Source organism: Canis lupus, chromosome 9 (genome assembly GCF_048164855.1).
Source record: "Canis lupus baileyi chromosome 9, mCanLup2.hap1, whole genome shotgun sequence".
NCBI classification, from domain to species: Eukaryota; Metazoa; Chordata; class Mammalia; order Carnivora; family Canidae; genus Canis; species Canis lupus.
Genome location: NC_132846.1, coordinates 4,060,727 through 4,182,622, shown reverse-complemented (window position 1 = coordinate 4,182,622; position 121,896 = coordinate 4,060,727). Strand labels below are relative to the sequence as shown.

The 121,896-nt window shown below is 39.2% G+C and overlaps 4 long non-coding RNA genes, 1 pseudogene and 1 gene segment (V, D, J or C); 4 read left to right on the top strand and 2 right to left on the bottom strand.

The window, feature by feature from the left end:
- Positions 1-4,404: 4,404 nt before the first annotated feature.
- Positions 4,405-13,763, top strand: LOC140639642 (uncharacterized). Its single transcript, XR_012036291.1, has 4 exons — positions 4,405-4,535; positions 4,724-4,872; positions 6,648-6,708; positions 13,594-13,763. It is a non-coding gene; the product is annotated as an uncharacterized lncRNA (long non-coding RNA).
- A 9,992-nt stretch (positions 13,764-23,755) lies between these two features.
- Positions 23,756-24,393, bottom strand: LOC140640599 (T cell receptor alpha variable 38-1-like). The segment is given in 2 exon segments: positions 23,756-24,060; positions 24,280-24,393. Coding segments are annotated over 2 exon segments (354 nt in total).
- A 3,662-nt stretch (positions 24,394-28,055) lies between these two features.
- Positions 28,056-32,762, top strand: LOC140639643 (uncharacterized). Its single transcript, XR_012036292.1, has 3 exons — positions 28,056-28,184; positions 29,791-29,889; positions 32,723-32,762. It is a non-coding gene; the product is annotated as an uncharacterized lncRNA (long non-coding RNA).
- A 6,531-nt stretch (positions 32,763-39,293) lies between these two features.
- On the top strand, positions 39,294-51,185 carry LOC140639645 (uncharacterized). Its single transcript, XR_012036295.1, has 4 exons — positions 39,294-39,681; positions 41,185-41,356; positions 45,880-45,993; positions 48,838-51,185. It is a non-coding gene; the product is annotated as an uncharacterized lncRNA (long non-coding RNA).
- A 4,855-nt stretch (positions 51,186-56,040) lies between these two features.
- On the top strand, positions 56,041-70,407 carry LOC140639644 (uncharacterized). 2 transcript variants are annotated; one of them, XR_012036293.1, is made up of 3 exons: positions 56,041-57,915; positions 60,232-60,352; positions 68,926-70,407. It is a non-coding gene; the product is annotated as an uncharacterized lncRNA (long non-coding RNA). The 2 variants fall into 2 exon arrangements; XR_012036294.1 differs by lacking the exon at positions 56,041-57,915 and adding an exon at positions 58,395-58,475.
- On the bottom strand, positions 65,969-67,483 carry LOC140639634 (tubulin alpha-1A chain-like; annotated as a pseudogene).
- Positions 70,408-121,896: the final 51,489 nt, after the last annotated feature.

Genomic DNA, 121,896 nt, shown 5'->3' with positions numbered 1-121,896 from the left:
ATCCTTCCTTAAGAGGGTCAGCGCATAACCCTACAGTCAGTCTAGAGAAAATGAGTGTGATCAGACCGATAGGGGCTAAGACATGTAAAACAAAAGGTATTTATCACTTAGCTATGGTTCTGGAAGACGGAAAAGAGGATGTTGTGTAGACCACTATATGAATGCCAGGATTACTCTGAACTCAGCATTCTTTGGTTTTCCAGGGGTTTGGGTGATGGCTATGTGCCTATAGGATGAGTGCAGAGCTCTGGAGCCAAAGCATGAGGCCTCCCTTGGCCAAGCTGACACTGATGGAGTGGGGTTGCCCTTCAAGGGTTGCATCAGCAGAGGTCCAGCATTCCCTGTCAGACTGTGGGGAAACTGGGTGGGTGCAGGGCCACTGCATGGGTGTGGAAGTGGGACTAGACTTTTCTGCACTGCCCAAGTCTGTCCATTTTGACAGATCACAGGTGGGCATGGGGAAAGCCTCAAGGGGAAGATAATGAATGTGCTCCTTATTTGGCAGGTTGTGCCTCTAACGATTAGTTGGAAAAATAAAAGAGACCTGAGAGTATTTGTACCCTGGATATGTAGACTACATATGTGTATAGTATTTTCATTTAATAGCGTGGGGTCCGCTTTTTCCAATTAGCCTTATTTTAAGGTCCTACAATAAGAATTTCTCCACATATTGGGGTAAATAAATATCTGAATCACATGGATATTACCTGACAACTGTAGTCAGTGCTTTGGGAGGAAAAACTAGATAAGGACCTTTTTATAGTCTCTTATAAACATTTATTTATTTTCTCTGTCCATTGGTAAATGCTACATATTACTTGCATATCTAAAACAAATAATGGATCCATATTTCATAGGAATTATATGTGACAGTTGCATAATGTGAAATCATTCTGTCTGGAAGGCTAATGGATTTTGACCATGAGACCATAAAGGATGAGACCTCATGTTCTCAAAAGAGACACATTTAGGGGTTTTTTCCTCCCCGTTTTCTTTTAAAGAAAATTTCCACAGTAAAGAAATTAAAAGTGAAAATTGCCATCTTTTCTCATTCATTCTAGAATTTCCTTTCAGGAAGAGATAGAGTGACTGTAAGTAAGCCTCATAACGTGGTCCTTGCAGCAGAGATTGGCCAGAGCTCAGCTCAGATTTTTTTTTTATAAATTTATTTTTTATTGGTGTTCAATTTACCAACATACAGAATAACACTCAGTGCTCATCCCGTCAAGTGTCCCCCTCGGTGCCCGTCACCCAGTCACCCCCACCCCCCGCCCTCCTCCCCTTCCACCACCCCTAGTTCGTTTCCCAGAGTTAGGAGTCTTTATGTTCTGTCTCCCTTTCTGATATTTCCCACACATTTCTTCTCCCTTCCCTTCTATTCCCTTTCATTATTATTTATATTCCCCAAATGAATGAGAACATACACTGTCCTCCGACTGACTTACTTCACTCAGCATAATACCCTCCAGTTCCATCCACGTTGAAGCAAATGGTGGGTATTTGTCGTTTCTAATGGCTGAGGAATATTCCATTGTATACATAAACCACATCTTCTTTATCCATTCATCTTTCGATGGACACCGAGGCTCCTTCCACAGTTTGGCTATTGTGGACATTGCTGCTAGAAACATCGGGGTGCAGGTGTCCCGGCGTTTCATTGCATCTGTATCTGTGGGGTAAATCCCCAGCAGCGCAATTGCTGGGTCGTAGGGCAGGTTTATTTTTAACTCTTTGAGGAACCTCCACACAGTTTTCCAGAGTGGCTGCACCAGTTCACATTCCCACCAACAGTGTAAGAGGGTTCCCTTTTCTCAGCATCCTCTCCAACATTTGTGGTTTCCTGTCTTGTTAATTTTCCCCATTCTCACTTGTGAGGTGGTATCTCATTGTGGTTTTGATTTGTATTCCCCTGAAGGCCAGTGATGCGGAGCATTTTCTCATGCCATCACAGCCTCTTCAAGTCCTCAAATACCTCTTATACAAGTTGTGGGAAAAAGACAACATATGATAATAATAATAACTAGTATATATTGAGCTGTGCTATATTCCAAACACTGTGCTAAGTGAGTGAACAATCTCATTTACTCCTCAGAACATCTATATTTTACTGAAGAGGAAATCAGGATTTACAGGAGGTAAATGTTAAGCTTAAGATCATGCAGCTGGTGTGGTGATGGAGTGGGATTCCAACCTAATTGTATAGCTACTGAGCTAATGTCTAGTCTTGTGTCTTTCTGTGTTACAGGTTTCTGTTTAGGATTTGAGGGCAGTGATTTTTCACCCAGTACTCTCACGGTAGTCAGTGTGGGACAGCTTCATACATATACTTTCCCTATCTTTAAAAATCTTGAATTCAATCCTCTACTGTCTCAGGCAAGTTCCCACTGAAATTTCCTTTCCTGCATAAACTCTCTATTAACTACTAGAGCCATTCAATACTGATTTTCTTCTTGAGGAGGACACTCGAGGAGGAAATAAAAAACATTAGAAGAAATCAACACATTATAGTCAAAGGTATAGACCAAGCATCGATCAAGTGGGATAATGGGATAAATTATAGGATGAGAGTATTAAGTAATTTCACAAGATCTAGTCTTGGTCTTAATGGAGTTGTAAGTCAGGAAGATTAAAATAACATGCATAGAACAAAAGTTAAAAGTGGAAGGGATGAATCTTTTGCAGGGTTGGGAGGGATATAGGCTCTATATAAATTCAAAAAAGAGGCAGAGATTATAGAAGGCTGCAGGACTTTGGTGCAGCCATTTTGGAGGAGTTGAGACTGGAAGAACACATGTTTGACACAGAGAGACAGGGGCATGGTAGGGAACGTAGGGAGGAAGGAGTGAGAAAGTGACAAGAATGGTCTAACCAGAAAACAGAGGCTGGGAAGTAACCTCTGGAATGTAAGTGGTCTGGTAAAATGAGGAGCGAGTGATGGAGGTCACTGAAAGCCAGTCAAAGGGGCTTATGTTTGTGTACAAAATAGGAACCATTATTAGATTTTGAGTAGTGAAGTGATATAATGAAAATATATCTTTAAAAGAAGGGTGTGGCCATGGTACAGAGGGTGGTTGGGAGTTGGCAGGCTGGGGCAAAGGGCAAGAAAGTCTTCAATAATGGAGAACGTTCCTTTCAACTTGGCCAGAGGAATTCTGTGTGCAGTAATTGTGTGCTGAGAGTGTGGAGAAAATAGAAGAGGTGGAATTCAAGATTTTCCCCTTATGATTCAATGCAATTCTAAACTTTGGAATTAGAAAATAATGTAAATTTTTAGAAAGTTAGAAGGTCAAATGAAAAAGTAGTTATATATTTCTGAAACTTATTCATTTCATCAAGATCAAGATCTATTTACACAAAATACTGATCATTTAAAAAATTCCTTCCTGATATGGTGTTATATCACCTTTCCCATTCTTAATGTGTATTTGTGTTTTCTCTCTTTTTTTTCAGATTTTTCTAGAACTCTTGACTTAATAAATTTTAATTTTTGTTTTTGCTTTTCAGCTAATTCCTACTTTTTTAAAAAAAAATTTATTTATTTTTATTTATGATAGACACAGAGAGAAAGAGAGAGGCAGAGACACAGGAGGAGGGAGAAGCAGGCTCCATGCCAAGAGCCCGACGCAGGACTCGATCCCGGGACTCCAGGATCACGTCCTGGGCCAAAGGCAGGCGCCAAACCGCTGAGCCACCCAGGATCCCACTAATTCCTACTTTTATTATTAGACTTTTTCCTTCTTCATTTTGGCTTATTTTGCTTATTATCTTTTTTAAATTTCCTGAATTGAAAGTTTGGCTCCTTTATTTGACTGATAATTAATAAATGTATTCAAGGCCGCACATTTTCTTATGGGTTTTGCTTTGAATAAATCCACAGATTTTTATATGTAGTGTTATCATTAGTGTTAATTTTTAATGACCTGCAGTTTTAACTTTTAGTTCTTTGAACTGAAAATTATTTAGAATATCATAAGTAGCTAATTCCCTTCCAAATCATTTATTGACTACCTTTTAATTATTAATTTCTGGCTTTATTGCATTGTTTTCAGAGGATGTAGCTTTTATGAATCTTTCTTATTGCTTCTTTGAGTCATAATACATGCTCATGCTTTGGTAAATATTCCATAGCTATGTATATATATAAAACAAAGTTATTTTTCATCTCCCTCTATCTCTTCCTCCTCTGAGAAATAGATATTAAAATATCACATTCTTAGCATCTTGTCGAGTTATTCTCATATTTCCAACAAATTTTGCTTTATAGTTTTCTGATGCAATCTTGTTTTTGAATAAAAGTGGACTCATTCATTAATTCATCCATCCATTATGAATTTAACAAACCACTATTGAGAATCTTCCAGATCCCAAATGGAACTCTTACGCTATGACAATGAACAAGACAGACTCTAAACCTGATTTGTGGAATGTGGAATGGTCTCCTAGAGAAGGTGACATGAACATACTCAGTGACTGCCACCAAGCATAGAGGAAATGTGAAGAGGAAGAAGTACAGGGTGCTGTAGGAAGTTTAGCAGGTGGTTATACCTGAATTAGGGGCTAGGAAAGACCTTCCTGAAGAAGCAACATTTAAGTCAAGATGGGCACATTTTAGGATCTAAAAGCAGACTGCGTCAGTCAGGGTTCTAGCAGTAAACTCATACACACAAACATTGCAAAATTTGAGGAAAGTTTAATGAGGCGCTTGTTGATGCATTATCTACAGGTCAGCCACCTACAGCACAGAGCAGGGTGCAGAAGGATGGAGAGAGGGCCTGGAAGGCGAACAGGAGACATAAACTACACAGTTCAATGTGGGGGAAGCTGAGAGGTGAGAGAAGAGGTCAGAGAAGTAAGCCCAGGACAAGGAAGAAGGTTTGTGAGCTGTGGTGATGATTTTAGAATTTGTCCTGTGCAAAATGGGAAGTCATTGGTTAATTTTTTTAGCATGAGTGAAATGATCACATTTGCGTGTTTATACAATAATTGGCTATAGTGAAGAAAATATCTTGGATCGAATGATGATTTCCTTCACTGTGATGGGGACTCTGGAGGTGGAGGACTTATGGTGGTGAGATGAGCTCAATTTGGAGCCTATTGGAGTTGAAGCATCTAGATGTGTCTGTACTGAGAAGTAAGGGTCTTGGCTACAGACCCCAATTTGTTGGTACAGACCAGTTAATAGGTGTTTAGGATTTAAGAGTTGATGAGATGGTTTAGAATCATGTGTAGTGTAGGGGCAGTACATTTTTCTTTCTAGGTTCTTTGGCTGGCCTAACCATTAAATAGATATAAGACAGATTAACAGGAGAAAGGCAAATTTAATTTAGAGTGAATGAGAGCCTCAAAGATGGGAGACTCAAGGACAAGTCAAGCAGTTGAGGCTTATGTGCCATCTTGAGCTAAGAAAAGGAATAGGGGCTCAGAACTTTAACAAGGAGAAGGGGCATTCGCAGGATGATACGAGGAACAGATGTTTGGAAATTAGATGTTTGCCCTCTCATAAAAATGGGTTTTTCAGATAAAAAGTTGTCTCTGGTAATTCGTCTCCTTTTGTGCCAGACCCCCTATCTAAATTCTTTTAGGTAGTTTAAGGAGAAGGTAAAAGTTTTTCTTAAGTTTGCTGGATCTTAATTGACTTCAGCTCAAAATAATCCATATGCTAAAGCTGCACATTTTGAGGTGACATATTTTGCTCCCTCCCCTTTAGTAATGGGATTAGGAACCCCAGAATTCAAGAAATAGGTAGAGCTTGAAGCTACAGCCTTCAAAGGAAGAAGAAAGTAGGGATGGCTAGAAGGTAGGAGAAAAATCTGGAGAATTTTGAGAAGTCATGCTTTTGAATTATTTCATTACAAGTGTACTCCTCACATGTTTTAGCTGAGTCAGGGTGAGCTTCTGTATTCAGGATATCAGGATAACATTAGTGAGGTCATTTCAAGTAAGAGAGAACTTCACGATGACATTTGATAGACTTTCTTCATCTCCAGGGGTAACTCTGGCCTAGAATTCTGAAACCCTTTAAGGAAGGTATGGATTTGAGTTTTCTTCTTACAAAATCCTCATGTCTGCAGATTCTGCTTTTGTGAAGCTGGTGTTCAAAACCAGAATGTGCCATGTGGTTGTAGAGAAAGGTACAGTCTGTGGGACTTGACTCTCTTACTGTAAATGAATCATTTACTTTCGTTAATCTTCATTGCTAAATTCAGACTATTGAAAAATAATTAGGAATGTTTCAAGACATTTGATCCATTGGATTTCCTCTGACAAAAAAACTTTAAATGTCAGGATATCAAATTAAAATTTTTTTTTTCAAATTAAAATTTTTAAAAAAGACTATCTACCTTCCTGTCCAATCTAGATGTATATGGAATCAAGATTTTATAGTTTAGGTATTAGGAAGTAATTAACTGATTCAGAGCCAGAATGGCCTTAAATGTGCTAAAAAATAATGAGACTGTGTCCAAGTTTTATTGAAGTTCTTGGTGAGAGAACATTAAAAATAAAAATAGCTGATTCCATGAGAACTTACAGGGAAAAAGATATAAATGTAAAGATAGCAAAATAAAGGATTGGTAGAGTTAATACAAGAATTTGAAGTTAATTTTTTTCCAGGCTATGAATTTATAACATCTCTTCTATTTCTGTAGGTTAACATCCAATACACAGGAGTATACACCATATGAGACTTTCTCAGTTATGGATTGCTAGGTAAATATGCTGTGACAACAAAGTTCCATTCCCCAAGAGTGTCGGCTAAGTTCTTACCGGAAAATGCTCTTGCATGATAGAGAAAAAAACATCTAGCAATCATCATTTTTCCCCCAAGATTGGGACAACTTCCTCTTTCACAATGTTATTAATGAATGACCATGGCATTTAAAACCGCCTTTTCTAAGATAAAGATACATCGTGTGTTTTGTTTGGAGGAGGCAAATTATGCTCAGAGACTGATTTATCTTTGCCAGCGATGTATTTAATGCAGATCCGCTGTGGGAATTTCACAAGCCAATAGCATGCAGGAAAATATCTCCTAATAAGCCAATAAAGAAATAATATACTCCAAACCAGTGATCGATCACACTATTGTTCCAGGCAAGGGGAGATGAAAGGAATAAAGTCCCTATTTAGTTGAGTGTACCTTTGTAGGAGTTGGTACTTGAGAGAGATGGCTCAGTCAACCGAGAGCTGATGTCCAGCTGAAAGCCCCAAAGTAGAAGTCCCATGTTGCTGCAGTATGTTGCTAGGGAAGAATGGAGTTGGTGTTGAGAGGCAAGATAATCTTCTTCCTGGGGCCACTGTCTGGCTTTCTCCCCTGCTGGTAAATGAGTGTTTACCTTGGCAGAAGCTAATTGCCCCAAGATTTTCAGAGATCTCTTTAGATCAGCAGAGTCCTCTTGCCCAGACCAAACACTCTGAGACTCCTCACAAACTCTTGTAATTATAGTCTAAATAACTATAATTGACAGTTACTTCTTCATATGTTTTTATTGGTAAGACCTCTGTGGGGTCCCTCAGTAGCCGAGCTACTGAGTTCTTACTGGTGATAACAGATAAAATGACAACATCCTGACACAACTCACTTCATTCTTATATCAAAACAACTTTACTTCTAAAAACAAGTTCATTTTTTGGTCTTTGTCATAAACTAGTGGAGTAAAACCACTTTATTTAAGTCATAAACAAGTGGCTTTGAAATCATATCCAACTAGTATACGACAGTGGGCAAAATATAAGAGCTCAATCTCCACTGTTTTCTGACTCATCAGTAGCTATTCTTCCAGTCCAGAAATGTCAAACAGATTTTAGGAAATTTATCAGGTTTATTGAAACTTAGGAATCTTTCCTTCAAATGATTGCAGATTTTCCCTAAACCTCATTACTGAATGAAGTCTGAGAATGATTCAGTAATGTTTAGAGCAGTCTAATGCAGTGATCTTCATACTACAGCACAGATTTTAAGGGAATCAATTTCTAGATCCTCGACTTCCCTATGTATACTTTCTTAAAAATGATCTTCCTGAGAACTTGACTGTGGCTCTCATTTCACAACTCTGCTTCTCCAACTTGGCACAAGAAGGAATCTTTTGTTGCAGCCTTGTTATGCAGTTTGAAAGCCTCCACAGCATTAAGGAAAGGGGTACTTTTTTCTTGTGTAGGGGAAACCTCCTTCAATCAAATAATTATAGATCCCTATCATTATATTAAGAAATGCATTTCCAAAGAAGTTTTTGTCTTTTATGTTTAAAATCTTTTTAAAATTGTAGTATATTTAAGTGTATCGAATGTGCATTATCAGTCATTGTATTTACAATTCAACCTGGAAAAAAATAATGGAGTATTATAGTCAGAGGAAATTAAAACAAAAATTTCAATCTCATACATGTTTTTGTTGTAGAAATTTTGAGTCAATAAGACTTTTAATGAAAAATAAGTTATATTCAATCTGCAGAAGTTGAATGGAAATAGGATTTTGAGTAAAGAAAGGAGCAACATAAAATCTTCAATTGTTAATGAAGAGTTTGTTCATAAATTTTAATTGGATGTTTATGGGTAGCAAGTCACTTTAGTATTAAGATTTCATCACATATATTTAAAAACTATTATATGATTTTATTTGAAAGTGTCAATATTTATAATACAGTGGAATTTATAACCTCCAGGGCTACTTAAAGATTTAAAATAATGATAAAAAATTTTAGAAGTGATCTTAAAAATGTATGATTGCATAGTTTCCCAAAGTTTAACTCCCATTATCTAATGTGCTGGTTGGCCTACAAACACGAACATGCTTTGATGTTCAATGTATAGAATTACTGTCCATGTATACGTATATGTGTAATCCACTGGTCGGTCGATCCTTAAATTTATATCTTTTACAGACTGGTGGAAAATATCACTGAAATTCATGCAACTTCTTGAATGTTTCACTTTAAATGTGAATCTGAATGAAATAAGACAGAACAACAGACTTTTAGATCTGACAGCACTCACCCTTCTCAATTTGCAGACGTTCTGTGCAATAAATTATCAAGCTGTCATTCTGAGATACTGTCTCCACAGTATCTAAGGTTATCTGCCTTAGCCTCCCCACTTAGCAGAAAGTGTTTCCTCCTGTAGAGAGACTGAAACATCCATTTAAAATTACTGACTCCTGGTGGTGGGAATAAAGTGGCCAAAGAGAATGGTAAACCTAAGAACAACAGCCCAAGTTTAGGGGAGAGTGCATTAAAACTCCATGTTGCCAGTTTTTGCTTACCACCAAAGTAGGCTACATACAAGTGGTAGTGAAGCACATTAGTAAGAAGCAAAATATCCATTGGGATTAACTAATGCAGTCTCCATAACTAAAGATTCTACTCTGACTACGTTCTTAAGCAAAGACTAAGATAATAATAGGCACATATTACATTTGTGATTTATAATAAGAAATATATATTTGGTCTTTATCTCCATTTTTTTTTTTTTGGCACAGAGCACCTAAAACTCTTGGAATTTCATTTGGTGAAAGGGAAAGAGATATCTTTTGTTATATTAATGAGGCAACTTTGGGGAAGCACCTAAGGAAGAGGGGTGGTGGTGGTGGAGCCAACCATAGGATTAGAGAGTTGGACCATTCTTTCTTTCCTTTTTTTTTCTTTTTAAAGGTTTTATTTATTTATTCATGAGAGACAGAGAGAGAGGCAGAGACACAGGCAGAGGGAGAAGCAGGCTCCATGCAGGAAGCCCAATGTGGGACTTGATCCCAGGACTCCAGGATCATGCTCTGGGCTGTTGGGAAGCACTCAACTGCTGAGCCACCCAGGCATCCCAAGGGTTGGACCTTTCAATGCAAAGAGTAAATGCCCAGCATAGTAAGGGGTCCCCACCAGGACTCTGTTCTAACACTATGATGGTCTCCTCCCAACCTATGTCCATTCTGATATTCAGACTAAATCCAAATAGGTTGTTAAATATTAGACTAATAGTTTTTAATATCATCCCCGCCTAGAAGGAAACACTGATGTGGGAAACAAAGTCAGAAGAAAAATTATCAAATTTCCTTACTTCTTACAGCCCATTGACAAGTTCTTGAAACAGGCAGAGAGGGATCCCTGGGTGGCGCAGCGGTTTAGCACCTGCTTTTGGCCCAGGGCGCGATCCTGGAGACCCAGGATCCAGTCCCACGTCGGGCTCCCGGTGCATGGAGCCTGCTTCTCCCTCTGCCTGTGTCTCTGCCTCTCTCTCTCTCTCTCTCTCTGTGACTATTATAAATAAATAAAAATTAAAAAAAGTTTATTAAAAAAAAAAAAGAAAGAAACAGGCAGAGTGACATTCCTCTAGGGACTTAGTTACCTCAACTTTAATACTTTGCTAAGGGCAAAAGGCAATCTTAGCCCAACCTCCAGGATTCTGTAAGTGTATTTTAACATATAAAATTTCCTTTGGAAACTTCCTTTATTTCTACTCCCCAAAATACATGTTGGCAATCATCCCCAAGCATATGACCAACCAATGACCTTTTCTTAACAATAGCTAGCTCCCTCAGGGTCTGGGAAACCTTGCTTCTGAAATACCTGGGAAGCTTATGCTATCCCTAACCCAGCTTGAAAGTATATAATGGGCTACTCCTCATGACCCCAGTGCAGCTCCTTCTGCCCACAGGTCCTGTCCCCGTGCTTTAATAAAACCACCTTTTTGCACCAAAGACATCTCAAGAATTCTTTCTTGGCCATCGGGTTCAAACCCTAACATCCTTCCTACATCAGACACAATATATATGATATCATAGTATAGCAATTCGTCTACTAGGTGAGAAGAACCTGATGCAGGCTAATGAAAAAACATGAAGAAAAGATTTTTAAAGTTTGAATTACGGATATTGAGATAGGGAGACTATCCTGAAACATCTGAGTGAGCCCAATGTAATCACAAGGGTCTTTGTAAAAGGGAAGCAGGAGTGCTGGCTTTGAAGACAGAAGTCAGCCATGAGCCAGGAGTGTGGTAGCCTCTGGAAGTGAGAAAAGGCTCAAGGTTTTACCTCTCTTCCCTCACCTCCCTCTGAGACTCCAGAAGGAATGCAGCCTCACCAACACCTTGATTTTAGGTCGGTGTGACTTCTGACCTACAGAAATAATATAATAAATTTCTATTGGTTAAGCCACTAAATTTGTGGTTATTTGTTTTAGCAGTAGTAGGAAATGAATACAGCAGGTTATAAATCTGAGGCTGCTGTGGCTGTTCCTGCCATCACATGGCCAGAGCCCATTTCAGAACAAAGCCAAAATAAAGAAGAGACCAGTGAGAGACAAGTTATGGGTGATGTAATTTGAGCATTTGGATCCAGACTTCTTGAAGAAGTAAGTAGTCAAAAAAAAAAAAAAAAAAAAAGTAAGTAGTCATCTCAGGTTTTTCAATTTTTTAGCCAACACATTTTTTTTTTTCGTTTCAGTTATTTTTGACCCTGGGCTCTTTCTTACTTATGTACAGATGTATGTACAAATATTTTTCTTTAATACCTAAATATTACTTACAATAGCCCTGGTTTGGTAACAATATACTTATGCTCACCCGCAAAAGTGACTGACTGAGTAAACTAAGGAGTATCCAAAAGATGTAAAATTTTATAGCCACGGGAACTCATGCAATGGAAAAACTGTCTGTTTATGTGCGAAAGTATTTAGAATATATTAATTTTTTACTAGAGGAAAAAATCGAAAAAGAGCGTTCACAGCAACATTCAATCATATGAAAACAGTTTCAAAAGTTACAAAAAAAGGGTTTTCCTGTGATAATTGGGAAAGGTTAAAGAAATTGTATTAGCTGCATTCCTCACTGAATGACACAATATGACACTTGGAACACTTACTAATACCTATGCCGAAAACTGTGTTTTAAATTTAATATGCGGGTGTTATTCTATATGTTGGCAAATTGAACACCAATAAAAAATAAATTTATAAAATAAAAAAATAAAAATAAATAAATTTAATATGCTATTGCAAAATACATTGGAGAGGTTTAAAATATTGAAAATTCCCGAACAAAATAATTATAAAGTAATATTAAAGCACAAATTCTCTATGTAAAAACACAATAATAGTAATATTGTTAATTCTACTTTCAGCTTCACTAGCAAAGGTAAATGAAATTAGATAAAAAAAATGAAATCAGATCATATGCAATTACAACCTAGAAAAAGTGAGAACAGGTTACAAGTGTATGCACATTAAAGCACTATTATGGATCTTTCTTCTTTCTTTCTTTCTTTCTTTCTTTCTTTCTTTCTTTCTTTCTTTCTTTCTTTTTCTTTCTCATAATACATCTATGTATCTATCAAATTAATAAGATTGAGAGGCTATAGCATTTGCCACTCTTGGGAGGCAGAGGGTCCTGTGATTTATGAACCATACACACAAGGTGTTATTCTAGGCAAGTTAGCTTCTTTGAAGTTTAATTTCTTCATACAAAATAGGGTTATCAATAATTACTACAGCATAGATTTATTGAAACTACTAACTGAAATAATCCATATTCTGGTGACACCTGGGTGGCTCAGCGGTTGAGTGTCTGCCTTTGGCTCGACATGATCCCGGAGTTCTGGGATTGAGTCCCGCATCGGGCTCCCTGCATGGAGCCTGACTCTCCCTCTACCTGTGTCTCTCCCTCTTTCTCTGTGTCTCTCATAAATAAATAAATAAAATCTTTTAAAAAATCCATATTCTTCACCTATCAGAATTTGGGGCACTTATATGTATGCAGTAAGTATTAGCTACTACTTTTATTATTAATATAATATTGTCATTACTATTAATTTTCTGTATACTATGTGGTCTATTTCCTTTAGTTAGCTCAGATCAACTTTTGTTTGATCATGTTTAATGAGGAAAATGCCATCAATTAATTAGTTTCACTCAGAATAACTTAAAAATCATATTTATGAATGAAGGAATGTTGTAGGTACTGTTGCCTTTGAAATGAATAAAACTCAGTCTCTGATAGCTAAAGCTTGCACGCTAGTGGGGATACAGTAAGAAATACATGTAAGTCCCATAAAGTTTTAGATTTTCTGCATTAGAAATAGACTTAGGGTAAAAACCCTAAGGTACAAAAGAGAAAATGATCAGTGCTACCTGGGCAAGATGGGGACAAGGGCTTGGAGAAGTTTGGGACACTTGAGAGCATCTTGAAATATAGTGATGTGGCTGAGTGGGGAAGGGCATTCCATATTGAGGGGCCTGTGTCCACAAAAGCACAGAGGCAAGAAGCAATTGCAGGTGCTAAGGGTAGCAACTATCAAGGCTGATGGCTAAACTGGGGATGAATTAACCCCGTTAGTCAGTAATTGTTTTTTTAAGATTTTAATTTTAGATAATCTCTATACCCAATGTGGGGCTTGAACGTATTCAGAGATCAAGGGTCGCGTGCTCTACCGACTGAGCCAGCCAAGCACCCCGGTAGTTCTTGACCCTGTACCCCATAGACATGGTAAGTGCTGGGGATATAGTGGTGGTCTCTGGTGTGATGGCACTTACCTGCTGACTGGTCACAGGCTCCTTCTGTGGGAAATGGGGCTTTATTGAAGGGGCAAGGTACATGATGTGATTCCTGTTGCAGGAAAGTCATCTTGGTGGCTGTGTGAAGCAACGTGTTAAGGGCGGTACATCTGAAGATGGAGACTGGCTAGAAGACATTAATTAATTCATCTGAGAGGAGTTCTGTGACGGCTCTACCAGTAAGGTTGGGAAGAAGAAGCAACCTTTGACAGAAAACGTGACCACTAGCCTGAGTCTGTAAGTAATGATGACTACATGGACCTGAGGACTATGGGAGAGGGTCAAACTTGAAGGGCCCAGAGTTATGTGATTTGTATGAGAAGTGATATGTCCACTGAGTTTCCAGACAGTGGAGACCCCAGTGTGTGAGCCGGGGCTGAGTTGTGGTGTTCTGAGAGATAAGGCCAGAAGAACTGTGATTACTGTGAGTGGTCAGAATGGATGGAATTTGGGGCACATGGGAAGCATGATTTGCCCTCGGGCTCCAGCATGTGAAACTAAAGGGGAGGTGTTCCAGACAACTCCAAGTTGTTCCATAGGACTATGAGTGGGACCCTTTGCTATGGGGCCCTGGCCTAAGGCAGCCAGTAGAGACCTTCTTGAAGAAGACTGTAGAGAGATGAATGGATAAAGAAGATGTGGTTTATATATACACTGGAATATTCCTCAGCCATTAGAAACGACAAATACCCACCATTTGCTTCGACGTGGATGGAACTGGAGGGTATTATGCTGAGTGAAATCAGTCAATCGGAGAAGGACAAACATTATATGGTCTCATTCATTTGGGGAATATAAAAAATAGTGAAAGGGAATAAAGGGGAAAGGGGAAAAAATAAGTGGGAAATATCAGAAAGGGAGACAGAACATGAAAGACTCCTAACTCTGGGAAATGAACTAGGGGTGGTGGAAGGGGAGGTGGGTGGGGGGGTGGGGGTGACTGGGTGGCGGGCACTGAGGTGGGCACTTGATGGGATGAGCACTGGGTGTTATTCTGTATGTTGACAAATGGAACACCAATAAAAATAAATTTATTAAAAAAAAAGAAAAAAAAGACTATAGAGAAGGCACAAGAAATCCCAGAACATATCACCAGCTCTGGCTCCAGTTTCAGTCTGGGTACTGAGTCCCTCATGCAAGGACTGATAACTAAGGGGTGACAAGGTGTTCCTGTGAACGTTTGGTGTTGGTTGTTATTCAACAATCTGATTTTGGCTCCCCTTGGCCTCTCCCAGCTCCAGTAACTTCTGCTACTCCTTCTAAACTAAACGCACCTTTGCCCTTAGCTTCGGAACCCACTTAGTGGACTGAATGATTTCAGCCATGGAGTATCTTATCCAACTCTCTTCCACTCACTTGAGGTGGGCAGATGGAATTAAATACTCTGCAAGGGGTTTTAACAGTAAACATTATATATTGAGTTGGAATCATGGACATAAAAAGAAAAGTTGGCATTACTATTTCCATCACACTGCTTTTTTTTTCTTTAGCATAAGCAAGATGGACTCTTCTCCAGGTCCAGACACCCCCACATCTCAGAGCACATGGATTGGTGACTCTGGTGATTTTAGACTGGGTCTTCTAAATGGTCCACTTCCTCCCATGTTGCCTCATCAGAAGTGGTGATAGCATTACCAAAAGTTAGTCTTTTTTTCTCATTTTCTTAAGCATCTGCTGTTTAGTGTTAGCAGCATGTGAAATTCTATTTGACACATGTTTGTTCTCTTTCCTCATCTTCTTAGGTTGGACCAGTGGTGCATTAAGGACATTTAAGACATACAAGATGAAATTAGGTTCTAGTCAGGGAGAATGGCTGATAGATCAAATGGGAAACAATGCAATAGATGTGATGCAGTTTTTCGCAGTTTTATACTTAGAAAGAAATAAGGTGTTGCACATGCAAAAAGAATCAGATAGCCTAGTCTGGAATGTGGAGGGTAGAGAAACTCTTCAAACTCAGCAGCAGCAGGTTTTTATCGTGTGCCTGAATCTTGAGAGAAGCAAAGGAGGAAAAATAATAATAAAAACCCCAATAAGATTTGTGGGGAAAATAGGAAATTTAATATTGGATATGATGGGATGTGCAGATGGATAGCAATCCGAGTGACATACACTGTGAAAAGGTTAAGGCACAATTCTAGAATGTAGCTTTGGTTCTAACATTGGGAGTTACTGGATAGAATATCTGCCTTGTCCTGTAAACACACGAGACCCTCAAGGTTAAATGGAGCAAATACATGTGAAGATACTCTGAGAGACTGTAACACATTGTGTATGTTCATTATTTCTATTATTATTTTGAGAACTACAGCTTATTGACATCCTTTCTGTGTTTCCTTCAGTCCTATAGAGTAGTATTTTTTTTCTCCAGAGAAGTCAATGGTTTCCTCTCTTTGTTCCTGGTACCCCAACCATACCTCCTTCCCTTGCCTGACACTCCCACCCCCACCCACCACTGACACTGAGGTCTGAGGTTTCTGTAAGTCTCTCCCTGCTGCTCTTGTCATTGTGCTCCTGCAAGAACACAGAAATACATTGCAGCATCCTCCAGCCGAGAGTCTGAGATCTTGAGACTGAAGGATTTATTTCCTTTCTGGAAGTTCACAGAGAAGCGATTATTTGTTGCATTATCTTGTCTATAAACTTCTTGGCGAATAATGAGAATCATCTCCCTGCTGGGAGGCTGTTTGTACCAGAACAAATAATAATCACTGTCGCTAGTGTCATACGTGCAGTGCAGGATCACAGTCTCTGTCTCCTGAACAAACATTTCTGGTTGAGTCTGAGTGACCTTCTGGGCCATACTGGATCCTGTGGGAAAGAGGAGAGGGCATGACACCAGACAGATAAGGCAGGCAGACTCACAAGCTGATCCCATTCCCCAATCATCTTTCTTTTCTTATCAAACTTCAGGCAATATCCATCTGCTTCTTTGGCCCCCATAGCCAGAACCAAAGAGGAGCTAAGATGCCTGAGTTACTAATCTTTCCAATTCCCAGTCCTGTTGGATAGTGGTAAAAGCAAAAATATGTGCCTTCCTTACCAAGATAGGTGGAAACCACAAGTGCCCACAGCAAACCAGGGCAAGCCATGCTGGCAGCTCTCTCCTGCAAGGTGAAACATTCTTTTGTTCTGATTTGAATCTTGGATTTGGTGCTCGGTGACATCACTGCTCCACAACAGGAAATGGTATGTCAGGTGGGCCGTTGCTTGTGTCTCGCTCAAATTTTATCAATGCTTTTTGTCTTTTGCTTCAGAGAATAAAAGTTTGGTTATAGTGCCACCTAAAAAGAGATATCAGAACTATAACTAGTTCTGAGATAAAAATCAAGAAGAGAAGGAGCTGGTAAATTGTTTTTGTGAAGATGTAATCCAGGAGAGAAGAATGGGGTGGATGGGGGAAAAGAAAGGCAAAGCTAATGTAATGACTTTAGCTTTCCCTATCAGCTTTCTTTCTCTCTCTTTTTTCTTTTTTCAAGTCTTGAAGCCATTATCATAATGGTATCTAGGTTGCCATAACTCAGATTTTGGTTATATTATTCTTTGACCAATTCTGTATTTTAATTATTCCTCCAAACTTCCAAGTAGTGATAAAGACAACAGGGGATCCCTGGGTGGCTCAGCGGTTTAGTGCCTGCCTTCGGCCCAGGGCGTGATCCTGGAGTCCTGGGATCGAGTCCCTTGTTGGGCTCCTTACATACAGCCTGCTTCTCCCTCTGCCTATGTCTTTGTCTCTCTCTCTCTGTGTGTGTCTCTCATGAATAAATAAATAAAATCTTTAAAAAAAGACAACAGCAACATTCAGAATGTTTAGAAAAAATTGCAACTAGGATTTTGATACCTAACTGCACTGTTATTTGCTTGAAGAATTTTTTAAAATTTATTTTTTAATTTTTATTTTATTAAGAATACCTGACTTAGGGGGGCCCTGAGTGGTTACTTGGTTGAGTGGCTGACTCTTGGTTTCGGCTCAGGTCATGATCTCAGGGTCCTGGGATTGAGCCCCACATTGGGCTCCATGCTCAGAGGGGAATCTGTTTGGGATTCTCTCTTTCCCTCTCCCTCTGTCCCTTCCTGCCCTCCTCACCCCCCATGCACGTGTGGGCTCTCTCTTTCTCTCTCTGTAAAATAAATAAATAAATCTTAAAAAAAAAAAAGAATACCTGGGCTTAGGTGGTGTTAAGGAGCTGTACAACTCTACAATACCGGTGGCAAATGTTCCCAAAGGATTTTTGTATACATGGCTTGTGTGAATAAAGAATCAGAACAGTTGGTATACAACTTATTTGGGAACACTCTGTGTTACACACTTGACAGTCATGTCATTTTTCCTCATGCATGCATTCTTCTCTGAGGAGGCAACTGACCAAAAATGAAAAGTCATGATGCAAGGAGCCACTCATTAGCATTAGTTTTTACTTCCTTTTGAGTTTTTTTCAACCAATCTTAGAAAAGGCCATCTCCATGGTCCAGCTTTATGTAAACTTTTCCTCTGCATAAAAGGAGAGGAGAAAAATATAAGGTAAAAGCTATCTTGCTGTATAGGGAATGGTGGCCTTAACTCCCTCAATCTATTTATTTTTTCCACCTGGGAAATGTAGTGAACATTAGGCATTTGGCCACAGACACCACTCTTAACTTCAGAAAAACCTCTTTTTTTTTTAAAGATTTTATTTATTTATTTGAGAGGGAGATAAAGTGAGCATGAGCAGGGAGGAGAGGCAGAGGGAGAAAAAAAGGGAGAAGCAGACTCTCTCTGCTGAGCAGAGAGCCTGATGTGGGGGTCAGACTGCAGGCCCCTGGGATCATGACCTAAGTTGAAGGCAGATGCTTAACTGACTGAGCCACCCAAGTGCCCCCAGAAAACTTCTTAAAGTACAGTCTGGTGAATTGCTGTAGATGCCCAGTTCTTCCCCCTGGTGATTAAATTTCTGGCATGGGGCAGCCCGGGTGGCTCAGCGGTTTAGTGCCACATTCGGCCCAGGGTGTGGTCCTGGAGACCCAGGATCGAGTCCCACATCGGGCTCCCTGCATAGAATGGAGCCTGCTTCTCCCTCTGCCTGTGTCTCTGGCTCTCTCTCTCTCTCTGTCTGTCTCTCATGAATAAATAAAATCTGAAAAAAAAATAAATTTCTGGCATGCCCACCATTTTCTAGGATCACACAACATTGGAAAAAATGTGAATATATTACAGTTTCTCCCTTCTTCTCTTCAGTCTTTTTAGAAAAGTCTAGATGGTAGACTGTTTTATCTCTCCATGTCAGTCCCATTGAAGCTATGAATTCACAAATGAGGCTCTCAGGAAGGAATGTTTTCTGCCTCTTGCCTGCATTCACTGTGCACATATGATGTTTGGCGATCCCAAACCAGAGGGCCTATCTTGCTGTGTTTTGATATTTTCCTGCTCCTCTGGTCTTGCCAATCAGAATTTTAGTATCTTCTATCCATCATCTGGTGAGTCCCTAACTGCCACAACTGATCTGGTTGTTGAATTCTGAGGATTCAATAAGATAATGTATAAGCAAGAATTTTCAAGTGGGCAAATATGAGCTTGGGCAGAAAGCCACTTTTCTTTCTTTCTTTCTTTCTTTCTTTCTTTCTTTCTTTCTTTCTTTTCTTTCTTTCTTTCTTCTTTCTTTCTTTCTTTTTTCTTTCTTTCTTTCTTTTCTTTTGATATTATGTTCAGATGATCCTTGTTTTTGTTTTGGGGATTTTTGTTTGTTTTAGGTAAGAACAATTATTTGGCTGGGTCATTTAAGAAACCTAAAGAAGGTGGTGAGCAAAGCCAGATTATAGAATATTAAACAGAAAGGAAGTGTGAAGAGAACAGAAGAAGAGGTTAAAAAATAAGAAGCAGTGCCCCATCCAGGCAGTCTGAGAAGGTCTACTGTGCTTCCTCAGGATACCAACAGTATTTGGCAATTACTGTCATGGATATCTCACAAGAGTCAGCTAATTAGACAATAAAAAGTAAGAACTAGGAGGAAAAACATGTGGACAACACATGCCTACTCCCATGTTGTCATAGGGTAACTTCTGGAGGCAGAAACTAAGGCATATCAACAGTTAATGGCCCAAGTGGGAGAAGCTGCTCCAGACATCAAGACACTCCCTCTTGGTTGGGTGGCTCTTGGCTGAAGAACACTGAGGGTCTCAGCCCCAGTCACCTCCGACATCTCATGTTTAGTGTTCTCATGACCTCTCTTCCTTATTTGAAAATACTGTGAGCAAAAAACTTCTAAAAATTTTTTAAAAAGTTTTTTATCTATTTATTATATTCATTTATAATTTTCTCTTGTCAGAGATGATAATGGGACTATTTACTAGGTCCTGAGTTGTGGTCCCAACGCAAGGATAAGGCCCAGTGCACTTGAGTGCTCTCTGGGGACCGTGGGCTTCCTTTGGTACAGAGGAGGGTGACTGAGCCTCTCGAGTGGACCGTCTGGATATGCAGGGAGCAGTGGAGCTGGGACTAGCATAGGAGGAGGCTGCTACTCATCCTCTGTGCACCCAAGTCCTATTTAACCAGAACAAAAACCAAGGCACCAGATTATTATAGATGCTTTCCATACTTACATCTGTGGTTCTGAGATACTGTGCAAATAATTATGGTAAATATTAAAATTCTTTTCTCCTTTGATGGTCCCTTTTAGGAAGAACTTTTTTCTTTTTTTCATTTGACGGTTAATTTTCTTAAAAGTAAACATTCAAGAGTGGATTTAAACATTCATTTGTTCTTTGAGTCCCTTCTAAAAAGATAGAGACTAGTTCTTGGAAACCTCTGGATCCTTTGGGTTCCTTTTTTTTTTTTTTTTTTTTTAAGTCCTTTGGGTTCCTGATAAATTCTCGCAGCTCAGGTCCCATCTGAAGCCATCAGATCATGACAGTGGCTTCTAGAAGCTTTTTTATGCTTTGGCCTTCATAAAACCATGGAGGACTTGATTGCAGAATGTGGAAATCTGACCTAGACTCTTCAGATAAAAAAAGGTTTGAAAAAAAAAAAAAAGAAAGGTTTGTTCTCAGTTTTGTTTTTGTTTTTCTTTTGTATGCGTGAGGAACTTAGATGCTGGAACATGACACAGGTTTTTGCAAATAACTGCTGTCAACGAATGCAAGTAGTGCCCTCTCCAGGCCAAAGAAATAATAACAGAGGCAATGCCTACGATTTATTCCTCTACACAGAAAGAATTTGGTTTAGTCAAGAAATCTGCTCTGGACCTAATCTGTTTATATAAATTTCAGAATTCTGTTTACACTCAGTGAACGGAACTTTATATTTAGAATGTACTTTATTTTTCCTTTATCACTGCCTTTAAAAATCATACCTTTTATCTTGTCTTGCCTTTTCAAATAAGCCTTCTGTGACTAGGTTAGAACGTACTGGTTTTTCCCTTTAATATTTTGTCATGATTATATGATAATTATGAAATACATTCTAAGAATGATACTTGGCTTTACTTAACTCTTACCATGTGCCTGGCATTGTGCCAAGAGCACCGAGGAATGCTGAAGTATACAGGGCAAAATTCTGTCCTCATAGAGACTATGACATATTTGGGAGAAGAAAGATTGGTACCTTGAAACAATAGCAAACACTTTAAGAAGGTGAGTCACTAAGAGTCAAATTGTTTGCTTCAGATTCAAGGTCGAATTGTATGATATTAGAAGGAATTCGAGGATTCTCTGTTAGAGATGACCCTTGGAGGAGATAGAGTCCTAATGTGTGCTTATATAGGAATACTATGATTTGGCCAGCTTGAGATATACATAAAAGGGAAATTAGGGTGGGTGAAACAAGCAGAAAAGAAATTCAAGAGCTTTTAAGTGTTTATGGTTCAGTAAGGAGGATAGACAGACTGGAATAAAGCTACATTTGGGGAAGTAAGAATGAGGTTTAAATAGTATAGGGTAAGCAGACACAGGGAAGGTGATAATAATATGAGAATTTAGATTCGGTGCATAAAGGTTTTGTGCAACGAAAAGACATGATAACACATCTGCAGTGATTGTAGTTTCATGAATGTGATCTGTTTCACCATTTTTTGAAAAAATAAGGTTGACATCTTCTGTGTTTCCAATTAATCACTCAAGTACCCACCTGCTGTTATTAGCAATCAGCCCAGTAAAATTTGCTTTGAACTCTCTTCTGTTCTTTCTCTATTAAATTTTCAAAGTGTATGTTAATTTTGTCTTTCCCCAAAATAGAGCCTGAAGCAAGGACTTGGGTGAAGGAAGGTAATTTATTTAGAAAGAGATCTGAGGCAGCAGGAGTGAGAAAATTGGTAGCATAAGATTGGGGCTTGATTCTGCCAAGTTCTTCTGGGAAGCATACAGGATGCCTCTTGGGGACCTGGAAAGCAAGAAGCTAGAGCATGCCTAGGGCTTCTCTCCATACTGGTTGGGCCTTGCCAGCAGGGGCGGTAGTTCTCCTATACTTTCAGGCTGTGCTTGTGGATAGCCCAAGTGAGCTCCTGAGGAGTCAGAGAAGGCTCTGGGGTAGGAAGTAAAAAAAGAAATACACAGTGCATGTGTGATGTTGGGTGCTATCAACTTAAGATGAGTCCAAGTGTCCAGAGAATTATCTACATACCTACTGATAAAATCAGAGCTGGGCATTTGAACATGACCACAAAGCACATGAGATCTTTGTTACAATGCTTTCTTTGCACTACTCAGATGGGTGCTTGCCCTGTATTATTTTCACTATGTCACTGAGTCTTCAAGGTTGTGGCTGGCTGAAATCTATATAAAACACTTGCATGACATGACTTTCAGGCCCTACTTCTTTAACTGATACCAAGGCTATAATTGAAAGTCTTCTCCCTTCTCCACTAATTTCTCTAGATTTCCCTGCCATTGGACAGTACTTTAGTGGACTTAGATTTCTGCCTGATAGGGTGACCCAGACCTTCATTGTTGAGGGGTCTCAGTTCTTGATCACTTTGTCCTTTTCAGGCCACAACCACCACCTGCTGTTATTGAATATGAAATACCCCCTGAGAAACCCTGATTCCAGACATATCCCTCCTTGCCCTCATTGGGTAATAACAACCAGATGCTTCATGATAATCAGGGTCAATTGGCCCTCCTTTCTTTGCCTGCTGGCCCATTGACCAAGGAATTAAAAATGGCCTAGCCAGTAGTCACAGCTACAGGTTTAGTGCAACACTTACTGAATCCTCTGGTGGAAGCATTCTTTCCCGGAGTCCTGGGACTTCTAATCCAGCAGGGCCTAGGGCTGTGGGAAAGGGACTCAAAAATTCTGGAAATGAGTTACAGGGAATGATAGCAGAAGAGTCTAGTCTACTTCCATCTCTTCATTTCTAAATTTGTATATTTTAGCTAGGGTGTCACAGCACCATATATCAGCCATTGGTTTAATGAATATTATCACTTCCGGAATATATATTCCAACCATTAAGGGTGATGCCATTGAACTGGCTTCTTAACTGACCCTTTAATAGACGATTCTATCATGGCTCTAAGGTCATCTGATCTAGGTACCATGAGTCTAGGTCATCTTTTTGGTCTGTGGTAAGACCAGTGGATCCCTTTCCTGGTTATGCCTTCAACTGTCACACCCTTTGTGTTCTAAAATGGGTACCTTGCATGCCTAGGTGGCTCAGTCGGTTAAGCATCTGCCTTTGGCTCAGGTCATGATCCCAGGAGTCTGGGACTGAGTCCAAGATTAGGCTCCCTACTCATCGGGGAGTTTGCTTCTCTCTCTATCCGTCTCCTCTTGCTTGCAGTCTCTCTCTCAAATGAATAAATAAAATCTTTAAAAAAATGGATACCTTATTCAGAGAGATTCGGTTTTGGACATGGATGGACAATTAAAAGAACAAGCAACAACCAGAAAAATGGAAAAGGTTAAGAATTTTAGAGGTATGTGCTCCTAGGCAAATTATAAATGTTTACTGGACAAAGAACTTGTCTGATCTGTCATGTATACTATACAAAGTGATGAGGGTTACATGTGACAGAATGCATGAAGATACTTCATAAAACTGGAAAGCACTGTACATATTATTTTTACTCTTATCTTAAGGATTATAGTTTGCAGACATCCATATCTGTGTGTTTCTTTTATTCAGATATAAGGAGGTTTTATTCCAAGAGAAGTAAATGATTTCTATGTTTCTGGTATCCTAGTCGCCCCCCAACCAACCTCTGCATGGACACTGAGGTCTGAGGTTTCTGTAAGTCTCTCCCTGCTGCTCTTGTCATTGTGCCTCCATGAGAGCACAGAAATATGTTGCAGCATCCTCCAGCCGAGAGTCTGAGATCCTGAGACTGAAGGATTTATTTCCTTTTTGGAAGTTCACAGAGAAGCGATTATTTGTTGCATTCTCTTGTCTATAAGCTTCTTGGCGAATAATGAGAATCATCTCCCTGCTGGGAGGCTGTTTGTACCAGAACAAATAATTACTGTCACTAGTGTCATACATGCAGTTCAGGGTCACAGTCTCTGTGTCCCGCACAGATATGTCTGGTTGAGTCTGAGTGACTTTCTGGGCCATGCTGGATCCTGTGGGAAAGAGGAGAGGGCATGACACCCGACAGATAAGACAGGCAGACTCACAAGCTGATCGCATCCCCAACTATCCTTCACCTTATCCAAACCCCAGGCACCACATATCAGCCTCTCCATAGCTGGGGTCTGTGGTGATGCAGTTCCTGCACTACGACTCTCTCCTTCTCAGCCCCGTTAGATAACAATACATGCGAAGACCTATGCCTCCCTTACCATGACAGGTGGACACGACGACTGCCCACAGCAGGCTGACAAGCGGCATGCTGACAGCTCTGCCCTGTAGGGTGAAGAAGAATCTCTTGCTCTGATCTGGGCTCTCTTCTGTGCTCCGCAGACTTCAGAGCAGGAAGTGATATGACAGGTGGGTGGTTGATTTTATCTCACTGCGGAAAGTTTTCCATACTTTTTGGTTTCCTTTTCAGAAAATAGGCCTTTGGTTCTATCGTTCCAAAGGAAAATGTAAAACATTTCCTGAGTTCTTGTATTCTGGGAGAGGGGAGCTGTCAAATTTATTTCTGATATGTTCCAAAATTGGAGAGGAGAGTGGGACCTGGGGTGGTGGGCAGATGTGGCAGGGTTTCCTTTGCAACCATGGCAAACTCTGTAATTTTTCTTTCTTTTCTTAAAAAACAAAAATGGCAGAACAAGTATGATAAATATGAACAATTAGTTATGAGTGATAAGAAGATACCTGTTATAGTAATGTATTCATTACATTCAGAATGTAATATTCAGAAATATTACATATTTCTACAACTTCTTCACCTAAAGAATGAGAAAAAGATTGATGTTTGTAACAGAAAAAAAGCACTGACTAGACGTGGAAGTGGAACATGTTGTGTCTAGCTGTGCTCATATTTTCTATGGATTCTTAAAAAAATAAGCCCTTGTTTGTGGTGCACCAGGAAACTCTACAACAACGACTGTAGGAGTTCTTATGGCACTGAGTTGCCTCACACAACTCATATGAAGAATTGTTCTCCTCACTCTTATTCCATTCTCATTAAAAAGCTATACTGTGATTCCTTAGAATTTTGCTTTTACAGAGGGAGTGACAGAGATTCTCATGTAATGCCAGTGTTGGAGTCCTCAAGGTGGGAATGTGGATGGGATCCTGTCACAGGATCCTGTCACAGAGGAGGCAGTGTCCGAGGAGCACAGGTTCTTTATGACACAGAGGTAGGTGGCTGAGTCTCTTCACTTAAATGTGTAGGGGTTGTGACAATTGGAATCAGCCCTGAATGAGGCTGCGAAAATCTCTTGTGCCCCCAAACCCAGTTTGATAACAGTAGAAGTATTTCTACTATATCATCTCTATCCTTGTACCCTGATTTGAATTCCTGTATTTTGGTTTTTGGATCCCCGAAAGTCAGCTCCAATACAAGGATTTGTGTATAAGCAGATTATTTGCTGGTCATTCCAGGAAATGTTGGTAGGAAGCAAATCAGGGAAGGGAAGGAAGCCAATACAGGATGTTGTCAACAAGCCAATTATTGCTATCGGCAGTTGGAGCTTAATCTAGCTGGAAACTCTGGAAGACGGCATAGCACACCCTTTGGAGTTATTCCAAGTGAGGAATGAAGGAACTGGAGAATTCATCCATAAACTCATTGTCCATCACTGAGTGAGGGATGCTTTGGGGGCATTAACTGTCCAGCACATCTGGCTAGCCCTGCACACTGGCCACATGTATTCCCATGGCCAGAAAATAGCTCCTGAGAGTTGCTGGGTTTTTCAGTGTGTAGAGGTGACAGTCAAGGGGATATGAGTAGAACACCAACAGATCTGTACAGCCCATCCCTTGCACTGTTGAGATCCACTTATGCTCTATGTCAAATCCACTCAGATCACCAGTTCTTTAAAAACAGATTAACAAAAGGATTAGTGAGGCAAATTGTAATTGCAATGGTTGATTTCATGATTGTAATTCATATTTATTATCTATCTGCCTTTTATACCATTCTTGATCCTCCCAACCTTTGGCTAATACATCGATTGGTCTAAGTTTCTATCTCAGATAGATAATCAAGATATTTATCCCCAAGGGGTCCAAGTCCCTTATTATTCTTCCCTTGTCAGATAATAGTTGCTACAATTGCATTTTTATAGTAATCACTGCCACAAAAGCACTAAAAGTCATCCCAGGGAGTCCCCTGAGATTTAGCTATATTTCTCCAGCTCCCACTAGATAGCAACCATCCTATATCTTCGTGATAATCAAAATTGATTACCATTGCCAGTGTAGTAACTCCTTTCTTGTCCTTCTGGTCTTCTGGTGTGAGGACCTCCAAATGATCAAGTGGTATATATAACTTTAGATTAGGTGAAAACTTCTGTATTTCCCTGATAGTAGTATCCTCCTTTCCTTTTCATTCAAAGGGAAACAGGACCTCTCGTCCAGAACAGTGTGAGAACAGGAAGCATCAACATCCAAATGAGTTAATGGGGAGATAGTCCCACTTCTACTTCTTGGCTCCCAGGTCCATGTATGTTTATCTAATAGAAACATAGCATCATAAAGAATAGCTCTCCAAGCTCTCAGAGCACTATCCCTAACTGGGGCTTTACCTGACCTTTAAGTGATCATTCCAATGTGGTTTGTGGATCAGTGGCATCAGTATACCCAATGGTCACATGTCCATTGTCATACCTCTTTGCTATTAAGTAGATTTGTTGATGCAAAGGGATGTGAAATCTGATAATCATCCTGATAATCAATCAACCAGCCACTCTGAGCTCTCAGTTCATGCTGCTGTGCATGGCAGTTTGGAGGGAAGGCAGGTCATGCCCAGAGTATGTATTAACCCAATAAGAAAAGATTTCTGCTACCTCCAGAGTGGAAGTGATCCAGTGCAATCAACATGGCAACCAGTGGCTACTTGGTCTGCTTGAGAGGTGATTGCATATTGCAAGTTCAGTGTTGTGTCTGCTGCTGACAGGTTGGATATTTGGCCGGAAAATAGCTAAATCCAATGTAGTGAGAGAATACCCACGCTTCTGGGTTCATGGAGAACTTCTGTCACCTTTGCTAATTTGTTCACAAGCTTACAGGCTGGTGTGGATGGATCATCTTGCCTATGTGCTCATTGAGCACTTTCTTGTAGTGGATGCTCTGTGGTGGATATTGATGTGAGGCATAATGATGCCAATGCTGCCTACACTCATTGCCCCTCAGTTCGCAGTCATACCAAATGTGACTTACCCTCCTCCCATTCACCTGCTCAGGGTTCTGACCCTAGAGAAGAGCAGATGCTGGACCCTTTTCAAAGACCTCCAGCTTACAACTTCTGGTTATTCCCTCTTTGACTCTTCCCTAGCCAGCCAGTTGAAATTTACCCTCTTTTTGGGAGGAGCCAGATTTTCAGTCATGCTGTATGTTATGTTTACTCTCTGTCCTCTATAAACTTTATACCATTTCCCCTCAGCTTTTGGTACTTGATCTTCTAAGTCAGTCTTTTCAGAGTGTCAAAATATATTTTCTTTTATTACTGGAATTTGATGGTCACGGCTTTTAAGATTTTGTATTTTCATTATATTTGTAAAAGTGTACAAAGGAGCTCAAGGGCAAAAATTTTATTCTGTTCTTTTGTTCTTTAGTGTTTTCTCCTTTCTTACATTGAGCCTCAGGAGTTTGGACTAGTTTTAACAGAGTAAAGGCTTCACATTGAGAAACAAAATACATTAGATGGTATTTGAAAACATTATCCCTCTGCCCATGGTCTTCAAGTGAAATATTTGACATCAGATCATAAAAAGTCCCTCACACCTCCCTTTGCTCAAAGTTAAAGGGCCCTGAGCCCTTGTAGAAAAAGATGCAGGGCTGAGGAGGGTTTGGGTGCTGGGCCTGGGTGCCTGAGCAGCACTGTGCTGTTCGCTGCACACAGGAATGTGGTTGAGTCATGGAGGTGAGAATCTTCCATGTGCAGGGAAAAGTACTGATCCTCCCTGTTAAGACTGGCTGTGAATCTTCCACTGATCTTCTCTTTCTTGTTTGATTGCATTTGTATCAGAACGTGGAGGCTTTCCCCAGGACCCTGCCTAAACCATTGGAAGAAAGCTGAAGTGTTGCCTCTGTAACTGCAGTTCATTGTGAAGCTCTTGCCTTCTTGGACTTTCAGGTAGAGAGGGCTCTATTCCATTAGTGGTTGTCCATTTGACCCTGTTCAGGAGGAATGAGAAGACTTTCATGTATGAGAAAATGTTTATGTTTTCTTTTAATTATTTTCCATTCCTTAGAATAAACCACAGAGGGACCCCTGGGATCCTTGTTGACTTCATTTCCAGAGTTGTACCATATCCTTTGCTTGGCCCTTCCCCTCCCCTTCACTCACAGTTTAGCTCACAGGAGCATCAGTAATGCCCTCTGGAGAATCGCAATTCCTGCTTTTTCCTGGAGGCTCTGAGGATTCAGTTGGAAGCCTGGAACTGACCATGTCCAGTGGGAGTGGTTCACTGTTTTAGATTCTTCCACTTCTTTTGGTTTGCAAGCTTGAGTGATCTTCATTCTGTTTTCACAACTAATCAAAATCTGAATTGTCACGTCAGACTCATCACTGAATATCCTCTTTCCTGCTTCTCCCATCACACAGTTCTAGTTGCCAGCCAATCACTTCTGCCGATGGAAGCACTGCACCAATGTGGTCTGAACTTCCTTATCAAAACAATTTTTTTTTCATTTTTTCCTCAATACAATGTGACTCATTATGGTAGATCAAAGGAAAACAACATACAAAGAGGCAAAAGCAAACAAAAAAGAAAGAAAACAAAACATAGTGTTAAAATATTCTCCAGTGACTGTCTGAATATTCTTAGCACCTGGAACTTTTCCTCCCGCTCCTTATCTTTAACGGAAATCTACAAAATTCTTTGCCTGGATGACTCCTGACAACATTCTGAGGGATTTAAATCAAGGGTGGAGAAAAGGCCTGATCCTTTTCCCTCAGTTGGTTAGGGTCTGCCATGGCTTCATTATATCTTTCAATCTGAACAGGTTTAAATCAGCTGAAACAGTTAGACCTTTTCCAAATTCTTGGAAATATATTCTGAATATATTATGAAAATATAAAGGAGGGAAATATAATATCTTTTCTTTTAATATATTCTCAGATGTGAGAAAGCAACCTGGTATTTGGCTAACACTGAAAATGCTCCTGTGTGTCCCGCTAACCTGTCAGTGAGAGGGAGGGGAAGGGCCAAGGCAGGTATATGTGCAGCTTTGGAAATGAAATCTACAGGGATCCTAGGGGTCCCTCAGGGTTTTATTGCAAGGAATATAAAGTATATACGGAAAATTCTTTTTTTCCCCCAAAGATTTTATGCATTCATTTGAGAGAGAGAAAGAGCATAAGCAGGAGGGAGGGGCAGAGGCAGAGGGAGAAGTAGACTCCTTGCTGAGCAGGAGTCTTGGCTCCTTGGTCTAAGGCTCCCAGAATCATGACCTGAGCCAAAGGCAGACACTTAACCAACTGAACCACCCAAGTGCCCAATAAGGAAATCTTTTAAAAAAAATGTGCTTTTGCAAAAATCTGAGTGTTTCTTATATCTCAATTTGGGCACCCATGCAAATTCCAGTAATTTCTTATATTAGTTTTTGCATATTAGTTATGAAACCCTGTTTTATGGTTTCCCATATTTGAAGAAAGGATTAGGGACTAGAAGAAAAGAGATTAAGGAAGAAAGTTTTCTTCTATTCTTTGCATCCAATCCTCATTCTGGTGATTCTAGGTACCTCCTCAGCTACATTCCCTGGACAAAGCCCTGGCCCTAGTACATCAACCTCCATCCTTCCCAACTTCCTTCTTTCACTTCTTACTCTGGCCTGAGGTAAGTGGCTGGGAGTTGGTAATGAGTACAGAGCTGTGATCTTCTTTGATGTTAATTGTGGATATTAGTTTTCTATTCTTCATATATGAAATTACATACCACTTCTTCCAGTATTTTTCCTGAAATGTAGTGTAATTGTAACTCAGGCTGAAGTTAGCTCCTTCTCAGAGATGCAGTCAGAGCTAAGCTGTGCTCTACCTTCCCCTGTCCTCTGGTTTCTGCTTATGAAACAAAAAACAGACACGTGGGGGTGGTCACTGGATGATCTGGTTATTTGTAAGTTGGTACAACTTCCTGAGTACATGGTGGTTCTTTTTCCCAATCAGAACACTGTCAAATCTCATTCAACCTGGAACCACAGAAATGCTAGCAAAATTTCTAGGTGTCTTCCTTAAGATTTTCTCTCTACTGATAAGGATACTTACCAGGAACATTCTCAAAGGTGGGAATTTAGTCTGGGAAGAATAGAAGGAATCATTTCAGTTGTTTGGAAGAAGTAACAATGATATGAGAGTTTCTCTTGGAATTTTTTTTTCTTTCCTGTCTCAAGTATGATGATTTCAACATTGCAGGTAGGTACTAATGGGAATGTGTCTAGTTAAAGGTGGATTGACAATTTTCCCAAGCAATGATAGGCATAGATTGTAGTAGGTCAACTGTTGAGCGCCTGCTACCAGAAGTTCATTTGACTTAACCTGGTGGGGATGTTTAATAAAATGTTATAAAATAGAATATTTGAATTACACAGTTAAGGAGACTGGAAAAACACATATAAAGTTAACTAACTCTAGAGGGCAGTGTGATATAGGCATCAGCACTTAACACTATAAGCAAAGTACAGGAGCAAAGTATTTGCAGTTACAAATGAGTAGCTTAGTAACTGGCATAAGATCTAGGAAGAAAAATCATATGAATATCTTCATTGATGCAGAAAAGGCATGTGACAAAATACAACACACATTCATGTTAAAAACACTGAAAAAGGAATTACTAACGAGTCTCTTAATATAAAAAAATATATACGTATGCCCAAACCAGCACTTACTTATGGGGAAATGCTAGAAACTTCTTATGAAAGTTAGGAGAAGGACAAAATCTGCTATCTTAACCACTATTTAACATTGTGTTGGAGCTACTAGATAATGTGGCCATCTCAGAGAAAAAGTATTAGAAGCATAAGAATTGGAAAGAAAGAGGTAAAATGTAATCTGAATATCTGCAGATGAAATGAGTGTATGCCAGAACACTTAGAAGAAAAAAACCACTACCAAAAGACAGGTTATAATATAAACAACAACTTAAATACAGCCTTCACACACAAAACTAAAAAAAAAAAACAGTTAAAGGAACATGTGGAAGAAAAAGAGCACGTATTCTATTGCATAAAAGTAAAAAGAAAGAGAAAGGAAGGAAAATTCTTAAGTGCAAACTAAGAGGAAGTAGATGGATCAATTAAATGGAATGGCAGGTAAATAAATAGGCCCATTGTATATGGATACTTAGTGTATGATAGACAGCATCTCAAATCAGTGTGTGTGGTTGTGGGAGGGGGGAAAGACTCCTCCATATGTTGTAATAACTTGTATCTCTTCTAGATACTTCTATTAGATTGTGACAGTGTCCTATTTTAGGCCAGTAGTCTTCAAACTGGGGTTTGTGTACTTTCAGAGTTGTGTGAAGACTTCCCATGGGTTATACAGACATAGATAATTCTAAAGGAATCCAACTGTATATATGACTTTCTTAAAACTGGTCTGCCGTAGAACATGCTTGAGATCCAGATGTCATGCTGTTGTGTGTATTCCCATTTCCCTTTCTACTCTACCCTTCAGTTAAAAAAAAACAAACGTATATATCTCAACCATCCTGAACTTTACTATGGTGTATTATTCCTCTAGAGTGCCAAAATCTCTAAGGTACCACACAAGGAGATAATTCATTGGCTTTTCAGAGAAAGAGTTCTTAACAGCTAAGTAAGAACAATAACAAGACATGGATATATTTCAAATAGGCAGCAACCTCGACAAGATTCCTTGTATCTATCTGTTTATCTGTCTATCTATCTATCTATCATCTATTTATCTATCTATTGTCTCTCAGTCGTCTTAGAATTAGCATTTAGAAATGAAATGGTCATGGCAGGGGAAAGGGAAACCTTTCCTTTCTTCCCTTCTAGGTTTTTTCACTTGTCTAATAATTAAATTGACATAAGACAGATTAACAGAAGAAAAGCATTTATTTGTACACATAGGAGCTCAAAGATATATGGGTTTCAAAGAAGTGAACAAAGTAGGTGGCTTTTCCATCTTTTATCCAAAGAAACAATACATTTGTCAAGAATTGACAAAACAAAGGGGTTTGGGATGGAAGTAGTACATTAATAAAGAAGTAGTAAGTTTTGTTTAGAAAGCCCTCCAGGCCTTAAATTCCCTCTCTCCAGCAGTCAGGATAGTTTTTACTGTCCAGGTGCAGGAAGGATACCCCTTCACATGGAGAGTTTATTTCCTGCTTTCAGGGGGACAGAGAGGGTCAGAGTATCCTCCTTGCCCTGGCTGTCTCTTAAGTCTCTTTAATTCAAAATAATCAATATGCCATGGTGGCATAATTTGGGGTGGCCTGCCCTGAGCCCATTATTGCCACAGGAATGCCAGCATGTTACATCATTATTTGAACTGAAAAATGAAATCGGACTTTTTCTAACAGGAAATAAATCTTGTGTGGCTGGTTTGTGTGATAGTGTGGGGTATGAAGAGAATTATAGAAGACTCCAAGGTATGTATTTGGCTCTAAATAAGTAGGTATATTATACTGCCTTTTTTTTTTTTTTTTTTAGATGGAGAAGAGCAAAGGAAGAGCCCTTGGGAGGGAATGAGGTATTATGTTTCGGATATGTTAAATATTAGATGCCAGTTAGACATTCAGTATAGATGTTATAAATATTACAGTATGTATGAACCTGGCTTTCAATGGAGAGGGCTGGGTTGGACATGTAAATTTGTGAGTCATCAACAGCTAAGTCTGTGGTAATTAAAGCCATATTCCTAAATGAGATGGTAGGGGAGGTAGAGCTCTACTCTTAGGGTCTCCAGCTGGACCTGAAAATTAAGTTGACATAAACAGATTAATAGGGGGAAAAGCAGGTTTAATAATGTGTACGTGTACAGGGAAGCCTTCATGGAAAAATAGGGACTCCACGAAATAGACAGGCCTGAATGCTTATATGCTGAGTTGAACAGAATGGCAACTATGGATGAGGAGCTAGAGCACATGGGTAGAGTAAAGGGGAAGAGAAGAGTGATTTCAACAAGGTCTGCTTGCACAGATTTCCCATCTCTTGTGTTATGAATACTTCTTTTCCGGGATAGGAAGGATGTCTTTCATACAGGAGTTTCACCTCCTGCTATCGGGAAGAAAAAGAGGTGTCATGGGGTTGCCGGAGAGCTCTTCCTGCTCCTGCTGTTTTCCAAGTGCCTTCAGTTCAAAATAACCAATATGTCAAAGTGGCATATTGGAGGGGCATGTCCTGAACCCCTTAAAATTATTTAAAAAGAGGATAAGCGTAGATAGAGAATATGTTTGAGAACTGAACCCTGAGACAATGCAACATGTAGAGGCCAGTCCAAGAGGAGAGGTCTAGAAAAGGAGACTGGGCAGGATTGGTTTGGGAGGTGGAAAATGAACCAGGAGAACATGGAGTCCCAGAATTTGGGCAAGATAGGTTTCGAAGAGAGAAAGAGAGTAGCTGTAATGTCCCATTCTTCTGAGATTCAGTAACATAAGGAATTGTAATGGATCATTGGAGTTATTGATCAGAAACTCATTTGGGACCTTAGCAAGAATAATTTCAGTGGAATGGTAGGAATAAAAATCTGACTGGAAGGGGTTCAAGTATAAAGGGGGTAGGGTGTAGAGATCATAAATTTAGAAAACTTTTTTTTTTTTTTTAATGATAGTCACACAGAGAGAGAGAACGAGGCAGAGACATAGGCAGAGGGAGAAGCAGGCTCCACGCACCGGGAGCCCGATGTGGGATTCGATCCCGGCTCTCCAGGATCACGTCCTGGGCCAAAGGCAGGCGCCAAACCGCTGCGCCACCCAGGGATCCCTAGAAAACTTTTTAAAGTAATTTTGTTATTAAGAAAGACAAGGAACAGGGAATCCCTGGGTGGCTCAGGGGTTTAGCACCTGCCTTTGGCCCAAGGCGCGATCCTGGAGTCCTGGGATCGAGTCCCGGGTCGGGCTCCTGGCATGGAGCCTGCTTCTCCCTCCTCTTGTGTCTCTGCCTCTCTCTCTCTCTATGTCTATCATAAATAATAAATAAATAAATATTTTAAAAAAAGAAAGACAAGGAACAAAAAGGGTGTAAACTATTTTTACCCATGGAGCCACTAATTCCAGTTCTAGGATGCTGTCCTAATGAAATGATGAAAAATGTAAATTAATATTTAGATTTAAGGGGCACCTAGCTGTCTTGGTTGGTGAAGCATGTGACTCTTGATCTCCGGGTTGTGAGTTGATCCCCACATTGAGTGTAGAGATTGCTTAATAAGTAAATGAATGAATGAATAAGTAAATAAGGAAGTAAATAAATAAATAAATAAATAAAATTTAGGTTTAAGATGGTTACCACAATGCTATTTAAAATTATTTAAAATTGGAAATAAAGAATAAAAATATCCTCAAACAGGAAAATTATAAAGTTAAGTGTGGTATACCTATGACGTAGAGTAGGAGATCATCCATCAGCTTCCTCTATGAATGTGAGGTTTTAAATGGCAAAAGTGTGTGACTGTTAATAAAAAATCATGAAATTGTTCCTATAAATATGATGTAATGATGTGCAAAAGAGTGAAAGAGAAACAAGTAAAAATGGGTGCTTATCTGTGTGGCAGAGCTGTGAATGCTTTTAGTATTTTTCCAAATTTTTCCAATCAGAAATTTGTAAACATAGTCAGGATTAACATGACTCATATTTACTATAATGAAGGTAATCTGGTAATTATCTGCCTTTATATAATTCTAATTATTTTGACTAGAAAATGCTTCTAAGCACCATAAGTTCAGTTCATAAAATAGTGCAAAGTTTCTCCCCACCTTTGGCTGTATTAATTATGGATCTTTTGGTTGTAAATGGTAGGCTCTCGACCCTTGCTGGCTTATTCTCCAGAGGCCCATTCTCCCCTAGTAGCTCTAGGCGGAGCTGGATCTATGGGCTCAGATGCTGCTCTCAGAAATCTTTGTCCATATCTCAGCACTGTCATTCTCTGTCTCTTAGACTAAGATGTGAATGATGCTCCCAAATGGACTTTGAATAACTTGTACAACTCACAAAAATATGGAGACTCTACTGGAAAGAAAAAACATGAAAGCCACAGATGTCCACTTCAAGAAATCTGTCTGCAAAGCAGTTATACTAATTTATTTCTTGCATCTTTGTGTTTACTCTCTTTTCCATTCTGGTTTCCAGTTTTGAGATGCTGTAAGCCTATTCTAATAATGAATCTTGAGTGTGCCCTTTTGGACAAATGTCTTTCCATGGCCCATCCTGTTTCTCCTCTCTTTCTTCTGAATTGTTCTTGGTCTTTTCCAGTGTTCAAGATCCTACATGAGTCTATTTTAGCATCGCCTGACAATCTGCACCAAGAAAATCTTCCCTTGACAGGAACAGAGGTTCCCAAGTGAGAGGGATTTTTCTGATACTATTGATTGCTTTCCCAGGATGGATTGTAGATATTTGTTGAAGATAAATGATTTGTGCAAACTTTGACTGAAGTGTATATATAGAAAGCCTTCTATTTGATAACATAGATTTCTCTTTCTCACTGTTGACAGTTTCTAATTTTAAAGAATGCCCTTCTTCTCTGAATGATGTGGAAATAAGATGGAATAACCAAAAGGCAGAACCACCATTTCACTATAGTGTTGATGTCTACTTTTTAAAGTGTTTACTTGTTTCTCAAAATCTGCACAAGTAGTGGAAAAACAGAGCTACAACATCCCTAAAAATGTAGCATATTGCTGCCTGAAGAACCATTATGTTTTATGTACACCAAAACATATTTTTCTAAGAGTAAACCAAATTAGACACCAAACATGTTTGTGATGATAAAAGAAAGACACAGGGGGGTGAAATTAGAGTTTAGCCTTAACGTCTGAGGACTTTCTGCCTGGTTTATCTTTATGGCAATTCAATCCCCTGAACAGCAAGAAAGTAGACAGGAACATTAGCTGAACCACGTCGGCACAGGTAAAATCTCATGTGAATTCAGGAGTTACTTTCAACGAAAATCACACAAGGATTTTTGCAGCCAGACAAGGAAGAAAGCAAAATATAAAGAGAAGCAGAATGTAGCTATGTTTTCTGTGTTTGGTCTGTATTATTTGATTTAAAAGTTTGTTCTTTATGAGGTTAATGATAGAGAGAAGGGTTAATCTCCTCCCTTCCCATAAATAAAACTCAGGTTGGAAAGTGATTATAAAACTCATAAAACTAAAACACATTTGGGAAGCATTTAGGTTTTTCCTTTTCTCCAATATAGGCTATTAGTTGGTGGTTAATTGCCCAGGGAAAAGGAAGTTTATCTGTTCCTTGAATTGATTATTATGGAAGTCTAGTATTTCCACACACTTAGAAATGTGCCAAAAAGATAAATCTTTGATGCTATTTAACAATTTAAATGTAGATGAGCTGCTCATTCTGAAAAACAATTTCAAGTTATTCTTTATTTTGTTTATCATAAAGACAGATAATCTCATGATTTCTCTTTGTCTGAAAGGAACCCCAGTTCTGGGTGGCATGTAGTCTCTTGGATTTACAGCTGCCTCAAGCTAACATTTCATATTATCTCACAGTATTAACCAATAAAAATGATCCCTTTTAGTAATATTAAAACTAAACTCTTCTTGCTTATTATTTCTTGACCTCTGTCCTGAATAAGTTTACCCTACCTAGAATGCCCCTCAGAATTTAAAAATTCCTATAAATTCCTTATAAATTCCTATATATACTTCAAGTACAAATTCCAAATTCGGTTTCCATGAATCTGGAAGTGATTTTTTTTTTTTTTTGGTGGTGAATTTTATAAGCATTTTAGTTGTTCTGTTCTCCTATGGTATTTTCTCCATTCAGAACTTAAAATTCTTAATTTTGCACAAACTCATATCATATTATAGTTCTTTCTGTAACATCACTGGAAAATGAGCATTCCATTTCTCTTTGAATATTTTCAGTAACGAGGAATATTTTGTATATCCAATATTTTTGTTTTGTTTTGAAAAAACGCTGGTTGAAATTTGTCACCATATAAATTCTAACCATGTATAAAGGCTATAAATATGCCTTTACACATGGGTCATTCATTCAATCAACTGTCATCAAGTGAATGCTTATGGGTAAGAAAAAAATTGATGTCTTCACAAAGCTTAAATCTAGTGAGATAGTTTCATGTCTATTAGATGGTAAGCTCTTTGTGTATAGGTATTATGCCTAAAATATTTTATATTGTCTAACAAAGTGTATAGAAAGGAGGAAACAGAAAAGCATTAGATATGAATTATGAGAAACATCATTTTGTGCTGATTAGTAGTGGAAGTCAGTGGCCTTCTTTTTTTTTTTTAAGATTTTATTTATTCATGAGAGACACAGAGAGAGAGGCAGAGACATAGGCAGAGGGAGATGCAGGCTTCCTGCCAGGAGCCTGATGTGGGACTCGATCCCGGGACTCCAGGATCACACCCTGAGCTGAAGGCAGATGCTCAACCACTGAGCCACCCAGGCGTCCCAATCAGTGGCCTTCTTGTGGGGTTGTGTGCACACTGAAGGTGCTGGGCTCCTCATGATCATAGGGCAGAACTACGTGGCTGTGTCTATGACTTGCAGAGAGCCATGTGCTTCTTACTGGTTGGGGCTCTTACCCTTGCTTTCTGCTCGAACTCTTGAAATAATGAAAGCTGTAAGGACAAAGTCTTTCCTAGTATTGTTTCTGGAACATAAAGACCAATAGTCTTGTATAACTGCCATTAAAAACGGGATCCTCTCTCTCCAAGGTACTTGTGGGCTGGACATTCTGCTCTACTTTCTGTTGGCTGTCTGCCCTCCTCAGAGAAAGAAACAGACACAGAAACCTAGACATCAGCTCTCCACTTTTTTAGTGATTTATTTCATTTTCCCAACTTTGCCAGAAACAAACAAGCAGAATTTGTTTGACTTTTAAAGGGAGGGCTAAAATAAGATCTAAATAAATAGGCATATAACATTTCTGTATGGGAAGACGTAATGTCCTAAAATGTCATAGTTTCCAATGAGATTCCAATCAGAATCCCATTGTTAGAACAAACAAAATGAATAGAATAGAACAAATATCCTGGGATTGTGAACTACACTTTGAAAAGGAATATTAAAACTGAATTTTCTTATTTATTACATCAAAACTTACTCTAAACGATATGATATGATATGATATAGCACAGGATTAAGCCAGTAAGCAGAATATGGTAAAATCCAGAAGAGATTCAAATATTGCTGGTTTGATGAGAGCTTTTCAAGTCATGGGATTAAAACAGGAAATGGTTTTAATTTTTCTTGGCATTTGCTAATACTTTGCTTTATCAATCTTTTTTTTTCCACTAGGAAACTGGTTATCCTTCCTTTTCTCTCTCTCTTAGCATGCTAGTTTTACTCCAACTATTCATGTGTTCATTTTGAACCTTAATTACCATTTTAGAGTCAAAACTGTGCCTTCTTCTCCACCCAGGAAGCTCTTCCAGCACCAAATTCTGCTGTGATTCTTAGACTTTTCTGTAATGTTTGGAAGTGAGTAAAGTTTTCAATGAGGACATATACCATTTGGTTACACATGCATATGTATATAGTAAAGTAAGATATGACAAAGACATTGCAATTGTGGAAAATAAGACTGTATAAATAAGGATAACTTCCATATGGCTGAAAGATTTTATTATATAAATCAAAATAAGACTATTGGCTAACAATCTAAGCATATTTGTACATATGGATTATGGGAGGTATTGTAAGTTAGGGTGATGTTGGCTCAAAACCTTGGAGTTTCCCAAGTGAAATCTAAAACTGGCCCTGATACATAGGGGTGAGGAAAGACGGAAGAAAGAGGCAGAACCCTCCAGATTAGTAGGTGGTAGTTTTAATAAGCAAAGGGACTTACATCCAGGGTTTGTCTTGAGTGACCTCAGGGTGAGTAGATCTCTGCCTTGCTCCCCTGAGTCATAAGGTTTTTTTAGTCTTAAGTTTAATAGAGGACTTAGCTGGGTTCAGTCATGTATTCAGTACAGATGGTCTCAACAACACACTGCTATCTTTTTGTTTTTTTTTTGTTTTTTTTTATCTTTTTGTTTTTTAAGATTTTATTTATTTATTCATGACAGACACACACAGAGAGAGAGAGAGAGAGAGAGAGGCAGAGACACAGGCAGAGGGAGAAGCTGGCTCCATGCAGGGAGCCCGATGTGGGACTCGATTCCGGGTCTCCAGGATCATACCCCGGGGCTGAAGGTGGCGCCAACAACACACTGGGGCTGCCCAACAACACACTGCTATCTTACGGCTGCATCCTTGATGTGGCTGCTAGTGTGGGAATGGTGCATAGGATGTACATTCCAAGGATAAGGAGGGGAGTGAAAAGCCTACAATTGGAGTCCAACTTGAAGGTCAACCAGCATTCATATTGCTTGATGACCTCCTCCAACAGCTGGAAATCAGAAGCTATAAAGAAAACAAACATTTCGTGGATGGAACTGGAGGGTATTATGCTGAGTGAAGTAAGTCAATCAGAGAAGGACAAACAGTGTATGTTCTCATTCATTTGGGGAATATAAATAATAGTGAAAGGGAATAGAAGGGAAGGGAGAAGAAATGTGTGGGAAATATCAGAAAGGGAGACAGAACATAAAGACTCCTAACTCTGGGAAACGAACTAGGGGTGGTGGAAGGGGAGGAGGGCGGGGGGTGGGGGTGAATTGGTGACGGGCACTGAGGGGGGCACTTGACGGGATGAGCACTGGGTGTTATTCTGTATGTTGGTAAATTGAACACCAATAAAAATTTAATTTATTAAAAAAAAGAAAACAAACATTTGACCATATGAAATTTAGAGTATATTCAAAGGCAAATATACATGCCATGTACTATAAACAAAGTTAGAAAACAAATACACTGAGGAAATGACAGAAAATTTTTACATTCCTAGCATATATTTTATTAATGAGAAGTAAATAACCTAAAAGAAGAATGGACAAAGACACAAAAGGCTATTCACAGAAGAGAAAACCAATTGGCTGTAAACTTTTGATTTCACCGGTAATCAGAGAATTGCAAATTAGAACAACAATGCGTTAAGTTTTGGCCTATAATATTCGTAAAATTGAAGCACTTCATATTCTCTAAAACTAGCAAGAACAAAGGGAAAATTGACACAAATTGCTAGAGTGTGACATGCTTCAACTTTATTTGAAAGTAGTCCAAAAAGCCTGTTAAAAATAAAGATATTCTTTGATTCAGTATTCTAATTTTTAGACATCTATCTCAAAGATATAAACTGAAAATATAGATATAGTTATTTATCATGGCAGGAGCCCTAAACAGACAAAATTGGACATCTATCAATAAAGAAATGCTTGAGAAGACTATGGCACATCTATGCTGTGGACAATTAGACATTTGTTAAAATGATGAGCGCTGAATAATGTGAGGAATTGTCAAATCATATTGTACACCTGAAACTAATACTGCACATTAAAAAATACTTCAGTAAAAAACAAAAGTAAATTTTAAAAAATGAATGAGTTAGAATAATATCTACTGACCTGTAAGGATGCCTATGATTATACTATGTGAAGACTAAAACAAGTTTATTATACATAATGTATGTAACATATAGGATATTATATATATAATACACACATACACACTTATCAATAAAAACAAATCAACAAGGCAATAAGCATAAAAACCAAACAACCAACATTATATACATATATATGCATATATTTATATAAACAGGGAGATACGTGTTTTTATGTATTTATATTTACATAAACATGGAGAATGGTGGGGAGGATACTCACCAGGTTGTTAAAATTATTTACCTCATAGGAATGAGAGAGAAGGAGTAAGTGAGGATTAACTTTTTCTTTATATTTGCCTTTTTTCATTTATTACAATAAGCGGTACTGCTTTTATAATTTGAAATATATCAAAAGCTTACAGAGAAAAGAAAATGATTACATTAAAGGAAAATATTGTTTGTTTTTTTAATCCGCTAGGATTTGAAGATCAGAGTCCATTCTAGGCCTGCAGAATTAAGACTGTGGACTGAACATAGTGACAGTTTTTCCTGCAACCCGGCTACCTGTTTCCTTTCCATGCCTCAGTTATGCTGCCCAGTTTCTGATCTTTTCAGCTTAGGGTCTGTGGGTGTCCAGGTCTCAGGAGCAGGTGAGTGCAGGCTACAAGCTCTGAGGTTTTGGCCTTACAGTTTTTATTGTTCTTCCTGCCCCGGGCATCCTAAGTACACAGAAATACTCCCCAAGTCTCCTGGCCTCACAGCCAGGATGGTGAGAATGCTGGTCTTTGCTGCTTTCAGCCAGCTCACAGAAAATCATCCATTCCTGGAGGTACCTGAACTTTGAAAAAAAAAAAAATCACTTGAAATATCTCCCCACAGGGATGGTGTCCAAACTAAGAAAGAACCTAAGTGGGATTTCTTGCAACATATTTGCAGTTCAGAGCCACAAACTCCCCTTCTTGTGTAAATATCTGGGGTTGAGACTTGATACCTCTCTGGGTGCTACTGCGTTTTGTAGAGGAAGTGACAATGACCAAGAACAGGGCAGGTTGGATCTGTGAGCCACAGTGAGATGGTCCTGAACAGAACATTTAGAACACCCTCCTCTGAAGAAGATTGCCATGACAGTAGCAGAAAGCACAGGCTGGCTTTGGTCACTCCTTTCTCTCCCTGGCCCTAAGGCATCTTGCACTGTTCCCGGGTGTCCATCCTCTGACCTGAAGCCCTGAGGGTGGCTCAGTCCTGGCCGAAGAGGGAGGATGGAGCCACAAGTGCTTATGGCAGGCAGGTCTGCCCTTGGCCATGAGCTCAGGAATGAATGTCTCTGGGTCCTTTTGTCGTCTAACGGTTGCATTTGCTGAGCGTGCCACAATGACCAGGGATGGGATGGGTCCTGGATGTGTGCTTTTAGGGTTAGTATTGTCAGTGCAGCATAAGAGAGATTGTCAGATATTGAAAGGCCTTGGAGGCCAAAGTCATTATTGAGAAAGAGAAAAAAGGTATCTATCATTTGTTGTGCATCCAAGACATGCCAGGCACTTGACCCACGTTGTTAAGGCCACATCTTATAACAGCTTATAAAATAATTATTTCTGATTTCAGGAAACAGAAATTCCAAAGGCTTAAGCTATTTGCCTACAATTAAATAGCTATTATATAGTTAGAACAGACTTCTCCCGAGCTGGTATCTCCTAATTCCCATCTTATAAAAACTATTGGTATGCTTAGGTGTGCTATGACCTCCCTCCTCCTGTGCACCGATGTTCTTGTACAGCTGCCCTATGTGATGTTCTTTTTGTGCGATTCTCTCAGAGCATGGTAAGACAGGGCAGTGTCTGCAGGCACCAGATTTCTGATGTACAAATGTGTTGCACTTGCTGTATTCTTTGAATAAAACCTTCTTATAGCAAAACTGGTGTCTCCTCTTCCAGAATACCCCCACCCTCTGTAGAGAAGATATTTTGGTGCTTGATTTGGATACTGTCGAAGTCAGTAGAGATCAACAAGGTGTGAAGATGAAGCACCCTAAATACAAAAGAAGTCTATAGTCTTCCCCCTCTGTTACAGCCACTTCTGCCTCTTGGGATCTGAGCCAGCCTGTTATCTCAGGCCCTGCAACATAAAACACACATCAGCCAAGGGCCATTCTAGCTGTCTTATCCATGAGTGAGGCTCAGGTGGGGGATGGCACTCAGTTACCTAGGAAGGCCAGTGCTGGCAGTGAGGTGAAGTAAACTTGGTATCTGCTCTTCCTCCTGGATTGGCCATTCATGAAGCTCCATTTTCCAGGGGATGCTTCAAACTGATGATGTCTCATAATCAATGCACTGGGAAGGGATTTCTGGAGCATTCTCACCATGACTCAGGTCAGAAATGGGAGACGCTCAACTTAACTATATCAAGACTTTTTTTTTTTTTTTTGCTAAGAAGCAGAAACTCCTTGCAGTGACTTTGAGAAACACCTGTTCTTTGAAAAAATGTGAATTCCCCACAACTCTCTAGATTAATTTTTTTGTGTCAGTGAACACAGGTGAGAAGGAAAGTATCAATGCTAAATAGTTAACAGTGGTAATTTCTGTAGGTTGGAGTTATAAATGTTCCCTTAATTTGTTGGCTTTTCTTTTGCAAGGAATACATTTTTGTCTTGAACTTAGAGTGTTATTTTGTGGAAGTTTACTCATTTGACATGTAAATTCTGTTTGGTTCTTGTTATAGCAGGCAACAGGAAAGAGTGAAAAAGAAACTGCCCCCCCTTCCAGCTGCATTGGCCCCCTCCAGGACAGCTAAGTCTCTGGTCTGACTTGTAAATGCTTCACATACCTGAGCCAGATTGGACCAGCTGCAGGAGGACTAACAGCTTCTTTGTATCTCAGGGGTCCTCTTATAAAAAAACAGACAAGCTAGCAAACAGAAAAGTCTGCCACCAGTGTTTTTTTCTTTTTTTTGAAAGTAAAAACAGACACATCAAAGTGGAAAAAGAAAAAAAGAAAAAGAAAAAAAGGACAGGAGATCATAATTTGGATCACAGCTTCCTCGAGTCCAGAAGGGGGAGCGGGCCACTTTTTTGGTTTGACTTGGTCTGACTGGCTTTAAGTGGATCTGTTGCTCACGGAGACTTGTTTAAATGATGTCAATGCCTGGAATAGCATTTCTGGAAAGATCCCATTAGGTACAACATAGTTACTGTAATAAAATAAAGTGATCCTAAGTAGACTCATTGAACACCTACTATGTGCAGGATGGCTAGGAATGGGTCTCAGAAGGCTTTCCTTTCAGTGTCATCACTTGGGAGTCTTGACCCAGATCCCACTCTGGCATCTCAGGAATTGGCTTCTCATCTTCCTGAATTAGGCAATATCCGGATTTGTAAGTGCCCCCCTTGTGCAGCTCTAAACCAGTGCAGGGCAGAGTGTTCACATCCTCCAAAGGAGGTTTTGGTCGTGAGTGATGCCGTTCTATCAAGGTGTTTTTGGTTTTGTTTTGTTTTGTTTTTGAGACAGAGAGAGAGAGAGAGTGAGAGTGAGTCTGGGGGAGGGGCAGAAGGAGAAGTAGACTCACTGCTGAGCAGGGAGCTCGATCCCAAGAACCAATCCCAAAATCATGACCTGAGCTGAAGGCAGACGCTTCACTGGGTCACCCAGGCACCCCCAGACACATGGGTTTTGAGGTATAAGTTCAAGGCCTTGGAAGCTTATAAAAATATGCACTTTTATTTATTTTTTGAGTATATCTCCTAAAGGACTTTCAGGTGATATTGTGAAGACATACGGGTGTCCTAAGCAAGTACAAAAAGAAGAAGGTAGTGAAAAGAACCTTAAAAACCTTGTTGAATAAGAAACATAATTATTAAGGCAGAAGCTTAAAGAAACAACAAGTGGATTTAGTGGGTGTGAGAGTAAGAACGCTTGAGGAATGGGGTAATGGAATTGTTAGTATTGTTCTATAAACACTTCCTATTTCACTTTATGATTTTTATATTTTAGAAGTTTTCTTTTTTTAAAATACACTCCAACAAGTTGATGGCTCAGTCTTATGGCTGAATATTTACATCATTGTAAAATTTGGGAGACAATATCTTGAATTTTATGTTTCTTGTTGTGGTGGTGGTTGTTATCTTAGCAGATTTCCTCGTTAGGAAAAATGCAGTGGGATTCATGGGTCAACACTCATGGGCATTTACACAGCCATCTGCTAAGGGAGAAAAGGACCCACTTTTACCCTTGGGAGTTGTAGCCAAGAATGCTAGTGAACTTAGCTGGGTAAAAAGCTCACTCACAGTGTGTCATGCATTCAACCTTACGTGAGAAGTCTCGTAAGACCAGTACCATACATGAAACAAACATTATGAAACATTATGAAATATTTTAAATAGAATGAAAATCGGATAAAATAATTTAATAGACTTCCTTTACATGCTATATGAATTTATTAAATGTTAAAATTTTGTTATAATTTATAACAAGCCATAAGGGATACACTTATATCTGTCTTAAACACACTGGACACTGAATCTCTAACAGTACCATGTACAGGAGAACTTGAGGGCAGTCACACTATTAACTGCTAAGGGAAGGTTGATTTTTGCAGTGAATAATTAGAGTTGATACTGTGATTCTTTTTATTTTTCAATTCTGGCTCTGTATAAATCTCAGGGTAAAGGGGGATGATAAGATAAAAAATCCAGTTTATTTTTATTTTTATTTTTTTTTAAAAATCCAGTTTATACACCCCTTTTGAGGAACACACCTAGTGCATTAAGGATGGCCCCCTATGTAGTGATTATTAATTACTGGTAAATCTGGGATCCCTGGGTGGCGCAGCGGTTGGGCGCCTGCCTTTGGCCCAGGGCGCGATCCTGGAGACCCGGGATCGAATCCCACGTCGGGCTCCCGGTGCATGGAGCCTGCTTCTCCCTCTGCCTGTGTCTCTGCCTCTCTCTCTTTCTCTCTCTGTGACTATCATAAATAAATAAAAATTTAAAAAAAAATTTAAAAAAATTACTGGTAAATCTAAATCTTTTCTTCTAAATCTTTTCTTTCTGGGTCTTCAAATGAAGAAAAAAACCAATAAAATATTCTTCTTGTTGTTGTGTTTCACTCTCTGATATTTGCCTCAGAAAAGCTGGGGAGACTTACACAGGATTTCCACTTTTATCCTGTAACCTCACATAAAGGAAAGCTGGATTCTCCCCCCATCTCTACTTCCTGATTTCTGGCTCTTGGTGTAGACCGAAAAGGAGGGAAGGAAAGAAAATGAGCAGAGGCAGTTTCAGACTGAAAATTGACAGGTACGTTGTAGGAATCTGTACCCGATTTCTTCTTCTCCTCCCTGAATAACTATCTGCCCTTTCCCTGTACTATCTCCTCATTTCCTGGACAGTGAACCCTAATCTGCACTCAACTGCAATGCATTTCTTTTTTTTTTTTTAATTTTTTAAATTTATTTATGATAGTCACAGAGAGAGAAAGAGGGAGAGGCAGAGACATAGGCAGAGGGAGAAGCAGGCTCCATGCACCGAGAGCCCGATGTGGGATTCGATCCCGGGTCTCCAGGATCGCGCCCTGGGCCAAAGGCAGGCGCCAAACAGCTGCGCCACCCAGGGATCCCCTGCAATGCATTTCTTAACAAACTTGTGAATCCCAGATGCCTTTACTGCCTTCCCTCACCTACGGTGATAGGGTCAGTCAGAGAAAAACACATACCAAGTGATTTTACTCATATGTAGAATTTAAGCAACTGTAAAACAGATTAACATAGGGAAGGGAGGAAAAAAAAAGAGAGGGAAACAAACCATAAGAGACTCTTAACAATAGAGAACAAGCTGAGGGTTGACTGGGGGGGCACTGATGAGCTAGACAAGTGATGGGTATTAAGGAGGGCACCTGTTGTGGTGAGCACTGGGTGTTGTATGTCAGTGATAAATTACTAAATTCTACTCCTGAAACCAATATTACTTTCTATATTAACTAGAATTTAAAACTTTAAAAAGAAAAAAGATTATTCAAGGGCAAAATAAAACAGAAAATTATAAATTAATTTATTTAACAAATATAATATTGACCCAAAATCTGAAAAACCTACAACAAAAAAAGAAAATCAGGGAACAATCTTATTAAAATAATCAATGCAAAACATTTACTAAGATATTAGCAAAAATAATTACAAGAGAATATTGAGAAATACTGTTATAATCACTTGAATTGTATTCCAGAAATTCAAGAGAGTTAAATTTTAGAAATCATAATATATCACGTAATAGTAATAGAGCTAAGAAGAAAAATTATTGATCGTTTACACAGATGCAGAAAAGACAAAAGCTGTTTAGATTTGATATTTTACTTACTTTGCACTTCAAATCATTCACTTTTATTTATTAATCTGATCCTGCTTAATTTTGATTTGTTGTATTTTTCTTTCACTAGCATTTATTGTCATTTGATAATTATATATATGAATTTTTTTTTGAGATTTTATTTATTTATTTGAGAGAGAGGAAGAGAGAGAGAGAAAAAGAGGGTGTGAGCCAGAGGAGGAGCAGAGATAGAGGGACAAGCAGACTCCAAGCCAAACACAGAGCCCTATTAACACAGGGCTTGATCCCAGGACCCTGAGATCCTGACCTGAGCTGAAACTGAGAGTCAGATGCTTAAACAACTAAGCCACCCAGGTACACTGATAAGTATGTTGATACAAATGTCTTATGCTATAAATATTCCTCTGGTACTGATTTCTCTGAATTACTTAGCATGTCCCTTGTTACTTTTATATTACCATTATATTTAAGAAATTTAAAAATTTTACCTAATTTTTTCTTTGAAGCAAGGTTTGCCTTAAGAACATTTTTATTGTTATTCGTTTTTGAATGTTTTGCATAAAGTAGCTTTTTGGTTAATCCGTCCTACTATTTCCTTTTAATCCCCAGATTTATTTAGGTGTTATGGACAAATAAAAACAGTATAGAGGTGCCTGGTGGCTCAGTTGGTTAAAGTGTCCTACTCTTGATTTCAGCTTAAGTCACGATCTCGGGGTCCCCAGCCCCAAGTTGGGGACTCTCTTTCTCCCCCCTTCTCTTGTGCACTCTCTCTATCTCTATCTCTCTAAAAAAACAAAACCAAAACAAACACTTTATATATTTACTATGTACAAAAAATTAAAATAAAATAAAGCATATTGGATTTTTTTTTCTGTTTGTGAAATAAAGTATCGAGCTCTTACTAGGCAGTTTGAAAAATAAAGAATATTATAAATGGGAAATAAAAAGCATTAAGCCCAGTACTCAAAAAGCACTGACACGGTTTCAGACATTTTGGTGTTATTGTAAACATGTTATTTTATTCACATGGCAAACACATCTTATTCCAGTGTTTCATATACGTTTTTGGTATCTGACTGTGGTCATACCGTGGGTAATTTTTTTTTCTCCTGTAATATTTAACATAGGGCATGTAATGGAGAAAGCATAGCCTTTGGAGTCATATTTGATTTCAAATTCTATCAGTTATAGAAAGGGCGGAGGCAACTTTTTAATCTTTCTGAATTTGCATTTCCTAATCTATTAATGGAGGAATAAGAACAATGACCCATCAGAGTTGTTTTGAAAGTTTAATGATGTGATGTTTGCAAAGTTCAAGGCCCATAGTATTTACTCTCAAAAAACAGTAGTTTCCATTGCAAACTCTGTAAATACACTATGTATGAGTACATAGCATTTCATTGAAAAATTATTCCGTAACAGAACTAGGCTAAGTTTATGTTAGCTATGCATAGTTTAGCAAGTCCCTTTCTTTTGGGAGACTGCTTCAAGTTCCAACTGTTCAAATTAACGTGTAACATCTTGAGAAAGCCCGACCACTACTTTCATGAAGCACCCAGGAAAGCAGCAAAGCTGAGAGGAGTAAGTAAGAATACTGCAAGTGGCGCAGAAACGCTTTTGTTTGAATAAAGTAACGCTTTTTATTTTCCACTTTATAATATTCTTTATTTTTCAAACTGCTTTCTGGTTCCTGCTCTTTGTTCTTTGTTAATAGGTCCAGCAAGAAAAGTCACAGGCAGAACTCTACCTATAAATGTGTCTCTTAAAATAAATAAATTAAAAAATAAATAAATAAATAAATAAATGTGTCTCTTCCAGGTGGGAAGAGGAGAAGAAAAATAAACTGGACTTTCTATCCATCATGCTGTCAGACAGAGTCCATGATGGCTGGTTACCCATCACATACCAGTTGTTGGCGCAATCCGGTAAAAAGGTTCTCTTTCTCCCCACAGGGCATAACGGTATGGTCATGGAGTTGGTATCATATGAGTGACCCTCTAAAAATAAGCTGTGCTGACGCCCACAGAAAAGCACAGAGAAGGGGGTGAATGCAGTGACAGGACTCAGTGAAAACCATACCAGGAATTGTCAAAACGGGCATGAGGATCTTGGCTAATAGTTGCTTTTACTTATGGCTTATTTTCAAGGTCGTGCCTGAGTTAGCAAGTTCCCCATCTAACCGTGGCGGGAGCCTCAGCTGGAGCATTTGGGTACAGGCTGCAGCTGACAAGATGACACTGTGCCCCCACTGTACACAAGTAGGTGGCTGAGTCTCCAGACTGGGTGGCTGTGATGTTCAGGGTGCCAAGAGGTTCTTTCTTATCTAATGTGGCTTTTAACCTTCCTGACTTCTCAGTCCCACTTGCAATTAGTCTAAGCAGAAAGGCAGGGTTATTGTCTTCTTGCTCAAACCAAAGTAGGGCTTGAAAGTTGGTTACTTTGTCGCTGCAGTAGAGAGCTGTACTGTCTCCCTCGTGGACAACTAGAGATGGGGTCTCTGTATCACCTTGTCTTCGCTACTCACCCCTGTTCAGAAAACAGTAACAAGCAAATCAGTCAGAGAAAGAGTGATCTCAGATCAAGTCTTCTCAGAGATCATAATTATCATAATTATTCTCCATTGGAACCATAGGTGCTCCCAGATAAGTCAGAATCCATTCCACTCCCTCCCCACCTTAGTTTTCTGAGAAAAGGGTCCCCAACCCTTCGTAATAATGCTACTCAGAGCTCAGTTGAAGCCAGAAGATGGCTAGTGAAGCTGGTGGCCACTTCTCCATCCTTTAACTCTTGGGTTTGTTTTCTTGGGCAAGATATGATTTAGTGCCCTGAGGGTTTCTTTTTCGATTTTTTTGAACCAACACCCTTTTCCCTCAGGACAGACGCACACAAACGGACACACACAACATGAAAGGGAAATAGCAATTTGGCTCTTCAGCCAACCAGAAAACTATCATTTGGCCCTAATTAAAATTCAAATCCTTCCCACTCAGACACTCAGGGAGTCATTCAAACAGCACTTCTTAGCTGGCACAGAATAGCTGAAAACTTGTATCCACGTGTTTTACCAATGATAATAGATTCTTCCAAAATTGTCTCACAGATGAAGGACAGACTATCCGAAGCTACCCACAGCTCTGATAGTCTGGGGTTCTACAGCTCAGTAAAGGCAGAGAGGAACGGTACCCCGGGAAGAAGGAAAGTGCAGAACTAACATTCAGGGGGGACCTACCCTGTGAGGTGAAGGACATGGCACTCTGGGAGGTGGTGGAAAGCGTGGAGAAAGAGGCAAAGATCCTTCCAAAATCTCTTTCAAGGTTCACTATTGATTTCACCCTGGAACACATATTTAGAAAGCAGTATTTCTGATAAACAGCGGAATCTCAGATAATTCATAGGTATATTTGGGTTAAATGCAGATGTCAAAGTGCTCTTTCCTGTTTCATCATGATTTGGTCTAAACAACTACCAAGACATCACCCCGATAATCTCACTTCTAAATCCACTGAAACTCTTCCCTCCTACAAATACGTTTTCCACCCAGAAATCCATTGTTCATTCCATTCACCCATTCAATAGACTTCTATTTATTTTCTCTAAATTCCTACACTAAATACACTTTCTTTCCAGACCATGACAACACAACACTGGGAACACATTTTGTACCGGGTGTATCGTCCATGTATTTTTGGCTAAGTCTTCCTACCTAAAATTGTGATGTGAGTCTCTCCTCATTTTTTGGGGGGGAGGGAGGGGTGCAGAGGGAGAGAATCTTAAGCAGGCTCATGCCTAGAGCAGGCTTGATCTCTCATAACCCTGAGATCATGACCTGAGCCAAAATCAAGAGTCAGACATTTAAGCAACTGAGGCACCTGGGGGCCACTATCTCCTCTTTTTAAGCTTAAAAAAAAAAGATCAATTTCTACTTATTCTTTGCAAATATATTATTTATGATTATTGAAGAAACATGATAGAACATTTGGGAGCTACAGGGAAATGCCAAGAAGAAAGATCCCTGTCATTCTAACCCCTTCCTTCAGCATGTCACCATCCAGAACCATTTTCTTTTTTGTTTATAAAATATGTTAATAAAAAATTAACAATTTTGAAAAATTGTTCAAAATAAAGTTTCTTTTCTCATTTTCTAGAATTTTCTAAAGCATCGTAGACTTTGGGCAGTGGTGAGGGGGTTAGCAAGACAGAATGTGTGCTGGACATTTAGAAATACAGTGGCCCCTCCCCTCACTGTCCCAGCTCAGGAAGATCTAATGTTTTCCCTGCCTTCCCACCCAGGTGCATGGTTGCTAGAGAACCTCCTAACCATCCTGCTAAGTGTCTACGACACGATTTGGCCTTGAGTTGTTCTAAAGGCACTGCAAGGTGATGTATTCAAGCTTGGCTGAGGGCCAAAAGGGTTCTTGCTGCAGAGAGAGACAAGTGGTCACTTGCATGAAGTCTGGAAATTTACCTGGAATGGGCTTTCTAGGCCACCAGCCTTCTGGAGACTCCTGGAAATAGGGCTAAAGGGCAGTGAAGGCCATGAACTAGTGTGGCTCTTGGGCAGTCCTTAGCAGCTGCTGCTTCTTGCCTCTTGCCCATTCTTCATTCCTTTCTTGCATCAAGGGCCTTGATGTTGCCTGTGCCCCTCCTCCCAACTCTCCAGCACCTCCTGACTTTCCTTAAAAATCCTCCTTATCCTTTCACATCAATAGTCTAATTACCTTCTTTTTTATTGATTTGTTTCTCCTTAGAAGAGTCTCTGCACTTCATTCAACCAGAACTTTATGCTGTAAGAACAGAAAATATGGAGTCTGTTTTCTTTAGTTCTGAGGAAGATGAGATACTTACAATCGTTATCAGGCAAGGTGACTTGTCATGATGCAACCCATAATGGGCTAAATGAGAGTAAAAGAAGATAAAATGGCTAATTTTTTAGATCAAGGGAACATGCATTTTAAAGAAAATAAATTTATATTATTTGATAACTTATTTTTCATTTGAACAGTTTATCTTAAATGTATTTCCATTTTATTAAATGAAGGTCTACTTCATTTTTTTTTCTTTAATGACTGGATAGTGTTCTGTAGTATAGAGATATAATTATTTAGTCATTTACTGAGTGCTAAACACATAACCCCTAGTTTCTCTGCTATTATGTTTGTTGTATGTTTTCAGCTGATAATTTTATTAGATTTAGGGCTCTTCTAATTTTTTTTTTTTGTAATGCATTGTGACTGTGAGGGCAGGATTCTTAGCACAACATTACAATTTAGTTTGAGATCCCTTCAATTCTCACATCTCTCTGGATACTTAGCTAGATGGGCTGCGTGACTAATTTCCATTCTTCAGCCAGTTGCATCTATAAATTCTTAAATTTTGGGCTTTGTTAAAAAAAAAGACCACAACCAATTCTAACATAACATGGCAGAGTAAGTTCATAGTAGCTCCTAAAAGACTCTCATTTATATTCTAGTAAATTGCATTGGGATGTTTACCAGGAGTATGTTTGCAATCAACACTAGTTTAAATATCACAAAAAAAGAGAGAAGGAATGAACTGTATTCACCTGTTCTTAATCTTTTATTTCTGAATGGATGACTACACAGGTTATTTGTATAAACAGCCAAGTTTTAGAAATACTGCCAAGTTAAAGAGAAGATTTTCAAAGCAGTCAGAAAATAAAACAGGTTAATGACAAAGGAATGGCAATAACTCCAAGAGCAGATCTCTCAAAATCAGAAGCATGATACACTGGAAAATACCTTCAAAATGCTGACAGAAGATGGCTATTAAACTAGAATTGTAAGGAAACTACCTTTCAAGGATGAAGTTGAAACTAATGCTATAGAAGTTTATCCCCAACAGACCTTCAATTCTAAAGGATGTACCCCAGGAAGGAGCAAAACAATCTCAGAAGGAAGGTCAAGAGGCAAGAAGAGATAGTAAGCAAAGGGATTGGTAACACATGGGCAATCCAGGGGTGCCCTGGGTGGCTAAGTTGGTTAAGTGTCTGCCTTTGGCTGAGGTCATGATCCCAGGGTCCTAGGATCAAGCCTTGCATGGGGCTCTCTGCTCAGTGGGGATCCTGCTTTTCCCTCTCCCTATGCCTGCCACTCTGCCTACTTGTGCTCTCTCTCTGTCAAATAAATTAAAAAATATATTTTTAAAAAATATAAATAAATAAATATAAAAAAATATAAATAAATCTTGGCAGTAAACAGCCAATAATAGCAAGAGTATTAATAATGTCCTTTCCTTTTAAAGTCAGTATCTAAAACGTTGGCTAATGATAGCATGTAAGCCAGTAAAGTTTGATCTAAGTTACAATATTGTAATGTTTTTAAATTTTTCAGAAAGATGGTTAAGCCATAGATTAACCTCAGATTTAAAGTATGCATGGTAAAATTTCAAAGGTAAATACTACAGAATTATTTTTAAAAGGAGCATGTAACTTCCAAACCAATGGAAGGGAATATAGAATAAGAAAAAAACAAAACAACAAAAAAGAAGACACAAATTGAATCACCTTTCCCCACATACGAAAGTGGGGAAAAAGGAGAAAACAAATATAAAGTACACATTGAGATGGCAGAGTCAAGTCCTAATTCTAAAATATTATAAAAAATGTAAATGAAACTAACTCACTGATTAAAAAGCAGAGATTGTAAGATTGATACAAAGCCAGAATCCAGTCACATGTTTTTTTTGAAGAGACCAATTTAAACATGAGAGTCAAAGAAGTTTGAAAGTTAAGGATGGAAAAATATGTGGAGGAAAATCCTAACCAAAGATACTGTATGAATCTATGTTAATAACTGAAAAAAAGAGACTTTAAGGCAAGAAGCTTTTAGGGATAAAGAAGGGACACCTTAGGGACACCTGGGTGACTCAGTCAATTAAATTTTTGCCTTCAGCTCAGATCATGACCCTGGGGTCCTGGGATTGAGCCCTGTATCAGGCTTCCTGCTCAACTTCCTTCTCCCTCTGCTGCTCCCTTTACTTATGCTCTCTTGCTCTGTCAAATAAATAAATAAAATCTTTAAAAAATAATCAAAAAGGCTTTAAACCATAATAAAAGTTTTAATTAATTCCAGTATGATAAAATGATTCTGAACTTCCATGCATTTAACATTAAACGCATAAAGCAAGGATTGATAAAATGATAGAAATTGAACAATTCACTCCTGTAGTGATATTTCAATATATCTTTATCAATTATTGACAGGTCAAGGAGACAAAATATTACTTAATATATAGAAGATGCAAACAAAGTTGATTTAATTGACATATATAGAAATCTGTACCAAAAAACAAGAGAATATTTCTTTGCAAGCCCACATAGATAATAAAAAGTTAATCAAATATTGAGGTGCCTGGGTGGCTCAGTTGGTTAGAGTATCTGCCTTTGGCTCAGGCCATGATCTGGGGATCCTGGGATTGAGCAGGGAGCCTGTTTCTTCCTCTCCCTTTGCCCCTCCTCACTGCTTGTTTGTCTCTCAGATACATAAATAAAATCTTTAAAAAAATTAACCAAATATTAGGCCTAACACATATTTGCACAAATCCCAAGGAATTAGTATAATCAAGGTGTTATTCTTGGAGAAACAAACAAATAGTACTCTTACATATTTTAGCTATGATCATGTACTTCTGGCTATGTTAAAAATATACCTATCCTAGAGATGTATTTTGAATTATTTATGGATGGAATGACTAATGTTTAGAATTTGCTTTAAGTGTGAGAGAGGAGGAATATGGATGAAAAACTTTGGTTACATAGTGGTAATTTGTCATTGTTTGAATTCAGGTGATGAGTACATATTTTTGATATTATTCCTTCTTTTGTGCACACTTGAAAATATCCATTATAAAACATTAATTTATTTTTTAAATTTTTAAAAAAGATTTTATTTATTTATTCATGAGAGACTCACAGAGACAGGCAGAGACATAGGCGGAGGGAGCCTGATGTGAGACTCGATCCCAGACCCCAGGATCATGCCCTGAGCTGAAGGCAGACACTCAACTACTGAGCCACCCAGGTGTGCCTAAAACATTAATTTAAAAATACTATCTACTGAGATAGTCTTGCCATTTTTCACCTTTAATCTGCTAATGTTGGAATTACAGGAATAGATTTTTCTAATATTAAGCTTTCCACACATTTCTAAGATAAATTCTAATGACTCATATTATCATACGTTACATATTTATTATCTGTTTATATTTGTCAATACTTTTAATTTGTATTTTTTCCAGTTATTTTCATGAATGAAATTTCTCTTTAATTTCCCTTTCTTAACTGGTTAATTATTATTTTTAGTTTTATTTTATGTTTTTAAAATTTTAATTCCATTGTAATTAACACACAATGTTATATTAGTTTCGGGTGTACAATATAGTGATTCAATAAGTCTATGTATTACTCAGTGCTCATCATGATAAGTGTACTCTTAATCTTCACTTATTTCACCCATCCACCTCCTCTCAGGTGACCATCAGTTTGTTCTCTAAGGTAAGCGTTTGCTTTTTGGTTTGTCTCTTGTTTTTTGTTTGTTTTGTTTCTCTTAAATTCCACATATGAGAGAAATCATAGGGTATTTGTCTTTCTCTGACTTATTTCACTTAGCATTATACCCTCTAGCTCCATCCATGTTGTTGCAAATGGCAATATTTTATTCTTTTTTATGGCTGAAAATGCTCCGTTATGTGCAAATCCCTTGACCATTTTTAAATTAGTATTACTCTTTTTATTGTTGAGTTGTAACTTATTTTTAATATATTCTCAATGCTATCTCTTTTTTGGATAAATTATATATTTATGGTATATATATCATAATATAATAAGATAATATTATACATAATATTACATAATATATGATATTATATTATAATATCATAATATATCATAATATAATAATATACATAATATATATCACATATATATATTCCATTCTGTGGTTGTCTTTTCCATTTCATTTGTGGAAAACTTTGTGGTCTTTGAAAAAGGTTTTGGTATTGATAAAGTCCAATTTATTTTTTTCTTTGATTGCTGTGCTTTTGGTATGATCTCGAAGAAACAGTTGCATAGTCCAAGATCACCAAAATTTTGCTCATATTTTCTAAGAGTTTATAGTTTTAGCTTTTACACTTAGGTCTTTGATCCATTTGAGTTAGTATTTTAATATGTGCATATTCTTTTGCATGTGGCTATCCAGTGGTCCTAGCACTATGCTGCCATTGGATGGTCTTAGTATTATTGTTGAAAATCAATTGCCCATGGATGTCTGGGTTTTTTTGCCTGAACTCTCAGTTCTATTTCATTGATATCCATCCATTTTTAAAGAAATCTGTGTTAAATCTTCTAATGTGATTTTGTACTGATCATTTCTCTTTATATACTGACAAAATAATATATATTAAAATGGGATTGTGTTCATTAATCAAAGAGTACAACCTGTGGCTGATAAAGCCTTGAATGCATGAGAATTTGCAGCAGTGGGAAAGAGGGGACATAGGTGGTGTGCATGATCATATTTATTGCCAAGAGGAGCAGCAGCTGGAGGCAGCATAGTGACTGGGGTCCCAGCTGTAAGTTGAGTGCAGGCTGCAGGTGCTCAGGGAACACTGTGTTGCCACTGCAGAAGTAGGTGCCTGAATGTTCAGTCTCAGAGGCTGAAATGGTCAAGAAGCTGTCCGTTCTTGTTCCACTGAACTGAGCAGTCAGTTTTCCATCTCGGGTCAATTCCCCAGCCTTATATAAGGCTATCACGAGGACAAGGCCCTCCACAGGATCCTGCTTGAACCATTGAAAAGTGTTGAGTGTACTCGAGGAATTGCAGCTCATGGAGACATCCTCTCCTTCCTGAATGGACACAGACCTAGGATTCTGATTCAGCTGCTGGCCACTCACCCCTGTTTAGAAAGACAAAAGAAGGTATTCAAAATCATTTTTAGATCACCTTTGTCAGAACCATGATAGACACTAACTCCCCAGACCTACTGCTGTGCTTTTTCTTTTCCTCTCTCTCTCTCACTAGCTTTTCTCCTTCTGTTTCTTTCTTTTCATGGACCTAGATAAGACCTCACATCTTGCCCTCACAGAATTTCCACCCCTTTAGAATTCTCTGAGACTCAGAAACCCCTAAGACTCACATGTCAGCTGCATGCACAGGAATATTAATAAACCTTCAAGGAGCATGGTCATCACAAGTCCTTCAGCAAAAAATTATTTCCTAAAAGGATTTTTGCTTCAAGAAACTCCTCTTAGCTTAGAGTAACACTATAAATACCACCGTGATGTGAAAATATCTGTTCTGTGTATCAGCCAATCTGATCTCTAACTGGAGGTTTCTCTGAGTTTTGAGCCAATCTTGAAGGTTAACTTTGAATGGAGACACTGCCCCCTTATGACTAGTCACTAGATTGCTGTTCCTTCATGCCACTCTTGGAGAGTTGTAAAAATAATCCAATTTCTCCCATTCATTTGATGAACCCTTATTGAGTACCCATTGTCTGCTAGGGAAATATAAAGACATGAACAAGACAGACAGGAACTCTTCACCTGGGCACCTTATAATATCTCCCTGGAAAATCAGTGAGAGCCAGACAGGATTAAGCATGGTGAATTGAAGACATATTTTTTCTCTGTGCCTTTTTCAGAATCCACTGAAATAAAAGTAAATTTTTTAAGAAAATTATGAACCCCCAAAGAATATAAAGATGTTATGTTTATGTTTATTATCCCATAAGATGTTTTGGGAACTGAAAGTGAATGGACAACTGGTAACTGGTTTAGCAGCCTGAAGAAAAGTAAGTCCTAAGGACTCGCAGAGGAAAATGCCAACAAAAATCCAGGTGCTCTGAAAGTCTCAAGAACTTGTACCACAGCAGATCAGGGTAAGGGGTTCAGGGTAAGGGGATTTCAAACAGAATATATCAGGTCTAAAGGAAAATAGTATAAAGTACAGTTATACTCTCAGATTTCACATCCTGACCTGGAAAAATCAGGTGTCCATGCCTTTCCATTAGATTTTGTGGGGGGGAGGGGCGAAAGCCCTTTTTTTCTGAAGATATGGAATAAAGACACATATAAGAGTCTGGGATACCAGGCTCAGCTGAGAGTGAGTACTTAAAAACTAGAGCTGTCCTCCTTTGCTCAGATCCCAGATTTATATCCCACTAAGTATGAATGAGCATCTGGGATCACTAGGCATTTGAGAAGATTACCTTAACATGACAGGCAGAGACAGGAAAAAAAAAAAAAGAAAAGGACCCTGATGGAGACAAAAATACTAATAACCCGACATTCTCTCTCTCTTCTTTCTTTTTCTTTCTTTCTTTCTTTCTTTCTTTCTTTCTTTCTTTCTTTCTTTCTTGCAAGCTCTATATCTAACATGCAGCTTGAACTCAGAACCCTGAGATCAGAAGTCATACGGTCTACCAACTGAGCCAGCCAGGTGCCTTCTTTCTTTTTTAATGACTCTGCAATATTTTATTGAAGTAATACATTTTTAAAAAGCAAACAATAAACAAAAAGCCAAGACATTCTGTTTGGATAAAAACAAATTTGCATTAATTTGGTGCTCTCTTCATGGAATGTGGGAGGCACAGAAATGACGTATCATTGGATCTACTCCCCCCTTGTGATCATCATGGTTGCTGCTGCAGTCTCCCTGATGATGAGCAGCTGTTCCAGTCTCCATGAGGTCCTGCTGTCTCAGCCTTGAGAGTGTCCCCATTTTCTTGAGAATTCTGGCAGTCTATTTCTGTCCCATAACAGAGTATAGGCCAGGCAGTAGTGTATAAAGGATGCCACTATGCATTGGGATAAACATGGCATACATTTCTGGATCATGAATTAAAAGCTTTTCTTTCTTCTTTCTTTCTTTCTTTCTTTCTTTCTTTCTTTCTTTCTTTCTTTCTTTCTTTCTTTCTTTCTTTCTTTCTTTCTTTTCTTTCTTTCTTTCTTTCTTTCTTTCTTTCTTTCTTTCTTTCTTTCTTTCTCTTTCTTTCTTTCTTTCTTCTTTCTTTTCTTTCTTCTTTTCTTTCTTCTTTCTTTCTTTCTTTCTTTCATTCATTCATTCTTTCTTTCTTTCTTTCTTTGTATATTGAAACAAATGAGGGCATACAGAATAGAATGTAACACATGAATTTTAAAGATAGAACATGAAACTTCAAAGAGATATCATATATATGGGAGACCACATCTCACAGACCTGCAAGAATACAGCCTCACTCTCCTGGCTGTTAGCAGGAATTTGTAGGGAAATTTTTTAAAACACTGAGTTTAATGAGAAGACTCATATCTGTCTTAAGTGTGCAAACTACAACAACCTAAGAAATACAGTTGCTATGTATTCTAACTTAATTGTTTGGATGATCTTCTAAGTAGAATTACTATGCCAGAAAACCAAGGGTAGCAAATGGCTTTAGTGAGCTTGTATGGAAAGAAAGCTCTGCCATAAAAGGATGGATTATTACTATTTAGAGTTAGGGAAGAAGGAAGATGCCAATCAGGAACCCCAACAAAACAAAATGAGGTAAATATGAGGGGCCACCACTTTTAAGTGCAGGAAACTGGCACAGCTCTAGGGCTGCATCCATTGTTCCAGGGAAGAGATTTTCAACTCAGTCACAAAGGTCTAGTTCAGTTCCCTGGTAGTCAGGGGTGTAGTTACCTTTTTCCATCATTTTCTTTTAGGCATTTTGCAGAAATGAGTGCAAAGCACAACCTGCCTCCTGACTTCAGGTTGGTGGGCAGTGACCATGAGAAACTGTGTTCAGAGTCACCTACTGAAAGGAAGCAGGCAAGGTGCAGATGCACCATGTGATAGGCAAGTGGCCTCTATGTCTCTGGGATGGCTGTGGCCTCCAATGTGCTGTCCCAGGATTCAAATTCTTAAAAGCATTCCTTGATGGGAATTTCTTCTCACTCTCAGTTTTTTTCATAAGTAAAATGCAGATAATCATATAATTCTATGGCCATTCTATACCTTCTATTGTATTAACTCTAAGTGGATATGATGCCCTTAATTCTATGCATCCCAAACACCCATCACAATGATTGTATGGAGATGGTGTCTGGGATAACAGACGCTACAACTTATTGTGTGCAGTGTCAAGCAATAGAATCTCTGTCCTTGTTCTTTTCTGGATCGCATTATCCTTGTAAACAAATTGAGTAATGATTTATTTTTAAATAAATGCTTGCAGTATGGTGCCAGCACCCTGCCCACGGGAACTGCCTTACACCCTTGCAGATGGCCTACATTATGGTTTAGTGGTATTGGAAGCAGCATTTGCCTTCAAACATCCTTCCTCTCCAACTGTCACTGTAAGTGAAAGCACACTAGTTGAGATGATTTCCATTGAATGTCCTCCAACATTCCTTTTTCAAATATAAGCAATCCAGGGGGAGCCAATCAAGAATGTCGCATCGAGATGTGAGTTAGGGTAGGAACCACTCCATTTTGGAGATTGAGCTGGGAAATGGATATGGAATCAATGAAGTGGGAGAAGATTTTGGAAAGCAATTTGGTGACCAGAAACATTAGGCTTTGGGTGGGCAAAAGGGTATTAAAAGGTCACGGAGTACCACTAGGAGTGGGGGAAAAAAGCAGGGGCGGCCGACAGGATTGGGAATCAAATAAAGATGCCAGGATGGGGAAGAATTAAGGACAAAATCCTTGTATGCTCCACGTGGCTCTAAGAGCTTATCTCTTATCAAGGATAGTGGACAAGACAAATGAAAAAAAAGTCTGCAAGACGAGCTCTGCCACAGGACTGTATAGAATTTGTTTCTTTCTGAAGCAACATGAGAGGTGAGGGGCCAACTGGGTGTGGCTGCAGCCAATGGGCAGTGTGAACCGATGAGGCCATGTTGCTAAAGTAACAGGCAGTCTGAGATGGGCTTGTCCCTCTCTCACTTTCTCTCTCTCTCTCTTCCACCTATCCATCCATTTGTCTATCTCTATGTTGATGATATAAACTTAGGAAAAAGCATTGCCCTGACTCTTCCTAGTGTGACAATACTGCTGTCCCAGTACTTATGGTTCAATCCTAAAATGCCACAAGGAATCTACTATGTGACTCAGATTTTCTTTCTATTAACAAGCTGAGTGAGTAGCAGAAGGGAAAGAGTTCCCTTGGAACAATAAAGGCACAAGATCTGTGCACAGTGAATGCAAAAATCATTGAAATTCATGATATTCTTGTCCTGGCTTGAGGTTCCACCTACTAGAAAGTAATAATTACCCAGACAAAAAGTCAAATGAAATTTGGAAATAAACGTAAGAGCTTTCCTTACTCTCACTCCAGACCTTCCTTCTTTGTGTTCTGTTTTTTTTTTTTTTTTTTGGTTTGTTGGTTTTGTTTGTTTGTTTGTTTTTTTGTATATATATTTTTATTGGAGCTCGATTTGCCAACATATAGCATAACAGCCAGTGCTCATCCCGTCAAGTGCCCCCCTAAGTGCCTGTCACCTAGTCACCCCAAACCCGCCCACCTCCCCTTCCACTACCCCTTGTTCGTTTACCAGACTTAGGAGTCTCTCATGTTCTGTCACCCTCACTGATATTTCCCACTTATTTTCTCTCCTTTCCCCTTTTTTCCCTTTCACTATTTTTTATATTCCCCAAATGAATAAGACCATATAATGTTTGTCCTTCTCTGATTGACTTACTTCACTCAGCGTAATACCCTCCAGTTCCATCCACATCAAAGAAAATGGTGGGTATTTGTCATTTCTAATGGCTGAGGAATATTCCATTGTATACAATGACCACAGCTTCTTTATCCATTCATCTGTCGATGGACACCGAGGCTCCTTCCACAGTTTGGCTATTGTGGACATTGCTGCTATAAACATCGGGGTGCAGGTGTCCCGGCGTTTCACTGCATCTGTATCTTTGGGGTAAATCCCCAGCAGTGCAATTGCTGGGTTGTAGGGCAGGTCTATTTTTAACTCTTTGAGGAACCTCCAGACAGTTTTCCAGAGTGGCTGCACCAGTTCACATTCCCACCAACAGTGCAAGAGGGTTTCCCTTTCTCCGAATCCTTTCCAACATTAGTTGTTTCCTGTCTTGTTAATTTTCATCATTCTCTCTGGTGTGAGGTGGTATTACATTGTGGTTTTTTAAAACATATTTTTATTTATTTATTCATGAGAGACAGAGAGGGAGAGGGAGAGACACAAGCAGAGGGAGAGGCAGGCTCCATGCAAGGAGCCTGACATGGGACTCGATCCCGGGACTCCAGGATCACACCCTGGGCTGAAGGTAGGCGCTAAACCACTGAGCCACACAGGGATCCCCTCATTGTGGTTTTTATTTGTATTTCCCTGATGGCCAGTGATGCGGAGCATTTTCTCGTTTGCTTGTTGGCCATGTCTATGTCTTCCTCTGTGAAATTTCTGTTTATGTCTTTTGCCCATTTCAGGATTTGATTGTTTGTTTCTTTGCTGCTGAGTTTAATAAGTTCTTTATAGATCTGAATACTAGCCCTTTATCTGATAGGTCATTTGCAATATCTTCTCCCATTCTGTAGGTTGTCTTTTAGTTATGTTGACTGTTTCTTTTGCTGTGCAGACACTTTTTGTCTTGAAGTCCCAATAATTCATTTTTTCTTTTGTCTCCCTTGCCTTCATATATGTATCTTGCAAGAAGTTGCTGTGGCCAAGTTCAAAAAGGGTGTTGCCTGTGTTCTCCTCTAGGATTTTGATGGATTCTTGTCTCATATTTAGATCTTTCATCCATTTTGAGTTTATCTTTGTGTATGGTGTAAGAGAGTGGTCTAGTTTCATTCTTCTGCTCGTGGCTGTCCAATTTCCCAGCACCATTTATTGAAGAGACTGTCTATTCCAGTGGAGAGTCTTTCCTGCTTTGTCCAATATTAGTTGACCATAGAGTTGAGGGCCAATTTCTGGGTTCTCCATTCTATTCCATTGATCTATGTGTCTGTTTTTGTGCCAGTACCACACTGTCTTGATGACCACAGGTTTGTAGTACAACCTGAAATCTGGCATTGTGATGCCCCCAGCTCTGGTTTTCTTTTTTAATATTCCCCTGGCTATTCAGGGTCTTTTCTGATCCCACACAAATCTTTTTTTTTTAATTCTTTTTATTTTTATTTATTTATGATAGTCACACACACACACACACACACACACAGAGAGAGAGAGAGAGAGAGGCAGAGACACAGGGAGAGGGAGAAGCAGGCTCCATGCACCGGGAGCCCGATGTGGGATTCGATCCCGGGTCTCCAGAATCACGCCCTGGGCCAAAGGCAGGAGCCAAACCGCTGCGCCACCCAGGGTTCCCCCACACAAATCTTAAGATGATTTGTTCCAACTCTCTGAAGAAAGTCCATGGTATTTTGATAGGGATTGCATTGAATGTGTAAATTGCCCTGGGTAACATTGACATTTTCACAACATTAATTCTCCCAATCCAGGAGCATGGAATATTTTTCCATCTCTTTGTGTCTTCCTCAATTTCTTTCAGAAGTGTTCTATAGTTTTGAGGGTATAGATCCTTTACCTCTTTGGTTAGGTTTATTCCTAGGTATCTTCCGCTTTTGGGTGCAATTGTAAATGGGATTGACTCCTTGATTTCTCTTTTTTCAGTCTCATTGTTAGTGTATAGAAATGCCACTGACTTCTGGGCATTGATTTTGTATCCTGCCACACTGCCAAATTGCTGTATGAGTTCTAGCAATCTTGGGGTGGAGGCTTTTGGGTTTTCTATGTACAGTATCATGTCATCTGCGAAGAGGGAGAGTTTGACTTCTTCTTTGCCAATTGGAATGCCTTTTATTTCTTTTTGTTGTCTGATTGCTGAGGCTAGGACTTCTAGTACTATGTTGAATAGCAGTGGTGAGAGTGGACATCCCTGTTTTGTTCCTGATCTTAGGAGAAAGCCTCTCACTGTTTCCCCATTGAGAATGATATTTGCTGTGGGCTTTTCGTAGATGGCTTTTAAGGTGTCGAGGAATGTTCCCTCTATCTCTACACTCTGAAGAGTTTGGATCAGGAATGGATGCTGTATTTTGTCAAATGCTTTCTCTGCATCTATTGAGAGGATCCTATGGTTCTTGTTTTTTCTCTTGTTGATATGATCTATCACATTGATTGTTTTACGAGTGTTGAACCAGCCTTGCATCCTGGGAATAAATCCCACTTGGTCCTGGTGAATAATCTTCTTAATCTACTGTTGGATCCTATTGGCTAGTATCTTGTTGAGAATTTTTGCATTTGTGTTCATCAGGAATATTGCTCTACAATTCTCCTTTTTGGTGGGGTCTTTGTCTGGTTTTGGAATTAAGGTGATGCTGGCCTCATAGAACGAGTTTGGAAGTACTCCATCTCTTTCTATCTTTCTGATCAGCTTTAGTAGAATAGGTATTGCTTCTTCTTTAAACATTTGATAGAATTCCCCTGGGAAGCCATCTGGCCCTGGACATTTGTGTCTTGGGAGGTTTTTGTTGCCTGCTTCAATTTCCTCCCTGGTTATTGGCTGGTTCAGGTTTTCTATTTTTTCCTGTTCCATTTTTGGTAGTTTGTGGTTTTCCAGAAATGCGTCCATTTCTTGTAATTGCCTAATTTATTGGCGTATAGCTGCTCATAATATGTTTTTAAAATGGTTTGTATTTCCTTGGTATTGGTTGTGATTTCTCCTTTTTCATTTGTGATTTTATTAATTAGAGTCTTTTTTGTTTTTAATAAGGCTGGCTAATGGTTTATCTATCTTATTAATTCTTTCAAAGAACCAGCTCCTGATTTTGTTGATCTGTTCTACAGTTCTTCTGGTCTCTATTTCATTGAGTTCTGCTTGAATCTTTATTAACTCTCTTCTTCTGCTTCATGTAGGTTTCATTTGCTTCTTTCTCCAGTTCCTTCAGGTGCAAGGTTAGCTTGTGAATTTGAGTTTTTCCAATTTTTTGAGGGATGCTTGTATTGCAATGTATTTCTCTCTTAGGACTGCTTTTGCTGTATCCCAAAGATTTTGAAAGGTTGTATCTTCATTTTCATTAGTTTCCATGAATCTTTTTAGTTCTTCTCTAATTTCCTGGTTGACCCTTTCATCTTTTAGCAGAATTGTCTTTAATGTCCACGTGTTTGAATTTCTTCCTAATTTCTTCTTGTGATTGAGTTCAAGTTTCAAAGCATTATGGTCTGAAAATATTCAGGGGACAATCCCAATGTTTTGGTTTGGTTAAGACCTGATTTGTGACCCAGTATGTGGTCTATTCTGGAAAAAGTTCCATGTTCACTTGAAAAGAATGTGCATTCAGTTCATTTGGATGTAAAGTTCTGTAAACATGTGTGAAATCCATCTGGTCCAGTGTGTCATTTAAAGCTCTTGTTTCTTTGGAGATGTGCTTAGAAAATCTGTCACTTGCAGAAAGCACTGTGTTGAAGTCTCCCAGTATTAGTATTATTATCTAAGTATGTCTTTACTTTGGTTATTAATTTATTGATATACTTGGCAGCTCCCACTTTAGGGGCATAAATATTCATGATTGGTAGGTCCTCTTGTTGGATAGACACTTTATGATATAGTGTCCCTCTTCATCTCTTCTAAAGTCTTTGAGGTAAACTTTAATTTATCCTATATGAGGATTGCTACCCCAGTTTTCTTTTGAGGACCATTTGAATGGTAAATGGTCCTCCAACCTTTCATTTTCAGGCTATAGGTGTCTTAGGTCTAAATTGAGTCTCTTGTAGACAGCAAATAGATGGATCTTGTTTTTTTATCCGTTCTGAAACCCTGCATCTTTTGATGGGATTATTTAGCCCATTCAAGTTCAGAGTAGCTTTTTTTTTTTCATTTAAGACAGGGAATACTTTATTCAAACCCATCAGAGAAATGGACAGCTTGGGTCTGTAACAAAGCATTGTGTTTTAAAGCATAGGTCAGTAATTGTATATGAGAGTATAAACTGCTACTACAAATTAACTGATCAGAGCACAACTTTTCAATGTTCAAAACAGAATAAGCTTCCCTGCAAAAGCAGCACCTTTGTGACATTTTTAACTTTAGTATTCTTTTCCTTCATCTTCACCCTCTCCTTCAACAGAATCCACACCAACCTCCTCATAATCCTTCTCCAGGGCAGCCATGTCCTCACGGGCCTCAGAAAACTCTCCTTCCTCCATGCCTTCACCCACATACCAGTGAACAAAGGCATGCTTGGCATACATCAGGTCAAACTTGTGGTCCAGGTGAGTCCAGGCCTCAGCAATGGCTGTGGTGTTGCTCAGCATGCACACAGCTTGCTGTAGTTTGGCCAGGTCTCCACCAGGTACCACAGTGTGAGGCTGGTAATTAATGCCTACTTTGAAGCCAGTGGGGCACCAGTCCACAAACTGGATGGTACGCTTGGTCTTGATGGTGGCAATGGAAGCATTGACATCTTTGGGAACCACATCACCATGGTACAACAGGCAGCAAGCCATGTATTTACCATGGCGAGGGTCACATTTCACCATCTGGTTGGCTGGCTCAAAGCATGCATTGGTGATCTCTGCTACAGAAAGCTGTTCATGGTAGGCTTTCTCAGCAGAGATGACAGGGGCATATGTGGCCAGAGGGAAGTGGATGCAGGGATAGGGCACCAGGTTGGTCTGGAACTCCATCAGATCCACATTCAGGGCTCCATCAAATCTGAGGGAAGCAGTGATGGAGGACACAATCTGACCTATCAGCCTGTTTAGATTAGTGTAGGTTGGGTGCTCAATATCGAGGTTTCTATGACAGATGTCATAGATGGCCTCGTTGTCTACCATGAAGGCACAATCAGAGTGCTCCAGGGTGGTGTGGGTGGTGAGGATGGAGTTGTAGGGCTCTAAACAGCTGTGGACACCTGGGGGGGAGGGTAGATGGAGAGCTCTAGCTTGGACTTCTTGCCATAATCGACAGAGAGACGTTCCATCAGCAGGGATATTAACCCAGAACCGGTTCCCCCTCCAAAGCTGTGGAAAACCAAGAAGCCCTGAAGACCCGTGCACTGGCCAGCCAGTTCCTGAATTTGGTCCAAGACAAGGTCAATGATCTCCTTGACAATGGTGTTGTGCCCTTGGGCATAGTTATTGGCAGCATCTTGCCTGTGATGAGCTGCTCAGGGTGGAGGAGCTGGCGGTAGGTGCCATTGCAAACTTCATCAATGACTGTGGGCTCCAGGTCTACAAACACTGCCCTGGGCACATGCTTGCCAGTGCCCATCTCACTGAAGAAGGTGTTGAAGGAGTCATCTCCTCCCCTAATGGTCTTGTCACTTGGCATCTGGCCATCGGGCTGAATGCCGTGTTCCAGGCAATAGAGCTCCCAGCAGGCATTGCCGATCTGTACACCTGCCTGGCCAACGTGGGTCGAGATACCCTCACGCATGGTTGCTGCTTGGCGGCTGCTGGGCGGATGGCGAAGAAGAGGAGAGGTTGTTGCTTCTTACAGCGTGACTCTTAGGCAGTCGATGTAAGAGAATCTCCAGAGTAATTATTGAAATATATGAGTTTAGTGTCATCATAGTACCTATTCAGTCCCTGTTTTGTGGATTATTTCTTTGGGCTTCCTCTCTTTTACAGAGCCCCCCTTAATATTTCTTGCAGAGCTGGTTTGGTGGTCACATATTCTTTCAGTTTCTGCCTGTCTTGGAAACTCTTTATCTCTCCTATTCTGAATGAGAGCCTTGCTGGATAGAGTATTCTTGGCTGCATGTTCTTCTCATTTAGGACCCTGAATATATCCTGCCAGCCCTTACTGGCCTGCCAGGTCTCTGTGGTGAGGTCTGCTATTAACCTAATACTTCTCCCCATACAGGTTAGGGATCTCATCTCTTGCTGCTTTAAGGATCTTCTTTATCTTTGGAATTTGCAAGTTTCACTATTAAATGTTGGGGTGTTGAATGGTTTTTATTGATTTTGGGGGGGGGAATCTTTCTATCTTCTGGATCTGAATACCTGTTTCCCTCCCCATATTAGGGATATTCTCAGCTATGATTTGTTCAAATATGCTTTCTGGTCCTCTGTCCCTTTCGGCACCCTCTGGAACCCCAATTAAACGTTAATTAAAAGGAAAGAGTTTTCCTTCTGAGGCTGTCATTTATTTCCCTTAGCCTTTCCTAACGGTCTTTTAGATGTTTTTCTCTTTTTCCCTCAGCTTCCTTCCTTGCCATCAACTTGTCTTCCAGGTCACTCACTTGTTCTTCTAGTTCATTAACCCTTTTCGTTAGGACCTCCAGTTTGGATTGCATCTCATTTAATTGATTTTTAATTTCAGCCTGATTAGATCTAAATTCTGCAGTCATGAAATCTCTTGAATCCATTATATTTTTTTCCAGAGCCACCAGTAGCTTTATAATTGTGCTTCTGAATTGGCTTTCTGACATCGAATTGTAATCCAAATTTTTTAAGTCTGTGGGAGAGAGTACTGTTTCTGATTCTTTCTTTTTTTTAATTTTTTAAAATTTATTTATGATAATAACACACACAGAGAGAGAGAGAGAGAGAGAGAGGCAGAGACATAGGCAGAGGGAGAAGCAGGCTCCATGCACTGGGAGCCCGACGTGGGATTCGATCCCGGTCTCCAGGATCGCGCCCTGGGCCAAAGGCAGGCGCTAAACTGCTGCGCCACCCAGGGATCCCTGATTCTTTCTTTTGTGGTGAGTTCTTCTTTCTAGTCATTTTGCTCAGTGTACAGTGGCTAAAAATGAGTTGTACTTGTTAGAAGCGCAAACTCTTCTCACTGTAGCATTCCAGCTGTTCTCTCTTTAAATATCAGGTTGAATTCATAGATTTTCAGGATGATTTGAAAGTTATCTAGGTAAGTTGGTGGGGACAGGTGACTTGGGGACCCTACTCCTCCGCCATCTTGCCCTGCCCCCCACCACCAATCTTTTTTTTTTTTTTTTCAGTGAGACTACTGTATCTTCCTCAAGCTTCTCTTGAAAGAAAAGAAACTCTTCTGCATCCTCTGGCAAGTGGCCCATCCACCGCTCAGGAGCCCTGTGTCAGCAGAGCATCTGCAGCTGCATGTTTGAGGACAGCCTGCCTAGGCCTGGAGATCACAGTGTGTCTGCTGCACAGAAGTAGATGCCTGAGTCGCTGGACTGGGAGGCTGTGATATGCAGGGAACTTTGCTGCTTCTTCTCATTTAACGTGGCAGTGGTTTTTTCATGACTCTTTTCCCCATTCTCCCATAATATCATCAAGGATATTAGACCTTCACTATTTTTTTGCCTGTACCAGTGTAGGGCATACACAGGCTTTGATGAATGGCAGTTTATGGTGAAATTTTCTCCTTCTTGGATGATCAGAGACTGTGGACTCTGCTCCAGTTCTTGGCTACTGACCCCTGTTCAAAAAGACAATGTAAAGAAAACGCCAAGCCTAAGATCTTCATGCTCATGGTAGGTATGGTTTTTCTCACCTGCCTCTTCACTTCCCCCTGAGGCAGCAACATTATCCCTTCAACACAGAATATTGTATTGTCTATCTTTTCAACATGTATCTGGCTCTCAAATGGGCCTCCATGGGACAGAAGAAGACTGAATCCCTGCCCTCAGGAAGCTGTCATCATCCCCTGACTCTCTACACTAACCCCATACTTACAGGCTGCCTGCAACTCTAATATCCCTATGAGAACTTGCAGGAGAGTCTCCATCTTCTGGTTCCTCAGAAGGCAGCTGGATCAGGAGTTCTCGAATGAGCTTCCCCAGCACAGGTTACTTGAGCTCAGCGGGGTCTCACTGGTGCAGGGCACTGCACCAATCTGAGAGATCACACCTGGTTTCCTGTTCCTCCAGTGCTGCAGACCTAAACTCAAATACTTTTTGAACACTGCCACCTTTTGGCTAGACTGAGAAATACTGAATAATGGAAGGCTTCTAGAATTAGTTTGTATAAATGAGGTACATTTATTTATTGCAACAAGTATGGTATTTATTATCGGATATTGAAAATACCCTACTATTGCATGCTTGAAACAGTTTCCTCTTTGTAATTAAAATAAAGTGAAAAATTCTGCTCTCTAAAATACTGGGTAATTGTTTTTCAACATTTAGTTCTGCCTACTTTTGATTTGAGTCTTATAAAACACTACTTTATTGAGGCATACTCAATATGATGTATAATAAACTGCATATATTTATGATGAACTATTTGATAATTTTTGACATGGACATACAAATGTGAAATCATGATCAAAATCTAGATAATGAGCATATGCACTATCTTAGGCTCCTTTGTGGCCTACTCAGTTTTAGAATTATGTCCTCACATCTAGATCTATGATCTATCTGGAATCAATTTTTTTATCGGTGCGAGCTAAGGGTTAAGGTTTATATTTTTGAATATGGCTATCAACTATTCAAGCATGATTTGTTGAGAAGGTTAATTTTTCCTCATTGAATTGTTATGGTACTTTTATTGAAAATCAACTAATCAAAAAAAAAAAGAAAATCAACTAATCATATATAGGAGTCTATTTTTGGACATTTTATTGTGTTCCAAGGTTATATTTGTCTATCTTTATATCAATCCCATTGTTTCTCAAATATTATATTTTCATAAAAACAACATCAGTACTGTTGGTTCCTCCAATTTGTTATTCCTTTCAAAATGTTTTCACTAACATAGTCCCCTTTAATTTTCATGCATATTTGATGATGCTTCTGTCAGTTTCTACAAAACTTTCTGCTGGGATTTTTATTGGCTTTATACTGAATCTGTAAATCAATTTGGAGAGAATTAAAATTTTATTTTTTAAAAGATTTATTTATTTATTTGAGAGAGAGAGAGAGAGAGAGAGAGAGAGAAAGAGTGGGAGGGACCAAAGGAGAGGGAAAGAGAACCCCAAACTGACTCTGCACTGTGTATAGGCCTAAAGTGGGGCTTGATCTCACAACCCTGAGATCATGACCTGAACTGAAGCCAAGGGTCAGCTGCCCAACTGACTGCATCAGCCAGGCACCCTAGAATTAACATTTTGACACGAGTCTTCTAATCCACGAGCATAATAATTCTATACTAATTTAGCTCTGAATTTTCTCTTGGAAATTTTTTATATCTTTTATTATTTAGATTTTTTAAAATAAATCTATTTTTTATTGGTGTTCAATTTACCAAAATACAGAATAACATGCAGTGCTCATCCCGTCAGGTGCCCCACTCGGTGCCCGTCACCCAGTCACCCCCACCCCCCGCCCTCCTCCCCTTCCACCACCCCTAGATCATTTCCCAGAGTTAGGAGTCTTTATGTACTGTCTCCCTTTCTGATATTTCCCACACATTTCTTCTCCCTTCCCTTCTATTCCTTTTCACTATTATTTATATTCCCCAAATGAATGAGAACATACACTGTTTGTCCTTCTCCGATTGACTTACTTCTTTCAGCATAATACCCTCCAGTTCCACCCACGTTGAAGCAAATGCTGGGTATTTGTCGTTTCTAATAGCTGAGTAATATTCCATTTTATACATAAACCACATGTTCTTGATCCATTCATCTTTCAGTGGACACCGAGGCTCCTTTCACAGTTTGGCTATTGTGGACACTGCTGCTATAAGCATCGGGGTGCAGGTGTCCCGGCGTTTCATTGCATCTGTATCTTTGGGGTAAATCCCCAACAGTGCAATTGCTGGGTCGTAGGGCAGGTCTTTTTTTAACTCTTTGAGGAATCTCCACGCAGTTTTCCAGAGTGGCTGCACCGGTTCACATTCCCACCAACAGTGTAAGAGGGTTCCCTTTTCTCTGCATCCTCTCCAACATTTGTGGTTTCCTGCCTTGTTAATTTGCCCCATTCTCACTGGTGTGAGGTGGTATCTCATTGTGGTTTCGATTTGTATTTCCCTGATGGCCAGTGATGCAGAGCATTTTCTCATGTGCGTGTTGGCCATGTCTATGTCTTCCTCTGTGAGATTTCTCTTCATGTCTTTTGCCCATTTCATGATTGGATTGTTTGTTTCTTTGGTGTTGAGTTTAATAAGTCCTTTATAGATCTTGGAAACTAGCCATTTATCTGATACATCATTTGCAAATATCTTCTCCCATTCTGTAGGTTGTCTTTTAGTTTTGTTGACTGTATCCTTTGCTGTGCAAAAGCTTCCTATCTTGATGAAGTCTCAATAGTTCATTTTTGCTTTTGTTTCTTTTGCCTTTGTGGATGTATCTTGCAAGAAGTTACTGTGGCCAAGTTCAAAAAGGGTTTTGCCTGTGTTGTCCTCTAGGATTTTGATGGAATCTTGTCTCACATTTAGATCTTTCATCCATTTTGAGTTTATCTTTGTGTATGGTGCAAGAGAGTGGTCTAGTTCCATTCTTCTGCATGTGGATGTCCAATTTTCTCAACACCATTGATTGAAGAGACTGTCTTTTGTCCAGTGGATAGTCTTTTTTCTTTTGTCGAATATTAGTTGACCATAAAGTTGAGGGTCCAATTCTGGATTCTCTATTCTGTTCCATTGATCTATGTGTCTGTTTTTGTGCCAGTACCACACTGTCTTGATGACCACAGCTTTGTAGTACAACCTGAAATCTGGCATTGTGATGCCCCCAGATATGGTTTTCTTTTTTAAAATTCCCCTGGCTATTCGGGGTCTTTTCTGATTCCACACAAATCTTAAAATAATTTGTTCTAACTCTCTGAAGAAAGTCCATGGTATTTTGATAGGGATTTCATTAAACGTGTACATTGCCCTGGGTAACATTGACATTTTCGCAATATTAATTCAGCCAATCCATGAGCATGGAATATTTTTCCATCTCTTTGTGTCTTCCTCAATTTCTTTCAGAAGGGTTCTATAGTTTTTAGGGTATAGATCATTGGTTATATATATAACCAATATAACCTCTTTGGTTAGGTTTATTCCTAGGTATCTTCTGCTTTTGGGTGCAATTGTAAATGGGATTGACTCCTTAATTTCTCTTTATTCAGTCTCATTGTTACTGTATAGAAATGCCATTGATTTCTGGGTATTGATTTTGTATCCTGCCACGCTGCCAAATTGCTGTATGAGTTCTAGCAATCTTGGGGTGGAGGCTTTTGGGTTTTCTATGTACAGTATCATGTCATCGGAGAAAAGGGAGAGTTTGACTTCTTCTTTGCCAATTCGAATGCCTTTAATGTCTTTCTGTTGTCTGATTGCTGAGGCTAGGACTTCCAGTACTATGTTGAATAGCAGTGGTGAGAGTGGACATCCCTGTCTTGTTCCTGATCTTAGGGGAAAGGCTCCCAGTCCTTCACCATTGAGAATGATATTTGCTGTGGACTTTTCGTAGATGGCTTTTAAGATGTTGAGGAATGTTTCCTCTATCCCTACGCTCTGAAGAGTTTTGATCAGGAATGGATGCTGTATTTTGTCAAATGCTTTCTCTGCATCTAATGAGAGGATCATGTGGTTCTTGGTTTTTCTCTTGCTGATATGATGAATCACATTGATTTTTTTTACAAGTGTTGAACCAGCCTTGTGTCCCGGGGATAAATCCTACTTGGTCATGGTGAATAATTTTCTTAATGTACTGTTGGATCCTATTGGCTAGTATCTTGTTGAGAATTTTTGCATCCATGTTCATCAGGGATATTGGTCTGTAATTCTCCTTTTTGGTGGGGTCTTTGTCTGGTTTTGGAATTAAGGTGATGCTGGCCTCATAGAACAAATTTGGAAGTACTCCATCTCTTTGTATCTTTCCAAACAGCTTTAGGAGAATAGGTATGGTTTCTTCTTTAAACATTTGATAGAATTCCCCTGGGAAGCCATCTGGCCCTGGACTTTGATGTCTTGGGAGGTTTTTTATGACTGCTTCAATTTCCTTCCTGGTTATTGGCCTGTTCAGGTTTTCTATTTCTTCCTGTTCCAGTTTTGGTAGTTTGTGGCTTTCCAGGAATGCACCCATTTCTTCTAGATTGCCTAATTTATGGGCGTATAGCTGTTCATAATATTTTTTTAAAATCGTTTGTATTTCCTTGGTGTTGGTAGTGATCTCTCCTTTCTCATTCATGATTTTATTCATTTGAGTCTTCTCTCTCTTCTTTTTAATAAGGGTGGCTAATGGCTTATCTATTTTATTAATTCTTTCAAAGAACCAACTCCTGGTTTTGTTGATCTCTTCCACAGTTCTTCTGGTCTCGATTTCGTTGAGTTCTGCTCGAATCTTTATTAACTCTCTTCTTCTGCTGGGTATAGGATCTATTTGCTGTTTTTTCTCTAGCTCCTTTATGTGTAAGGTTAGATTTTGTATTTGAGTTCTTTCCAGTTTTTGAATGGATGCTTGTATTGCGATGTATTTCCCCCTTAGGACTGCTTTTGCTGCATCCCAAAGATTTTGAACGGTTGTATCTTCATTCTCATTAGTTTCCATGAATCTTTTTAATTCTTCCTTAATTTCCTGGTTGACCCTTTCATCTTTTAGCAGGATGGTCCTTAACCTCCATGTGTTTGAGGTCCTTCCAAACTTCTTGTTGTGATTTAGTTCTAATTTCAAGGCATTATGGTCTGAGAATATGCAGGGGACGATCCCAATCTTTTAGTATCGGTTCAGACCCGATTTGTGACCCAGTATGTGGTCTATTCTGGAGAAAGTTCCATGTGCACTTTGAGAGAAGTTCCATGTGAGAAGAATGTGTATTCAGTTGAGTTTGGATGTAAAGTTCTGTAGATATCTGTGAAATCCATCTGGTCCAGTGTATCATTTAAAGCTCTCGTTTCTTTGGAGATGTTGTGCTTAGAAGACCTATCGAGGGTGGAAAGAGCTAGGTTGAAGTCACCAAGTATAAGTGTATTATTATCTAAGTATTTCTTCATTTTGGTTATTAATTGAAATAAATATTTGGCAGCTCCCACATTCGGGGCATATATATTGAGGATTGTTAAGTCCTCTTGTTGGATAGATCCTTTAAGTATGATATAGTGTCCCTCTTCATCTCTCACTACAGTCTTCGGGGTAAATTTTAGTTTATCTGATATAAGGATGGCTACCCCTGCTTTCTTTTGAGGACCATTTGAATGGTAAATGGTTCTCCAACCTTTTATTTTCAGGTTGTAGGTGTCCTTCTGTCTAATATGAGTCTCTTGTAGACAGCTAATAGATGGGTCCTGTTTTTTTATCCAGTCTGAAACCGTGCGCCTTTTGATGGGGTCATTAAGCCTGTTCAAGTTCAGAGTTACTATTTAAAGATATGAGTTTAGTGTTATCATGATATCTATTCAGTCCTTGTTTTTGTGGATTGTTCCCCTGAACTTCTTCTTAAAGGGGAATTTTAAGAGTCCCCCTTAAAATTTCTTGCAGAGCTGGTTTGGAGGTCACATATTCTTTCAATTCCTGCCTGTCTTGAAGCTCTTTATCTCTCCTTCCATTTTGAATGAGAGCCTTGCTGGATTAAGTATTCTTGGTTGCATGTTCTTCTCATTGAGGACCCTGAATATATCCTGCCAGCCCTTTCTGGCCTGCCAGGTCTCTGTGGAGAGGTCTGCTGTTACCCTAATGCTCCTCCCCATAAAATTCAGGGATTTCTTGTGTCTTGCTGCTTTAAGGATCTTCTCTTTATGTTTGGAATTTGCAGGCTTCACTATTAAATGTCGAGGTGTTGAATGGTTTTTATTGATTTTAGGGGGGGGATCTCTCTATTTCCTGGATCTGAATGTCTGTTTCACTTCCCAGATTAGGAAAGTTTTCAGCTAGGATTTGTTCAAATACATATTCTGGCCCTTTGTCCCTTTCGGCGCCCTCGGGAACCCCAATTAAAAGTAGGTTTTTCTTCCTCAGGCTGTCGTTTATTTCCCTTAATCTATCCTCATGGTCTTTTAATTGTCTGTCTCTTTTTTCCTCAGTTTCCCTCTTTGCCATCAACTTGTCTTCTATGTCACTCACTCGTTCTTCCACCTCGTTAACCCTCGTCGTTAGGTCTTCTAGTTTGGATTGCATCTCATTCAATTGATTTTTAATTTCTGCCTGATTAGCTCTAAATTCTGTAGTCATGAAGTCTCTTGAATCTTTTATGCTTTTTTCTAGAGCCACCAGTAGCTGTATAATAGTGCTTCTGAATTGGCTTTCTGACATTGAATTGTAATCCAGATTTTGTAACTCTGTGGGAGAGAGGACTGTTTCTGATTCTTTCTTTTGAGGTGAGGTTTTCCTTCTAGTCATTTTGCTCCGTGCAGAGTGGCCAAAAACAAGTTGTATTGGGAAAAGGAGAAAAAGAGAGGACAGAAAGAAGGAAAGAAAAGAGAGAAAGAAAAAAGAAAAAAGGAAGAAAAAAAGAAAGAAGAAAAAGAGAAAGAAAAAGAAAGGAAAAAAAGGGTGGGGGAAGCAAACAGAAATCAAAAAGCAAACAAAACAAAACAAAACAAAACACGGGGGAGTATCTTCTGATTCTGTGTACTTTAAGTCCCTTGACTTCCTCTGGAACTTGTCCGTCTAGCTGGTCTTCTGGGGGAGGGGCCTGTTGTGCTGATTTTCAGGTGTTAGCATTTGGGGGAGCTGCTCAGCCCCCTGCCTGGTGCAGGGCTCAGTGGGGTTGTTTACCCCGTGAGGCCCCAGGAGCAACAGCCCTAGTGGCGAGGCAAGCTCTGCAGCCCTGGAGTCAGCTCCCGCAGTAGCTCCAGAGCTCTCCGTCTGCAGGGCCTGGAGGCTCCGGGGCGGGGCCGCTGATCTGCTCAGCTCGGGGCAGGAGCGTCCTTGCTGTCCTGGGCCCTCCCAGCCTCTGCTTGTCCCGGGGGAGGCCGGATCCTGGGCTGTGTCCCGGCGCCCTGTGCATTGGGGCCTGCGCTGTTGGATTCGTGCTCCCACCCCGCAGCCCCCTCCACGGAGCCGCCCCCGAGCCCCCCGGAGCTGCTCCCGCCCCGCAGCCCCCTCCGCGGAGCCGCCCCCGAGCCCCCGAGCTGCTCCGGGTCCCGCCGTGCGCGCTGCAGCCCTTAGGGAGCTCGGCGCACTCTCCCGGGGCGCAGGTGCCTGTTAGTGTCCCCGGGAGCCGAGGGCATCCCCGCCCCCCCGGGTCCTGCTCCAACTTCCTGCGGGCCCCTTTCCGCCCGGGAAGGTTGGTGCAGCTCCTGCTCCTCCGGGACGGGGCTCTCCTGTCCTGGGGACACTCGCCCCGGCCTCTGCCCAGCTCCTCGTGGGGCCCCTCCCCCTTGGAGGCCTTTTGTTTCTTTATCTTTTTCCCCGTCTTCCTACTTTGATAGAAGCGCGAACTCTTCTCACTGTAGCATTCCAGCTGTTCTCTCTTTAAATCTCAGGTCGAATTCGTAGATTTTCAGGATGATTTGAAGGTTATCTAGGTAATTTGGTGGGGACAGGTGACTTGGGGACCCTACTCTTCTGCCATCTTGCCGCTCCCTTTTTTTTTTTTTAGATTTTTATTTATTTATTCATGAGAGACACACTGAGAAAGAGAGAAGAGAGAGGCAGAGACACAGGCAGAGGGAGAAGCAGGCTCCATGCAGGGAGCCTGACGTGGGACTCGATCTTGGATTCCCCGGATCAGGCCCTGGTCTGACGGCAGCACTAAACCGCTGAGCCACCTGGGCTGCCCAATTTTTTATAACTTTTAGTGTACAGGTCTTGCACATTTTGTCAGATTTACCCCTAAATATCATATTTGGTGATATCATTATAAACTGTATGATATATTATTTTTAATTTCAATTTTGATTGTTTACTAATATATGGAAACAGTACAATTTTATTTTGGTTTTTAAAGATTTTATTTATTCATGAGAGACACAGAAAGAGAGAGGCAGTGACACAGGCAGGGGGAGAAGCAGGCTCCTTGCAGGGAGGCGGATGTGGGACTCCATCCCAGGACTCCGGGATCATGCCCTGAGCCAAAGGCAGATGCTCAACCACTGAGCCATCCAGGAATCCCAGGAAACAGTACAATTTTGTATTTTGAGACTATATCTTGAAACTTTAACAAACTCACTGATTGCTGTAGTAGCTTTTTAAAATATAGACTCTGTAGGATTCACTATATAGACAATTGTGTTGCTTGCAAACTAGGAGTTTCTTTTTCTTTGCAATTTGGTTGCTTTTTCTTTTTGCCTCACTCATTGCATAGCTCTTTCTTTTCCTGTCTTTCTTCTACTTCTGGTGTTCCCACTATGTGTATGTTACACTTTTGTAGGTGCCACACAGTTATTGGATATTCTGTTTCTCTTTTTTGGTCTTTTTCTCTTTGTTTTACAATTTTCAAGGATTCTATTCATATGCCATCTAGTTCAGAGATTGTTTCCTCAGCTGCATCCAAACTACTAATGAGCCCATCAAAGGCATTTTTCATTTCTGATACAGTGTTTTTCTTCTCTGGCAATCTTTTTCTGTTCTATCTGAGGATTTCCATCTCTCTACTTACATCACCTATCTCTTTTTCCATGCTATTAGTTTATCCATTAAAGATATTTGTTTTAAATTCTTGGCCTGTTACTTCCAACATACCTGCCACATCTGATTTGATGCTTGCTTTGTTTCTTCAAATTATATTTTTTGTCTTTTGGTATCCCTTGCAATTTTTTCTTGATAGCTGGACCTGATGCACTTGGTAAAGAGAACTCCTGTGAACAAAAGTGTCTATGGTTCTGCGATCACATTTTAGTCTTTTAGTGAACCTGTGCCCCTGGACCATGACCTTCCCAAGTGTTTAAAAATTTTTTTCTTCTCCTTTAGGCAGGAGAAGATGGCTAGAGTGGGCTTGAGTTGGTTATTTTCCTTTCTCAGGTCATCAGTCTCTGATAATACCCCAGGAAGTTAGGCCTTGGTTAACTAGTGTACTCTGAGGACAGGCCTTGTTAAGAAGGAGTGCTCTTGCTGGTTTCTTTTTCCCTCTCCCTGCCAGAAGCAGAAAGGGATTTTCCTCTGAAATTTACTTTGGGAAACCAGTTGAGCTCCTAGAGATGTATTTCACAAAATTGTGGGGATACTCTATTACTAGGACCCTTGCAGTTTTTAATCCTCAGACTTATCCACACTGAGCCTCCAGCAATTCATCAATTACAGTTCAGGTTTTCCTCTCTGGTTTTGGCTCCTGAGGCAGTTTCTGATTCTGAATATCTGCTCCAGTAAACAGTGAATCCCTGTAGTCTTTCCAGTCTTGGGTGTAGCAGTTTGACCTGTATCCTCCTGTCTCTTTCTTATGGATCCAAGAAGAGTTGCTGGTTTTTCAGTTTGTTCAGCTTTTTACTTGTTTACTAGAATGGGGTGATGACTTCCAAGCTCCTTACATGTAGAACCTGAAACTAGAAGTCTCTACAATGTACATCTTAATTTATCACAATCTCTTTCAGATTAATGCTGACTTAATTTCAATAAAGCACAGAAACCTTGCCCTAATACAGCTCTATTTCTTCCCTCTTCCTTTGGGCTGTTAGTGTCATATATATCATGTCTATATATGTTATAATTTTTACTTTATACTATCTTCTTTTTTAAAAAATTAAGACAAGAAAGGAGAAAATATATTTATAGAGTCTTTTTGTATTAATCCAAGTCTACCACTTCTAGTGCTGTTCCTGTGGATTTGTTATTGTCTGATGTCATTTCCTTTCTCCCAAATGGTTCCATTTTCTGCCCCTTCTTTTGTTCTTACTATTACATAAAAATTTATCAACTATAAGCCTTACTATACAATTTGAAACTTACTGTTTTATGTAATTTTCTTTCAAATCAATTAAGAAAATGAAAGAAAAAATATATATACTTCCTTTTATAAATATTTACCTCTAAAAGTACTTTTACTTGTGCTTTTTATTTCTTTATATGCATTCAAGTTACCATATGAGGGGCATCTGGCTGGCTCAGACTATAGCACATGTGACTCTTGATCTCAGAGTTGTGAGTTTGAGCCCAATATTGGGCATAGAGATTTTTTTTTAAATTGCCATCTGACATAATTTCTTTTCTTTTTTTTAACTGAAGTATAATTAACATACAGTATTATATTAGTTTCAAATGTACTGATATCATTTCCTTTAATTTAGAAAAAGTTCCTTTAGTATTTCTTGTTAGGCAGATCCATGTTAGCAATGGATTTTGCTATGAAATTGTTATTTGAAATTTTAATTTTTTTTGAAAATTTGAAATTTTATTTTTATTTGAAATTTTTAATTTTCTCACTCTGTGTTTATATGGGAATGATTTTATTTTACCTTCTTAGGGGAACATTTTCCTAAGCATCTTCTAGTTTAGGCAAAAGAACAAAATAGATGCGTCACTTTGGGCAAATAACATCACAGGCATGGGCACCATGGCTGAGTGATGGGGAGTCCAGAGTATCCCAGCCTAGATATCACCCAGTTAGGAAATACTTTGAACAGAGGGAAGGAGTGTGGATAAATAAATTGTCTCCCAATCCTGGAGCCAAGAAGTCCAAAGTCAAGATGTCAGCAGATTATTTCCTTCGGAGCCCTGTGGAGGAGGGATCTGTTACGAGTCTCTCTCCCAGGCTTCTTGACTCATTAACTCTGATCTCTACCTTCATGTTAACAAGGTCTTCTAGGGTGAGGAAGTCTCCAAATGTTTCTCTCTTATACTCATAGAAATCATATGGATTGGGGCCCACCATAATGATTTGATTTTAACTTGATTATCTCTGTCAAGACCCTATTTCCAAATAAGGTCATATTCTGAAGCACTGGAGATTATGATTGCAATTGCAAAGTACCTGCAGCGTGTGTGTGTGTGTGTGTGTGTGTGTGTGTGTGTGTTGCATGTGTTGGGGGGTACAATTCAACCCATAACAAACAGTAAGCTTTTTTAAATCAGTAAGTCTGTTACTCTATTTTTTTTTTAATTCAACTTGTATAGCGCCCCTTCTACAGGTAAAGTGAAGAATTATGAAGTCTATCATTTTGATCAAGAGTCCTGTTTCCCTTGTCAAATATATAAACCTAGCAGAGTTCCCATGTCTCTCCATCAGGCTAATTAAAAGAATGTCCTTGATTAGGAGAAAATGTAAGAATTTCAATTTATCGACTTGGAATAGGTAAAGTCTTCCTAGAACGCTTAGATTTGACAATATAAAAATAAAAATATCCCTGATAATCATTGAATAAACAAACTTAAAAGACATAGTATATTTGGAGAAAGTATGTGCAATATATATAACAAAGTAATGTTCATATTATTAAAAGAATTTTTACAAATAAACAAGAAAAAAGTAATCTATGAAGTGAGAACACACAGGGGTAAGTTGTTCAACTGCTCTAGTAATCAGGAAAATGCAAATTAAGCCAGCAAAAATACTTTCAAGTTGTCTAAAATCTAAAAAAGATTGATAATAGTATTAACCAAGACGCAAAATAGGTTTCCCATACACTGTGTTTTGCATTGTAGATTGTTAGAGCCATTTTGGAAGGTAACTTTTCAACACTTGTAAAAATATAAGATTAGGCATATCTTTTTGCCCAGCAATTTCACCTCTAAGAATTCATCCATATATAAATATATGTATATAAATCGTATGTATGTATATATTTGACTTATGATCCTGATTATGAGAACTAAGAGAAGTAAAAAATTTAAATATTAGGAAGCGTACAAGTTAATTAAATTTTTATACAAGCATACTATAAAGTCCATATGTATGTGTATGCGTGTGTATGTGTGTATGAATACCTCTCAAAGATACATTTTCAGGGGTGCTAGGGTGGCTCAATTGGTTGAGCACCTGACTTTTGATTTTGGCTCAGTTCATAATCTCAGGGTTGTCAGATCGAGCCCCATGTCGGGTTCCTTGCTCAGTGGGGAGCCTGCTTGAGATGCTCTCTTTCCCTCTTCTTCTGCTCTTCTCTCCACTTGTATGCTCTCTCTCTTTCTAAATAAATAAAATATCTTAAAAAGAAAATTTTTAAAATAAAAAATAAAAACAAGCTTCAGAAAAATACACATGATATGATATGATCCATTTCATATAAGAAAATTGGGTCACTCTTATAAATGAAAAAGATTGTGATTGTCAAGACACAGTCCAAACTGTCAAAATGGGTTATCATAGGAATTGAAAAGGAAATGGAGAGGAGGTGGGGAGAGGCTTTCCTTTATATCCTTACGTCATATCTCGAGTCTTTTACAATGAGAAAGATTTGTGTTTTTTAGTGTAATAATAATATTTCAGCATAAATCCTAAAAACAAAATTAACATCTACATATTTGTCCCTATTTACCCCTTACCCTCAAATTGTCTGTATCCCAATGGTGTGTGTGTGCTCCAGGTAAGCAACAAAGAAAATATCAAATCTTTTTCAGGGCAAAGTAAAATTAGTTCCTGAAATTCATACCCATAATTTTTAAGGAGTTGGAAAGACTAATATGATACAATATCCACAGCCTGGGAACCTCCTTGGGTCTGAATGAAGAAAGTCTTTGGGACAACCCATGGTTGATCTCACCTACTTTAGGGAGACCTTTATAGAAAGCAACATTTGATAAAGACAAAGAGCTATGGCAAATTCTCATTTCCTTTTCCCTCTGTTGCAGGTTGACAATTGTGTCTCTCAGTTTTCCTTGCAAGCTTTTTAGTGATCCTTTAATAACATAAGCTCTTCTTCCTTATCATCTTTGTTTTTTTTATCCTTTCCTCTTTGACTCTCTCACTGTTTTCTCGTTACTTCTTTCCCTTTTTCTCCTTTACTTCTCTTCTGTTGGGTTTCACTCATTCTTGTGCAGGGCCTGACTCCCTTCCCCAACCAGGCAGATAGTGTACAGGTGCAGCCCCATGTGTCCCAGTGTGCCTCTCTCACGATGCAATAGTACACAGCAGCATCTCTGAGGGTAATCCAGGGCAGAATCAAGGTACTGGACTTTCTATCTACTGCGATGATCAGAGTGGCCATTCCATTAGTCACATTGTCCTTTAGACCATGAATCATGTACTCTGGACTCTGTTGGGGAATCTGTCGATACCAATGTATGTACTCATTTCCACTGATTGTGGAGTGGTTACAGGGCAGGTGTACAGGTTCTTCTTCAGTACTCTCCATTACATTTGGCTGTGTGGTCTTAGTTTCACTCATAATACCTAGGAGGTTGAAAAACCAATAGATTAGCTCTGCTTTTTCAAATGTGGGTACCTCTAAGCTCACGTTCACTAGCACCCCCAAAACTCTCCTCTCTGGTCTTACTTCAAAACTTGAGCATTTTTTTGTGTGTTATCCAGGGCAGAAGAAATATTACTGGTATTTATTATTAAGCCATCTGGAGCCACAAGACCAAAGATAAGTTTCTGTGTTCCATGACCATTGAGCTCAGTGAACTCAAACCTCCTCACAAGCCTGAGAGCTGTGAGACTCAGGAGATATTCTGTGAATAGTGGATATGATCAGCCCCTCACAATGATACTCAGACTTTCTAGAGAAACACATTGACACACAGTAAAGTATAGATGCAAAATTTTCCCCAGTAGTTTGATAAGTACAATGGGAGAAGGAAAAGTAGCAGATACCTGCTTTTTGTCTTTAGCTACAAAAGTCATCCTTATTAGACCCAGAACACTTACCTAAAGTTAGGAGAACAGTTATTCCTGTTAGTGATCTCATAGTTCCAGGGCAAACTGGGGTCCCAACTGTCAGAGCTCAGGATCTGTATCTTAACCTAGGTTGGAGGAGGTCCCAACAGCAGTATAGCAGCCACTAGCACAGTCCTATGTCAGGCAGCTTTCAATTTGGGTGTTCCCCACCCATGAATCAGCTAAAGACAGAGCAGTCTTTTGGTTAGGTCTACTCCCACCCTTAGGATTAAACAAAAAATTTTAAAAAGAGCAAGAATGTTTTCCCAATGTCTAGCCCTAATTCAGAGGAATTACAGTGAGATCCTTTTCAAGGTTCAAACTCAAATAGACTATGTTAGAGTGAATCTAAATGAGCAAAATCATCCCCAAGGAGATTATCCCTCTCATTTGTGGTACAAGGCAAAACCCACCACTAATTGGTGGTGTGATGTTTCACTGAGTTGGTATGAAATGTCCTTTAATCCAAAAAACCTATTTGAACCCTGGACTATAAAGGGAAGAAGAGAATTCCTATCTATAAAAGGGAACCCTCTTACACTGTTGGTGGGAATGTGAACTGGTGCAGCCACTCTGGAAAACTGTGTGGAGGTTCCTCAAAGAGTTAAAAATAGACCTGCCCTACAACCCAGCAATTACACTGTTGGGGATTTACCCCAAAGATACAGATGCAATGAAATGCTGGGACACCTGCACCCGATGTTTCTAGCAGCAATGTCCACAATAGCCACACTGTGGAAGGAGCCTCCGTGTCCATCGAAAGATGAATGGATAAAGAAGATGTGGTCTATGTATACAATGGAATATTACTCTGCCATTAGAAAGGACCAATACCCCCCATTTGCTTCGATGTAGATGGAACTGGAGGGTATTATGCTGAGTGAAGTAAGTCAATCAGAGAAGGACAAACATTATATGGTCTCATTCATTTGGGGAATATAAAAAATAGTGAAAGTGAATAAAGGGGAAAGGAGAGAAAATGAGTGGGGAATATTAGAGAGGGAGATAGAACATGAGAGACTCCTAACTCTGGGAAACGAACAAGGGGTGGTGGAAAGTGAGGTGGGCGGAGGGTAGGGGTGACTGGGTGATGGGCACTGAGGAGGGCACTTGATGTGATGAGCACTGGGCGTTATGCTATATGTTGGCAAATTGAACTCCAATAAAAAAATAAGTTAATTAATTAATAAAAGCCAAGGTACCTGGTATTCAGGTCTCCCATGCTGGCTCTTTGAACAATGTGTTAAGCATTTCCAGATGCGCTTTGATGTATGCCTTTGATCTTGATACAGGAACCAATGATTTGAAAGGTTCTTATTCCTATGCCACTTGAGACCCTCTTTAACACATACTTTGTCATCTCCATGCCCATGCCTGGTGATGGCATGCACTGAGGCCACTAAAAAGAAAGAAGGAATGAGAAGACATGATTCAGAATGAAGACATTTTCCAAGAGAGGTGAAAATAAACATTAAAGAATTTCTCGCTTCCTTTCTAACTAGGGGCTTCCTTTCTAACTAGGGCCTGGCAGAATGGCTCCCGCAAAGAAGGGTGGTGAGAAGAAGAAGGGCCGTTCTGCCATCAGTGAGGTAGTGACCAGAGAATATACCATCAACATTCACAAAAGTATCCATGAAGTGGGTTTCTTTTTTCTTTTCTTTTTTTTTTTTTTTCATGAAGTGGGTTTCAAGAAGCGTGCCACTCGGGCACTCAGAGAGATCCGGAAATTTGCCATGAAGGAGATGGGAACTCCAGATGTGCGCATTGACACCAGGCTCAACAAAGCTGTCTGGGCCAAAGGAATAAGGAATGTTCCATACCGTATCCGTGTGCGGTTGTCCAAAAAATGTAACAAGGATGAAGATTCACCACACAAGCTCTACACGCTGGTTACCTACGTACCGTCACCACTTTCAAAAATCTACAGACTGTTAATGTGGATGAGAGCTAATCGCTGATTGTCAAACAAAGGTATAAACCTGCAAAAAAAAAAATTCTCCGTTTATTCTAAAAAATGGTTGTTATTAAAGGAATGGAGTAGAACAAAATTAAAGTTACTCATCCTTCTCTGCTCTAATAGCTAAGCTTCTCACTCTACTATAGGAATGAATGTTTGGACATTAAAAATTAAACTATTAATCATCTCTTTTCTTCCCACGAGTGGTGAGCTCTTTGCATTGGGGAAGAAGTTTACCTACGTCCTTGAAGCTGTGCACACACTCCATGCGAGATTATGAAGTACAAGGTGACAAAGGAGAGGAAAAGAAAACTTGCAGAACTCAGTGATAACTCCCCCTCACTCTGGAAGGAGCATTGGTTTGCAGGTGTAACACTTCCCTCTTGTGACTGTACATGTGAACTCCTTTACTTAGAACTAGGAACCAAGCCAGTCCACAGTCTTCACAGTCTTTCTCCCTTCCTTCCTTCTTTCCTTCCTTCTTTCCTTCCTTCCTTCCTTCCTTCCTTCCTTCCTTCCTTTCTTCTTTCTTTTCCCTTTCTTTTTCTCTTTTCCTTTCCTTTCTTTCTCTTTCTCTTCTCTTCTCTTCTCTTCTCTTCTCTTCTCTCTCTTCTCTTCTCTTCTCTCTTTTCTTTTTTTCTTTTCTTTCTTTTTTCCCCACAAGGCTTGTGTTTTAGGTCTAAACCTAAACTTTAGGTCTAAAGTGTTTTGTATGTGCTACTCCTAATGGCAAGGCTCAGTGAAGAACTTCCTACAGCCATGCTCTGAGAGTAAAGACTGAATTATTTTTAGTCATTTGGGGATTTTAGAACTATTGCTGTGATATTTTTTCTCCCTGTAGTTCTAACAATCCCTCTCAACTGGATTCCTTTTACTTTCCTTAGTACTTTATTTTTCCTGTGTTTCAAGGCAATTGCCAAAGCCCACATTGTTTGTTGTTTAGCGTAGGATTTGGTGAGAAGGGGTCAGAAGAAGGAAATGATCAGCAAAGAATGCATCGTTTTAGGCAAAGTCACCTTTTTCCTAAGATGAACAGAAGGGATCTATCTGACAGGTTATCTCACTTGTGCTGGCCAGGTAATTCTGTGTTGACGGGTTACGTTCCTAGGAGGTTAGAACTAGAGTTAGGTTAGGGATTAAGTCTTGGTTTACTGATATGGGATTTAGCACAAAGGACTCCAATTTATTTATTTATTTTGTGATTCTTGTATTTTTTAACATATTTTTTATTGGAGTTCGATTTGCCAACATGTAGTATGACACCCAGTGCTCATCCTGCCAAGTGCCCCCCTCTGTGCCTGTCATCCAGTTACTCCATTCCCCTGCCTCTTGTTTGTTTACCAGAGTTAGGAGTCTCTCATGGTTTGTCACCCTCTCTGATATTTCCCACTCATTTTCTCTCCTTTCCCCTATGATACCTTTCACTATTTTTTTTATATTCCCCAAATGAATGAGACCATATAATATTTGTCCTTTTCCGATTGACTTATTTCACTCAGCATAATACCCTCCAGTTCCATCCACGTTGAAGCAAATGGTGGGTATTCGTCCTTTCTGAGGGCTGAGTAATATTCCATTGTATACATAAACCACAACTTCTTTATCCATTCATCTTTCGATGGACTCCGAGGCTCCTTCCTCAGTTTGGCTATTGTGGCCATTGCTGCTAGAAACATCGGGGTGCAGGTGTCCCGGTGTTTCACTGCATCTGTATCTTTGGGGTAAATTTCCAGCAGTGCAACTGCTGGGTCATAGGGCAGCTCTATTATTAACTCTTTGAGGAACCTCCAGACAGTTTTCCAGAGTGGCTGCACCAGTTCACACTCCCACCAACAGTGCAGGAGGGTTCCCCTTTCTCCACATCCTCTCCAACATTTGTGGTTTCCTGCCTTGTTGATTTTCCCCGTTCTCACTGGTGTGAGGTGGGATCTCATTGTGGTTTTGATTTGTATTTCCCTGATGGCCAGTGATGCGGAGCATTTTCTCATGTGCTGGTGAAATTTCTGTTCATGTCTTTTGCTCATTTCATGGTTGGATTCCTTGTTTCTTTGCTGTTGAGTTTAAGAAGTTCTTTATAGAACTTGGAAACTAGCCCTTTATCTGATATGTCATTTGCAAATAACTTCTCCCATTCTGTAGGTTGTCTTTGAGTTTTGTTGACTGTTTCTTTTGCTGTGCAGAAGTTTTTTGTCTTGATGAAGTCCCAATAATTCATTTTTGCTTTTGTTTCCCTTCCCTTCGTGGATGTATCTTGCAAGAGGTTGCTGTGGCCAAGTTCAAAAAGGGTGTTGCCTGTGTTCTCCAGAGGACTCCATTTTGAGGCTCCTGTTTCCTTGTTAACAAATCTAATGGTTTAGGGACCATTTGAGAAACCACTTTGTGGTTTGTTTTAACCCAAGAGACAAAGATAATATCTGGGAATCTCAGGACGCAGTGTTATTTTATACACTGAGCTAAATTATGAGAACTTTTTTTTTTTTTTTTTTTAGAGAAGGGAAATTTGTATTAGGAGGTCTCAACGGGGCTACCGCAGTGCCTGCCTTCTTCCTGTCAGTGGTTCTGTGTTTTTTCCTAAGTCTCTGAGCAGGTGGCTGCCTTTATGGAACTAAGGTTTTTGTTCATCTCCCACTATTATTTTTATTACTGTGGGGTTATCAAGAGCACAGAAATACGTTGCAGAGTCTGTCAGTTGTAAGGAAGAGATGGTGAGGCTGATGGATTTTGCTGCCTTTTGAAAACTTGTAGAGAGGCGACCCTGTTTTTCATTTGGCTTGTTTTCATCCTGGTATATGAGGAAAATCATCTCTCCGCCGGGAGGCTGTTTATACCAATACAAAGTATAGTAATCACTCCAGGTGGTTTCATAATTGCAGTTAAAGGTGGCAGCTTCTCCTTCCTGCTTTGTTACTGTATTTTGAGTTTGGATGACTTTCTCAGCCAGGCTGGCTCCTGTGGAAAAAGAAGACAAGGTTTGTTCTCTGAAATGTCTCAGATGGGTCATGGGGATTAGATTAATTTATGACACAGGACAGAGGAAAGAATCACACAGCATTTCATGTCCCTTTCTCTCTTTCCTCTTAACACCCCTGTCAGGGACAACTTGCACAGTCCCATACTCCAACACCAAGAGGAAGATGAGACCCCACATTTAGGACCACACTTACTGAAGCCTAAGGAGGCCATGAATGCCCACAGCAGGCCAGGAAAGAGCATGATAGAAATTCTTCTTCTGGCTGAAATTTCTCTTGTCCTCACTCCAGTCCAGAGACCTGCCCTTATCTGAGTGTCTGAGTGTAGAGTCCCTGGGACTATTAGATGTTTCTGCCCCCAAACAGGAAGTAAGCACAAATACAGTGTTAGACTCCTCTATTCAGAGACCAAAAATTATCCCCCTATGAACCTCTGTTTTGTCTTGATGTTCTTCTGTAGCAATACATATGAAAATGGCTGTTATATCCAACAAGGTACAAAAATGAAGTTTAGTTATCTTTTTGTTATTGAATTGTCACTTAATACCATTGTGATCAGAGACTGTATTCTGAATGGTTCAAATCCTTTGCAGTTAGGTCTTGTTTTAAGGTCCAAAATACAATCAACTTTGATAAATATTCTGTATACTTTGAAAATAATATATTTTCTGTTGTTGGGGGTTAAGGTCTTCTATATATGTAAATTAAGTAAAGAATATTAATTATGTTGGTCATATTTTCTGTATGTTTCTGTGTTAATGCCTGCCACTGCAGTTGTATATTTGTCTATTGATTTTTTATTTTTTTATTTTTAAAGATTTTATTTATTTATTCATGAAAGACACGCACACACACACAGAGAGAGAGAGAGGCAGAGACACAGGCAGAGGGAGAAGCAGGCTCCATGCAGGGAACCTGATGTGGGACTCGATCCCAGGTCTCCAGGATCACACCTTGAGCTGCAGGCAGCACTAAACCGCTGCGCCACCGGGCTGCCCTGTCTATTGATTTTTTAAATGAACAAATTCTACTAGTTTAATTCTACTGATTTATGTTTGAGATATTTTAAAGCCATGTTATTAGGTGCATATAAAAAATAGAATTGTTCTATCTTCCCAGTAGATTGTGCACTTAATCATTTTGAAGTGTTACTCTGTATCTCTAGTAATAATTCCCGGTTTAATGTATACTTTATCTGATATTAGTATGGCTACTCAGCTTTCTTTTGGTTATGGACCCCAACAGTCTTATTATCCATATGCAACAGAATGAAATTGTATTTCTACCTCCCATCGTATTAGAAAATTAACTCAAAATAGATCCATTAACTCAAAATAGATCCATGATGTCAACATACAAACCCAGACTCTAAAACTCTTAGAAGAAAACATTTATCTCAATCTTTGTGACCTTGAATTGGGCAATGGTTTTAAAATATGACTTCAAAGCACAAGTAACCAAAGGAAAAAAAATAGCTGTATTAGATTTTATAGGAATTAAAAGTTCTTCTGCTTCAAATGATACTTTCAGAAAAGTGAAAAATACAACCCCCAGAATGGGAGAAACTATTTGTAAATCATATAGCTGTTAAGGGTTGAGTATCCAAAATATATAAAGAACTCATAAAACTTAAGGATAAAGAGGCAAATAATCTAAGGAAAAGGTTAATTTTAACAATGGTTTTCCTAGGCTGCTGAGATAGTGGAGATAAAGATGACAGGGAATGTTACTTTCCTAGATATATTATATTTCCTTTTTTAAAAAATGTTATTAAAAGATTTTTATTTATTTATTTATTTTTAAATTTATTTTATTTTATTTTTTTATTTATTTAAGAGAAAGAGCATGAGCCTGAGTGAGGAGAAGGGCAGAGGGAGGGAGAAAGAATCCCAAGCAGACTTTCCGCTGAGCAGAGACAACAATGGGCTCAATTTCAGGACCCATGTGATCATGACCTGAAGTGAAATCACAAGCTGGACACTTAACTGACTGAGCCAGGTAGGTACCTTTCATTATATTTCTTTTATGTAATTTTTATTTTCTACTTGTGTTTTTATTACCTATTCTAAAATCCAAGAATAATTTGTATAAGAATTATTTTCACTACTCTTAGCTTTCCTTTGTAAATACTAATTACATTTTTGTCCTTATAAAGAAAATTTCTTCCTCTCTCGTTTGTATGATTAGTTTAAAATAGTTATTATTTTCCTTTAATGAAGGAACATTGGAAAAAAACCATACTGTTTATTCACACTGTTGCTGAAGTATATACAGGCTTACAAGGTTTGAAGGGATTTATGTTTGGGCAAAATCTTAAAATTCTTGAGTAGTTACTGGATAATTTTCAAATTTAAATTTTATTTCCAGGGTCTCTGGGAAACTTGAGAATCAGAATGACCCTTTTCTTCCCCAGACTTGTGATGACTCTTTCCAAAAGCACCTAGACTTCCACTGTCAGCATCTATGACAAATCTTGAACATACAAAATATATTAATAAGAAACATCTTTTTTTTCTTTTTGCCAGCTTCATCAGGATGATACCTATGAATAAAAGTGTGTGAATTAACATCTCTGACAGGAGTGTCCAGTCATGTCATCTCTAGAAAACAGAAAGTAGAAGCCCTAAAAATACGGAGTTCTACAATAGGCTACACTGACTTAAGTATTAAGGTTTTCCTGAAACAATCTTATTGCTTCATGAGCAATTGAAAATCTGGCTTCTCGAATTATTGTTAGTATACGTAAATGTAGTAACATGGTTGTGGTTATGTCAAAAAAAGGAATCTCTTTCTTTTAGAATATTCCACTTGTAACTTAACTCCACCCTCAACCTGAAGCTGTTGCTGAATTCCTGCAGCAGTGAGATCTCTGTGTTGGTTATTCAGGCTTGCTAAGCTTACTGTGTGGGTAGATAGACTCTGTTGTTTTGATCCCGCATCAGTTTAGGCTGGTCCATGTACCTGGATGTTGGATTTAAGATTTTCTTGGCGTTCGTGCTGCTCCTCCCTATGGCAGCCAAATACTGCCGTGTTTCTCTATGTATCTTGTGCAAGAAAATTTTCTGCCTCTTCCTCGTTGTGTAAGCAGAAAGAGTTAGGAGTTTTTAGAAAAAGAAAAATAAGGCATAGCTTTCAGGACACAGGAGAAATCATTTTAGGCCCCCATCTATTTTTGTGATATATGCCCAAAGGGACTGCTTGGCCTAACACACTGCCTGCAGACCTTCCTAAGAGGTGTTGGAATTACAAAGAAAGGCAAAAAACCTCAGTAGTTAAGGATCTTAAGGAAACAAAGGGAATGCAAAAATGAGCAGTCTCTACCAGGCCAGAAGAGACCCTAACATATCCTAAATGGTAAATCTATGGTAAAACTCCCAGTGCTTTTTCAAAAGCAAGGATTGACTTAACACAGGTTCTTTTGTTTCTGCAGGATTTAAACCCCTTCGAGCCTCAAACACCAGACTGACTGGAGCAAAGAATTGAAGATACTGACCCTTGCTGGCCCTTGTGATTTCAATCAACCAGGACTTGGACTCTGTCAATTTGAGGATGGCTTCTGCCACAATTCTATTCTGAGCTCTTTGTCAATTCTCTTCATGAATTTGCATGTGCCCTTAGCTTAAAGCTTCCCCAATTTTGTTGTTTGGGATTTCATGGCTTTGGAAATTATTCCCCATGATTTCCTTATTTGCTGCAAATAAAAATTACTTTTGTGACAACTTTCCCCTCTATAGTCTCTATCTGTAACTCACCAGGAAAGGAAGTCTTGCTAGTTCAGTTACAAATCCTAGTAGAATGATTAACCATATTGTAATAGGATTTTCAGCTCAGGTTTTCCTGTTCCTCTACCTTCGCCAAGGGTAAAGGGCTTTTTCCTTTACTATTCTTTCTGCTGCAGTGGATCTTAACTGTGCCCTAGGTGTGTGTGCGTGTGTGTGTGCATGTGTGTGTGCATGTGTGTGTGTGTGTGTGCATGCACTCACATGCATGCATGCATGCCTACAAAGAATTTGCTCTTTATTCCTATGCCCAACAGCCCCAGACTTTTCCTTCATGTGAGACACTGACCTAGGCAAGGTCCCTAGGCAAGAGACTTGTGCCTCCTGCAGTCAGAGCCAACCACATTGTGCAGACCAGCATCTCTGATGAGGCTCCTTCTGTCACTGTCTCCATTCCTAGACATTTTTGTGAGCACCTGATGGAGGTCTATGAAAATGGTCCCACCAGGGAATGCAGACTCCTCTTGAGTCTGTGACTCCCTGAAGTTCTATATTGTCATGAGAGCCCTCATTCAGTCTTTTGGCTGATATCTTCTGGCTTGTATGGCAACCAGCACCTGTTTTACCTATGCCTTGCTAACATGGTATCAGCAAGGCATACTACTACTTGTTCTTGGAAAAATCTGTTCTTCATTGGAATGTGCCTACTTGTTCTTGGAAAAATCTGTTCTTCATTGGAATCCAACTTAGTTGGTCTCCCTGTGACTTCAGGTCTCTGATAGTAAAAGCGAAGTTATGATTTTGCTGCTTATCTAGTTTTACAAAGTAGGATAAAATGACACTGTTTCATGCTTTACATATCCTAAGACAAATTGAAACTCTATCTCTCAGTGTACCTAAAATTGAAATATTGGTATCAGGAATGCAGCACTGCAAAACATATTATATTGTAAATCACAGTTCATAATTGAAATATCTCCCATCTATTCAGTCAGAAAAAGATGGCACTGTTTTGCCTTCTGCTGGTTGTATTTTGAGCCTATTTGAAATTATTTTATTTTTAACAATCTCATAGAAACAGGAATCTTTATCGGATCTTCCTGAGAGGGGAACAGGCAAGTTCCAGAATGCATTGTTGCTGATTCTGTGACTTCAGCTAGATTGACAATAATGGAAGTAAATCAGGACCCAACAAGAATAAATCCCAAGGAACATTGCAAGGCTGAGGAATCAAGTGATGGTAGTTTATTTTGGCAAAGATGGGTTCTTTCTGGGATCTTAAAAATAGGTCTTGAGGATGAGCTTATGGATAGTATAAATATCCAAAGAACATCATTGGTCTTGATCCAAAGATTATGAGAGGAAAATTTTACAAGGGAACAAGGGAATTTGGACATAGACATTTCCCTTAAAGCAATTAGAAGCAACTGAAGGGTTTTACGTAGGATCTAAATTTTCCCCCCTGAGTGAACAAGTGACTGATTAAACTAATGGGAGTAAGTATTGATCAAGCACAGTGATCTTACTTTAAGTACACAGAGATCCAATTTCAGGGGAGGAATGTCCAAATTGTCCAGCGATCGGTGACAAACACAAAAGAATTGACACTTTATATATTTAATTTTTGGTTTTGAAAATTTGTCAAAGCCTTAGTTCGGGTCACATGTTTAAGAAGAAAGGAGGATGGGATGCCTGGGTGGCTCAGTGGTTTAGTGCTTGCCTTTGGCTCAGGATGTGATCCCAGAGTCCAGGGATAGGGTCCCACATTGGGCTTCCTGCATGGAGCCTGCTTCTCCCTCTGCCTGTGTCTCTGCCTCTCTCTGTGTCTCTCACTAATAAATAAATAAAATCTTAAAAGAAGAAGGAGAAGGAGAAGGAGAAGGAGAAGGAGAAGGAGAAGGAGAAGGAGAAGGAGAAGGAGAAGAAGAAGAAGAAGAAGAAAGAAGAAGAAAGGAGGTTAAGGATTTGACACTGTGTCCGACCTGCAAACAAGTAAGTAGGGTCCATTCATTATCCTCAGCAGAGGATTCCTAGGAGGAATTTTAGGGAATTCCCAAGGCAAGGAAAATGATTCATTGGAATTGAATGACTAGTCCTGTGGACTTGACCAAAACAGTTGGGAAGTAGGTATCTAAATTAAAAAAAAACACTGTGGTTTAGAAACCTCGGTTTCATTTCTTGTTTCCCATGAACAAGTCAGGTGGTTACAAGATCAACTTCAGACTCCAACATCTATAGTGGTGCCTCATCACATTCATCCTTTCTCTGTCATGATTAATTAAAGCTGTGATGGGCATGTGACTATAAGGACTCCAATCAACAAACCCAGCTACACAGAGCATGAGAATCTAAGGCCATGGTAAGCCAAGCTGCAGTTGGCAAGGGTTAGAGCGAACTATGGTCAAGGAGTTAGGAAAATATGGTCCAGAATAGGTTATCTTCTACATGGTATGGTATGCTTCTGTCTATAATCTCAGCCGAGGTTCCCTTTCTCTGGTTAGTCTTTAGGCATCTCAGCACATAAATTTCTATTTTGTGTACTTACTTTTGCCTAGTGTTTTCCATGATTTATAATAAGAAATATGTATTAGGTCATTAACCCCATTTGTGGCACAGAGCTCCTAAAATCCTTGGAGTTTCTGTGATAAGAGCAGTGAAGATGTCTTTCATGTTAATGATGTGATTTTTGGAAAGTCCTTAGGCAACCTAAGGTTGGGGGCTTTTGCTGGGGAACCAACCATGTGATTCTATTGTAACTTCCAGTACCCACTCCCCACCTTCCAGGGAGAGGAGAAGCACTGAAGGGTGAATGAATTGCCAATGACCAATGATTCAATCAATCATGACTAAGTAATGAAGCCTCCATTAAAAACCCAAAAGGACAAGGTTCAGAGATTTTCTGGGTTGGTGAACACAGGTAGGTGCTGGGAGAGTGGTGCTCTCAGAGAACATGGAATGGCTCTACACTCTTTCCCTATAAACCTGTATAGTGCAACTCTCCCATCTGGCTGTTCCTGAATTCCTTACATCTTTTTATAATAAACCAATAATCTAGTAAATAAAACATCTCTCTAAGTTCTGCCAACCACTCTAGTAAATTAATTGGACCTGACTAGGGAGCAGGAGAACCTCTGATTTATAGCCAGTTCATCAGAAGTACAGATAGCAACTGGACTTGCAACTGGCATCAGAAGTCTAAGGAAGGTGTTGTGGGAGCCTCTTATTTATAGCAAGGTGTTCAGAAGTACAGTTAATAGCCTAGGCTTGTCATTGGCATCCGGAGTTGGAGAGGGTTGTTGGAACCTTCAATATGTAGCCGGTATGTCAGAAGTACAAGTAACAACTTGGGTTTTCAACTGGCATCTGAAGTGGGGCAGGAGGAGCAGTCTTGTGACATTGAGCCCTCAACCAGTGGGATCTATCTCCAGACAGGCAGTGTCAAAACTGAGTTGAATTGGAGGACACCCAGCTTGTACCGGGAGAATTGCTTGGTGTTGTGGGAAGACTCTCCCACCCCCACATTCAAATTGGGTCCAGGAACCCGAAAAGAATTATCTGTCCTTAAAATATTGAGTTGAGCAGGTAAAAATAATCAAGTATAATTTTATTTATTTTTTAATAATAAATCTATTTTTTATTGGTGTTCAATTTGCCAACATACAGAATAACACCCAGTGCTCATCCTGTCAAGTGCCCCCCTCAGTGCCTGCCACCCAGTCACCCCCACCCCCCGCCCACCTCCCCTTCCACCACCCCTAGTTCGCTTCCCAGAGTTAGGAGTCTTCATGTTCTGTCTCCCTTTCTGATATTTCCTACCCATTTCTTCTCCCTTCCCCTCTATTCCCTTTCACTATTATTTATATTACCCAAATGAATGGGAACATATAATGTTTGTCCTTCTCCGATTGACTTACTTACTCAGCATAATACCCTCCAGTTCCATCCACGTTGAAGCAAATGGTGGGTATTTGTCATTTCTAATGGCTGAGGAATAGTCCATTGTATACATAAACCACATCTTCTTTATCCATTCATCTTTCGATGGACACCGAGGCTCCTTCCACAGTTTGGCTATTGTGGACATTGCTGCTATAAACATCGGGTACAATTTTAAAATACTGTCCTTCACATGCTGCTTTTAATAAAATGACACATCTATGGGAAGAAATTGAAATATGATGGTATCTGAAGAGTATGACTTTTGCAAATGGTCCTGAGTGGTCCCTGAGCCAGCTGTGAAGGAGTGCTTCTTGCAATAATTCAAAAACTTCCTTTCTAGATCTTATCTAGATCTTATTTTACACACCTTAACCACCAGCTGCTAACAAATGACTGGGTAAGGTTTGAGGCTTCCCTGAGAATATGGGAAGAGACAATTGCCTCAGGTTGAGTTCTAGGCTCTTTGTAAGATCCTCTCTGAGACAAGAGAAATATGTTGCAGTTTTCCAACTGTGATGGTGATATGATGAGCCTGATGATTTTAACTGCTTTCTGGAAATTCACAGTTATTGACCCTGTGCTGCACTGGTTTCTGTATGTGTGTGCTGGGAAATGAGGAAAATCATCTCCCCTCTGGGAGGCCTTTCGTACCAATACAAAACCTAATATACAACCCTGGCATCGTATGAACAGTCCACTTTCACAATCTTGCCCTCCTGCCTAGATGCTGTTGGTTGAGATTGAATGGCCTTTTATGGACATCCTAGATCCTGCAGATGGAAGAAATAACAAGTCTGATCTGCTAACTGATCTGTAAGGGTGTTAGTTCCTAGGGCATGAGATAAATCTTCAGTCAAGGCAAAAGGAGTAAAAAATCTAATTCCTTTCTCCTTTTTTTTCTTTCCTAAGAGTGTTTGTCATAATTAGCCATCATTCATCCCTTCTGCCCCTTTCCCATAATCTCCCCTCAATCCTACACTTTGCTCAGCTTCACTACCCGTGGCTGTCTCTGCCAAGGAAGAAAGGGGCCACCAGTCTGTAATATGCTGAGAAGAGTCATGTTGGCATCTCTATCTAGGAAAATAATCTCCTGCCCTGAGCCTGGGATTCAGTCTTACTTAGTTCTGTGTAAAGCTCCACCTAGAATTGGTGGAGATGGACACTGCAGCTGTCGCAAAACAAGTTGGTAGGGAAATGTTGTCAGCATCCTGCTGAACACATCCTGCTCACACTTGCATAGACAAAGTTGACCTTTGATGTGTTTAGGATAGCTGCTTTTCTCCTGAAAATGTTGTTCCATTATTCTCCAGAAATTTGAGGCTATGCAAATTTATTCTCAGATTTAGTCTTCCATCAAAAAAAAAAAAATACAATCCCTGTGTTTTCTTTCCCAACTAAAGAAAAGATATTTTAAATTGAAATGCAGCTAAGGCTCTATATCCTCGTATAGGGATAGATAGATGCTTTTACACACAGGATTTCATGGGATACTGGTAGCTGTGCATTCTTTTCTGTTTTGTTTCCCTCACATCTCTCAACACTTTGCTTTGAAGTCCATTCTCTTTTATGATTATCTTGGGCTTCTGGTTGTGATCTAAGTAATGACATTTCATTAGACAAAAGAAAATTTCCATTCTATTCAATGTTAGTTGCCCTGGGCCTAGCTCTAACAGAAGATCACTTCTATGTTATTTCCATGATTCCATGTCACTAGCCAGTCTGTGGGATCAGGCAAAAGTTATCTTTTTTTTCTGTATTCTCACCCCTAGCCCCTCACACAGCCAACTAAAACCAAGAAATCTTGGAGCCCCCATGCCACGTTGATAATCTCTCACAATTTTATTTGAAGAACCTAGACTCACTTGAAATGATCACTTCTGGTTAACAATAAAAATAGTAAATAAAAAGCCCCATAAAAACAATAGGTAAAATTTACTGAACACCATGTTCTAGGAACTTCAAGCTCATAATCTTACTTCATCCTTCCCTTGTGGAAGGGGTGAACATTGTGAAAGGTTATTACTCCCCCACTGCCCCTCCTATTTTGTAGAGGGGAGACCCAGACCCAGACCCAGAAACTCGTTCAAGATCACAGAGCTAGTAAATGGTAGACTTGTGATCTTCCTTCACTTTCTGCTTTTCTTTCTTTCTTTCTTTCTTTCTTTCTTTCTTTCTTTCTTTCTTTTTCTTTCTTTCTTTCTTTCTTTCTTTCTTTCTTTCTTTCTTTCTTCTTTCTTTCTTTTCTTTCTTTCTTTCTTTCTTTTTCTTTCTTTCTTCTTTCTTTCTTTCTTTCTTTCTTTCTTTCTTTCTTTCTTTCTTCTTTCTTTCTTTTCTTTCTTTCTTTCTTTTCTTTTCTTTCTTTTCTTTCTTTCTTTCTTTCTTTCTTTCTTTCTTTCTTCTTTCAAATATTATTTTTTTTAAAAAGGATCTTGTTCATGAGAGAGACACAGAAAGAGGTAGAGGGAGAATCAGGTTCCCTACAGGGAGCCCGAAGTGGGACCCGATCCCAGGACCCCAGGATCATGACCTGAGCCAAAGGCAGACGATCAACCACTGAACCACCCAGATGTCCCCTGCTTCTCTTTCTTTCATGTTTTATTACAAATTAAAACAGAAAAATTACTTAACTACTGAGTTGAAAGAACTGTTACTGTTGTTGAGAGATCTAGAACCTAAGCAGCTTTTATCCACCTTATTTTAATTTCCTTATTGTTGGATATAAGTTACATGAAGTAAGATGTCACATTTCAAGTGTAACATTTAGAGTGTTTCAGCAAATGTATACACTCATCTGACCACAACTCCAATTAATGCATTGATTATTTTCATCATCCTATCAGTTTCCTTCTGATCCACTATACTCAGTGCCTTACCTCCATCCTCACTCCCTGGCAACGACTGATTTTTGTCTCTATAAATTACATTTGCTTTTTTCTGGAATTTTGTTTACATGAAGTAAAGAGGATAATGTTTGAAACATTCATTCACATTAATATGAATCAGTCATTTATTTTTGTTGCTGAGTAGTACTCAATTTTGTGAATATATTCATTTCTTTATTCATGCAGGTGTTCTTTCATTTGCCACCTCTAATCTGCTGTTGAGCTCATCCCATGAATTTTTGAGTTGTTATACTCCCCCATTCTAAGATTTCCATTTGTTTCCTTTTTTTGTGGTTTGCATTTCTCTGCTGAGATTTTATTTCTATTCACTTATTAAGAACATATTTTGATTCAATTTTTGGAATATATATTCTTTTAGTTCCTTGTATGTTTTTATTTACCACTTTATAATATTTGTCTGCTAATTTCAATAACTTGAGCCGACTCAGAGTTATGCTCTATTTGCTTTTTTCTTGACTGTGAGTCATATCATATGCATGGCTGGGTGGGGAGGCTGTGATGTACAGGGAGCTTTGCTGCTTTTTTCCATGCAATGTGGCACCTATTTTGTTAGGATTCTTTTCTTCACCACTTTTCAGTAACATCATCAAGAAAATGGGACCATCACCATGCTTCTGCCTGTACCAGTGTAAGGAATATAAAGTCTTCGAGGAATTGTAAGTATTTGAGTCTTGTCCCTCAGATGACCAAGGACTTGGGACTCTGCTCCACTTCTTCACTTCTCATGCCTGATCAGAACACAGAAAACCCTCATGATATCTCAGTCTCACAAAAGGAAGGGTGATTTTCTCCCCACCTTCTTTACTCAAATAAACATCACCACATAATTACAGAGCATGGCCCACACTTCCTCTTGTGTCTGCTTCTCAAAAAGATCCTTCCCAGGACAGAAAGATGACCCAGTTCCTGCCCTCAGGGTGCTGTCACCATTATAATCCTCTCTCAGACTGAATCATGCACTCATAGGCCAACTACCACAACAGAGTGCACAAAGGCATTTTCAGGAGGGTCTCCATCCCTTGGTCCCCCAGCACAACCAGTGGGCCAGGTCAGCTTCTCAATGGGCTTCCTCAGCAGCAATTACCTTTGAGCTCAGAGTGAGGTCCATTGCAACTGTTTCCAGAACACTGCAACTTTGGAGGACAATCAATCAGAGAGACATCACAACACTTTTACTCTTCCCACAGAATTATCTAGCTAGAATACTTTTAAAGCAATGCTCCCCTGTGGCCAGGCTGAGAAGTGTTGATTAAAATGTGGATTTTGGCTTTTCTTTATTAAGCTTATTATTATTTTTTTCTTTATTAAGTTTACATCTAAGATCCATTTTCTTCTTGCTAGAGAGAAGAGCCTAGCAATGTACCGTGTTACAGAGAGAGTTACTCCAGCATTAAGAGGAAAAAGAAAAATCAATGGAAAATATATATACAATTATATATGGACATATATATGCATATATGAAAACAAAATATTTTAAACAGTATAATATTTCATTTTACCATTTATTCAGATCACTTTTAGTGCTCATTAATGCATTCAAGATAATATACAGACATCTTATAATGGCTTATAATTATTTTCACAAAGTGATTTCTGCTAATCGCTTTAGTTTTATTTTATTTTATTTTTTTTTAAATTTTTATTTATTTATGATAGTCACAGAGAGAGAGAGAGAGGGGCAGAGACATAGGCAGAGGGAGAAGCAGGCTCCATGCACCGGGAGCCTGACGTGGGATTCGATCCCGGGTCTCCAGGATCGCGCCCTGGGCCAAAGGCAGGCACCAAACCGCTGCGCCACCCAGGGATCCCTCGCTTTAGTTTTATATTTACTGTTGCCCGTTTTGAGTTGTATGCTCCAGCCAGTCTGAATTCCTTCAACACTATTCTTCTAAACTAATTTTGTCTTTGTACTTTTGTACATTCTATTTTTCTTTTTCTGTAGTACTCTTGTCTGACTCCCTCTTTGACAAATACATTTATAAGTCTTAACTTAGACATCACGTCTCCCAGGTAGCTTTCCATTATATTCTGTTCCTAATGTAGATGCCTCCATTAGGTGGTTTTATTTTACTTGCCTCCTGTGATAGTCACACTATTTTTGTAATACATTTGACAATATTACATGCTTCCTGAAAGTAGACACAATGCCTATTGCTTTTTCGTTGCATTTCCTGCATTCAAGTCTGAGGTACACATCAGGTGTCCAATAAATAAATAAACTATTAGAAGAATCTTGGGTAAATAGAGAACACATTTGGCAACTTCACAAAGATAATGATTTCTCATTTGTAAAATTGAGAGTATGGCTACTTTGCTGTGTAGTGCTTAGTGTGCTATTCCTACTTTTAAGATCACTTCCCCCACCTCTTATGTCCTTCAACCTAACTCTTCCTAAACTTCAGGTTTCAGCTTAGGCATCACATCACAGACTCTACACTGTCTTTGACTCACTACTAAGGCTGGATAGAGGTGGGACTCTTATATGCCTTCAGATCACCCTTTGCTTTCCTAAGCTTAGTCCTTGACTCATTTTAGAGTATAAATTCAGTACGAGAAGATAATATGTATCTTTCTCTTAGTTTTTTTCCCCCAGCATGTAACATATATGTAGAATGTAGCAGTAAATTATTTCACTCATAGATTTATGATTTGACAATTTAGACTGGGCACAGATGAACACTTCTGGGCTTGGCTGAGCTCACTGTTATGTCTGAATATCAACTGGCTATTACCTGGTCTCGAATGGCTTTGTCTACGATAACTAAAACTATTCAACTCTTCTCCACCTGCCTTATCCTTCAGCAGCAGCCTCGGTCAGGCATACTTCCATGGCAGTCACGGGGGAGGAAGACATGAAACATGAAAGCATCTTTTAAACCTTTACTTTCATCACAAGTTGCTATACCAAATTGGCCAAAGCAAGTCTCAGATTCCCACCATACTATATCACAATATATTGTGTGTATATGTACACACATATATATGTATACATATACACATATATATATTCCACATATCACATATGTATATTCCACAACAGTAGGGCCTGGCTGGGAAAATATATATAACATGATGGAATATTACATATTATTTTCTATAACACATATTATTTATCTATATATGTATTTTAATATTTACTATATGCTATATTTTAATTCAATCTTTATGATTTATTTTTAGTAAATGTATGTTGAATAAATAAAATCTGAGAGCAATGGTAGCTGGAAATTATTGTCCTGGCATTACACATGAAGTCCTGATATAAGATGCTAAGAAGTTGATCACTTGTTCAAGATGATTGTAACACTCTCATGGCTAGGTCAATGGTAGAAAGTAACTCTTTATCAATGTCATTTCTCAAGTATATCAACTAAGAAAAGCATATAGATGGATGAGTGTGGGAATGAAAAAACATGAATGTTGTAGTATAAAGATCTTGAACAAAAATAATAAGAATGATATTGTATATAGCATTCCCTTTTTGGTATGATGTTTTGTGTAGTCTTAGGACTGTAGGGAAGGCATCAATATATTACCACATTATAGCCTCCATCACACATAGATGTGAAATAGGGTAAATATAAATGGCAAGCAGAGTGAAAAATGTCCATTGAAACAGAACTTTATAACTAAGTTTGAAAATTTTATAAATCATGTTAAATCTTTCTGAAGATAATTAAAGGTATTTGATCTTTTGACTTAAGATTTAGAAGTAGTTTTAAGAACAAGAATGTACAATAACTAGACTGATGATCCCTATTTCCATATTTTTTGAAATTTAAATGAACCACATAGTATTATTTATATGTGAAATCTTAAAAAAGTTGAACTCATAGAAAGGAGTAGAAAAGTGGTTTGAGGAGCTGAGCAGTAAGAGAAATAGGGAGAGATTAGGAAAAAATCTATTAAAAATAAATTTGCTATTTTAAGGCTCTGAGTTTTAGAATTATGTACCATTATTGTAACAGTCACTTACAGATATAGCAGGACATATGGGTATGTAACTGAACAGCCTGTCGGGTGGCTGTGAGAAGATAAGGATATGCTGCATTACAAAAGAGTAGGTAGGTTCTCCGGTGAGCTCTGTATTGACTCCATGGTTAGATGTCTTATGGTTCCAGAGATCTGGAATCTCTGAGCCCATCCAAAATGGAATGATTATGAAAATTGTCTCATGTGTAATATAGCTTCCTAACTCAGGGACCACTTTGGGTTTTATTCTTAGAAAGACATTTCAGGAAATACCTTTATTTTTTTTTGGTAAAGAAAAATCAGGAGAATGTTCCTTTGCAAATATTACACACACACACACACACACACACACACACACACTACACTACACATACATTATGTACACAAGTAGTCTCCTGTTTTCTCAAGAGAACCATGGCATCTATCTGTCATTCTATTTCTCTTTTCTTTCTGATAGTTGGCTTCTCTTTTGTCTTTTCAGTTTGAAATTCTACATTTAAGGGACTGAGAATTCAAGGTGTGAGGAAGAAATGTTTCATAGAAATTCAACTTGACTAATTTACTTCTATCCATCACATAAAGGAAAAGCATAAAACGAGCAGTCAGTAAATGTTTGAGGTGCATGGAATCATATACTCATTGGGCTAGAAGGAAGTAGTATCATCTAGTTCTAACCTGTATTTCACAGGTTATCCTCATTCCAGGGTCTAGTGGGATCAAAGCATCACCCAGAAATTGGTGCTTTAGCTAAACCAGTACCCTCTTTCTGAAAGTGAAAAAAAGAGAATGATTAGACTTTTTGACACCGTAAAGCCCAAGGAACATCCTTAACTAATTTGTAGGACTTGCTATGTAATTAGTCTTCCCGAAAGCTCATCCTACTCATCTATTAAAAGCACACTGTCTCTTACTACTGTGCATAAATGGAAGCAAGTATGTGCCTCCCAGTAGAGACCCCAAAGAGGCAAGGACTCAGCTGCAGGTTGAGGCATTGGCAGCAGGTGCCTGGAGAGCACTGTGCACTTGCTCCGCAGAGGTACAGGGCTGAGTCTCTGGGCTGTGAATCTTTGATGTGCAGAGAAAGGCGTTTGACACTTTTGTTGAGGAAGACTGTGAATCTTCCATCTTCATTTTTATCCACAACTGAACGTATTGATATTAGGAATTTGGGACTTTTAGCAGGATATTTTTTGTACCATGGGAAGTAATCAAATATATTACTATTGTAGTCACAGTTCAGAATAGAAATCTTTCCTTCTTGCACATTCAAGGATGGAGTTTGTTTGATCTGCTGCTGGTCACCATTCTTCTGTTGACTATTGACCCCTGTTTGGAAAGAGAATAACAGATTTTAAATGTTATTTTTAAAGTCCCCACAGAAAAGCACCATGAGCCAGAACACAAGACAAAAAACCCCCACAAAACTTCTCAATTATCCCATCTCCCAGCCCTGTGGGCCTCTCCTCTTGGAGGTTTTCTACTATCTTCAGGCATCCTGCTCAGGACTCACAGTCTGGCTGAAGCCATAGAATCAACAGCGATGCCCCCAGGAGCTTGTCCATTTTTCCTGTGGACTCAGGTTGTCTTCTCTTCTGCCCAAGCAACCATACAGCAAACTTCAACTTCCTGCACGTCATCATTTCCTTTCATAGAGCCTTCTATATCACATATAAGCAGCCCTGTTTTTAGCTATTTATCTTTATAAAAGGAAGCACTGCCCCCTTTCGTCCATGTAGAAATCTGAAAATGCATTGCTCTTTCCTAAAAATAAATTTCTGATCCCTCCTCCATAAAAAGTTAAAATAAGAGACTGGTGGTGTTTTGGGAGAACACAGGGTATGAGGTTGTCTTTACTATAGTTACAAATTTAGAACACAGGGAGTTTGATAGCTTAGTCTTTAATATAATTACATTCTAACCTGGTCTTCAGAGGTGTCCCTATTTGCTCTGAATAAATAAATTCCACAAGGCAGTTAAATCTGATATAAATTCTGGACACTTCCTTAAAAAACACAAATCAACATCACAAAACTTATTGTATGCATTACATCACCCTCTAAATTGGATTGTCTCTCTTAGAACTTGGATGTGATTGTTTAGTGTATTCTGTACTCTCAAATGAGAAAACATTACATAATCCTATAAAGTTTATAGGTAGCATGAAGCCATAAACTTGAAAGGCACTGGAAGATGCCAAAAGGCAACATGTTTGTTTGCCTTCACTCTTGGTCTATCTCTAGTATATGTCTCCCCAGTTTAATACAGTGGAAGAGGCCAGAAGCATCCATTGTGCTTTCAGTGCTAAATCAGTAGGCAACTAATGATTCCAGCTAAGGATAAATCTCAAGATAATTTTTTTGGAATTAATTTGAGCGAAGAAACAGAACACCAAATAAAATAATTTTTAAAAGATTTTATTTATTTATTCATGAGAGACACAGAGAGAGAGAGGCAGAGACATAGGCAGAGGGGAAGCGGGCTCCCTGCGAGGAGCCCGATGCAGGACTTGATCCCAGGACCCCTGAGCCAAAAGTAGATGCTCCACTGCTGAGCCACCCAGGCATCCCATAAAATAATTTCTAATGCATATTTTATATGGGAGGAAACATTTAAAATTTTTATTTAAATAATAATGAAACTAACATTCCAGGAAGTCACACTAACTCTCCAATTTAGGATAATCTGATAAATTGTCCATGTTTCACATTATATCGTTTAAGTTTAATTCAAACTTTCTAGTGAAGGAATGTTCTCTGATTCATTCCTATATTTATATATTTTATCAACATTTATTTCATTCTATGAGGTACCTGCTATTGTGTTTGGTTTAAGGTTTCAAACATGATTACTGAACGATCTTCAATCTTAAATACCTGGTGATCTAAACTGAAAGACTAATGTGTAGCTACATTCTTACAACATGACACAATACATAAGCGTTCTTACTGAGGAAAACACAATGGTTATCAGTTAGTTCTATTGCGAAAGGTAGAATAAATTTAGCTTGATTTTGAGACATTAGGGAAGATTGACAAATTGACCATGTGGGAAAGGTATAAGATTTCAGAAGCAAATGGGGAAATTATAGCCAAGAGTTCTTGGGAAATTCAGTTCATTAGAGCTGGAGTTAAATGTTTATGATAAAAAGTTTATGAGTTGATGTCAGAAAGGACAGTAACATACAAATGAGGAATCACATATGACAGACAATGAAGGCTGATTTTCCAGGTCCAGGGGAACTGCTGGACTGTAATGCACATACTCTTCCCCTTACACACACACACACACACACACACACACACATGCATGCATGCACACACCCACACACAACTTTGATAAACAAAAACATACAGTACACAATGCACAAATTGAACCGCAAATCACAAGCCCCATGCAGAATCACTGGAGTTGGATCATAATGTCTCTTTGTAGGAAATTGGTTTGCTTGGGAGAAGGGGTGAAACAAGTTGATTTTTTGTTTTTGGAGCAATTTTTTTTATGTGGGTGAAAGTGGCTTATTGACAGCTGACAGTCTTACATCTGTGGCAAATTACTTTGTAATTCATGTGCAGTAAGAAGGCAAATCATCAGGAGAAACTAATCAACACCTTAATTTTGTATTTCTAGACTCTACATCTATGAGAAAATATATTTCCCTTGTTTAAGTCACCTAGTCTGTGGTATTTTGTTATGGTAGCTCTAGCAAACACACTTACTAGGTTTCTTTTCTTTTCTTTTTTTTTTATTTAGAGCATTACTTTCAGGCAACCCTGGATATAATCTTTTTTTTTAATTTATTTTTTATTGGTGTTCAATTTACTAGCATACAGAATAACCCCCAGTGCCCGTCACCCATTCACTCCCACCCCCCACCCTCCTCCCCTTCTACCACCCCTAGTTCGTTTCCCAGAGTTAGCAGTCTTTACGTTCTGTCTCCCTTTCTGATATTTCCCACACATTTCTTCTCCCTTCCCTTATATTCCCTTTCACTATTATTTATATTCCTCAAATGAATGAGAACATATAATGTTTGTCCTTCTCCGACTGACTTACTTCACTCAGCATAATACCCTCCAGTTCCATCCATGTTGAAGCAAATGGTGGGTATTTGTCATTTCTAATAGCTGAGTAATATTCCATTGTATACATAAACCACATCTTCTTTATCCATTCATCTTTCGTTGGACACTGAGGCTCCTTCCACAGTTTGGCTATCGTGGCCATTGCTGCTATAAACATCGGGGTGCAGGTGTCCCGGTGTTTCATTGCATTTGTATCTTTGGGTAAATCCCCAACAGTGCAATTGCTGGGTCGTAGGGAAGGTCTATTTTTAACTGTTTGAGGACCCTCCACACAGTTTTCCAGAGTGGCTGCACCAGTTCACATTCCCACCAACAGTGTAAGAGGGTTCCCTTTTCTCTGCATCCTCTCCAACATTTGTTGTTTCCTGCCTTGTTAATTTGCCCCATTCTCGCTGGTGTGAGGTGGTATCTCATTGTGGTTTTGATTTGTATTTCCCTGATGGCAAGTGATGCAGAGCATTTTCTCATATGCATGTTGGCCATGTCTATGTCTTCCTCTGTGAGATTTCTCAGTGTGGCAGGATACAAAATCAATGCCCAGAAGTCAGTGGCATTTCTATACACTAACAATGAGACTGAAAAAAGAGAAATTAAGGAGTCAATCCCATTTACAATTTCACCCAAAAGCAGAAGATACCTAGGAATAAACCTAACCAAAGATGTAAAGGATCATACCCTCAAAACTATAGAACACTTCTGAAAGAAATTGAGGAAGACACAAAGAGATGGAAAAATATTCCATGCTCATGGATTGGCAGAATTAATATTGTGAAAATGTCAATGTTACCCAGGGCAATATACACGTTTAATGCAATCCCTATCAAAATACCATGGACTTTCTTCAGAGAGTTAGAACAAATTATTTTAAGATTTGTGTGGAATCAGAAAAGACCCCGAATAGCCAGGGGAATTTTAAAAAAGAAAACCATATCTGGGGGCATCACAATGCCAGATTTCAGGTTGTACTACAAAGCTGTGGTCATCAAGTCAGTGTGGTACTGGCACAAAAACAGACACATAGATCAGTGGAACAGAATAGAGAATCCAGAAGTGGACCCTGAACTTTATGGGCAACTAATATTCGATAAAGGAGGAAAGACTATCCATTGGAAGAAAGACAGTCTCTTCAATAAATGGTGCTGGGAAAATTGGACAACCACATGCAGAAGAATGAAACTAGACCACTCTCTTTCACCATACACTTACTAGGTTTCTGATTATCATTTCTTCCAAAGGTATGTGGACAAACATTTCCTAAAACAAAAAAGATTCTCATTCTATTCATTTAAATTAGGATATCAGTTAGGGTACAGTCAGTGAAGCAGAGTTACCATAAGTGCTATGGGATAGGTGCTAGCTACAGGAATTGATTTTACACAGTTGTAAAGTGAGCTGGGGAAGTGAGGGTCTAAGGGTATTTGGATAGCCAGGGAAGGAATCTCTAACCAGCCAATCCGAGAACCAAACATGTCTAGCTGCAGAAGTGTGACTTGAAGGTGAGGTTTATGGAGAAATCTAGGGAAACTACTTTCCCATGTGGCTATCTTCATTGGTCCATTGTCAGATAGATGGTGATGTTTGGTCAACAGAGTCATCAACTGGAGAAAGTGCTGGACAATGAAGTCACATTAATTTTGAAATCTTTATACATGACTCCAATTGTGAATCAATCTGGGTCTGCATATATTCATTATGTGATCCTGGTTCTGGCTTCATGACATTTTTAGTAGTTTTTTTTTTATTGTATGTTACATAATGTGTGTAATAATGTGCAGAAACTCTGGATTATTTTGTGTCCTCAAAAAATGTTGACTTACTTAATTACAAGTAGATCACTTAGATTCTGTTGAGGTTGACTTAAATGTCTTCGGAGATTTTTTTTTTTAGGTCACAGCCCTTACTGCTAGCATTCAGTCCTTGTTCTGGTCACTCAATGAAAAGTCTAAGATGTTTAGTAAGATCTCTTCACTCTGCAAAGGCAAGAGCTCCAATGTCTTCACAGCATAGAACAACCTCTGAAATCTTGTTGGAGCTTTTAGACTCTCAAGCGCTGTTTTCTGCCAGGCTTTCCAATGTCTCTCTATGTGCATGCACAGTTTATGTGTAGGCTCGGAAAAGCCCCTCTACTGATTTCACAGTCCTATTACATGAGGCTTATTTCTCTCCAATACTGGTTTCTCACAGATCCCAGTTATATTAACAGTCTTGATTCTGATCTCAGTTTTTGCCTTTCTGTAAGGCTCCTGCTGTCTGCTGGGGCTCCAAGTCATTTTGCTGAAGTATAGAAAGCACCCCCAGGAGAGAGATGCTGAGTACACGTGGGAGTCCCCTTGCAGGCTTGCTTTCTCCCAAGGATTGCAAGCATTCACTATCTGCACTTCTCAAAAACATTTCTTTCATACGTTTTCCAATTTTATAGTAGTTTACAGTTGGAAGATAATTCCACTAACAGGTATACTGCAAGAACCAGAAAATCTTTTTCTCTTAAGATAACACTCTCACATATTTCTCTTCTTTTATTTTTTTTATTTATCTTCTTTAAAAGACAATTTCCAGTTTATTCAAAGGTCAAAATGTATCATGTTTATGTATCATATTTATCATATCCTATGCAGCTTATTTAGAAATACTTTCTGCACTTAAAAAGGAATCAGGGTCCCTAGGAAATTAATGTTTCTTTTTAAGATTTTATTTATTTATTCATGAGAGACACACAGAGAAAGGCAGAGACACAGGCAGAGGGACAAGCAGGCTCCATGCAGGAAGCCTGATACAGGACTTGATCCCAGGATCCCAGAATCATGCTCTGAGCCAAAGGCAGATACTCAACTACTGAGCCACTCAGGTGCTTCAGAAAGAAATGGATCTAAATCATTAATTAGTTTCTAAATTCTTTTTATTAGTCCTCAATGCAGTTATCCCTGTCCATGCTCTGTGAGTATGTAGGCATGCTGAGTACTCCCTATATCCTTCACCTTACTGTCTTATAATATATAGATAACTCATTTCAAGGATCTGGTTTATTTTAAGTCCTTCATAGAATGAAAGTCACCCATGCGCAGTGTCTTATCCTTTGCAAATTATATTATATATTATATTACATATAATATATATTAAATTATATTAAATTTGCCATGATCTGCCTTGCTTCACACATACACACACCCTGCCCACACTTTTCCTTGACCTGAAGCGCTTTTCTCCCACCCTCTTCTGTCCTCCAGCCTGATGATCTCCTATTAAACTTTTAGGTTTCAGGCTGGTGCATCATGTACTCCAGAAAGCTTTCTCTGACTGACTTCTATTTGTTTTCATGATATCCTTTTCTTTTCCAATTCAGTTCTTCTCTTAGTTTACAGGAACTTTATGAACACAAAAATGTGCTCCTCACTAAACTGTATGTTCAACGGAGGGAAGGAACTCTCATTTATTCAAAAGCTCCCTATCCAGGATCTCATAGGAATTCAATAAATGCTTACTCAATGATTGAATGTATGAAAGTATGAGTAATGGCAGTGGGAAACACTGTCCTCACCTCGATGAGGATTCTGAGGTACAAAAAGGGTGACTCACTAACCCAAGATGACATAGAATTCTCTTGTCATTGGAAATTAGCTTTTTCCCAATGGCTTTCCAAATAATAACAGAGAAGGAAGTCAAGATACTATTGATAACAGTATTTACTTATACAGATAGAACAGAACAAACAATTAAATGACTATAAGAAGTTGGAACAAAAAAGAGGGATTACAGAGCATAGTATTGCTCTTTCTTTGACACTTTCTTATGTCTTAGGTTTGACCTTCTTATGATTTCCTTTAATAGATGAGCATAATATAGGGTGGGAAGAAAACAGCTTTTGGGATGAAAATACCCATTTAATAGAAGCATTAAAACAGGGTTGAGGGATCTTCTGACTGGATTTGCTAATTCACTGTTCCCTGATTTAGGGATTAGGATGTTAGGCACAGTTTAGTTTAGGACAGAGATGGCCACTAGATTATATTCATCAGCATTTCCAAGTTTTTTGAAAGTGGAATCACTTTGACTAAGTGTGCACTTCTCCACATCACATTAGAAGCAAATGAAAGCATATGAACATCTCTCTCATGTTGCTGGGTGTGGGGACTTCAGCCACACATTTAGGCTTCAGGTGGGAGGCTCTGTGCCTCCACAGCATGGAGGTAGGTGGCTGAGTCTCTGGTCTGGGATGTAGAAAACTCTTCATATCCTTTATACTAATCATGGTCCTTTGTTTTTTTTCTTCTCTTTCTGTTCCCCATTTAAATATATTAGAAAAAGGGTTCTGTCTGTACCAATGTAAGCTAGAAAGATGCAGAAGAGATATAAGTGAGATTAGTGCTTTCTTGCTCATAGAGATGAAGCAGGGAGGCTCTGCTCCACCTTGAAGTTGACATCTCATTCCTGTTCATTAAAGAGAATCAGATATGAGAGAGTTGATCAATCTGTAGTATTTACCTAGAAACACCAGTGACACAGAGATCTCAGGATGAACCACGCATGTGTTTGCACTTTAGTGTTGAGCTGTAGTGCATTTAGAAATGCTTTCTGCATGAATCATTTCATGATGATTCATGCAGAGACATGAAAGACAATGGACATGCAATTCTGATCATATTGGGCCCCTATTCTCACTCTGTGGGTTGGGTTAGGTCTTCAGCTATGGTTTCATGTACAGGCTGCAGGTGTCTGGAGAGCATTGTGCCTCCACAGCACAGAAATAAGTGACTGAGTCCCCAGGCTGGGAGTCTGTGATATACAGATGGCTGTTACGCTCCTTGGTATCAACTGTGAATTTTAGTCTTCCTTTTTGCTTCATTCCAGAAACGATGTACAACAAGGGCGTGAGGTGTCCTTCATGGTTTTGTTGGAACCACTGCACACTGGTAACGGCAATAGAGTAATTACACATCATAGAGGCATTTCTCCCCTCTTGGAGGATCAGGACACCAGGACTCTGTTCCACCTTCATCTGTACTCTTATCCCTGTTGAGAAAGAAAAAAAATAGGCAAAGGTGAGGGTCACTGCAAAATGACGAGCTGTTTCCAAGTGCAGAATTTTTTTCCCTAGCTTCCATCCTCATGGTTAGAGGTCACAGCCCGAGAGACTTGTGTCCTCTTTCTTCCGCCACCTCCCCTTCCTTGCCTTGCTTCTTCCCAAATTCAGTTGTGAAATTTCTTCAGGTTCCCTCTGGGATGCCCTTAACTCACAGCAAATCTGTATCCAGAGGAGGTGCAGCAAGACTCTTATTTGTGTCTGCATGGTTCTTTACTCTTGTTGTGTATGGACACTCCTTGATGTCAAGTCCCTTTAAATATTGGTATTCATGATATCTTGAATTTGGAGCTAACTTGTTTCTGTAATCCATCAGTTTCATGACATAGATTTGGCAGCAGCCACTCCTAAGCACTGTCACTCAGCTTTGTAGTGGGAAGCCCCGCCTACTTGTGGCTTAGTGCACCTTCCACACATTATAGGGTGTTTGCATGTGTGCGCGCCTGTGTGCATGCACGTGTGTGTTAGGGATAATGGAGGAGTTGTCTTTTTAGCATTTAAGACTAGTTTTTTTCTTTAAACTCTGAGGATATGTAGAATAGTTTGTATGAAAATTGGAGCGATGGTACCTTAGAGGGGAAATAGAGAAATAGTTTCTATAGTATAAGTAAGAGATACTGACCAACCCAAAACCTGAGATGTGATTATGCTGAGAAACATTTTCTCAGTTGTGAATGATTTGCTATATATATATTCACAGATAAATTATATATACAAACACATAAATATACATACATAATACAAATATACATAACCAATTTCCATTTTTTACATTCCATATATTTTATTTGTTTCTTTTTTTTGGAGCCATATCATACTTATTGTTTATTAACTGGCTCTTTTTCACTTAGCACATATCATAGCTCTATTTCTGTGAGTACAGATTGATCAGTGTTAATTGTTTCTATTGTTACGTCATATTCACAACAGATATGTAACTTAATTTTTTTAATTTATGGAAAATATTTTAAACATGCGAAAAAAAACCAGAGAGGATTATATAATGAACCCATCATTCAATTTTAGCAATTAACAACTTATGGCAATTTTGTTTTATCTATACACTCACCCACTCTCCTACCCATTTACATATACGCATTAAGATTATGTCTAAGATTTTACTAAACAAATGTGATCATCATAGATATATTTATAAACGTATCTGTGCATGTATGTTATCAAAACTTTAAGTCCCAGAGCACAGGAGTGAGTATCAATTGGGGTATTCTCTGATAGAAGAGTCACCTGGGAAGGTAGATATCTGGATTATACTGGAATGTTTTGTTGAATTTATTAAAGTCAAATGATATAATAATAGTCCAGGATATGAACACAGTATACAAATAAAAAAACATATCATAATAGTAGAAAGAAAAATATTAACTTCCTCAGTCTTTTTCATATATATATATGTATATCCACTTCATATATACATGAAAAGGACTGAGGAAGTAAATGTCAAATAGTCTATAAATTAAATTGGTAGAGCAAAAACTTTTAGGACATGTATATATAATACCTGAAGTATCTATCATCTCTCTCTCTCTCTATCATCTATCTTCTGAAAGTTTCTACTTTATCAATTTAACATACAAATCATTAGTTTTTAATCAGGACTATTGCTCCCCAGGGGATATCTGGCAATGCCTGGAGACATTTCTGATTGTCACAACTGGGAAAGGGAGGGGATGCCACTGGAAGCTATTGAGTAGAAGCCAAGGATGCTATTAAACATCTATGATGCACAGAAAAGCCCCTCGCCCCAAATTGCCTGGCCCCAAATGTTACTGATGCTGCTGTTGAGAAATTCGTGTAGACAATGATTTTCCTTTCAAACAATCCTCTGCCATTTTCTTTTAGCCTTTATTTCTCTGCCTACTTCTGCCACTAGGTATTTCATTTCTTCTTTCTTTGCCTCTTTCTTTGCTTTTATTTTTCTGATCCTTGAGTTTCTGATCCTACACGAGATATAGGCATGGTAATTTCTAGATGAATAAATGGAGACTCATATTGGTCCCTGATACTAAAATATATGGATTTATGGAACTCCAAATTTACAGAAATATGAAACAAATCATCTTGTTTTTGATCTCCAGCTTCATTTTGGCATTTGGAGATTTTTTTTTTATTGGAGTTCAATTTACCAACAAATAGCATAACACCCAGTGCTCAAGGCATTTGGAGATTAAAAAAAAAAAAAAAGAAAATGGATGAGAAGAAAGCAGGATTGCATGTATTATTAACAATTCCCACATATTCCCTTTTCTTCCTCATCTGCCCTTGGCTACATTAATAGCCCTCTTTTTGAGGGATTTTCATTCTTTATTCAGCAATACATCAAAATACACTTTTCTCAGGTTTAAGCGTGGACTGACCTAGTGCTGACACCAGGTTAGGAGCAGAGATGAGGCCCCAACCCAGAGATTTTGAGTGTGGCCATTGGCATCTAGGGCATGTTTTGGAATGCTCTTGGAGCACAGTGCATGGCCAAAGTGCTCTTAGAAATGATTGCTCTGAATGGAGGTGGCAGGGCAGAGGATTCCTCAGTTTACAGGCCCTGGAAGCATGACAGCTGTGGTAAGAGGCAAATGGCCTTCCATCTCCATGAGAGGGGTTCCTTGAAAGCAGGAACAGGCCTTTTTCGTATTCCCTGTACCAAACACATCCTGAAATACAAATGAAGTTTTGAGTGTACCTGATCCAAGCTGTGGTTCCTACTTTCAAGCTTTTTTGTTTTTAATCCTTTGTGCTAGACAATTCACAAAACATTGTTAATCCTAATGATGACACTGTTAAGTATTGTGCTTACTTCCAAGGTACTTGTGAAGAAATTGATCCTCACAAAGCTGACATAAAATGCCTGAAATTACACAGCCACTATGAGATAGAGCCAGATGAGAAGCTCTTGTTTTTTTCACCACGTTGGGTCACTTTTCAGGGAGAGAGCAGTCTCAGAACATGACTATGGAAAGGCACAAGGCCATCTGGGGCAATAAAAACAAAATCTCCTGCCAGTCCACAACAGCTCTCCACAAAGGGAGAAAGGAAAGAAAGCAGTTTTATTATTGAAGAATCATTAAGCCAGAAGGTAATGCTTACCACAGGCAATCCGTTAAAGAGATTGCCAAAAACAGAGAGAAAATTTTGCCCCTTTATATTGCCCAGCAGATACAACCCATTACAAGCATTTTCTCAGCATAAACACTAACTAGTCCTCAGGTAAGAGACTTGACAGGGCCATTTGTCATAGTTCCCCCTTAGTTTACCTGGTAATTGAGGTGGCCTTCTGTGTTTGCTTTATCTGAAAGAAAAGCTGCTCATATCTTTTTTGACAGAAGGCAAGTTTGCAATGTAGAGCAAGCTGCTGCTAGAGTTCAGGCTCCTACTCTCCCACAGAAACTGGGAGATAGGAGCGCCGTTCTTCTTGATGATTCCATTTCAAAGAGATGATTCCAGGTGCTTGAGAAAAACATTCCTGAACTGTAAAACTGGCAAGAGACTTATTCAGCTTTTTATAAGATTTATACATCTCAACGGGACAGAGAAAGAATTCAAAATTGCAAGCTTTCTAAAGTAAATGCTTCAAGAAAAGGGAGGGGGAGAGTGCCTTTCCCTTTTCATACCAGGAAGAATTCAAATTTATTTTTTTTAACTTTAATTTATACTTGCCCTTACAATCTTCAAAATGAAGTTCAATATGATAAAACTTTCAGGGAATGCCTTTGGAATAGGTTATGGGAGTAATATGGAATTAAAAACAAAAAAATAATAACCTTTGGAATTTAAAAATGACAAAAATGTAAGACTATGGTTATTAATTAGTTGCATGGAAATCAATACTGTCTCTGGTTTAAAGGCCAAATGAGAAACTGAATTCCATAGTTCCCCATGAGTATAAGAAATTGATGGAAATTTTTTTAAAGATTATATTTATTTATTCATGAGAGACACAGAGAGAGAGAAGTGGAGACTTAGGCAGAGGAGAAGCAGCTCTCTGCAGAAGCCTGATGTGGTACTTGATCCCGGACCCTGGGATCACACCCTGAGTCAAAGGCAGACACTCAACCATTGAGCCACCCAGGTGTCCCTGATGGAAATTTTTAAATGAGGTCTCTTAGCCTGGAAGATGAAGGTTTTTTTCTTAATAAAAATTATAGGAACATTAATACTTCAAGAAGTACATATAATCAATATAAATGCAGGTGCCTTCTTTGTATAAACATAGCACTTTTTTTGAATCTTTTTTCTTTCACATGAACTCAGAAAAATCACAGAACAATTTTATGTCAATCCTGCTACAGTTTAGCTACAAGTAAAAAAAAATTCAACCAAACAATGGTTTATTAAACATTTTCAATTTTCATGCACAAAGAAATCTGGGGGAGGGATTTGCTTGGGGGACAAAAGGCCGAATGCGGAATTGGGGAAGGGACTGATGCCTTTATGGTCAAGTTAGCACTTCGGTGTTGCAGGAAGAAAATAGTTGGGAGGGACAGGAAAATGTAGTCCTGTACCAGGAGCCCAAAAACATTATAGGAAACTATTGGCAGGTTTCTGATTTTATCTCATTGGTCAGAAGTATGCTGTGTACAACTTTTAGTTGTAAAAAAGGATGTGAAACATAGTGTGGGTTTGTTTGTTTTTAAAGATTTTTTTTTATTTATTTGAGAAAGTGAGTGAGACAGAGAGAGAGTGTGTGAAAGCAGAGTGAGGGGCAGAGGGAGAGGGAGAAAAGCAGATTCCCTACTGAGGGTGGGTCAGATCCAAACCTGAGATCATGTCCTGAGCAGAAAACAAGAGTGACGCTTAATAAACGCAGCCACCCAGGCACCCTTTGTTGTTTTTCTTTTAAGATGGGGAGATAGTCAACCAAACCAACACTGAAGGTTCTGCTAATAAGGAGGCAGAAGAGAATGGTGATTTGGTTGGCAATTTGCAGTGTCTGCCTCCTGACCATTAAGGTGGGGATTCAGAATATTAGGTGGAGGTGAAGCCTTTCCTCCTTGAGAAGTCAGTAAAAATTTCACAGTAGGGATAACATTTCCTTGGAGGCATTGATAGCCATATCATTTATAGGGAATTTTGTTGAGTACATATGTTGCACTTGGGACTTCATATAACTTTCTTATTTTATCTCATTTAATTCACAGCAAGTCAAAAGACATGTGTTAGTCATGTGTTAATAGGAAGCTTGGATGAAGATGAAAAATTGCCTAAGGATATAGAGCTAGAAAATTGGACACAGGAGTTGAACCTGGTTTTTGTGACTCTGAAAGCCATGTACTTTGCATAATATCATCTCGCTTTGGAGACAAATAGGAGTTTTTCAAGTATAAAAGTGGGCCAGTGGAAGGCTTGATAGGTGGAGGGAACTGTCAACTTCTATCTTCTTCAGAACAAACTGATGGTTTCCAGAGGGGAGATAGTGGGGGATGGGCAAAAAAGGGGAAGGGGAGCAGGAGATACAGACTATCAATTATGGAATAAATACAGCACGGGAATAAAAGGCATAGAGTAGAGAATATGGTCAATGATATCTCAATAGCATTGTATGGTGGCAGATGGTAGTTACACTAGTGGTGATCATAGCATACTGTATAATAGACTTGTGGAATCACTATGTTGTGTGCTGGAAAGTAGTATAATGTATGTCAAATAAAATATTTTTTTAAAAACCAAAAAAATTCTATCTTCCTCAGCCTTGGAAACTTGAAATTATTGATATCTGCCATTCAAAGTCTGATAATCGCCAAGCAAATCCTGTGTAAATACAGGCAATTGTAGTTAGTGTTGAAACGTTCAGAACCACCAAATGGAGATATTACTTTGGAATACAGTTGGGTGTTACCAGAGTACACAGTAGGCATTTTTCTGCCCAAAAAAGTACTTATACCTCTGCCTTTTATTCCAGTTTAATAGACTGGGTAGGTTGTAATTTCATCAACTCTACTAGAATAAAGCTATAAAATCATTCACTTCTGTTCCCTTGTACCAACCAGTCCTGGCTTGGTCTTTAGGAAAATGGAATGACTCATTGGAATTAGGATGCACTCTGGCTGGTATCTTCCATTTGTCCCTCTATATCGATTCCCTTCTTTCTTCCCCACTGCCTACCTCAGGAGTTGTAGACCCATATTTTTACTGGTTCAAATGGTGTGCTACAATTCCAGAAGTTCATCTTACAACAGAGGAATCTTGTTCTCCAGTGTATGTGGGAAATATCTGGAAAGGCAGCAGAGATGGTTCCATGAGAGGCTGAGATTGTTACCACTGTTCATGCCAAGAGATGAGTGAGGAGGAGCCAGGGAACACCGCAGCAGTTTGACAGAGCCTGTGGCAGGGTTCAGGTGTAGGCCGCAGGTGCCCTAATAGCACTATGACCCTGCGCAGAAGTAGATGGCAGCATCTCCAGGCTGGGCTGCAATGATAAGCAGGGAGCTGTCTTTTCTTGCCTCACCAAACAGAGCTGTTAGACTCTTCTGCTTCTTCACTTCTCCTCCCTTAGATAATGTCATCAAGTGGACTGGACCTGCCCCAGGCTTCTGTCTGTACCACTGAAAGCTGGGGAAAGTGCTCGTGAAGTTGCAGTACGTAGTAAAATTTTCTCCCTCCTGGATGCTTAGAGAGCGAGGACTCTGCTGCAGCAGCTGGGTGCTCTTCCCTGTTTAAAACCAAAGCAGTGGGCACTGGGGAAGGGAACGGGTCCTCTTTCTCAGCCTGATATGATTTTTCCTTGCTCCTATCCCCCTCCTCCTTCCTTCACTCTTTCCCTTTCTTCCTTTAATTTTCCCATTGGATTTTCAGTTGATATCATTGGGAACTTCTCAAACTCAAATGCCAATTGAGTCCAAAGGATCAGCACTGAGAATTTCAGGAGCATCTCTTCTTGTCTGTCACAGGATGGCCGTGGTCACAGTCTTCAGCTGCCTGTGAAAGATTCCCTCCTGAAGGAGGCTTTTCTGAGCTAGAGTGCCTAGCTTGCCACTCACTTTGATCTGGATAAAGAGGCAGAGATCTCTGTGTAGCAGCCAACTGAATCAATCATTTAGCCTCCACCCTCTTCTTCCTCTAACCTGAAACCCTGCTTTGAGTCTGAGAAGGATTTTGCCTTTTGAAATAGTACCCTCCTGTGGAGAGACAGGAAAGTCATTTACTTTCAGTAATGCTTCCATTTCTCCCAATTTCATTTGGTATGCACAAAAATCCAGATTTAAGTAGAGTCTAATGACCTTTTTCAAAAATGGAAAATACATCCTTTTAAGAATTGATCACTTTCAACAGACTAACAAAAGATAAAGGAAATATCATCTTATAATTTCTGGTATCCTCAACAAGCATGTTGAGCAGTACTGTGTCTATGAACTGTATTTGTAGGTATATGCGTGTGTGTTGTGTTGTGTATGAAACTCAAAGTACATTTTCTGGGTCATATGGTATGGGTAAGCACCCAGTCATAAACCTGTTTTTACCAAATTAAAGATGAATAACTCTGCTGTATATTATTTAATTAAGAACACTTTTCTGATATCCTACTGCATTACTCTGCCATTAAGTCCTTGGTTTATGATCAGCATAGTCTTCAACACATTGTATTGTGTTTGCATTTGTTGGATTCCCCAATAAGTTCCTTGACAAAGGAATTATGTCATTTTCATTTTTATGGCCCCAGCAATTACTAGGGAGAAAAATGTCAATACATAGTTAACAAATTGTTGAATGAATGTGTAAGAGTGTTTGCGCACATTAGTACAGTGATTCAAGTATGTTGATATTGTGATGTGGATGTAGTATGTGTTCAAGTCTCATGAAATCTCGGGTAAATAGCATCATGGTTGTTTTAGCTACTCTCATACTCATTAGTAAAGATTTCAGTGTTGGCCATGTGACTATTTGCATCCAAATATAATGAGATTTTTTTTGGCGTGAAGGCTATCCTGGAATGCTTTTGCTCCTTCTCTGCCATCTTATGCTCCACTAAGTACTATTGAGTTTTAAGTACTCTATCACCCTTTTGTCATGAGCTATATTATTCACCCTATCTGACAATTAAGTCACACCATTTAACTATTCATATTCTGAAGTAAAATGGAATCACTATCAACTTTAGTCAGTTGTTGAAGAAATGTTTCTTTTGTTTGTGTGCCCATTATAGAGATCTGCTTGTAATCATCCGTTAAAAAGAAAAAGCTAGTTATGTTCAAACAACACAATGATCTTTCTCAGTGTAGTTACCAAACCTCAAGTTCTGCTGCCCATTATTCAAAAAGCCAATACTCAAGAGATGTGTTTTGATTGGAAAGGAATATGAACTTTATTCAGGAGGCCCACGACCTGGGGAGAAGGCTGACATTTGTCCAAAAGCCAACTCTGAGATTTCTACCTGGCCTAAAGGAAAGGGTTTAGGTTACTCAGTAAAGGGAGTGCAGTGGTATGCTACATTTCTTGATCACCTGCAGACTTGATGCAGCAGTAAAGGTTATCTTGGTGCTGAGGGTTGTGCAAGGGTATCAGGTTCTTATTTTGTGATGTGCAGGAGTACTCTGTTCTTTCTGCAAAGGAGGGCAAGTTCCACAGATACACAAAGGGAGGTCAGCAAAATCATTTGTGTAATCTAAAAAAAGGAAAAACATTTTGCTAAAAAAATTGCCAGGCTAATCAGAAAGCAGAGTCAGCTTTAAACAGAAATCTCACAGAGGAAGACATAGACATGGGCAACATGCATATGAGAAAATGCTCTGCATCACTTGCCATCAGGGAAATACAAATCAAAACCACAATGAGATACCACCTCACACCAGTGAGAATGGGGCAAATTAACAAGGCAGGAAACAACAAATGTTGGAGAGGATGTGGAGAAAGGGGAACCCTCTTGCACTGTTGGTGGGAATGTGAATTGGTGCAGCCACTTTGGACAACTCTGTGGAGGTTCCTCAAAGAGTTAAAAATATACCTGCCCTACGACCCAGCAATTGCACTGCTGGGGATTTACCCCAAAGATACAGATGCAATGAAACGCCGGGACACCTGCACCCCGATGTTTCTAGCAGCAATGGCCACGATAGCCAAACTGTGGAAGGAGCCTCGGTGTCCATCGAAAGATGAATGGATCAAGAAGATGTGGTTTATGTATACAATGGAATATTACTCAGCTATTAGAAATGACAAATACCCACCATTTGCTTCAACGTGGATGGAACTGGAGGGTATTATGCTGAGTGAAGTAAGTCAGTCGGAGAAGGACAAACATTATATGTTCTCATTCATTTGGGGAATATAAATAATAGTGAAAGGGAATATAAGGGAAGGGAGAAGAAATGTGTGGGAAATATCAGAAAGGGAGACAGAATGTGAAGACTGCTAACTCTGGGAAAGGAACTAGGGGTGGTAGAAGGGGAGGAGGGCGGGGGGTGGGAGTGAATGGGTGACGGGCACTGGGGGTTAGTCTGTATGTTAGTAGATTGAACACCAATAAAAAATAAATCTAAAAAAAATAAAAAATAAAAATAACCCCCCCCCCCAAAAAAAATAAACAGACTTGCTGCCCTCTGTGGCCTGGGAAAGTTCTGGTCCTTCATTCCTCAGGGCCAGTGGTCTGCGAATCTCAAAGCAAGTAAATTGGTTCTGTTATGGATCAAGGGATGTAGGCCAGTAAGCAAGAAAGAATACAGATTTGAAAAAAAAACAAAACAAAACACTACTTCATTCCCAGTTAAATGAGCAAGACATTTCTCCAGGATCTTGGTTTCCAACTCATTATTCATGCAATACAAAGCGTT